The sequence below is a fragment of the Lutra lutra genome, chromosome 6, assembly GCF_902655055.1.
Source record: "Lutra lutra chromosome 6, mLutLut1.2, whole genome shotgun sequence".
NCBI lineage: Eukaryota > Metazoa > Chordata > Mammalia > Carnivora > Mustelidae > Lutra > Lutra lutra.
Window position 1 is genome coordinate 144,585,056 of NC_062283.1, and position 112,762 is coordinate 144,697,817.

The 112,762-nt window shown below is 50.5% G+C and overlaps 1 protein-coding gene across 1 annotated transcript; it reads left to right on the forward strand.

The window, feature by feature from the left end:
- The first annotated feature begins 1,614 nt into the window (after nucleotides 1-1,614).
- SYNJ2 (synaptojanin 2) lies at nucleotides 1,615-98,158 on the forward strand. The gene is given in 28 exon segments (XM_047732911.1): nucleotides 1,615-1,839; nucleotides 28,445-28,531; nucleotides 36,386-36,656; nucleotides 41,051-41,276; nucleotides 48,378-48,461; nucleotides 54,853-54,914; nucleotides 59,105-59,201; nucleotides 61,647-61,819; nucleotides 63,261-63,342; nucleotides 64,110-64,259; nucleotides 64,335-64,500; nucleotides 71,341-71,532; nucleotides 72,864-72,945; nucleotides 73,712-73,852; nucleotides 75,619-75,811; nucleotides 77,961-78,119; nucleotides 79,685-79,841; nucleotides 80,876-80,993; nucleotides 84,842-85,060; nucleotides 85,176-85,254; nucleotides 85,808-85,976; nucleotides 86,407-86,580; nucleotides 88,953-89,087; nucleotides 91,112-91,228; nucleotides 92,324-92,412; nucleotides 92,414-92,432; nucleotides 94,254-94,405; nucleotides 95,860-98,158. Coding segments are annotated over 28 exon segments (4,437 nt in total). The 5' UTR covers nucleotides 1,615-1,712; the 3' UTR covers nucleotides 96,577-98,158.
- Nucleotides 98,159-112,762: the final 14,604 nt, after the last annotated feature.

Genomic DNA, 112,762 nt, shown 5'->3' on the forward strand with positions numbered 1-112,762 from the left:
AAACATGTCTCAAGCAATCCATGAGCACATGAGAGCTGAAATGTACATCTGTGAATCTGAGTACCTACATATAAACGCCAATTCCTGGGACCTCATCGTTCCAGGAGGGCTTCCTGGAGGAAGCGAGCTTCAAATTTAAAAGGAAAAGAAAGTGGGCCGGAGGGTACTTTGTATCACTTCATGGGTACACTGTTCTCAGGAGGGTAATATCTCCATTTCACTGAGGAAGAAACTATGTGGACAGCTTCTGAGCATCCTGCCTGGGACAGCCACACTTCATAACTGAATTTGTGAGCAATAGGACAGAAGCCCAAGGAATGATTTGAGTCTCTGCCAGTTGTTTACATTTACTTTATTCCCCAGTTCATCACCTGGGTGGGAGTCCACAGCAGATTGAGTATCTGGTCATTCTCAGTCTTCCATGAATGTCTGTAAAGGGCACCACAGTGTCCCGCTGGGCACTGGGGACTGCTCCTTCCCAAACATGCTCCAGAGACAGAGCCTGACCCAGAGCCTTCTCAAGGTCAGCAGGTTGGGGTGAGAAGAGCCCCGTTGGTTTCGGGGCCTGATGGAGGTCTCAGGGGCTGTGCATACACACCTGTGACAGGAGAAGAAAACAAAACCTTCAAACCCACCCAATGCGCCATTCTGGGTAAGCCGTCCCCCCAACTCCCCTCTCCAGTGGAGGAAGCAGGGATATGTGCTGGGGGGCATACGTTGTGAGTACAAACAGGCTAAGGGCAGTATCTGCCCTGATGTCAAGGACTATACCCCAGAGTGGGGGGAGGGGCTGCAAGCTGGAGGGGAGAAGGCAGCTGCCTCCACCAGCCCCTGACAGCCGCCCTGACCCCTGACTCAGCACCCATCAGGTAAGCGAGTGGGACAGGTACTACCTCCATCTGATAGGTGAGGCAAGCTGGCTCCGAGAGTCAACGTCACATAAGGGGCCCGCCTAGAAGTCATAGTCTCCGTTCTCTCCGGGGCATCACGCCTTGGATCCCCCCAGATTCCCCCTGGTGTGGAAGTGGACCACAATATCCTCACGTATAGAAAGCTAATAAAAGGCAACATTTCTTGATCACTTTCCACTCGCCAGGCGCTCACTGAGCCCCTTTGGGGAGTTAACTCGATGCTCAGTGCCTCCTTCAACCCGCTACACCCGCAGGGCAACTGAGGCACAGAGCGTTGAAGTGACCGGCCCAGGGTCGTGCACCGCCCGGGCGGGGACTGGGGGGAGGCAGGCGGCGGACTCCCGCCTCGCGGCCCCGCGGGCCCGGCCCGGGCTGCCCATATAAGGCCGCGGCGCCCTGCAGCGTTTCCAGGCTCCATGGGGCACCCCGCGCCCGCGGCCTCCTGCGCGTCCAGGAATGTGTGGAATCTTCCTCCCCGGCTGCCGCCCGCCGCAGGGAGGGCTTCCCCTCCGGCGCGGGGCCCGCGATCAGCCCCCGAGCCAAGCCCCGGGCCCGCCCCGCCGCCCGCAGCAGGCGCCTGGCCGCTGGGGGGAGCGCGGCGCCTTCCGCAGCGGGACGCGGGGGCGGGCGGCGGGGCGCCCTCACCTGCCCCGGGCGGGGCGGGGAAGGCCTGGGAGGAGGCGGGGGAGGAGCTTGCGCGGGGCCCGCAGTCCCGGCCCAAAGTGAAACTCCGGGCACTTGCGGGAGCGCGGGGAGCGGGGACGGGCTGCGCGCCCTCGGGCCGGACGCGCCCCGGCGCCAATGGCGCTGAGCAAAGGGCTGCGGCTGCTCGGGCGGCTGGACGCCTCGGGGGAGTGCAGCGTCCTGCTGGAGGCGCGCGGCCGCGGGGACTGCCTGCTCTTCGAGGCCGGCACGGTGGCCACGCTCGGTGAGTACGACCCCGCCGCGGACCCGCGGGCTGGGGCTGCGCTCCCCTGGTCTCCCGTCCCGGGGGAGCGACGCCCGAGGCGAGGGCGCCTGCCGCGCCCAGAGAGGGGCACCTCCCGTCCCCGCGGTGACCAGCCCCGGCGGGGTGGGGGGCGCGCCGAGACAGCTGGGGCGTGGGGGGCGCGCGCGGGCTGTGGGAAGCCTGTTTGAATGAGGTGACCCCGGGGACGCCGGAGTGGCCCTCGGGCTGGGCCCAGGGCGCGGCGGCCCCCAGCTCCTCCTGGGGGGCTGCCCTCGCCGCGCCCGCGGGTGGTTGCGTTCTTGGAGAGCGGGTGTGGCCCTTAACGCCCCGCGCTCCGCCGGGACACGTTGGAGATTCACCGCGATCCCAAGGGGATTGACTTAAGAACCGCCCCGTCCTGTGCCTGGTGCTCGGTTTCCTTTGCACCTGTTGATGAAACCAGTGATCGCCTGATTGCCCGTTGGTTTGTGCTGGCTAGCTTCTGTTCCGGAGGGACTAGGGGACACAAGCACGGGAACATAGTCCCCGGATGAACCTCTGATTGTACCATTTGTACCATTTGCCTCACGTAGGTATTTGGGCGAGAAGTGTCAGTTCTGCAAAGTGCGGAACTTGTAAGCAAATGTGCTAGCCGGTGACCCTGCCTTTATGCTTGATGTATTTGAAGTTAGACGACACCAAGCCAGTACATTTCATGTCGGTGCTTCAGGAAGTGTGGAGACTGGCCTTGTGCCAAGGACTTTAGTGATGATCTCATTTAACTTTCACAATTGCGCCAAAAAGCTACTATTATCCCCATGTTATAGATGAGTAGACTGGGGCCTGAAGAGACTGTGAGACTTGCTTGCCCCAAGGTGACACACCTCTACCTGAGTCCTGTGCTGCGTTTTCAAAGATTTATTTATGGGGGAGGGAGGGCAGAAGGGGAGAGAGAGAATCTCAGGTCGACTCCCAGCCCCTGGTGGGACTTGTTCTCACACCCCCGGATCATGACCTGAGCTGAAACCAAGAACCAGGGGCTTAACCCGCTGAGTATGTTGTGTTTCATACAATGCATGGCTTCCTTGGTGTCACCAACCAGTCCTATCCCCTGTTTTGTGGCTAACTTCACGGGGAAGGCCAAAGTTAGCAAAATCAGGTGAGATTGTTAGAACTTTGAACTTGAACACTGGAGAGTAGGCTTCCCCGGGGGTGTCCTGCTGTATCATCTTACCTTGTTGCTCCTAAACGAACTTAAGCGAGGAAGGTCACTGTCCTTTAGGTTCTGGATGACCAGTGCCCTCGCTCCCACAACACTTTACAAATGTTTCCAAGTCTTTTAGCGCCCAGCATGGGTATGCATGGATTCTTCAATTAGGATATACATCCTGTAAGAGTCCTCTCTTCTACTGCAGTTTCCCTATAATCATTTCATTAGCATACAGTTATCGGGCTTGTTTTCAGTGGCCTGGTTACCGAAACAATGTCTCCAGTATTGTCAATACCGTAGTATGCCTCTAATCCTTGATTAAATTATTATCAGATTTCTCTGGCCTGTGCTCTGTCCTGAAAAAATCCAAGTTTGGTCATTTGCTAAGGTCTTGAAAGAAAACCACAGAAATTTCCATTCCATTTTAGATGTCTACTTCATACCACATTTATCAGAGCTGAGAGATTCATTTCATGGTACAAAAATACTCCTTCATCAAAGAGATTAAAATGTCCATCACGTGGATTATGGCGACGCGAAACAAGGTTCGTGCACACTTAAGAGTTCTTTTGAAGCCACTTGGAGAAAAAGACTTTATTTTTTCAGAAGAGGAGACTTTAAAATGATGGATGAAAAGAATAAAATGCACATTTTCCATTTGGAAATTCAGTTCGGGCTGCGATGCGTGTATTTCTGTGGGGTTTCCAGAGCCCTGGATTCTAGTACAGAGGGTAGCATGGAAAGCGTTGGCTGGTCTTCAACTCATGTGCAGCCCACATTTGTCACTTAACCTAGCATTCATTTTTCAGTCGAACTTAGGCTCGGATACTTAATTCTTCAAGTCTGCTTTTCTTCAGTGAAGTGAAACTATTTTTAAAAAGCAGCTGTCCCGCCCTTGGTGGCGTTGCTATCCGGGTGGGGGCCGGGCAGGGATTATCCAAGCCTCCTGTTACTAGAAAGTTGTTGTTTGAGGCTTTTCAAGTATCCTAAACGCGCCGCATTTGGATAGAATGATGCTGAATTTGAAATCCCGTCTGTGCTTCAGAGGGCTGGCTTCTTGGCTTGCCTTTCCTTGACAAGGAAAAGTGGACTTTCATTTTTTTCCCCCAGAAGATTCCAGTGTCTGCTCTTGCCAGGGGCCAGATATCTGTGGAAGCCAGCGTAGCTGGCGTGGGGATCCTGACCGCTCACTCTTTCCATGAGGTTCGAGCTGGGGGGTGGGGGTGAGGGTGTGGGGGCAGCTTCCTCTCCCTTGAGCTGCGGTCTCCTCTGATGGGTCTCCCCTGGAGGAACGAGAGGCCAGGGTCACTTACGTGGACGGTTTATGACCATGTGGGTGGTGTGGTTCCCCCCAGCCCGGGAATGTTCCTCCCGCTCCGTCCTGCTCTGAGGCTGATTTATGCTGCTGCTTTTAGGGGCAGCCGCGGGAGAGCCAGCATGAGCAGCTGCAGGACAGCTTTTCAAGGGACACGTTAGCCCATAAGGATCCACACTTGAAAGGGCCTCTCTCGGCGGGTCCGGGGCTCGCAAACAATGGCTTTGCATTTGCAGGCGGTGCTCAGAGGCAGTCCGGGGCTTGAGCTGGGCTGTGAGTTCAGGAGAAGCTGGTGATGCTTGGCTGGGCTGTGGCTGGGCGCCGTCCCTCTCTGTTCGTTCCGCGGTGACTCTGGGGACCGTCTCCACGCCAGGCCATGGAGCCTGCCAGCGGGAAGGTTGCTGAGGGAATACTTCTAAATTCCTGCTTCTGAAGGAATTAGGTTGAGAGTCTATCTTCAGAGTAGTTCAGAGAACAGCGATTCGGAAGCAGAAAAGCCAAACACGGTGGCACCAATTACAAAAGGTTTTGTTATGTTTTCTCGTTTTCTCGGTGACCTGATTCCAAGGCAGGAGGCTTTCCAAGCACAGGTGTAAAGCCATGGCATAGCATAGCTGGGGAACGGCTCCCCGTGGCCGGCAACCCACAGTTAGCACAGATGTTCTTTTATTTGCACATCTGGAGGAAAAGTACTTGCTGGCTTTCCTTTCGTCTCTCTTAGACTCGGTGTGGACCAGGGGAAGGGAACTGTGCCTATTGTCCACGGATTTCATTTTCAGAACGAGCAGGGACCCTCCAAGTCCAGCCTTCTCCAGACAGCCCCCAGGGTGTTTGTGAGCGAGGGCAGCCCGGCCTCTTTCCCCCAACCACGCGTGCTGTTGCACAGGATGCCGGGGCCATGGGGGGGTAGGGTGGGAAGGAGGCCTGGGAGACTTAATTAACTTAATTAGTGAGTGTCCCTAAATTACGCTGAGCTTCTGGGGGGAAAGTTTCTGTGTAAACACCGGGCCTGGGCTTTCCCAGCCGATGTTTATATAAAGGCCACAATATCCTGCTTTGTTTGATTTGCTGAAATGGCCACGGAACCCAGCAAGGCTTCTCGCTGTGGCCTTGCTCACTTTCCCCCGCTTTGCGGCCCAGAATCAGTCGGTCGGGGCCATCAGGTGTGCCTGCTTCAGGGCACCTGAGAGAATCCGTGAGTGGCCAGGTTATCCGCTCTCTGGGCGGAGACTGCAGGGACATGTGGCGCCAGGCAGGGGCTCCGGGCTGCTGACTTGGGACACCTGGGCAGCCCCCACATGTCGGCCTCCACGGCTCATGCACGGGTCCTTCTTCCTACTTGGGGGTAAGCTCCGCAAGGGAGTCACGAAAACGCAAACGGGGTGACTGTGTACTTCTGCCTGTCGTTTGCGTACCCCGCTGGTAGAAGTGTGATGTCCTGTCTTGCCAGGCTGCTGTGACTCAGACACCTTTCCCGTAACCCTTAAGTGTGAACATTTCCCAGTGTAGGAAAGTAGAAGGAAAAATGAATCCCCATACCTGTCACTCGACATTGGTATCTGTCAATATATTTCAGTTCTGTGGCACTTGTCCCTGTATTTTTTGAAAGATTTTTTAAAACATTTTTATTTGAGAGAGAGAGAGAGAGAGAGAACATGGGTGGACAGGGGAGGGGCAGAGGGAGAGGGAGAAGCAGGCGCCCAGCTGAGCAGGGAACCCTATATGGGGCTTGATCCCAGGACCCTGGGATCATGACCTGAGCCAAAGGCAGATACTTAACCAGCTGAGCACCCGGGCACCCCTGTTCCTGTATTTTTTACGAGAAATGAATCTCCTAAAATTTAGTTGGTTCAATGCCAAGCAAGATTTTAATGTATTTGACTTGGCTTCCCCCCCACCGACCCCGATTGCATTTGTGTCTATGTGTTTAAGTTCAAAGTTTACTTGACAGACTGAGATGTAGCCAGCAACAGAGATGGTGGTGTGAATTGATTCTGAGATTCTGGCCAAGATACCTTTTTTTTTTTTTTTTTAAGATTTATTATTTATTTGTTTATTTATTTATTTTGGAGAGGGGCGGGGCGGCAGAGGGAAAGGGGAAGAAGCAGACCCCACTGAGCAGACAGCCTGATCCCACAATCCTGAGATCCAGAGATCGCGACTTGAGGTCATGACCTGAGCCAAATCAGGAATTCCCAGTGTAACCAAGTGTGCGCACAGATGCCCCCTCTGGCCAGGCACATTTTTAAAAACAAAGTGACCACATGGGAAGAGTAAACCTTTGGCTGAAGAGCAGGACATCCCCACCATGGGATGGCCCTGATGGGCTCACAGGGAGACAGTCTGAGCTCTTTGGTGGCGCTGCCCTAGAACATGGCTAGAGGGGGCCTTGCCCATGCCTCTCATTGAAATGAGGAATTGGGCTAAGGGGCCATGTCCCCCTGTCATCTGCAGTCCCCTCTCTGGACCTCACTGCAGGTACCCAGGACCCTGGAATTTCCTACCCAAGCAATGCCCAGACTGCTTCCTGTTTGGGTCTCTTCCCAGGGTCTGTGACAGACTGCAGTGCCCATGTTCCCTATGGGTCCCGGGGAAGGGGGTGTGGCCGGGCTGCACTGTATGGAACTGGACACAGGACACACTGGCTGGGGTGTCCCCAGGTGTGTGCATGAGGCCTGGCGGAGGTGTGAAGCCTGGAGGTGGGAGGAGGGAGGAGAGTGGTGTCCATGGAAAGAGAAGGGCCCAGGCTAAGGGCAGCCGCCACCACTGGCCCCATTCTGGACTGATCTTCTAGTTAGCAACAGGGGTGAACTTCTCAAGCTAAGAGGGTAGAACATATTTTGTTGAACAGAACTGTGGCAAGGGTCCAGGGCACTGGGTCTCACCTCTGGGGTGTTCCTCGGGTACCAGGTCCCACTTTAGGATTTTTTGGTGCTCAGCATCTGTTGCTAGACTGGGTCAGCCTTTCCATCTGAGATGAGGAGTATTTTCTGTTGCTGGGTCTTCTGCCCACACCTGAAGTGTCCTTAAAGCCCTGGGAAACTGCCCCCGGCTCAAACTTGGGAATTAGATGGGGGTCCCCAGGCATTTCTGGGCAGCGCAGGTGGTGTCACCAGCTGCCTCAATCTGAAAATCAGATCCATTTTGCAGGGGTGTCTGCTCCTGACCAAGCCAAGGGCTTGCAAGCAAAGCCCCCAGAGCTGCACTAGCATTTCCAGGCCGCATTTGCAATGGGCATCGCTTTTGTTTCCCACGCACTGGCGGGTATTGTGCAGATACTGGTAGATTTGTCTGGGCACTGGTAGATGGGGGGCAAGGGTTCACCCTCGAGGCCAAGGCAAAACAGCCCAGTTATGGGCACTTCCTAACTGTGTTCAAGGAACGCTGGAAGGAGGCTTTGGGTACTGTTTTGTACATTAAGTCATTCTTGGGGACGATTTAATGCAAACCTTGAGAAATACACATGTCCTTGGGGCGCCTGGGTGGCTCAGTCAGTTAAGTGTCAGACTCTTGGTTTTAGCTCAGGTCATGATCTCAAGGGCCCTGAGATCAAGCCCTGCTGGGCCGTGAGCTCAGCGGGGAGTCTGCTTTCCTTCTGCCCCTCCTCCCACACTTGCTCAGGGGCACATGCACGAATGCGCAAGCTTTCTCAAATAAATAAATAAATAAATCTTACATTGATCCTGTATTAAATGGATAGAAATTTATTTCAGGACATATTCATATATCATATTCATATAACATTTTGCTTTGAGGATGTTCATTGCAAGCTGCTTTGAATTTTTAGCTGATCACACAAACCTGGTCCAACTCCATAATAATAGCGAACATTTATGGGGAAAAAACAGCTGACGTTTATGGAGCACTTACCAGGTACCCAGCGTTGTTCTAAGTGGTTTACATGTATTGATTTATTTAATCCTCACTCCGAGGTAGGTATTAATTAATCCATTTTACATCCCGAGAAAGCGAGGCACAGACCAGTATAAGGGCTCACATCCCTAAAAAAAAAGAAATATCAAGGGCGCCTGGGTGGCTCAGTCAGTTAAGCATCTGTCTTCGGCTCAGGTTGGGATCCCAAGGTCCTGGGATCAAGCCCCACATCGGGCTCCCTGCTCAGTGGGAGGCCCGCTTTTCCCTCTGCTTCTCCCTCTGCCCAAGCTCATGCTCTCTCTCTCTCTCAAATAACTAAATCTTAAAAAAAAAAAGTTCAATGTGTGTATGAAAAAGACTAGTTGTGTCCTGTTGTCTCTTTGAGTATTTTGGGCTTCAAAACACGTGTGTCACGGCGCCCGGGTGGCTCAGTGGGTTAAGCCTCTGCCTTCGGCTCAGGTCATGATCTCAGGGTCCTGGGATCGAGCCCCACATCAGGCTCTCTGCTCAGAGAGGAGCCTGCTCCCCCCCCCCCGCCTACTTGTGATCTCTCTCTCTCTCTCAAATAAATAAATAAATAAAATCTTTAAAAAAATAAACAAAACAAGTGTGTCATCAGTCAGTGAAGATCAGGGGTGCTGGGGAATTGAAGTAGGCAGAGCCTCCCCTTGGGGACTAGATTTTTACTCGATCCTTATGTCAACAGGCGGGGTCAGGCTTGGGGAAGCATTTGCCCACTTTCTGCGCAGCGTGTGGTTATCAGGAAGGGGACATCTTGCAGAGAAACGTGGGCTTCGGTCCTGCGTTCCAGAGAGCTGAGGCATTGCGCTGGGTAGTGACCTTCCAAGAGGATGGCCCAGCACCTCCAACAGAGCCTGATTAGGACTCCAAGCCCTGAAGAAACTACTAGGGCCATAGGCGCAGCCACAAGCCACAAGGCTCCCTGAGGACATGCTTCTGGATGTGAGGCGTGTCAAACCGATGACATGTTGGACTGTTGTCTTCCCGAAGATGTCCTCAGAAGATGTCCTCAGTTGAGCGGAGAGAGATGCCTGAGGGCGTGACTGTCTTCCTGTCCTAAGTTCTCTCGTTCTGGAGGACTGGGGGTGGGGGACAGGAGGGTCTGGCAGCTGGGCGGACAGAGCTGCGTTTTGCACCCAAGGTGGGCACCGGGCATCTGTCATGGGCCTGGTGCTCAGCAAAGGGCCTGTCCGGGAAAGCTGGATGTGCCTGGCCAGGTCCTGGGGGAGCGGCTGTCCGTATGTACACTGTGGGAAGCGCGACGGTTGCCACCTGCTTGTAAGGCTTCCTGGTTCAGAAAATGACTCTAGCGGGAGGAGTCACTTTGAGTGCATTAGCTAAGGAGGACAGGCAGGGCAGCTCCTGGTGACCCAGTTCTTGGGAGCAGTTCCAAAGTACGAATACAAAAGCCTGAACTTAATTTCATGGCAGTGTTTTGAGGCTCAGGGACTGTCCTGGAGAGCCTTCTGTGATACCACGAGAGCTGGTGCTTCCTTCTGTTCCTTCTGTTCCTGCATCTCTGTGCCTTTCTAGCCCACCTCCCCCCTTCTGTGAGGCCCGGCCTGATGGGGGCCCCCCTCCCTGACTTCCCTGTCCAGCCTGACCACAAGCCGCCGTGCCGGACACGTCCGCTAGTGGAGAACAGGCCTCATCTTATGCAGCTTCTGCTCCTTGACAAGGTCTGAGGCGGTGCTCAGGGCAAAGCTGGTGATAAGAAATGGGAGGGGGGCGGGGGGACCTGGGTGGCTCAGTGGGTTCAGCATCTGCCTTCTGCTCGGGTTGTGATCCCAGAGCCCTGCATCAGGCTCCTGGCTCCACGGGGAGTCTGCTTCTCCCTCTGCCTCTGTGATCGCTTTCCCTCTGTCCCAAATAAATAAATAAAATCTTAAAAAACAAAAAGAAAGAAAAGAAATGAAGAGTGACCTTCCTCTGTCCTTTAGAGCAGCGTAAGGTCTCAGAAAATGAACTTGGGCCACCAGAGCGCTCCTAGTTTTGAAATTGATGTGGGATTTGGGGGGTGAGGTGGGGAGAGGGCAGGGTGGTCACAGTGAGGCTCAGACCCAGCATGGAACTGGGGTGGTCTGGACACCCACCAAGAGCTAGGAAAATGGCCAGATTTAAGCAGGGCGTGAGGTACATTTCTTATCTCTGCTGGCCAGCTGCCTTTTTGTATTCAATTTGTGTTGACTATGTTACTGATTGATGGTGGTAATCTCTACTCAGAAAAAGCAAAAAGCAAATTACTTCCCTTTCCTCACCCTAGAATGTTCCAGTGAGACCTCTACTACACACTTCACCTGTTTCCTCTGCAGCCTACCCGTGGGAGAGACAAGACCTGAATTCTAGCCCTGGCTCCTTCTGCGAGTCCTTATCTGTTCTTATCGGAGGGAACTAACCTCACAGGCCTCAGGGTCCACATCTGAAAACCAACAAATGCCAAGCAGCATTGCCTTTCCTTCTCTGGAATTCCATGTGTCTTTTTTTTTTTTTTTTTTTTTTTTTTTTGATAGTGAGACAGATCACAAGTAGGCAGAGAGGCAGGCAGAGGTGGGGCCGGAAGTGGGGGAGGGAAGCAGGCTCCCTGCTGAGCAGAGAGCCTCTGTGCTGTTGGATCCCAGGACCCTGAGACCATGACCTGAGTTTAAAGCAGAGGCTTAACCCACTGAGCCACCCAGGCACCCCTCCATGTGTCTTAAAAAAAAAAAAAATTAAGCACTAAGCATGAGCAAATAAGCAACACCCTTACCTTACACACCTAGTAAAAATAATAAACCACCCAGAAATTTGAGTCTTAGGAGAAATGATCCAGCAAGGTAAAATTGAAGATGGTTCAGATCTAAGTCTGAGCTAAGAATCTAATGCTATATATTTTTTTAATTAGAGACTTATGAATTAACTAAAAGGCATAAGATTCTTTCTCCTTGGTTCTGCCCTTTTCCCAATAGGCAGAGAAGATTTTCAAAAGGCAACAATAATTTAGCTTTAGTTAGGGACACAAAGTAAGGTATTTCTTAAAATATCATAAAATGTGCCAAAGTAGCAGCTCCTTTAGTTGGTTCTTCCTAGCATCCCTTAACATTTCAAAGCTCCTGGGGTGCCTGGGTGGCTCAGTGGGTTAAGCCGCTGCCTTCGGCTCAGGTCATGATCTCAGGGTCCTGGGATTGAGTCCCACATCCGGCTCTCTGCTCAGCGGGGAGCCCGCTTCCTCCTGTCTCTCTCTGCCTGCCTCTCTGCCTACTTGTGATCTCTGTCTGTCAAATAAATAAATAAAACCTTAAAAAAAAAAACATTTCGAAGCTCCTGCCTTTGGTCATAAACATAACTTTGCTTTTTTAACCGTCTGCTCTGCAAGGAGGAGTTTGTGTGTCTGGGAGTGTGTGGTCTTCTTGCAGCGGCTTTACTGACTGTTGCGTGAGCTTTGCTTCGCCTCAAACCTTATCCTGGCTGACAATCCAGTATGTGGGGAAAAAACTCTGCAAGTGGAGGAGACCATTTTCTGCAGCTCCTGCTGCCCGTTTAGGCGACGCTGAGTCGGGTGGACCCAAGCGGGATCCTGCTGGCAGAAGGAATGACAGAACGTGGTCCCATGTGGCAGTCCCCGGGCTCTGGCCCGGCAGAGCTGTGGCACTCCCATCCTGGCCTGCTTCAGTAATGGGCTCGTTTTTATGTAAATGATGTAGATAAAGAAAGGAATATTGGAAAGCTTGGGCTAGAAATAATTGCCAGCAGCCCAGGCCTGAGCCAAGCCCTTGTGATAAGGTCGATCATAGGGGTATCTGCTTCTCTTTTACCCGGACCACCAGCAGGGGTGAAGGTGGGAGCCGGGGTCCAGAGGGGCGGGGCCTGCGGCTCAGGAGGGGCGGGGCCTGCGGCTCAGGAAGTGGGAGTGGCAGACCAGTCTGAGATACATTGTGCTCTGTACCTCCACCACCTTCCTTGCTTTCCAAGCTGACCTGTCTAGAGGGGACACTTTTCCCCAATTAACAGAAAGGCACCCTGTGGGATCTAGGCTGCCTTGGAGAAAGCAGACCGGAAAGGCCTTTTTCTAACTTGCATGGCGGTGATGAAATTTTAATCCAACCGTGGAGCTGGTATTTGCAGCTCACCCCTGCGACACAGGGCACATTGCCTAGGAGCACACACCGGAACGGAGGAATTGTACCGAAATGCCATTGCCTGCGGACGGTGGCTGCAGACCTGGCGGGTTTCGGCCATGTGTCAGGCTTCAGCACTCTCCACTGTAGGTTTCTGGTTCGGTCTTGGTCTTAGGAAATTGAGGTTGCTGAGAGCTTATTAGAATTTTGTCTCAAAAAGAGAAAATAGACCCAGATCCCAGACCAGGGAGTGATCCTGGAAGAGAAGGTGTGAGCTTGAGAGGCCGAGTTTCGTGACTTTAGTCCACCACCAACTTTCTCCGGGCCTTGTAGGAGGGGCCTCAGTTTTGTGGCCTCTGTGTGCTCCCCTCCTGCAAACCCTTAAGTCTTTTGGATGCAGAGGATACGATTGTGCACTTAGAAGATTCAGGAGACAGATCCTGAAGGATCTATCAGTGGGATGGCAATACTGAGGAAGGGGGATGGACGGACTCGTGCACGGGAGTGAGGGAAGAGGTGGAATGAGACTGGGAAAATGTTGGTGGCGCCTGGGGTTGGGTGATAGGTATGTGGAGGTTCGTGAGACTTAGTGAGTTAATAAGCTGGCTACTTTTCAAGCTCGGTAGATAAAAATTGATGGCTTTGCAATACACTATCGTGAGTCAAATAGAAATTAGAGTATCACATGGGGAAAAAAAAAAGATTCCACTCCCAGGGACAACAATTTCCAAGAATAAACATCATAAAATATGCAACGCCTCAAAGAAGAAAGCTATAAAACTTCACTAAAGCACCAAATAATTGGAAAGATATACTGTGTTCTTTGATAGGGACATCAACATTGTAAAGATGTTCTTCCCCAAGTAATCTATAAATGCAAGTATCTGTGAGTAAAACCAATTAAATTCCAATAGGAGTTTGATGTAAAACATAGGGGACTGACTAAGAATATCTGGGACTCCCCCCACACTTAAATGGCAGCCCCATATGGGTGGGGTAGGAGCTCGGGGACAATAACTCCTGACTCACCCTGGTCCCACTGTCTTCCTCCGCTCTGCCCAATCTCCCAGCAAGGCCAGGTTTCTCTACCTCCACACTCCACAAGGATCTGGATGCCGTACAGTGCTCCTCCAACCAGGCCCTCTTTCACTTGGACTTGAGGCTCCCACCTAACTGGTGTCCCAGCCACCACTCCCAGGGCTTCCCCAGCCTCCACGCAGGGAGGGACCTGCTTAAGCCTGCACTTCCTAAGGCCTCTGCCCTGGCCTCACCATTTCCTGAGCTCACTCCATGTGAGCAACCCTGGCTGGCTCCTGCCTTGGAAGCTTTTACGTGCTGTGCCTTCTGCCCGTAGTTCTCTCCCCCTCTCCCAACTCCGGACCTCTGCCTGGCTGTGTCCTCCCCATGTGGGGCTATCTGGATGATTTGGGCAAGATTTTCCTGGCCACTCTAGCTGATCTGGCCCATGGCATCCACACTCCCCACACCCCCATTGTCACCGGTCTATCACCTGCTTTCTTTGTCTTACCAAAAGCACCTTCATTGTTTGCTTGCCTGTGTCCTGTGTAATGTTCACCTCAAGTGTGCATGCTTTCTGGGAGCAAGAGGTTGCAGGTTACATTGTGTCCCCCAAAAAGATCTGTCCAAATCCTACAGTACCATGATAATAGAATGTGACCTTATATGGAAATCAGTCTTTACAGCCATAATTAAGTTGTAAACTAAGGTGAAGTCATATGGGAGTAGGGTGGGCCCTTAATCCAGGAGGACTTAGTGTCAGTAGAAAAAGAGAAGACACAGGAACAAACACACACAGAGGGAAGACGGCCACGCGAAGATAGAGGCAGATATGAGAGTGATGTGGCCACTGGCCAAGGATCCCGGGGGCCCCCAGAAGCTGGAAGAGCCAAGGAAAGATCCTACTCTGGAGCCTTCAGAGGGATCATGGCCCTGCCAACACCTGAGTCTGGACTTCCAGCCTCCAGAACTGTGCGTAAAGTGTGGTTATTTCCAGCACCCCGGTCTGTGGTACTTGGTCTTACGGCAGCCCCCGGAAACCACAACAAGGGGCATTTTCTGTCTTGCTCAGTACTGTCTTCTCAGCCCTGTCCGGTGTGAGGAGCAGCTCCAGAAACACTGCGGAATGCTGAAGGAATGACAAAAATAGCCAAGATTTTGAAAAAGATCAGTGAAGACGAACTTGATCTAGCAGATAGTAAAGCATACTATAAAGCCGTAGGAATGTTATAATAGAGGGGCGCCTGGGAGGCTCAGTCCGCTAAGCGCCTGCCTTCTGCTCAGGTCAAGATCCCTGGCTTGTGGGATCAGCCCCACATCTGGCTGCCTGCTCAGCGGGGAGCCTGCCTCTCCTCCTCCCTCTGCCTGCCGCTCCCCCTGCTTGTGCGCTCTCTCTGTCAAATAAATACATAAAGAAATCTTCAAGAAGAAAAGAATGGTATAATAGACAAAAATCAATAGATTAGAAGAGAAGGCTCAGAACAGACTTAGGTAAGTGGATTTAGTTTATTATAATGGTGACGATTTAATGAGCCAGGGGAAGGGTGGCTATTCCACAAATTGTCTTGATACAATTGACCTGTGCTGTGGGGGGGGGGCAGGTGGGGGGCAGGGGAGTGTCTTCTCCTTTACTCAGCTGGATATTCAGACCGGGTTCCCCTTGGACTGTCTAGTCTGAAAGGAGGAGGGCAGAAAGCTCAGCTTGCCCCCGGGACCATGCTGGCTGTCCCTGTCCAGGAGACCGAGTGTTCTTTGTAGGAGTTCTGGCAGGTGACTGCATAGCCACCCAGCTGGTAACTAGCTTCTCCTTTGTGTCCTGTTGGAAACAGCATCTCTTTAAAAAAAAATTTTTTTTTTTAATTTTATTTATTTGAGAGGGAGAGAGAAAGAGAGAGAGCAAGCACATGAGCGGGGGCGGGGGGCAGACCCCCCGCTGAGCAGAGAGCCCAATGCAGGGCTTGATCCCAGGACCCAGGGTCATGACCTGAGCCAAAGGCAGACGCTTAACCGACTGAGCCCCCAGACGACCCTGAGCCAGTGTCTCTTATCAAACCCCCAGAAGTATAGATTCCAGGCTTCACCCAAGCCCAAGCCTGGTGTCCTCATCAGCAGGTGTAATTCATTTATGGCTCTTCCGTGTCCAGGAGCAGTGGGCCGCTCGCGGTCATTTTTACCATAAGCAGTGTTCTCTAGTCACATAGTTATGGGGTTCCTAGGTTTTGTTAAGCCCATGGGGATGCTAATTAAATTAGAGCCCTACATTATACCATGTATTAAAGCAAATTACAGAGGCCTTTACGGTGAACTCTAAATAGCCCCAACTTTTAAAGTATTAGAAGAACATAGAAGAGAAACTTTCACAGTTTTATGGTGTAGAAAGCCTTTCTAAACAAAGCATAAAACTCAGAAGTCAAAAAGATAAAGAAACCTGATAGACTTAAAGAAATATCTCTTTATTGAAGTACGACACACATAGAACAATGAGCAAACCCCACCACACAGCTCCTGAGTTTTCACAAAGCAAACACACCCCTGTGACCAGGGAAGGATCTGGAAACAGAGCCTCGGTGGCACCCTGGGAACCCCTGCACAGCCTTTGCCCTGTGTCAGACCGATAGATTGGACTATATAAATATGTAAATCTCCAGGATATCAAAAGACACCATAAAAGTGCTTTAGAAATGAGCAATAGCCTGGAAAGAAATCGTGTACACCCGTGTGCAACATATAAAAGGGTCAAAGACTGACAATCATGGGATGTAAGAGAGCGCCTATAGATCATAAAGAAGGACAAATAGTTCACCAGGAAAGATGGCAAAGGATACCTAAGTCGTTCCCAAGAGGAAAACTGCAAATGGCCCATGGAGCCAGCACAGCGCACTCTGCTCTAGGCCAGAAGACATCTCCTCCGTTCTTCTCGCCCTCTCCCTCCTGTGACTCAGGCGTGGAAGGCCCAGGACAGACACTGCATTCCACCCAGGGTGACTCCTCCCTGCTGCTCCCCCAACCCCCTCCACGCCCCTGCTGTGCCCTCCCACCTGTCTCTCCCTTAAGCCTTGACCTTTTTCCCAGGAGACATTTGGTTCTCTCCTGCACTGGCTCCCGGGCCTCCAGACAAGCCCAGATCTGACTTGTCCTCTAGGGACACACCTGCTCAGGTTCCCGCCAACCTCAGTGCGGGGAACATCAGGGCGGGGCTCAGGTGCTTGACCAGGAACAAAAACTGTGGCAAAAGGTAGGAGGGGGCTGTCATTGCTGGAGGTTGGGGCAGGCGGTAGGTTTGGCATCCCATTTTTAAAGGCTAGAGTCGGGGGGACCAAATCGGCCCCCAGAAAGGAGTGTGGGACAGGTACCAGCAGCAGCCAAGTGTTCGTTCTGTAAAGGTGAACTTCCCCAGGGAGAGGCTGCTGAACGAAGGGACTTCACAGGAAAATGACTGGGGGAGTCTGGACCTGGCACCCCCCCGCCCCCCAAGGAAATGTGCAACTCAGGCCATGTGGTCCGTTCAGCCCAGGGATCCTGGGTATGTTTGACCTCTGTTCACAGAGCACACATCAGCCTCTTAGGGGACACTGGGGTCTGTTGGGGACTCACTGCTATGAAGTGATTAAAATTCTAAGGCCAGGTTCTGACCCTTCCACAGACTTTCCTGTTTCCAAGGCTGGAGCTAATTTCAGGTACAGAAAGCCTTTGGCCGGTTGGTAAGTCAGAGGAGGCAGTCCCCAGATTGAGGAAATGGGGTAGTAGGGCCCTTTTGTTGTGTGGGCCTCTGTGAGAAGCAGCCGTGTTTAAAGATTTTATTTATTTATTTGACAGAGAGAAATCACAAGTAAGCAGAGAGGCAGGAAGAGAGAGAGGAGGAAGCAGGCTCCCTGCTGAGCAGAAAGCCCGATGTGGGGCTCGAACCCAGGACCTGGGATCATGACCTGAGCCGAAGGCAGCAGCTTAACCCACTGAGCCACCCAGGCGCCCCACAGCCGTGTTTAATTAATAGACGCGTGTGGAGGGAGAGCCCAAACTTGTCGCAAAAGATGCCCCCAAGTATTCCCTACGTGTGGGGATGCGAATAACAAGGCACCATCCACGTGTCTGCTCAGAGTTGAACTTCCTTCATCTTCCCGGGCCTGTGCGTCCTGTTTGCCCTGCTATAGCGCTGTGTCTCTGTGGCCCGTCCAACACCAGTGACCACACTGGTGTTCTAATCACATCTCTAATGCCAGCTTTCCTGCTGAACAGCAACAATAATTTTTTGTAACAATCAAAGAAGGCTGAGAAATGAATTATAGCCAGTTTTCTGGATTCTGGATTAAAATACAGAGAAGCGGGGCGCCTGGGTGGCTCAGTGGGTTAAGCCGCTGCCTTCGGCTCAGGTCATGATCCCAGGTCCTGGGTTCAAGCCCCACATCGGGCTTTCTGCTCAGCAGGGAGCCTGCTTCCTCCTCTCTCTCTGCCTGCCTCTCTGCCTACTTGTGATTTCTCTCTGTCAAATAAATAAATAAAATCTTTAAAAAAAATAAAATAAAATAAAATACAGAGAAGAAATTGGCTTTTGGTGGATGGAAGAAGTCTTACCTCAGCTTTCTGGAACCGTGTCCAGTCCTCAACAAGTCCCTCCTGCACCAACCTCTGTGAACCCCGCCTTCCCCTGCATCCCCTCCCCCAACCTGAGGCTTGCTGGGAGTGGGGCAGGCGACCCCTGTTCACAGCCCCTCCCTCCCCCGGGCCAGGGTTCCTCCTTCTCCCCCAGAAGGACGGTTCCTGGGGCCCCACTCCCGTCCTCACTGATCTCCCTTCCTCCTGGCCACGTTCTCCATTCACAGAGGAGCTGCGCTCCTGGCTCCCGGGGTCCTTTCGCCACAACTCCTGTCCCCGTCCTCGGTGAGCTCCTGGCCATCAGCACGACCCACCTGCTCTGTGGGCCTCCCTCTGCCCTCACCGGCTCACTGCCAAGCCTTGCCTTCCCTTCCCTTCACTCCACTAGACCTTCTACTCACCAGGTACTAGGCCACCCTGCAAGTTCAGCTCCGGGCACCCACTACTACCCCGACCCAGACAGCTCTGCAGCCACCAGGCCTTCGGTGTCCGGGCTCTGAAACCTTCCCGCCACCCTCACTGCCCGCACACCCTCCTCCCTCGCCCTCCTCTGGCCGACAACGCACCCCATGCACTGACCACCCCTGCACGCACTGCCACCCACCCCTGCAATCCCGGCAGCCCCCCAGCCCGGGACAAGGCCACGCACCCCCTTGCCCCACGCATGCGCCCTGGTTGTCGGGTGTGGCAGGACACGGACTTCTCAGTGCAACTCCTCAAGGGTTTTTTGTGCTGGTCTGTAGTTTCATCACATTTTCCTTTTTTTAAGATTTTATTCATTTATTAGGGGGAGAGCACATGAGCAGGGGGAGGGGCAGAGGGAGAGGGAGAAGCAAACTACCCACTTGAGCAGGCAGCCCCAAGCGGGGCTCGATCCCAGGACCCCGGGATCATGACCCGAGCTGAAGGCAGACGGTAGCTCCACTGACTGATCCACCCAGGCACCCCGCCCCGCATTTTCCTACTCTGGTTGCTCTTCTGCTCTCCAGGATGGCTGTTTCACACCTTCTCAGCCTTCAGCACCTTGGGCCTCTCAGCTAACATTTTGCTTCCTATTGCCTCGACAAAATAAAAGGAATTTAAAGGAGAACTTTCACGAGCCCCACTATCTGACCTGTTTGCCCTGTGCAGGCGCTCTCGCCACCTTCCCTCTGTTACAACGATGACACCGGTGTCCCTGGGGGTTCGCCTTCCCGCCCCCCACACCCCTACGTTGAAAGACTTTGCTCCCACTCTTTCTCCCTTTCCTTCCTAGCCGGGTGATTTCCACCATTAAACCCACAGACAGTCAGATCTCACTTTAAGGAACCTACTCCCGGCCCCAGCCCCTCACCTCCTTCCTCCATTTGCATGCATGAGGGGGTCGTGCACACACCTGCCATCTCCGCTCTCCCTCCCCCCATCCTCCCAGGGTCAGGCTTTGGAACTTGCCACTCCCCTGAAGCCCTTCATCAAAGTCCCCATGAATTCCGGTCCCGGGATCCCGCAAAGGTCTGTCCTCCCTCCAGCAGCACCACCCACCCAGCCCATCCCACCTTCCTGAAGCGATGCGCCTTCCCAGGTTGTGTTCCTCGCTGCCATTCTCCCGGTCTCCCCAGTGCTCCAAGCACCCCCGCCCGCCCCCCGTGGCAGAGGTGCGCATCTGGAATCCTTGCTGAGTGATGGAGTTGAAGCAGGACAGGGTGTGACTTTCCCCTTTTCTTCCCATGCCGGTTGGGCCTCTCGCGTAGCACAAGATATATGTGGGTGACACTACATGGCTTCTAAAGGGGTGCGTGTGTGCCTGCGTGTGTGTACACGCACGCACGTGCCCACACCCCTGCATGCAAATAGGGCTTCTCTGCGAGGGGGGAGGCTCTGAGGAGGGGCGGTTCAGCTGGACGGATAACTGAGGAAGGAAGAAGAAAGAGGGATGTCCTGGGGAGCTGGTTTGGCTTGTCAGTTAGGGAGGAAACTGGGAAGGTAGCTCTCAGTAGAGCCTCCAGTGCCAGGCCAGGCCCGTGGACCTAATTTGTTAGTCACAGGAAGCAAAATGAAGGGCTTGCTGTAGGAGGAAGTGACACATCAGGACCCGCTCCAGGAGGAGAGCCTGGGGGAGGGGGGGGCAGGGCCTCAGGAGAGTCTGGAGGCCCAGGAATGAGATCTTCGGTGGGGCCAGGAACACTGCCCCGAGGGAGCGGGTCTACAGGATCAGCCTCGAGTATACAGTGAATAGGCACAAATTTGGAGAGAAGTAGGTATTGTCAGGCTTTGCTCTGCCTCCCCTCCCTGTGCAGCGCCCCGCTGGCCCCCATCAGAAGCCTGCTCAGTGTGGGCGGAACACTCCCCCTAAAGTCTCAGTGTCCAGCCCTGTGCTCCCGCCCCCTTGTCTGAGGAGCTGGCCTCCTCCTCCAGCTTGGTCACAGCCATGGCTGACCTCTGTGCAGGGAGCAGAGTGGGGAGGACCCACCCCAGCCCGCAGATGTTTTTCCAGCTGTGGCTGCAGGAGATGATACATTTCCCTTTTATTTTCTCTGGTCGGTTTGCACAAGCTAGCACAGCCTTGGTGGGAGGCCGTGCACTTGCTTAGGTCATGTGTTTCTGTGTGCCCGCCCCCGCTCGCCTCCCCTGTCCCCACTGGCTCTTTGGTGTGGCCTGGACTTTTGTGGTGAGAGAGAGAAGCAGTGGGGAGTACAGGAAAGTTTCTTCTTGGGGCTGACCTGGGTCTGCCCATTTGGCTTTCATCACGGCTCACAAGCTTCTGTTACAGACCGATGTTTTTGATTTGCACTTGGCTCAGCAACCCTCCTGCGCCTTCCTCCAACCTCCCGGGGAAAAATCATTGTCTTTCGGAAGAGCGGCTCTGGCTCTAAGCTGATGACTTTGGAAGGAACAGCCATAAGCCAGTCTGAACAGAACTCGCGAAGGACACGCTGACCTTGATCTGGCTGAGGCTGTTCTCTCCAGATCCTGAAACACGAGGAGAGGGTTTAAAATCCTGCGCGAGAATATGCAGCTGCAAGTGGCACCTCGGTCTTGGGCTGTCTGCGGCGTTAAATTGACCTACTTGTGTTTGTGACATGTGGGCTGGGCTTCCCCAGAATTTCCCGATGGCGAGTTATTGTGGATTAGATTATGAAAGAAAGAAACGTGTGGTTGGTTTGATAACTGACCCAGACTGGCTGTGTGCGGCCCAGGAACACGGCCTGCGTGGCCTGGGTTTTAAGAAGCAGAGCGCACTCGGGCTCCACGCGTGACTCACTCCTGGTGACACCAGCCCCACCCGCGGGACATCAGGCCAAGTTTGCCCTGCTTTAGGGCAAGCCACCCTCTCCCTGGCAGCCTAAGTGGCGGCTGTTTCTCTTCCACTCCCTTGGCCCACTAGTCCTGGGGGTGGGATGTGTGTCCCCTAGGCCCCTCTTTGCCACCTCCGGACCCTCCTTCCTTTCTTCATAAAAGCACTCAACTCTGAATCGCCTAATGGGATCTTCCAAGGTCATCCAAACTTCTAGACTGTCAGGAGCCCACTGGGGATTTAGGACGGAAGCCATAGCTCGCTGGCAGGGCGGTGTGGGGCATTCCCTGGAGCATTGACCCAGCCGTCAGGAGACCCCAGGCCCATTTCTCTCACCGGGTGTGCACGCCAGGGCTTTGCAAGCAAGGCTCACCCAGAGGGTCCAGTGTTAGGTGGTGAGCTTCCAGGGTCCCCTCAAAGGACAGGCTCGTTTGTTCCAAGAGTGTCCACATGGCCCTGTCATAGTTATTATAGGTCACCCATGGTTCCTCGCAGCCCAGATGCCTTCTACCAGTCAGGACGATTTTGAATCGTAAGCCATGCTGCCTGGTGACATGGGTAACTGACATCAGGTCACCAGGGACACAGGACTGGATGCTAACCCAGGGTCAGTTCTCTTGCAGGCTCTGTTAACCCTTTGCCCACACACCCCGGGGACCCTGTCACCCGTTGCCCTGTGTTGGGATTACCTGGTGATTTTACCTTGTTTTCTGCCAATGTCACTGATGCGGAGGTTTGCCCTCATTTTTGGTACCTTCTGTCGTCATGGTGAGCCTCCTGAAGCCCTTGGCCTTGGGCTCTCTGACCTCTCCCCGTGGGCTCCTGTTCCTCTTTGCTTGGTCCTGCTCGCTTGGTAATACCACCAGTGAGATCCTCTCCTCTTTGCCTGAGTCCTTCTCTGTGTAGCTGGAAGTTTCCAGAAACCCACTGCCATGCTGATAGGGATCATTGCCACTTCATGACCCCTAAGTGCAGGGGTGGTCCTGCGGTGACTGTCCCAGTGGGTTCTTCCCACCTTCCCGCCTTCCGGCTCTGCCGCTCCCCCACCTCCTCCTCTTCCTCACTCTTAGCTGATGGACTTGCCTCTCGCTGCACCGAAGCCCTGAAGCATTTGGGGGGACGTCTGCATACTGCCTGCGCCCCAGCGGCCTGCCCACCCCCTTCCCGCCGCTGTCTGTTCCCGCTGTCTGCTCCTGCGTCTCCTGGTAACTGTTGGACTGATGAACTGTTTTTGAGGGTGGTCCCCACTTAGACATCAGATTCCACTGACCTCCGGGGCCTCCCTCCAGCAGCTCCCCCTCTCCTAGTACATCGGTTTTTACTGTCCCAGAGTGTTTCCACCAGCACGTGTGTGGGTGCACACACACATGCGCACACACATGCACATGCAAATATGCACATGCACGTGTGTGCAAACATGTATGCACACAGAGAGACATGCATACATGCATATATACACACAGAGACACATACACATGTACAATATACACATACATGTGCCTGCGTGTGTGCACACATATATGCACACATGCACATGCATATATACACATGTGTATGTGTGCACACAGCTGCATATACATATACAGACATATACCTGCTTACACAGACATACACATATACACATACATGTACATACATACACACGTGCACATAAATATATACATGCATGCATGCACATACACATACACACATGGACATATACACACATGCATGAACACACATGCACACACACATACCCACACACATGCACACACACACACAGAGTTCCTTGAAGAACTGTCTCTGTTTCTCCCTCTGCAGTCAGCTGCCTGCCCCTCCACTCCACCGACACTGCTCCTTGCTGGGCTCCAGTGCCTAACTGGAAGGACGGACACTCTGTCCTCATGTTACGGAACAGAGAGCAGCCCCTGAACTTGCTGACCCCTCCTGCCGCCTTCAAACACTTTCTTCTCCGACCTCCAGGACGCCACGCGTTTCACATTTCTGGTTTTCCTTACGTCCTCTGGGGCATTTCTCTTTGTTTTCCTTCATTTTTGAAAAAGCTGTTTCCAGTACTCACTTCTCAGGTGATCCCCTTCCAATCTCCAGATTTTAAATACCTTCTGTTTGCCAGGACCCTGTTCGCACCTCCGGCTGGACTTCTCTGCCCGACTCCAGGCTGGTACAGCGCCGCCCTCGATGTCTGTGCTGGGCCGCCCGTGGGCACCACAGGCTCATCCTGAGTTCCTGATGCTCCATCCAGGCCTGGCCCGTCATTTTCCGCCCTCCCGGTGCCGGCTGCTCCAGCCCTCCCGCTGTCCAGGAGGAAGACTTGGCCTCATCCTTGAACCCTGTCTTTCTCTCATATCCCACATCGAGTCTGTCCACAAATCCTTTTGGTCTGACCTTCCAAATATATGCAGATAACTTGTGATGTTAAGGAATTATGGTCAAGTTTTTTTAGATGGGATCATCATATTGTGGCTATATTTTTATTTTATTTTATTTTAAATATTTTTATTTATTCATTTATTTGACAGAGAAAGAGAGCACAAGCAGGGGGAGTGGCAGGCAGAAGGAGAGGGAGAAGCAGGCTCCCCGCTGAGCAGGGAGCCTGCTGTAGGACTCGGTCCCAGGACCCTGGGATCATGACCTGAGCCAAAGGCCACCAACTTTGAGCCACCCAGGTGCCCTGTGGTTATTTTTTTAAAAGGAGCCTTTATCTTTGAGAGAGTCTTACAGTTTACATTTCTTTACATGCTAAGAAGGTTGGAATTTCCTCACGGTAATCTAGGGCAATGATTTTCACCTGGAGGACTCATTAAAACAGATTTCTGTGTCTGGAGGCCAGAGGTTCTGACTTGGTAGGCTGCAGTGGACCCGATCATTTGTATTTCTAATGCAGGTTGATGCCTGTTATCTAAGGCCCACATTGAGATCCACTGAGGGAAGGTAGAGGAGAGTGGTGGGGAGTCTGAGTGGGCAGGGTACGCAAGAGCTGATAGCAGGGGCGTTGGTGGGACGTGGAAGTGTGGGTCCATAGTGTTGTTCTAGTACTCTGCTTTTCTCTGGAAGTGTCTGTAGTAAAAAAAGTGTGTGTGTGTGTGTGTGTGTGTGTCCAGAATGACTATTTCTCACCACCTCCTGTTACCACCTTGGCCCAAGCTAGAGTCATCTCTTGCCTGGATTGTTGTAGGGGTCGCCTTGATTTCCCCCTTGACCCTGTGGGATCTGTTTTCAACAGAGTGGCCAGAACTATCCCCAAAACCCTGCAATAAATCCCTGTCACTCAGAGTGAAACCCCGGGACTTTCTATGACCTACAAAGCTCTCTACAACGTGTTCTCCACTCTCTTTTCTCTGTCAGACACGGAGTTCCTTGCTGGTCCTTAGATATGTCAGGAATGCTTCTGCCTCAGGACCTTTACACAAGATCTCCTGAGCCTATAGTGCCCTCCTCCCACCACCAAACTTCAGCTATCCCTGTCATTTCCTTCAAGCCTGTGTTTGAAGGTCACACTTGCAGTGAGGTCTTCTTAGACTACAGAATGTAAAATTTCACAGACACACACACACACACCCCGCACACACTTCACACCCCTTTCCCTGATCACTTTTTCTCCTTGACTCCTCTCACTGTCTGTATCGTGCTTATTGGTCTTGTCTATCCCCCTTGGCAGGAAGCTTGCTCGGTCGGTACCTGGCACTGAGTAGGGTCCGCCGCTCCGCCTCTGTGGCTGTGCCTTGGCCGTGCCATGCTGTTCCCGGCTCCCACTCCCTCCCGACTTGGCCTCCGCTGTCATCTCACATCCATTCACGACACACGTTCCTTCTTTGCCACTGCTGAACGCCTGCCTTGGCCAGCTCTGCTGAAGACGGGTTTTTGTCGGTTCGGTTCACCTCTGTATTTGTGCCTGGGACAGTGCCAGCCATGGCGGGCTCTCAGCACGTGCTCGCTGGGCACGTGGCTGCATCCCAGGGGCGAGAGGTGGACGAGGAAGAGGGTGGGAGAGCAAATGAGGGGACTTTCCCTAAAGGTTGGAAATCTGTGGCCAGTGGGAGGGGAAGCAAAGGCATTCTAACATGGAAAAACCTACAGGAAATGCAACAAAAGTGTGAAAGACAGGAATAGTCTATTTTCGGAACATTAAGGAAGGGACGACAGAAGTTGCAAATGGGCAGGCCGAATGCAGTCTGCAGAGGTGTGTGCTCAGCCCACACGATGCTTAAAATAAATTTGGATTGGTTGCCAACGCTGAAAAATCAGGAGTGTCCTATTTCTCTCGAAAAACTGGAGAATCTCACTGGCACCGGACTGGCCTGGGACTGACCCTCGGTCCCCCGTCAGAGCGGGTGTGTGTCCTCGGGTCAGCTGTGCCCCCTCCAGCAGCTTCATTCATTCGTCATCTACCTGGTGCTTGGGGACATTCCATCTGCGAGCTCCCTTCTGAAGAGCAAAATGGATTTCTTCTTCCTTCAAACGTAACTGAGGAGGTATCGTTGTTTGGGGCAAGCAGGGGTGTCGGGTGACTGGGAATAGGCTGCTCGAGAGGCCAGGAGGAGGCAGGGAAGGACTGTCCCCTGGAGCCTGCAGCGGGGCTGGGCCCTGCAGATACCCGCTGCAGACTTCTGGCCTTCCGCCGTATGACATGGTCGCATGCTGTTTGAGGCCAGTAAGGTGGCGACTTGCTGGGGGCCCCCATGTGTCTGGCAGAAGGGGTTTCCATTTGGAAAGCGGTCAGTCACAGGATTTGAGGGGGACCTGGTGGTCCTGGGGTGTTGTGTTGGTTTGTCTGCTATATAAGAGGACAAAGAGCCTTTTGTTGCTTGTATTGGTCTCATGTTCCTGGTGACAGGCTGGGACACGTGCACTTGTCACCTGTCACCCATCAGGGCAAGTGGCCAGTTGCGTTTCCAGAACTTCTCCTCGTGGGCACGTTCCCACCTCTGAGGCGTGGGTCAACCACATCACTTCAGCAAGTCATGCAGAGGTAAAGGGACACACCAAATCCTCCTTGTTGACATGAGAACAGGCTGATGCTGAGGCTTATGAATTCTGTGTGAGGACTTTTGTAAAGCTCCGAGGGTTGGAATATATATTTCTGGGGTCAGAATCATTCTCGTGCTTTACCAGCTCGTGTCCTGAGAGGAGGGCCGGGATCCTGCTTCTGCTGCACGGGTGCCGGGTGCCGCCGCGCTGGCCGTGCCTGCGGTCCACGGGGGTGGAATTTCACAGGGTTTAGCTGTCCTCCATCAGGGCGCAGGCCCATTTCCCAGAGGGCTCTGTAGGCAGAGGACACTGCGCCTGGCCCTCAGCAGTGGGCTTGCCACCGCCTCTGGAGGGGCCAGGAGGATGTTGTTCCTCTCGGCCAGGAGCAGATGCAGGGAACGGAGAGGCTACCTCGCCCCCCTCACCCATCATCCACATGGGAGCAGGAAGCCTGTGGCCTCTGAGAAATGTGGGCCCTTAAGAGGTTGGCAGCCTAGTCCTCAGCCCCTCTGACACCTTGCATGGCAAAAGGGACTTTGCAGATTTGATTAAGCTAAGGGCCTTGACATGGGGCGATTGTCCTGGGTTACCTGGGTGGGCCCAGCACACTCACAAGGGCCCTTCAAAGGAGGAAGAGGGGGGCGCCTGGGTGGCTCAGTCAGTTAAGCGTCTGCCTTCAGCTCAGGTCATGATCTCAGGGTCCTGGGATCGAGCCCCGTTCGGGCTCTCTGCTCAGTGGGGAGTCTGCTTCTTCCTCTCCTGCCCCATGCCCCACTCATTCTCTCTCTCTCTGTCAAATAAATAAATAAAATTAAAAAAAAAAAAAAAAGAGGGAGAAGGGGAACAGGAAAAGGAAAGGGAAAGAGAAGTAAAAGTTGGAGGAGAGAACCAAGTGTGGCTGTTGCCGGCTTTGAAAAGGGGGTGGGCAGGGGCCAGGAGGCCGGGAGCACCGCCGGGCTCGAGATGCTGGGAAATGCCAGGAAACAGGTTCTTTCCCAGAGTTTCCAGAGGAATGCAATCCTGCCGACACTGATTTTAACCCAGTAAAACCCAGTCTGGAGACTTTTGACCTGCACAGTCGGCAGCTCACAGACACGTGCTGTTCCGAGCTGGGGGGGGTCTGGTCATTTGTTACCACAGCGGCAGCAGGAAGACCCGGGAGGGACGCGCCTTGCGGCCGCTCCTTCTCTGGACCCGGTGGAGGGAGTGGTTGGGACAGTCTCCCGAGTCCTTCTCATTGTTAGCATTAGGTTACTAGGCCCCTCTGCCCCCCCTCCTCCTTTGCCATTCTGACAAAAACTGTGGCTCCAAGCCCCATAAAAAAATAGTCCGAAAACTTGTGCACGGTGGTGGGGTGATACAGACCCCCCAGATGCTCCCCTGTGAAGCTGCAGCGTCTGCTGGGCCTTCCTCTGTCCCGGGATGAAGAGCCCATGCGGACGCAGAGGGACTGCTTTCCCAGGGAACCTCGCTAACGGGGTCTGCCAGGCCCTCATCCGGGGACTCATCCAGGTTCCCGTTTCATTCACTGTGTATGGAAAAATTCTTCAGAGGAAGGGTCCAAGGGCTTGCTGCCATCAGTGCCAGATGGGTCTCTGGTGTCCTTGAAGGTCAAAGGGTCCTTCCCTCTGTCAGGTCAGCTTTCTTCTTTTGCTTCCTCCCGAGGCTCTGTCTTGTCCTGGGCACTGGACAAGGACAAGGACAAGGGCTCTGCTCTGGCAGCGTGCCGGGGGGATGCCCCGGGCCCAGGCCCAGAGTACCTGGGGCACGTGGGCCTTCTGCACAGCCTCCCTGTCTGTTACTCAGCAGGTCCCCGCGGGCAGGTGGATGCTCGCGGGATGAGCCTGCAGGGGACCTTATTTAGGAAGGACGGTCCTTCCCACTGGGTCACGATGACTCAATCCTGTTCCTGAGCCTGAGGATGGGGCTGGGCCCCAGGCACCTGTTCCTGACTCGAACTCCAGCACCTCCTCACAGCCAGCCGGGGACTCTCCTCACCCTCCCCACTCCCCCCAGGGAGCTGTGGGCGCTCCCAGAGAGCAAGCTGTTTGTGGGAAGGTCTAAATGTGCAGCTCAGTGATTTGCTAGTCCTAAAACCTCCACACGTATCGCTTGAGGCCGAGCTATTGTCTCTGCGTTTTCTTTTTCCAGTGGGTGGGGACCCAGATGGGAAGGCAGCCGTGAATGAACTCGGGCCGGAGACCCAGGCTGATGCTGTCTGTGATGTGTTTCTCTCCCAGCTCCGGAAGAGAAGGAGGTCATTAAAGGCCAGTATGGGAAGCTCACGGACGCTTACGGCTGCTTGGGGGAGCTCAGGTTAAGATCCGGTAAGTACCCGTTCAGACAGAACAGCAGCTGTCAGAGCGTCTCCTGCATTCATTTGGAAGGACTGCCGGGTTTAGACATTTTATTTTATCATCTTTTAAACTGTGTCTGTATTTGCCTGGTGCCCGCTGCTCCGTGCCGGGGAGGAGGTGAACGCAGCCTGATTCTCACCTGTCTGTGCCAGTGGCGGAGGAGGGTGTGTGCAAAGGATGCTCCCCCTTCATGGTCTGCCCTCCAGGACCTGAGTTTTTCCCAAGTCGGGTGTGGGGGGGTCCCCCCAGGGGGCTGTTTGTTGTTGACAAGGGCTCTGTATCTAGAAGGCGTGGATGCAGCGAGTCCGAAAACCCCGGACTCGCGGGGTGGCTTGAAGAAGAGCAGGGACTGGGCGTGCATGTTAGCGAGGAGAGAAGAGCCTCCAGCACTTGGGGGCCATCGGACGCCGGCGGTGCGGAGCTGGGGAGAGGAAAGGAAAGTGCATCTGGAAAATGGGCTGCGTAGTCTGACTTTGGAAAAGGCTGAGAACTCCCAGGAACCAGCGGGCATCCTTGTCCGTATGAGACCCTCAGGGCTGAGCTGTCAGCCGGGCTGTTACTGGAGGTCGTAGCCTTCCCCTGCATTGTCACCTCTGTGCCCCCGACCTCACTTTGGGGTCTGTAGCCACCATGTCCCTCCTCCTCTCTCAGCCACATCATTTATGCTGGCCCCACCCACTGGTCTCCAGGGATGTTTGGGGCCCGGGCCAGAGCACAGGTGACATCTCTCCTTCTCAGTCCTGCACCCCAGAATGAGAATGGCTGGGAGTGGATCAGATTGGGGCACACGGCTTCCCCCAAGCTGAGCATGTTCCCCTGTGTCCCACAGCAGCTGCGTTCACAGACGGGGAATTTTTTTTAAGGCGACAGAATGGCATGTTGTCTGTCACTACTTTTCTGGGTCTTTTCTTTCGGGGATGGGTTCTCCTGAACTCTGATTCCACCAGTCATTTTCAAATCGTGTGTAGGGAAAGCGCTCAGTAGTCCCACGACCACATGCATGCCTCCGATGTCTGTTTTGTTCCTCGGTGCTAGATGTGCGTTAACTTACTTAGTCCTAAAAATAAGCCAATATGATATTGCCTCTTTTCCACTATTCCCAGCAATGGAAACAGGCTCAGAGGGTTAAAGTGATTGCCTCGGGTAAGAAGCATAGCTGGGATTCAAACCCAGACGGAGTTGCCTCCAAACACTTGGCTTTTTCCCTGAAAACGTGCTGCCCAACCCAGGTTTTCTGTGGGACTTTTCCCCTTAGTGATTTTAATGAGGTCACAAAAAAGTCCAGTGGCCCTTGCCTCCGCGACGGTGATGTGAGGACGCCAGCTAACCTTCCGTAGCGCGCACGTGCCGGGCACTGTTTTAATGTATTCACTCTGTTCTCCCAACACGCGAGGCGGGTGCCTGTTCCTGTCCTGCTTTACCTAGACAGAGAAGCTCAGAAAACTTAAGTGCGGTTTTTTTTTGTCTCTCTGTGACTTTTTTTTTTTTTTTTTTTTTTACATATTAGAGCGTCTTGGCTCTTAGGATGTGTTAACCGTTGTTGACATCTTACAGTTATAACCAGCAGTGGTTTTCTGCTACATGAATCAGTGATCCGGTTTGCACCTGACCCAGACCTGGATTTTGCGCAGGGCTATAACTTGGCCAAGGTCAGGCAGTTCTCCAGGGGTGACCTGGGTTTTAAACATGTGCCTTCTGGAGCCCGGGGCTGTTGTCAACCACCTGGGGCTGTTGTCAACCAACGGGGCTGTTCTGTCCTGAAAGGGGGCAGAGAAGGTTGAACTTCCAAGGTCAGAAGGAGCAGTACCTTTCCTTCATCCCAGAGGAGGGCGTCTTTTCCCTGGACCATGATCTGAGATGGGCCACAGGGAGTCGCTCTCAACAGCCCCCACTCTGAATCCTGGCTACACTTCTTGCTGAGGCGAAGACTTTAACCTTGAGAAATATTGTCAGAGTGGGCCAGGGTGTCTGTGGGGCTCCTGGCCCAGGATCTGGGCAGGTTTCTGTGGAATCACCCCAGGGCAAGGAGGTGGAGAGAGAAGACCACCTGCTGGGGAGATGGTCCCTCCCAACCCAGCCATCTTGCCCTTGCCCTGAGGTTCCCTTCGCGCAGCCTGTGCTCCCCACCTGGCCCTCCCCCAGGAGTGAGTGCGCAGAGCCCCTGGGGGCCTGGCATGAAGATCGCTCAGGTCCCCAGCCCCCCCCCCCCCCGCCCCGGTTCTCCTGTCCTCTGTCCTCTGAGTACCCCCAGCCCTTCCTGCCAGAGTTGCCCTCCCAGGTGGGCTGCCAAAGCGAGAGCAAGGGGGTAAGACTGACTTCCGAGTTTTGGAATGTCAGCGTTCTTTGGCCTGTTCTCAACACATCCCTGAAAGGGCCCTCGGATATCTTTAGGATAGATGGAAGGATTGGGCCTTATTGTCCAGTTTTTTAAATCCCCTTGGGTTTCCTGAAGGAAACCATGGCTTTAATTTGATTTTCTTTTCCTCCTGCAAGTCCCCAGTCCAGAGCTCTCCTGTTTTCTTCTCATCTCTTGAGGGTGTTGGTCAGTGCAGAGTGAAATCCCAGTTTGGGTTGCCACCGAGACAACCAGCCCAAGCTGGGGATGGGCCTCCCTTTTGACTGACTTTTTTAGGCCCAGGGTCTCTGTACAAAATAAGAGACTTCCTCTCAGGCTTATAACAGGGGGCAAGTTGTTGAATTTCAATCTGCCTCAGTGAAGATAGCTTTTTTCTGTTAGAAACTAAGAAATGTGCACAAAAATTGCTAAAAGCTTTATTCCAGGTTTCTAGGTTTTCATGGAGATCGTAAGTCCCTCCTTCCTCCCAGAAATGCCAGCAGGAAGGGGGTGGAGCCCCCACAATTAGCCAGGGAGTCGGGCTTCCTGATGTAGACATGATACAAAGCAAAGAAAGTGAGAGTATAGCAGCTGAAAGAATTTATCCCAATGATTATAGGATTTAACTCCCTTTTAACCTAAGCTCTCACAGCCTCTCTGTTTCATAGCCTCGAGGTTTGAATACAGTGAGGTCTTTAACGAGCTCTGGAGTTGTGCAGTGCACAGCCTGTGAAGCCCTACCAGACAGCCCTCCCAGATTCTAGTTCCAGCCTCACAACACACTCACCTTCTGTACTTATTCATCTCTCTGAGACTGTAGTCTGCAAAACCAGGAAAACTGCCTCACCTCTGTATTACATAATTCCTAAGAGATTTATAGGGAAGAGTAAACCTGGTTTGGAAATGGGTACCGAGGGGGAGGGAGCTGGTGTGCAGAAGGGTCCCTCTGGGAGAAGGGGGTGCAGGATAGAGGTCGGGGCACTGAGAGTCCTGGTGGGTGGTTAGCCTGCATAGGCTAGCGGAGGGCTCACTGCTGGACGGTCACTACAAAAGGCAAAGTCTCTGGGGAGGGAAATGGGATCGTCTTTAGTCTGGAGATTCGGGGTACACAGTGTTCTCTGGAAAGTCTTGAAACGATACGGACTTTATCAGTCTTAGGATCATTTATGACCTACATCCAGTGGAGTGCTGGTGAATATTGGACGTCCAGCTCTCTGGGGGAAAAAAGCCCTGCTAGGAAGCATCTGCCAGTTTCCATGGTGCGACTAACTCACCCCCTGGTGGATTTCGGGCTACAGAGCGGGGCTGGGGAAGGAGGGGCGGGCGAAAGCTCCCAGCTCACACACATGTGCCACCTGCACATTCCAGAAAGGGAAGGTGAAAGAGATCCTTGCACCCCGTGGCATGCGGATGCAGGGTATTTAGAACTCACGCTGGTTGGTACTGGGGGAGCCTTGGGGACCCCCACTCCACGAGTGAGCAAGCCTAGAGCTCCTGAGTCCTGTGTCTACAGCTTTAAAGTGTGAGAGGGCCCTGTATAAGCAGGAGAGAGAAGGGGGTCTGTCGGCAACCTCAGGGTGGAGATTGGCACAAACCTGGCCAGGGCGTGAACTCCAAGGCTGAGCCAATGGAGAAATGCAGACGCAGGGAAAGCAGGAGGCCCAGAGGCCAGAACACACCCAGCATTGTCCCCGCACAAACGGCATTGTGTCTGCCCATGACTCACCGTGCTCCCAGCGCCAGCCCTTCCCAGCCAGATGACAGTGGCCTCAGCGAGACAAGACAGGGACCCCATCACTGCCGGGCTCAGGGGCCTGGGGACAGCCGGGCCTTGGAGTTGGGTTTTAAAGGCAGCCCCCTCGAGGGTGAGCATTTCTGAATCAGCATGGAGGTCTCCGAGGTTTTTGTGCAGGTGGCAAAATAGATGATAAAAATGTATCATTGTGACCAAGTTAAAGTGGACAGTTCAGGGGCACTGAGGACATTTCCATTGTTGTACCCCCGTCTGTCTCTAGAAGTTTTTTCATCTTCTCAAACTGAAACCCTTGCCCTTCTAGACAGTACGTGGTGGGGTGGTTGCCTCCCGCTTCCGCACCCTGCTTGCTCAGCCCGCAAGACTCGCCTGGAGCGTGGGCCTCCTGCCATCTGGAGGGGTGTATTTGTCCCTGTGTGCGTGTGTGATCCCTTCTGGCTCTGTTGTACCTTTGGGCCCGTGACCTGTTGGTTGTCCTCCCGGTCACCTCTCCCTGACTGTGGCCAGCGACCTCTGACCCAGGCGTGCTCTCCGCTAATAAATACTATTTACCCGTGGATGTGCAGATCCAGAGGTCCCATCCACCTTCCCAACAAGTCTCGGTTTTTTTACGTTAAATTACCCTTTAGCAAAGCACTTTGTTTATATTGTTTGACTCAAAATCATTGAAATGATGGCGCAAGTCCGAGTCTTCTAAACACATCAAGTGTCGGGATCAGATTGCTGCCCGGTATGGTCAAGAGACACAGAAGCACAAAATACGACATTAGGATGCAACTCCGGGGGGCGTGGAATGGAAAGACAAGGGAAATCCCATCTGTTAAAGAACTGATTCATGCCTCCCCTGATCAAAGCAGGATCTAGATCCCGCTGGATTCCGGTAAAGAGACCCACAACGGTTTTATTGTCACGCATCAATGTTTAGCATATGCTGTAAAATGTATTATTCACAGCCATTTAATCTAATGATGAAAACTCGTGGTGTCCAGTGAGCGAATGGCACATTAGTCAGCCACACCCCTTGTGGGACAGTGAGCCAGCAGGACTGGAGGCCCCCAGACCTGGGAGCCTGAGGGAGCCCGGGAGGGGAGACCCATGTGTGCATTGTGGGTCCATTGGCAGACTAGCCGTGCCTCGGGCGGACGATGTGGCTTCCCCCTGGGGACAGTCCCTCACATGTGAAATGGCAGCCTTGTCAGGCACATGGGCTGTCCTTCAGCAAGGATCTAGGTAAAGAGTGCCAGATCTGGAAGCAGACTTAGCCTGAGTCACTTGCCCAGGTGGTAGAGCCCAAAAGTGGATTCGAATCCCAGCTGCCCTACTCTGTTACCTTGGGCAGGCTTCTTAACCTCTCTGTGCCTCCATCTGCCTCTCTGTGAAATGGGACTAAAAGTGGTACCTCCTCCCTGGCCCCCCATGGGCTTGTCCAGAGGAAGTTCAAGAAACAACACCTAGTGCCCAGGGAGTGCCAGAACCGAGAATCCTCATTATCATAGTGCTTGTTCCAGTGTGCTCCTGTGGTGGCTTTTCTTAAATTCACCTGTGCTCTCTCCTGAGCCCCTCATCCCAGGACTCAGGAGCTCCAATTCTCATTTAAGAGCCTTTTCCTGCCTGCTGTAGCCACCCCTCCGTGCCTCCCCCTGGCCACTGCCCTGCACAGGAAATGCCTACTGTCTTCAAAGCCACCTGGGACTCTTGCCAGGGACTCGGTCCCCCCCACGCAGAGGCTGTTGAGGAAGTACTGCTCGAAATCCACTTCACAGCTTGGCTGGAGAGACATAGTTTTCTGTGCTTCTCCTTGACCCCACTCTCTACAGAATCCCTTCTCAGGCTCGCAGCCTAGACCGCAGGGGCTGTCCCCTGGCCACACCTCTGAATGGTCTTGAACTCTGCTTTCCCTGCGCTGAGCACATGGAAAGAGGCAGAAGAGATGCCTGGGCACGGGTTCTAGCACAGGTTATGGGAACATTTGTGTTTGTGAGGCTGTAATTCGAGGACATCCAGCCCACATTAACCCCACCTGTCGCCCAGAAGTGATACTTATCCTGCTTAGGAAACCCAAGCCCCCCACCCCCTATCACTGTCTACAGCATAGCTGCCTTATTCTTATGTTGCTTTTAAGTAGTTTCCTGGTAATTGGCCTGGGGAGGTGGGATGGGAGCTGATAAGGTCGCTCTGTGGTCCCCCCAGCAGGCATGCTAGGAGTGGTGACACAGGATGAAGGCATCTTTAAGAAAAATCCAGGCATGTCCTGGCCCCGAGCAGCACCCTTCCTCCTACCAGGTGTGAGGAGGGAGTAGGGGGACAGAATGAGCACTGGGACTTAAGGGTCTTTTATCAGAGTGTCTGAAACATTGGTCACCTTGGGCCCAGACAATGATCTCTGACCACTGGGAGTAGACCTTGCTGGCTACAGGTCCTTTAAATCTTAGCAGGGTGGGAAGACTGTCCTTTAGACCAGAACCACACCAGCCCCCCAGAGGCCAGCTGGTCATCCCGGTGATTGGGCCCTCTCCTGAAACGGGGCAGGGGCACTGTCCCCGCTGTCCCCAGAGCAGAGCCTTGCCACGCACCCCTGGCTCCCACAGCATGTGCTTGTCTGCCCTGTGCAGTGAGGGGTGCAGAAGACAAGGCAGGTTTGATGGGGTCCCTGGAGAGGTTCCCTCGTGCTCCTGGCAGTCCGGTGGGCAGTGGTATGGGGGATCATTTCACGGGGAGTGGGGAGGCCTGAGCCTCCCTCTCCCTGGGTGATGTAGGAAGTATTCGTCTGTCGGCCGTGTGCCGTGCTGGGATATTACAATGAAACGGGGTCCTGCCCCAAAGAAACCCCAACCTACTGGGAATACATTTGGGAACAATGTTGTTAGCTTTGCATATATGAGGGCTAACAGGGATGCTGTTGGCCTGTGGCAGGGGGGGCGGGGGGAACACAGCCATGTCTTGGGAGAGCAGGGCAGGCTCCCTGAAGGGCAGAGAGGAGTTCTCCCGGAAAGGAGGGACTGAGCTAGGGTGGCCCTAATGAACCCCGGAAAGGTTTGTGGCTCTTCTGGGAAGTGGAGACAGGGAAGGCGAGTGGAGAAGGCCTTGATGGGCAGAATGTGGTAGGGTTTCCCGGGCAGAGATGGCATCTTGGGCAAAGGCCCAGGGGTGTGAGGGCATAAGGTGTATTTGAGGAGCCGCGGGACCATGGGTGTCCATAAGTGGGGAGGGATGGGTGGTCGGCCTGGGAGGAGTTCCCCTTTCAGTCCTAGGGGAGGTGGGAGCTGTAGAAGGATTTAAGCAGAGAGGGAGGTCTTCCATCAGGCATCTTCGAGAGGCTACTCCAGGGACTGAGCTTGGAGGACTGACCCCACTGGGGGGCCCTGAGCCAGGTGATGCCTGAGGCTTCGTGGAGATGGCGGATTTGCAAGGCTTTGGGGGGCAGATAGGGGGAGAGGCTGTGGGTCCATGAAGGCTCCAGGCCAGAGACCCTCAGGCTAATGGGCGGCAGAATGGCCTGACTGCTTGTTCCAGCACAGGTGGCTGGCCCCTGGCCCCGCCCCACTGGATGGGGCCAAAAATTCGCATTTCCAGTAGGCTGCCAGGTGGTGGCGGTGCTGGCCAGAGGCGACCCTCGGAGAACCAGGCTGCAGGCTCTAGTGGGTTGCAGTGGCCACGCCTGCTTGCCCCTGGCACCCCTGGCGCCCTGGCGCCCACCCAGTGTGGTCCTAAGCCCCCTTGTCTATTTCCCTTCCAGGTGGTGCTTCCCAGAGCTTCCTGGTTTTGGTGACAGGCTGCACATCTGTGGGCAGAATTCCAGAGGCTGAAATCTACAAAATCACGGCCACCGACTTTTACCCTCTACAGGAGGAGGTCAAGGAGGAGGACCGCCTGGTAGCCTTGAGGAAAATCCTCAACTCGGGGGTCTTCTACTTCTCATGGCCCAATGATGGGTCCAGCTTTGACCTCACTGTCCGGGCGCAGAAGCAGGGCCATGACAGCGATGAGTGGGGGAGCTCCTTCTTTTGGTGAGGGCCCTGGGTCATCGCCTACCACCCCCCCCCCGCCCCCATCCCCCTTGGATCACATCCAGGGTGGGCTCTGATTGGCACTTGCATCCTTGCTTTCTGCTTTACATCATCCCCAGGATCCTGGGGCACCTCTGAGAGCCCAGTCGCTCTCAACACAGTGAGAAGAAAGCTAAGCCCCCATCCGCACCCCTGGGCTCAGGGAAGGTGTCCAAAGCAGTCTAATGTAGATTTAGAAAAGAAACTATCCATGAGTAAAGAACATAAGAGCGCACACCCACTGGGTGCTTCCTAAGTGCCGGGCCATGCTCAGTGCCCCTGTGGTCCTCTCAGCGATCTGGGTTACCCTCTGGTGCACACACATTTATCACAAATGCTTATGTACGGTGTTCCTATTCTAGTAACTTCCTTGCTGGTAATAACTCAGAATCCTGGGATGCCTCATGGGTGGCTCAGTGAGTTAAGCATCTGCCTTCAGCTCGGGTCATGATCCCAAGGTCCTGGGATCAAGTCCCACATCAAGCTCCCTGGGAGCCTGCTTCTTCCTCTCCCTCTGCCACTCCCCCACTTGTGCTTGCTCTTTCTTTCTCTGACAAATAAATAAAATCTTAAAAAAAAAAAAAAAACAACTCAAAATCCCCACAGTAACGTATGAGGAAGGGTCTGTTTGTTATGCCCATTTTACAGATAAGGAGACTGAGGCTTGAACAAGTGAGGAAATTCGAACCCAGGCATTCTGGCTCCAGATCCTATACTGTTAGTCACCAGGCCAAACCAGCTCTTCCAGCAATGGGGAAACTGCCAAGTCAGCCTGCGGAGGTACCGAGCAGTCATGTGGTAACACATACCTAAGGCCCAGACCAAGGCGCCTGGATTTCTGTATGTTTAGGGTTACTCGGGTGTTCCTCCACAGGCATAGCTAGGTGTGGCTGACTGTATAAATATGTAAATTATCTATGGCTCTTTCTGGACCCTGGGGATCATGACCCTGGTAAGTCCTAGAAGGTAGAGCTGGTGCAATGATCTCCGTGGACCAGTGCCAGGCCTAGGTAGTCAACTGCTGTACCCTTCGGATTCGCCAGGAGACAGGTGAGAAGTGAGTCAGAAGCCAGTGGGATGAGCATCGAGCTGTAGAAATTGCTCCAATATGCCTCATATCCTGAATGTTCTTAGAATTCCAGGGCTGGCCCTTTGGAGCCACCCCAGTTTCCCAGCCATAATTTATGCCTGCCTCCCTCCCTTTGCCCAAACCCAGGAACTTGGAGGTCTCCTTCAATGCATAAATGTTTTTTCCCCCCTTGGTGCTTCAGGCCCCCCACCGCTGCCCGACCTCTGCCCGGAGAAAGAGGCTTCACCATATCCTGCCACAGGCCTTGGCACTCCTCACCACCAGGTCCTCTTGGACCATCTGGTTTTGTTGAGTTCTTGGGGCCATCCTGTGCTCAAACTTGAAAATACCTGTGAGTCTCCCGCTACGCTTGTTCCAATGCAGATTATGACTCAGCTAGTCTGGGCCCCAGGACCCAGACTCAGTATTTCCAGCCAGGTGATGATGGTGGCCCCTGTCCTGGGGTTGGAGGATCCTTCTCTGAGAAACAGGTCCAGGCGATGGTGTTTCTGGGAATCACTAAGTCCATTTTGCAGGGACGAGCTGGTACCCCTGAAGTCCAGGAAGTGAGGGAGGCGAAGGCTGGGGATTTGGAGGGCTGTCTGTGCTAAGGACATGGGGCCACCTCCAACAGGGACTGCCGGGCAAGGAGAGGTCTCAGAGGCTGTGACGTTTCTTGGCAACATCATAGGACGGTAGGGGATGCTTAGGGAACCAGGTGGCCCTGGTGTCAGGCCTTCTGCCAGCTCTGGGGCTGGAGACGTGGGGTCCACAGAGAGCAGCGGGAAGGGCGCAGATCACAAGGTGGAGGCTGGGACCAGGCGGGGTGGGGGGTGGCTGGGGAAGGGGCCAGACTGTATCTTGAGCTGAGAGGAAGTGGCTGTCTGGAGGGTGCCAGGTTGCTGGGCGTGGTCTTTGGGCGGTACCCGTGGAGCTGACCGCAGCTGAGTCAACCCTGACCCAGCAGTCACAGGCTTGATTGCCCGAAGCCCATTCAGGGTGCTGCGTTCCAGGTCTGGATGCACATCTGGAGTCAGATGGGGTCCACACGGAACGTGGCTGGCGAATGAGGGGTGCAGGGCGCTGGGAAGTTCTATTTCCAGTCTGGTGACGGACTGCTCCGAGAACTGCTTCCCAGTGGAGTGCAAGCCTGGGAGGAGACTCACAGCGGTTTTCCTTTGTAGATCTGGGTCTCTTCCTCTGAGGACAAGAGCCAGGCCAGTGTGGCTATAAACAGGGACTCAGAGCTGACAATATTTAGCAAAAGGCTCCCTTGCCTGTCCCCTGGTGACTGATGGCGGCCATAGCTGTGTGGCTGGAAGATTGGAATATTCTGGAGGCCTTGCTTTGATGCCATATGCAGATTTAGTTTGTTACTAAAGCTGGTTCGTCATCTGAATTTTAGAGAGTGACTCAGAAGAAGAAAACGTGTTTTTGTGAAGGAGTACTCCATCATCATCATTTTTCCGGCGGACAAACACAGGGGCTAGGAGAGCTCAGAAGGGGCCCCACATGTCTGCTCCCTGAGGGGTGGGGTTTCTCGGTGTCCTGCTCACGGTGGGGGAGGCTGGCCTGAGACCTCGGCGCCTCGCTGCTTGGAGAAGCCATCTGAGACATCGCAGAGCTCACAGGGCCCTTCTGGAGAAATGAGAGAAGGCTGCTATCTGGGAAGAAGGCTCTCGGGCAGGGCAGGAACGGCGCTGCCTTTTTTAAACAAATAGGGCATTGTGATCTAGATTTGCTTAGCACCCCATGGGAAAGAGCGTTCTGGGAAGGTTCCTGTCTCCCTGGGAGAGGCTGAGAGGCCTCGGAGGGTGCTGCTTGGGTCTCCTGAGCGGCCCGAACAGACCTTGGCCTGGAGTATTGGGGGTCCTGGCACCCCTCCAAGGCCTCCCTTCTCAGAGTGGCCGCTGGGGCTGAGTAAAGTCAAGTGGGAGTTGGGGAAGCTGAGTGAGGGCAAGAGGGGGCAGTGGCTTTCCCAGGTGCGGCAGGTACTTGTGGGGCCTTCAGTGAGGGAGGAGGTAGGCCTGGGGCTGGCGGGGCCGGTGAAGAGCACAGGCTCCCAGCTCCTCGCTGCCTTTTAGTGGCTCCCAGACCTTGGGCAAGTCCTTCACTTCTCTGTGCCTCAGTTTCTTTATCTGTAGGATGGGCTGAATGATAATACCTTTCACGTAGGGCCTTTGGAGGATGAAGTGACTTAATTCATCCCAAAGCACTCAGAATGGTTCTCAGTGCACTTGGTAAATGTTGGCTTTTATTCCATCCTTATCATCATGGACACCAGGGGTCCCCAGACCCCTAGAACAATCCACCCGATATGGGGACAAAATACTAGAACTTTTGTTGCTCTTATTTGCATCTTAATTTTTTTTAAGACTTTATTTATTTATTTGACAGAGACACAGCAAAAGAAGGAACAGGAGCAGGGGGAGTGGGAGAGGGAGAAGCAGGCTCTCCACAGAGCAGGAGCCCTGTGTAGGGCTCGATCCCATGACCCTGGGATCATGACCTGAGCCAAAGGCAGACGCTTAATGACTGAGCCACCCAGGCGCCCCCATCTTATCCTTTTCTTAAAAGATATTTCACTTACATGAGAGAGAGAGTCCAAGCAAGGGGGAAGGTCGGAGGGAGACGCAGACTCCACACTGAGCAAGAAGCCCAAGGCAGGCTCTATGGCCATACTCCGGGATGACGACTTGAGCCAAAGGCAGACGCTTAGCTGACTGAGCCACGCAGGCGCCCCTCCTCTCATCCTTTCTTACTTATTTTGATTCGCTTCCTAGTGCTCTCTCTGGGATAGGCTGCACCTCATGGGATATGTATGTCATTTAAATAAGCATCCATATATTTAGTGATTATTTTTATCATTTATTATTTACTTACAAGCCTATGATTAAATTTTTTTACTGATGGGCTTTCTGATTTAAAAGTGGGGAGGGCGGGGGTCTAGAGGAAGGCTCCTCCCACGTTCCCCGGAAGGTGGCGGGTGGATCGCGCTCCGCTCAGGGACTTTCCAGCCGCGGACACTGACACCTGCGGTGGCTTAGGGAAGGAGTCCCGGGTTGATACTGCTTGGCCTCCGCTGCCCTGCAGCTTGTGGGGCGGTGGTCCCACAAGCTCGGGAACTTCCCGGCCCCGCATCCCGAGCACCCAGGTCGCCGGGAGCGCCTTCACCCCATCCCTGGCCTGAGAGCCGCCCGTGCGCCTGCCCCTCCCCCACTCGCTTGGGCGCGGTGTTAACCCGGAGGATGCATGACCCCAGTCGCTGTGGGGCTCCGTTTCTCAGGAACCAGCTGCTGCACGTGCCCCTGAGGCAGCACCAGGTGAGCTGCTGCGACTGGCTGCTGAAGGTCATCTGCGGCGTGGTGTCCGTCCGCACGGTGTATGCCTCGCACAAGCAAGCCAAGGTCTGCCTCGTGTCCCGCATCAGCTGCGAGCGCGCCGGCGCTCGCTTCCACACCCGCGGCGTGAACGACGATGGCCACGTGTCCAACTTCGTGGAGACTGAGCAGGTCAGTGCCCGGGCCGGTCGGTGGAGCCCGGTGGCTCGGAGGGGACCCAGCGGTGCACATGCGTTTCCGTTTGGGGCAGAAGAGGTCGGGGCATGTTGGAGGTCGTCTCTGGTCACTGTGGCTTCTTCCTCTGATTGGAGAACAGAGCGTCACTGGGGCTCTGCCTGTACGTGTGGCCTCCGGTTTGCCTGGGCTGGCTTTCTCGATCCACTTTTGCTGGGCTAAAACTGATCCCCAAGGTATATCCAGCTATGAGGAAGCAGGAATTCCTGCTGTGGTCATAAAGGGTGGTGGTTATTGGAGAGGACAGGTGAGGGATGAACCCGCAGGCTTGGAAAGTTTTCTTGAGACAAAAAGTAAATCAATAAAACAAGGATGAGAGGAGGAACCGTTTTTTATCCTAAATCAGCCCGAGCCTGTCAGCACCTGGGAGTTGGGAAATTAGCGTGTTGGACGGCACTTGGTTTCAGCTTCCATGAATATAACCATCTGCTTAATTTTTTTTTTAAAGATTTTATTTATTTATTTGACAGATCACAAGCAGGCAGAGAGGCAGGCAGAGAGAGAGGAGGAAGCAGGCTCCCCGCTGAGCAGAGAGCCCGATGCTCTTTGACCCAGGACTCTGAGATCATGACCTGAGCCGAAGGCAGCGGCCCAACCCACTGAGCCACCCAGGCGCCCCAGCCATCTGCTTAATTTCACACTGATTTTTACCCCCTAGATTCTGTTCTCATTCCCAGAGATGCTGTCTTACATTGGTTTTTGTTTTTGTTTTGTTTTTGTTTTCTCTCTAGGTTGAAAATCTGTAGGGTAAGGCCGCCTTGTAGACTAACAGGTGGAATAAATTGTAGGAAAGGCAAGCCCCGTGAAAGGCACAGGTGTCCCGTGGCTGTGGGTGTCACATGGCAAACAGCCTGTGTTTATTGCATCTGCTCCTTCCTGCAGCTGTGAGAGGTAGCGTCTACCAGGCCTTGAGCCAGTTTAATTCAGCACAGATCTGAGCACCTGCTTTCTGTGCGAGAGCCACCGCCAGCTTGGGCTTAAGGTGAGGAGGTCCTCTTGGAGTCGGATGCTGAGTAGGAGGACTTTGGAATGAGAGCTTCAGGTGATGGGCAGGGGCACTTGCTTGCCTGTGACTTCTGTTCATTCTCTGCTCTCCTGGGTATAAATAATATCTGGTTTAAAATGTCAGGAAAAAATGTGGCCCCGAGATGGAGGGCATTTTCTTCTTTTCTTGCTCATGTCCACGCCATGAAGAGTACTTCCTATTCTTTGCACGGCCTCACCTGCATCAGCACCGTCCTGTCCCCATGTTTATCCTTGCGTGATGAGGCTCTGAGTCAGGGCATTCAACAGAACTTTATTATTTCTCATCTGTCAGGGGCTGAGCACTGTGTCGGGAACCAGGGGCCAGTGGTGCAAAGCCTATCTGTACAGATCAAAATATCCGTGCCCCCGAACCTAGTAACTGAGCCAGAGGGAAGAGGGTTTCACTGGCAGCACTGGAGCTTGGCCCCAGCCTTGCTCTCCGTCTGGCTTTTCAGTAGATAGTCCCTTGTATACTTTTTTTTTTTTTTTTTTTTTTGGTGCTCTCCAGAGTTGTGAGTTTTAACCACATTTTTTAAAAATTGGGGTCTCATCTATTGTATCTTACCAAGTAAGTCATTGGAAAAGCACCTGCCCTCCTTTTGGGCGTTTTAACCCTGTAGATGTCGGCTGCTAAAACAAAGTACCACGGACAGGGCTTAAAACAATCAGAATTTATTGTCTCATGATTCTGGAGGCCAAGGTCCAAAATCCAGGTGTTGGTGGGACCATGCTCCCTCTGAAGCCCCTAGAGGAGGATCCTTCCTGTCTCTTCCAGCCCTGGGGGGGCCCTCGTTACAGCCCTCCTGTCTCTGCCTCACCTCCATGTGGTGGCCCTCTCCCCTTCAACGAGGAGGCCCGCCCTGTCCAGTACGTCCCATCTTAACTGCTTCTGCATAACGGTCTCCAAGTAAGGTCACATTCCAAGATGCTAGGGGTTAGGACTTCAGCATCTCTTCTGGGGGCACATAGTTGAGCCATAAAGACATCAGTGTTAAGGGACCATACCTTTAATGCAGTACATTCAGCTTTATGGAAAATGTCGATACTGTACTGCTTTTCTCATTTTTCGACGGACCAGGGCTGGGAACGTTGCTCTGGTTATTTCATCTACGAGGACCTGGTGACTGGCATTTGTCCCATGGGCCTGATTGCTTGGGCTCAGAGACGGGGACCTTGTTGCCTCGAGGCCGGCCCGGCAAGGCCTTAGAGACACCCCCCGCCTGCCCTCGGGCTCCTGGAGCTCACAGCCCCATGATTTAAATGGCCACCACCTGCCTCCCTTCTCAGGATGGAGGAGGGATTTCCTGGTTCACGCAGCCTTTCTGGTCTTCCTGCTCTGTTTTTTTTCCTCCCATTTCCTCTTCCGGACTCTGGATCAGGCAGAGGTTGCCTTGATGAAACCCTCAACCCTGCCTTGCTCCAGAGGCCGTGGGCAAGCCGACAGGCAGCCGGGCACCCCCACCCTCTGCTCCCCCAGAGATGGGCGGTGAGTGTGGACCTTCTCTGGGACCGGCATGGCTCCTTGGGCCCGTGGTGATTCTGTTTTTATGGGATGTGTAATGGGGCAAGGGGGTCATGGTGGATTTGCACCCAAAGTTCTTTGTGGGGCTACTCCCAGCAGACCTGGTGCTCTCCCAGGATGATTCATGCCTTCAGAGAGCCCCGGACAGTGTGACCACCATGGTGTGGGGTGGGGTGTGGCCAAGAGTCCATCCCCAGAGCTGACTCCAGGTGTGTCCTTGTCAACAGGGGAGCAAACTCTGAGCCCCTCAGCTGAGTGCGGTTGTGAGCCCATTCAGGCAGGGAGGCAGCAGGAGCAGGACAGGCCCCCTCATCGTCCTGGGAGGGCTCCCCACAGTCCTGCCTGCAGAGGGATGGGGAAAGCCGACAGAGCAAGGGAGGGCAGGGGCCGGTGGTCAGGAGGAAGGCACAGAGGAGACTGCGGGCGGTGGTGAGGGTGTGCGCTTCCTGAGGAAAGCATCCGGCTCAGGGACACCCCGACCGTGCCCTGGGGAGCCAGCCCAGCCCGAATGGGGGGAGGGTCAGCCACTTCCTGAAGTGGGGAGCATCTGCCCCTGGGGCTTGTTTCCTCTCCTGAAGTGTTTTCAGAATGAGCAGGCATGGCTGGAGGGAGGCAGCTGCTCCCCGAGAGACCAGAACCTCCCGTTGCTCCCACTCGAACAAGACAGCCACTTTCTCAGTCTCTGCGGTCCTGCAGTGGTTTTGTTTACGGCCCTTTGTAGCCATAGGTTGATCTAAGTTTGTTTTTAGCACAGAAATCTTTTCCTAAGTGGAATGTGCACGTCACCAGTGTTCCCGCCAAGCACAGCTCTGCCTCCCTCCCTCTGCTCCCTGCTGCCCAAGGGGCTTCTGAGCACCAGTGCCCCGGGACACGAGCAGCCTGCAGGCACCTGCGGCCCTTGGGGCGGCTTGGGACGGGGAGCAGCGCAGGAACCAGCGGGGGGCGTGCTGAAGCCCATGTTGAACTCGGCCCATCAGGACTGTGGTGATGTGCTGGGCACCCCGGGGGAGTCGCTCCCGGGGGCCTGCCTGGCCTGCTGCCAGGTGCTGGCGGAAACGAGACGGGCTGGCCGGGGTCAGGACGGTGCTGTGGGGTCGTGTGCACCTCCCTGCAGTCTCGGTGGCTTTGCTCAGGGGGATGGCAGAGTGCAGCTTGCATCCTGAGGACTTTGAATCAAAGGGATGCTGGAGGCGGAGTGGGCTTGATTCGTTCAGGCTCATGGGGCTGCCTGCCTTGTGACCCCCAAAGGGGCAGGCTTTGGGACACAGGCTCCTCACTAGAGAGTGGCAGGCAACTTCTTGGAGGAGATGTGCTGAGCTGTGGCGGGGAGGGGTCTCAGCCGGGTCCTCTTGGTTCCTCTTGGCTGTTGCCTACAGATCCCAGGCCCCTGCTGGGAAGTGAAGCTCTCCAGACCCCAGCCCGTGGCCATATGCGAGTGGGGGTCCTCCGCTAAATGCTTGAGGGGGGCTGATGAATTGCGGCGCTGTGCTCCTTCGCAAATGGTGGGACTAGACGGAGAGCGGGTGAGTCCCTGAGGCAGGGTCTCTCCTAAGCTAAACGCTCAGGGAGCCAGAAGAGGGAGAGGTTTTTGGCTCCACCCGCTCTGCCCTGCTTCAACATTTTCCCTAAGAGGAAGGAACAATTTTCTTCTCTGAGGCGGACCGTGTGTGTGCGCACGTGCATGTGTAGTGTGTAAGTGTGCATGTTTGGGGGGGTTCGTGTGTGTGCATGCACAGGTGTGTGCATTGGTGTGAGTGCGTGTTTGGGAGGGTTCCATGTGTGTGCATTGGCATGAGTGCATGTGTGGGGGGTTGTTTTGTGTGTGTGTGTGTGGTGCATGCATTTGTGGACCTCATCTCAGTCTTCCTGGGAAGAAGCCTGGAGTCCTTTCAGCTCTGTTGTGAGTCATACCTGGTAGGATTGCTCTGACTCACCAGGCAGAAAAACAAACCCCAAAAAGTCCCTTTGGTCTACTAAAAGACAAAAAAAAAAAAAAAGTAAGAATATTTGGCTATTAAAGATAAGGGCACGGATCAGTCTGGACAGGTGAGGTCAGCTGCATGTTCTCCCAGGAATGCAGCCCACTTGGAAAGCATTGGTTTGCAAACCCCTCGCCTGGAAATGGGAATTGAGCAAAAGCATTTCAGATGAAAGAGTACCTGTTGGGTTGCAAGAGTCCCTGCCTTATCCCTTTGTTTTTAGGGTCCTTGGGTTTCTGCTCCCACCACTCTGTAGAAAGGGGCCGCTCCAGAGTTGCCAAGACCAGGCAACGGGCCCTCCGGTCTGTCAGTCCTCTGTAGGGGCCTCATCCGCACTCCTGGCCGGCGCTCTCCTGCCCTCAAGAGCCACGAACCACCACTGCGCGCTGGGATCACCTTCCCTCATTACTCATTTACTCCTCCCTGTGACTGGGTGACGGTAACTCCACCGAGAGAGGGAAACTGAGGCCCGAAGTGGTTAAAGAATGTGCCCAGGGTCACCCTGCAGGGCACGTGGGAGCTGGCAGGTGGAAGGTGCTGTCCCAGAGCCCACGTGCTGACCCACTTTCCTCCTTCACCCTCCTCTCCCCTCCCCCTGTACCCCAACACCCTCTGGGAAAACCACTTCTGGGAGGCGAGGCATCAAGGCTGCGGGGAGTATGAAAACCTGTGTTCTTCAGCTCAGGAAGGAAAGTGCCACAAACCCACTGCTGGTTTTGTCTTATCACCTTGGCAACAAAGAACGTGGTCCCGATGATGAATGGGACGCAGCACTGGAATATCTTCACGTGGGAGGGAGGAGTGGAGAGAGTGAGAGGTGGCTTTTCTTCCCGTCCCGGGGTGGGGTCTGGAGTGTGGGGCCTCCTGGTGGGTGTTTTCTGAAATCCATTCTGCCTGTGCAAGTTCCGGCTCAAGAGGAGTGTGGTCTGATGCTAGAAGCAGCTCATTTAGCGCATGTTTAAGTGAAGGGTAAGCGTTCCATAGCTTAAATCAGGTCCTGGCGCTGTTAAGGGCTATCCTGATAGAGAAATGTTGGCGAAATTGGTTTCTTTCTCAGTCATCTGGACCTGTGTGCTCTTGATCTCACTGAAGTCAATGAGGCCTGCATGAGTTTAAGCAATCTGTTTCTTTCTTCAGTTTTTGGTGGTTTGCTTTCTTTTGTTATAAGATTTTATTTATGAGAGAAAGGGAGCATGAGCTGGGGGGAGGGTCAGAAACGGAGGGAGAAGCAGACTCCCCGCTGAGCAGGGAGCCCAATGTGGGCGTGGATCCCAGGGCTCAGGGATCATGACCTGAGCTGACATCTTATCAGACTGAGCCATCCAGATGCCCCTGGTTTTGGTTTTTGGTTTTGGGTTTGTTTGTTTTTGTTCTTATTTTGAGCAGAATAATAGGGGGAAGCCAATTTGCTGCTAGTCCATATCCAGAAACAGACCAGTTCTTAACCTGATGCTTTTCCCTTGGGAAAGAGGAGTTCAGCTCAACTCCATAGGTACAAGGCTCCCGTAATTCCTGTTGTCCCAGGGAGCTGCGGGTCTGATGCTCAGGTCCGCCGCTGAATTACTAATGCATGTGTGATCTGAGCGAGATCTAGCCGCTCGGAAAGCTACCCTGTAAGGGAGCAGGCTGGTAAGAGATGGAAAGGATCGGCAGCGCTGCCCAGGCTGGCCCTGCCAGGCCAGGGTAGAATTACTCAGATAAAGGGCCGGGCGTCTGATCAGCCCAGCAGCTTCCCCGCGTGATGCTCTCAGCACTGTACTTCTTGTCCCTGTAACGCTCCCTTGCATACAGTGTTGGGGGGACCTGCAGGCAGAGGAGCTGGTATCCCCCAAAATAACGGTGTGTGTTGTGGGGGGAGATCCGTTCTTTAGCCGGTGAGTATCCCCTGCTTCCAGGCAGGAGCCCCCCCCCCCCCCCCCGCCCCCTGGAACCCTGTGAAAGCTGTGCCGTGTATGTTGACATCGTGGAGGGTTTAAGAACACCGTGGCATACGGCCAGCAGCGACTGCTAGTTCAAGTCAAGTCTTGGCCTGCACTGTCAAGGGCAGACTCTGGGACTCGTGTGGTCACCCCGGTCTTTTGGCCATCGCTTGTTGGTTTCATCCAACCCTTTCCAGTTGCTCTCTGCTACTCAGCGAGTTGACGAGGTGAAAACAGAGGGCTCTGAGGAAGGTCTTAGTTAAATTTGCCTCCGTCCCTGCGGCGGCAGTGGGGAGGCGTTGCTGGGCTTCCTTAGTCCCGGGCAGCTGTGGCTCCCCCGGAGGCCCCGTGCCCGCCGCAGACTCCTCGCAGGCTGGTCAGCGGCCAGCACGCCCGTGAGCACACGGGGCTGGCCTGTGGGTCAGGGAGCGGCGAGGCCAGGCTGGCCAGGGGAGCAGAGGGCGCAGAAGTCTGCTGTCTGCCTTTCATTCGGGCTGGTGTCGGGTCTCAGGCGGCCGGATCCCGTTACCCGGCCCCAGGACATTCGGTTTCATTGAGGAATACTTTCCCTTTATGTTTCCTTGCGGTGCAGACGATTTACATGGATGACGGAGTGTCGTCTTTTGTCCAGATCAGAGGCTCCGTTCCGCTGTTTTGGGAGCAGCCAGGGCTTCAGGTAGGTAATGAGAAAAGTAAGTCACCTGCCTCTCTCTTCTGAACAACTGTGGTTTGTTGCTTTTAACCGTATTTCCTTCAGTTTCTCAGCTCCTTCCTCCAGCCCCGCTGGGTTGAGCTGAGCTGCCGAAGTGTGCACCCGTGTGTGTGTGTGTGTGTGTGCGTGTACGTGTGTTTAGATACTGAAATGTATATGTTGTATCTGATTTTCTGACCCTGAACTTGCTGTCGATGCCCGTGACTTGGGAAGGGAGGCCTTTGCTGAGAAGCGAGCTGCATCACATAATTAAGTAGAATGACTTTGTTAGCCCCCAAGTTCAGTGTATTGGGAACACGGCCAAAGATGTGTTTTGAGAGCTGTGACTGTCCCACGGAGCTTTGAGAGGTTTTTGGGCCCTAGTGGCCATACAGCAGGTCCGATGGCCAGAGTCCCTGCTGTGGGGACACGTGAGAATGGCACGGAACTTTCCCCTGATTTCTAAAAATACACCTTGCGGTCTAAAACAGGGCTCTAGTCTGTGCCAGAGGTATTTGGCATTCTTTCTCCCGGGGAGCATTCAGGGCGTGGTACCACGTTCCAAGGACATGTTTGTTGTCCGTGGACCCGGGCGCTGTCTCGTTCGCGAGCTCCTTCCGCGCAGGTCACGGGCTGAGTGGGTCTGAGGTTCCTCAGCGTCGACCCCAGATCTTCCCCTCTGGCCGAAGCGGTTGTCTGCGCACCCAGAAGGCCTCCCCGCCCAGCCCTCTGTGGCTCGGGCTCCTCTTATACTGTGTGATGGCGGTTGGAGCCTCAGGAAGCTTAGGGCTGTCTGCCAGGGGCTTGGGGGGTGTTTGACACCACCAGGTCTTTCCCCGGCCCTTGACTTGACCCCGTGGCCATCGTTGTGCCATGGGCAGCCTTGATAAGGAAACATACTAGCTCTTGGAGTGAAGTGGAGGCGTGAGGGTCTCCTGGGGGTCTCACTTCTGGGGGAGGGAGAAGCTTCTCTGGCCTTCAGTCTTCCATCAGAAAGGAATGACTAAGATGCGTGAGGACGGCTGGTGGCGTTACATGATGGCATAGACACCCCTGAGCCTGATTAGGAGGGGGAAGATGATTCTGGAGCTCATCCCAAGACAGTTTTTCTAAATGGCTTTATTGTGATCTAATTTACATACCATAAACTGCACCCATTTAAAGGTACAATTCAGCGGTTTTTGGTGCATTTACAGAGTCATGGAACCATTACTGTGACTAATTTTACAGGGTTTATCACCACTAGGAACCCTGTCCTTACTGGCCATCACCCCTTCCCAGGCCCTCCCAGCTCCCCCCGAGGCCAAAGCAACTGTCATTCTACTTTCTGTCTCTATAGTACGATTTACCCGTTGGAGACATTCCAAAAAGGTTTTCTGAAACTTGATTTTCTTTAGGTTTGGAGTTTTCCTTCTGAAAGTTCTGGAGCTGTGTATTTAGAAGAATAAAAAGCAAACATCAAGTGAGGAGGGGATGAAAAGGAAGCAGGACACAAAGTTAGGTTTCACATGAAGATTTTAAGAAATCCAGAAATGGAGGTGGTCGTGATAGTCTTGGAATTGGGAAGGAGCCTTTGAATTCATCCCCTTTGCCCCTGCGTCCAGTTCTGGGTCCTTCTGACCTCTTACACTGACCTTGAGACCAGGATTTGGGATGACCACGATTACCCGGGGTCTCCTCCTTGCCTCACAGGCTGGCTTTCTGCAGGGTGTGGCGGGGGATGCGTCAGAGTGACCCTGATTCCCCAGACCTTCAAGAAGTTTCTTCTCTCCCTTGTGTCTTGTCCGAGGCCTTCCAGCACTTTGTCATCTTCCACCCCATTCCTAGGACTCCCCGTGTTCTGGTCTCCCTCTTCCCAAAACAAAGCAAAAGTGGTCCATCGTTCCCCTCCTTAATTTCAGTCCCAGCTTGACCCACTTGATGCCGCCTGACCCTGCCTTGGAACAGCTGCCCCTCAACCCGACACGGGCAGCCTCAGTGGGGGTCCGGGGGGCTCGCTTTTTGGCAGCTGTGGAACCTTCTAGATTCATCACATTCGCTTCCCTAGAACCACCATGGTTTCTTCAAAATAAGCTTCCAAAGGCTTTAGTGTTCATTAATCTTACAAAGGATTTGCTAACCTTTGGGTCTCATACCCTTGCTTACTCTCTGAAACTGTATCCACCATCAAAGAGAGATTGGGTCCTCTTCACAGGGCGACAAGGAGGGCAGCTCTCAGGGATGGTGTGCAGTCCCCCTCCTCCCGGAACTATCCGTGGCAAGCCCGAGGACGGTGGCTTTCTGGTGGCTTTCCTCCGCTCCTCCTTTACTTACGTTAAATGAAAAATGCCCAGATTTTTAGGCCGATAGGTAGCATCTTAAGTTGCAGTGTTGCACCCTCTGGGGGCTCCCCCGGGAACCGAGGCGCCCTGCCGGGGATAGGGCATAGGGGCGGGGACAGGCAGAGAGGACTTGGGACGATGACTTGTCTGCATGTTTCCATGGCAGCGATGCCTTCCCTACAGGCTCCTGGATCCTGACGCCATTTCGAGCCACCGTGGACCTTCCACGATTTCCTCTTTACCGTGTAAACAGCTTTGCAGTTTATAAATAGCCACACTGAAATCTTACACTTAAAGCTAATTGCTTTCCTGGTATGATTAGCGAGAGTATATTTTCTGTATACTCGTGGTCCGTGGAATCCTCCTCGCCTGTCACACGCGTGTGCAGACGGGTCTTGCCAAGGGGACTGTGGTCTCTGTTTGATGCGTCCTATGACGTCAGCAGCCGGAGGAGGTTGCAAGGTAGACTAGACCTTCTGCTGCTCCCAGCTTGTCTACACTCGCCCCCTCCCTGTCGCACTGTTACTAGGCTCTTGGGTACGAGGCCCTTGATGTGCTCCTTTGTATGGGCATGATTGTTTTGTTTTGTTTTTTTTTGTCCCCAAAAGGATGTGAATGGCTTGTAGCGCAACAGTTTCAAAAATAAGACATTGGGGTGAGGGAAAGATCCTTCTCAGGCAAGTGACCCGAATCCGGGATAGAGCCGCGCACGCACCGTGGGTCCGGGTCTGTGTTCGTACCCGCTCCCGTGTTTACAGGCTGCCGCTGCCAGAAGGATCCCGATCGCCAGGAAGCTTCTCCTGTGACTCGGAGCACAAGCTTCGAGGTGACAAGACCTGGTTCTGGTTCAAGTTCTGGCTCCCCCACTTAGGAACCGTATTCTTTTGACAAGTTTTTATCTCAGAAAAATGTTCTTATCAAAATGAAAAACAAAACAAAACCCCACAAATCTGAGAAGTTCCTATCTTTGCTAAGCCTTAGTTGACTCCTCTGTACGTGGGGTTAACAGTTGACCTCCCGGGGTTATCGGGAAGATGAGCTGTCATGACGCATAGTTGAATTCAGCGCAGTTTCCAGAACCCGGAGGGCACACAAGTGGTAGCTGTTAATGTTATCAACGTACATTCTACCATCTAGGAGACGAGAACACAGGTTGAGCGACTGAGTGAGCGTCGCCCGTCTCCACGAGGTCCGTGAGGTGGGACAGTGTCCACGTTCTCTCTGTCAAGATGAGGCCCGAGGACCAGGCTCCCAGGTGTCCCATCACCCCACCCTCAGAGCAAGCCTTTTGTCGTCCCACAGACACTCACTGAGCATCTGTGGGTACATGGGGGCACTTTACATCACAGCCCATGCCTTCGGGAGGAGGGGACAGGTCATGGCAGGGTGGTGTGAGGAGAGCCCTGGAGGGAGGAGGCCCAGATCCCTGGGGCAGCTGTGGGGAGGCCCAGCTCGCTCAGACTCCAGTTGGGTGTCTGAACCAACCTGGGAGGGATGGGGCTGTGTCAGGCAGGGAAGGGATCCCGCAGAGGGGACCACACACGCAGGCGTGGTGGCCCAGCGCTCACAGTGTGACCCAGGAGTGGCGAAGCTAAGCTGCTTGCAGCCCGAGGCATGGCGGTCGTGGCCAGACGTCAGACCGGAAGGCCAGGCACGGGCCAGATGGAGACGGGCTTTGTGTGTGAGACTGAGGAGTTTGCATTTTACTGCGGGAGCTGCTGGGGGGAGGCACCCCAACTTGGCTGCGCTGGGTAGCTTATAAAACACCTGATACAGGCATTGCCTGCTCTCCCAATTAAATCGCAGTGTCCAGTCATCTGTGACTGGGATCTCTTCCTGCTTGTAGAAGAAGCAGCTCTGGGTTATGATCCCAGGGGAGGCTGTCGTGTCCAGTCACAAAACTTGCCACGACTAAATGCCAGGCTCTGAGCCTTGACCCGCTGTCTGTCCACTCTCCCCTTATGCCTTCTCCTGGGAAGGTTCCAGGGCAGACGGTCACTGACGGATGGGCTGACCACAGCAAGCAGCCCCCCTGTCTTGGGCTTCAGCCCTCGGGGATGTCATGCACAGTGGCTCAGAGGAACGAGGGCCGCTTCCCGCCAGCGCCCGCCTCGTGAGCTCAGAAGACAGGAGATAACGAGACGCAGAGCGCGGGGGACAGCCGTCTTCTTGGGGTGCGGCCCGGGTCTGGGCAGTGAAGTCTCGCATGTCCTCAGCTGGGGGTCTGTGCCTTCAGGAGCAGAAGCCCAGAGTAAGCACGGCAGCGGGCTGAAGACGACTGCTGGAGCTTCTCCTAGGGCTTCCCAAGGCTTCTTAGGACCTAAAGGGACGTGGGACTTTGTGGAATTATTTAGATGGACATGCCTAACCCCAGGATTTCTAAGTCTGTTGCTGAGAAGCCTGTTGTCTAGACTGGCTTTTTCCCAGGCATGAAGACGGACGGATGTGTGACGTGTGGCGGGAAGACTTGTAAATAACACTTGGCCCACACCCAGCAGGGACGCTTGATCATGTGGACGAGCCCCATGACCGGCAGAGCCGAACAATACACTTCAAGAACGTTCTTTCTTAAAATCATTCCAGACCTGCAGAGAAGTTGTAGGAACATAGGGGAACTCCCATGCGTCCTGTCCCAAGATTCATGGGACACAAACCCCTTGCTGCCCACACACATGCCATCTGCTCCTTCCTGAACCCCTGGAGGTCGGGCTGTGTGTATCACGCATCCTTACTTAGTATGTCAGGATGTTTTTCCTGAAAGCAGGTGTGTTCTCTTGCATCAGCACGGGACGGGTGCACGGTCAGCGGGTGTGGCACAGTGCTCCAAACTCACCTGTGGTCCACAGTCCAGATTTATCCATTGTCCCCGTGCTGCCCGTCACCTTCCCCCCTTCGGTCAGGGATCCAGGACGCAATCCTGCCCTGCCTGTCGTTATCACGTCTCTAGTCTGCTTTGATCCGGATCCTTTCCTCTGCCTTCTGGCTCTGGGCATTGATTTTTTTGGAGGATGCTGGTCTTCTCTTTCTTTAAATCGAAGGTGCCTCATGTGAGGGTTTCCAGGTGTTTTATTACAGTCAGGTTCAGGGTGTGGATCTTTGACATGACCCCATCCATCCTTGTCGGGATGTTCCATCTCTGTCCCACGTGTTCCCTCGTTAGTGATGTTAATTTCCATCACTCAGGACGGTGCTGCTCTGTTTCTTTATAGTTAATATGTCTTCCTTTTCAGCTGATAAGCGTCTATGGAAGACCCAGACCATCAAACTGTCTCTGAATGCTTATGATCAACAGGTGATTTTTGCTGAACCGTTCTTTACTATGATGGTTGTAACATGGTGATTTTTCCACCACTGTCTCCACATTTATCGATCAGTGTTCCGTAAGGAAGAACCTCTCCCTTTGCCCCTGTCCACCAGCCCACCTCTCTGTCCACTCACCTGTCCATTCATGCACCAGCTGGCTCTCCTCTGTAGAGGTTCATGAGTTCCTATCTCATTTATCTCATCATAATCCATTATTGTCACTTACAGTTCAGCGTTCACACTGTCCCCGATTCATCCAGGGAGAGCCTTTTCGAGCTAGCCCAAATATCACTATGTAGTTTGTCTTTTAAACTTTTGATGTTCAAATAGGTAGTTTGAAACATAAGGCAGATTAGTTTGCAGGTAGCCATAACTCAGATTTTAGGGGTGGTCGAGGTCCCCAGACTTGCAGAGGAGGCTGAGAAGTGGTTCTTCTCTCCCTGGTTGGCTGGCGTTCGCCTCTGCACTGTGGAAAAGTCTCCCGATCTGACGTGGGCCTCGTGGGCTGACCCTGAAGTTTCTCTTCTGCCTTTGGAAGAATTCCAGCCAGCACGGGACCCACACAGCTGTTACGACAGGCTGCCGCAGAGCCAGACTCAGGCTTTGGGACCTGAGTTCAAGGCCGGCCTTCCAGATCTGTGAATGTGCCACAGAAGGGGAGCCTGGCTGGCAGCGAAGGGGATGGGGAGGACCGTCACTTCCTGGGTTCACGGAGCAGGAAGAATCACTAGTGTTATTTCTCTTTGCTTTAGGTTGGCTCTCATCATCTGAGACTCAACAGAGGCCTCGAAGCCAATGCCCCTGCTTTCGACAGGTAGGGTTGTCTGATACCACCCTAAGCCCCCATCCTTTTAGGAGTCTTCCGCCAACCAGATGGGACAGCGGGAGGGGGAGGACCCCAAATCCTGGCCCTGACTCTGCCTTTTACTTTGGTTCTTTGGGCAAGAGGGGAGTTTACAAAATGGGATTTTTTAGTGGCTCTCGGGTTTTCCTGAGGTCACTGAGGTGACCCTTGGCAATTATCTTACCAGCCCGTTCTTTAATGAAGCTTTATCCCTTTGTCCTAGTTAACAAGGGATAACATAAATCATAGGATATTTGTGACTGCTTGTTTTTCTTTTAAAAGCAATATAGTCCCAGACTTAAAAAGTCATAGTCTAGAAAGGTATAAAATGAGAAGTAAAAGTAGTGTTAACTTCCAATTCCCGCTACTAAAGATTTCACTGCTAGATTTTCATGTATCATTCTAGAAGACCATTTTGATATACAGTTCATTTTCTGAACCACAAACTAGACCATTACGCGTTTCCTGTTATAGAACTTTCTTAAGAAAAGCCATCGGTCAACTAAACAGTAACTCGTATTTGACATAGTTAATCGCTTCTTAAAATATTTGCATGTTTAACCTGAATACTAATTTTAAAAATTAGTGAATGTCGTAAAAATTCCAAGAGTGATTTTTTTTAAAAGGGTATTAGTTATTCTGCCTGAAGCTTGATTTGGACGTTAAATCCGCACAAGTCCTTCCTGTGTACCGCAGACTAGCAATGGCAGCCCGTGACCGTGAATTAGCACATCATCATTAGTGGGCTGTAACTCTAAAGAGGGTTTTGTGTGCACTTGAATATGCTCTTGCCTGTGTTCAGGACTGTTCATGTGTTCTGTGCATTGTGTATATGGAGTTGTTGTAGGAGACTTTGATCTGCCTTAAATGTCCTTAGGAAATTGAAAACAAGATTCCTCCCCAGCTGACCGCAGTGGAAGGAAAAGGGGATGCATGTTTGGCTTGTTTCAAAAGCTTTGTGATGAGCTTTTAAAAAATACACACATTTTAAGAATGTTTACACCGATGTAAACATTTTTGAATCCTGTTAGTGTGCAGTGCGTGCCCAGAGAGGATAGGCCCTCTCTTCTCACAGGAGCCCCTTCAAGACCGGGAGCCCTTCGACAGGCAGCTGCTGCTGGAAATGGGGCCCACGGCACACTCCTTTCCTAAAGTGGCCGAGCTGGGGATCCCTGCGCTCTCACGGGCCTGGGGCCACAGCTGCCCAGCCTCACGTTGGGTGCTGCCCCAGTGCGCCCATTTCACTGACGGGTGGGAATGCGGGCACATGCTTCTCCAGCAGACCCACGGAGGGGGTGCAGACCGCTGGAGGGGTGCCCCCATCTCTGGGACATCAGGGGACTCTCAGGAATTTCTCCCTTTGATGTGTTTGGTCTAAAGTAAATCCCTTAACGCCCTAAACCCATCCCCACAAAAACCCCTTTCCCTGGGTAGTTCATGTACACACAGAACACCTGTGGCCAGGGCTGTTCAGTTCCCTAGGTTGTTCCCTGTTTCCTCTCCTCTGCCTCCTGTGCGGGGTTGTGGGGCGGGGAGGAGGTGCCCTGAGCAGGCCTTGGCTGTGCTGGCCTGGGGAGGACCTTGTCTCGCTGGTAGAGTTCGGATGGCGGTGTTAACCTTTCGTGGGGGCCGGCGTCTGGGTCTCACTTGTGCAGGATCCTGCCTTCCTCCCTCTCTTCATGCGGAGCTGCTTGCCTCTGTGGTCCCAGGGTGGACGCTAGGGGGCCTTTCCCTGCTGGCTGCTCTGTTATGCCCTGCCTACCCGACTCCACATGCTCCAGAAAGCCCCTCGGTTCTCCAAGGAGCTCTGCACCACAGTAACCCAGATGCCCAGAGCAGGGAGGCTGGCCTGGGTCTTGCTGGCTTCAGGGTGGGCTCCGACATTCCCCCCAGGAGCCCTGAGGTGAGTCTTAGTGTATCACTAGTAAGTGTATTATCTCATTTTAAAATTAAAAAGAAGGAAAGTGGGGCACCTGGGTGGCTCAGTCGGGTAAGTGCCTGCCTTCAGCTCAGGTCATGATCCCGGGGTCCTGGGATTGAGCCCCAGTCAGGCTCCCTGCCCAGCGGGAGCCTGCTTGTCCCTCTGCCTCCGTGCACGCTCTCTCTCTCTCTCTCTCAAGGAAATAAAAATTTTTTTAAAAGGAAGGAAAGGAAAACCAGCTCTCCTGTGCCAAGCCCTGACTTGTCCCTTTTGTCTTTTTAGCCCTCAAAACTGTCTTTTACAGGAGGAGCATTAGGTTTATGGTACAGACAAAGGAGTAGCTCAGAAGGGATGGAAAATCTGGTCAAGGGTCCTTGGGGCTGGTGTGATGGGCCACATTGTTTCTCGTCCAGCTCTGGGTTTGGAACCTGTTGAGACGCAGGGTCACGCATCAGCCTTATTTCTAATAAGCTTCATTGTGGCAGGTGGCTTGCATTTCACCCCCAAATCACGGGGCTCACTCAGTGACCGACAGAGCTGGGCAGCTCAGACTTGCCCCAGGGCAGAGCCTGCCCTCTGGCTCCCTCTATCTGACCTCTGGGCAGGATACACCTTCCCCGGCAGGCAGACCCAGAAGAGCCCTGCGCACACTCCATTTGTTCTCGGACCTTCCCCCAGAGCACAGGCTTGTGCAGAAGCCCTATGGCATGAGTCAGACGGAGTCCTACCTCCTCCCTGGTTGGGGACACCATGGGGAGGGCGGGGCTGCCAGGAGCTCACCCTAAAGGAGTCAGCAGAGGACCTCAATTCAAACTACCCCCTTCAGAATCCATATTCTACTATACAGTGCTACCCGCAAATTTGGTGAGAGAGCGTCTTTTTCCTTTATTGGGCTAAAACTGGTTCCTTAGCGCTAATTAACTTAAAAAAATGTCAGCCTAGAAATTTGGAAAACGCAAAATGTATAAAGAAGAAAACGATTTTGAGTCACATACAATTCTACCATTTTTAATACTGTGGCATGCTATCTTCTCTTTTTTCTATCTCGAGGCATGAAGATTGCATGATGAAAATGCGGTTTACATCTCTTTTTTGTATTGTCTTCCCCTGTATTTTTTAAAAAATTACATTTAAGTAGTCCTAGTGTTAGTGAAGTTATCAAGTGAGCTTTTCAAAAGCTAGTGATAAAAGATAAATATTAGTCTTTCCCTAATATTTCAACATACGTGTTTTTTTAAGATTTCATTTATTTATTTATTTGAGGGAGAGAGTGGGCAGGGGGAGGAGCCAAGGGAGGAGGAGAGGGAGGGAGAGAGAATATCAAGCAGACTCCCTGATCGGACTCGGGGCTCGATCTTATGCCCCGCGATCGTGACCTGAGCCAAAACCAAGAGTCAGACGCTCAACCAACTGAGCCACCCAGGCACCTCACAACATACGTATTTTTTAAAAGTCTCTGATCTATGAATGTTTTCCTAAAGCCTGAAATTTTACCGTGCCTTCTTGCCTGGATCACACATAATTACACGTAATGAAATACGGCACTTAGATAACAGACACTGAGGTTAACAACCCTCCTATGAGCTTTTCTAGCTTCGAGAAAGAAGGTCCCAAGTGAAATTAGAGATGAATTTCAGAAACACGCGTGTTGCGCTTCTTGGACCCCGTTATAAAGGGCCAGGTTAGGGGCGCCTGGGTGGCTCAGTGGGTTAAGCTGCTGCCATCGGCTCAGGTCATGATCCCAGGTCCTGGGTTCGAGCCCCGCATCGGGCTCTCTGCTCAGCAGGGAGCCTGCTTCCTCCTCTCTCTCTGCCTGCCTCTCTGCTTCCTTGTGATTTCTCTCTGTCAAATAAATAAATAAAATCTTAAAAAAATTAAAATAAAATAAAGGGCCAGGTTAGCTGTTCTGGATTCAACGGTGGTATTTTACAGAAAGTCTGGCATGTCCGTCGTTTGATGTTACACTCATGTAGAAGTCTGATGTGCTGTGAATTATTCTTGACCTGAGCCTTGTGTGCAAATAGGCTGTTGCCGGGCTTGTCCCTGACCGTGGGGTTGGTGGCTGGGAGAGAGTGGTGGTCTCTCCCCCCACCCCCAACCAATTTTGGGTCTCGGGGAACAGCTCCACTTGGACCTCTGGTGCCAAACAGGTCCTTCCTGTGCCCCATACCCTCAAGGGTGGGGGTGGCAGTCTGTGCGCTGGCGACATGGGGTCACATGCTGGCCTGTGCCCTTGCAGGCATATGGTGCTGCTGAAGGAGCAGTATGGGAAGCAAGTGGTCGTGAACCTGCTGGGGAGCAGAGGCGGAGAGGAGGTGCTCAACAGAGCCTTCAAGGTAAACGCCGCCGTGCTGCTTCTCGGGCCCCGTGGGGCGGGTGGCGGTGGGTGAGGGGCAGGACGGCCCCGCACAGAGGCACGCTTCCCTGCCGGACTGGGAAGGGCACTGCGGTCACCACGCCTCGGGGGCTCTTTCCCACCAGCTCTGTTGCATGAGGTGATTTGGGCTCCTGAGATACAAAATTTAATTTTTGTGAGCTGACAGAGAATGTGCTCCAACACAGCATCCCCCACCTCCAGGGCTCCCTCTGGGGCTTGCAGGGCTCAGGAGAGCCAGGCCTCCTCCCTGGTTGTCTTGGGGACACACACACACACACACACACACACACACACACACACACGCGGGCTTCGCCCCGCGGTCCCTGACGGTTCAGGGAGCCTGAGCTCCCTTCCTTCCTTGGTCTGGCTCTGCCTCCTGGCGCGCTCACCGAAACACCTGCAGTGCCCTTGGCCTGGCGCCGTCCCTCAGAGCTCCTGCTTGGTTTAAAGCAGGAACCTTAATGAGATTTCCTCCCGCTGATGTCAGCCTGCAAATCTTCATCCCTGTCTGGGCTGCCCTAGGGAGCAGCTCCCTGTGCCCAGCTCCCCCTGGGCTCCCTGTGGCCTCTCTGAGCACTTTGAGGGGTTGGGGGTGTGCAGAGGCGGGGGGCCAGACAGGGAAGGAGCCGGCTGAGGGGACAGCTCCGCCCACCTCACCCGGGCCTCTCCCTGTTCCCAGAGCTCCTGAGGGTCTCAGCTAGATGCAAGGCTCCAGAAGGAGCTATGGGCGATGTCCAAGTTCCTTTCCCAGGGGCCTGTGTCCCCCGCTTAACGGAGAGGAGCCCTCTGGTTGTTCCACGGTCCAGGAAGCCCCTTCCGGCGAGAGTGCAGTCGGACCTCGGCTCTCGGGAAGCTTGCTGCCTCCCTGACTGCTGACCTCCGGCCGGCGGGAGCTGAGCCCACCGGGTGCCCCTTCCGCTCTCCGCAGAGAGGCCATGTGCGCAGAGCAGACTCCCTGGTGGCCAAGTTCGTCTGGCCAGATCTGCTTTTCCTGTTGGGTTTGTTGTTGGCAGTCAGCCTGCTGTGTCTCTCCCCTCCCAACCATCTGGGCAGCGATGCTGACGGCTTATATTAAGGGAAAAGAAGGAAAGAACAGAACCTCTTTTCCCTTTATGTCTTGAGTGCTGGAGAGGGCATGTCCTCAGCCCCGTCAGCCAGCAGCGGTGCACCCTGTGGACGGGCTTTTTGTCACGAGGGGGCCAGGAAGCGGCAGGGGTCCTGTGGCCCAGGGGGAGGAGGGCAGGCTGCTGGGCAGGGAGGCGGCGAATGCCGCCTAGAGGAGACCCGCTGGTGTCACATCGAGCGGCGGCTCCCTCGGCCCTGAGCTCCGTGCCCCGGCAGCCCACGCACGGACCTCAGTCACAGCCCGACAAGGTGCTCCCTCAAAACTGTGTCATCATGAAGGACGAAGGGATACCACTCAGCTCGGCCGGCTGCTTTTATCTGGCAAGGCTCTCTGACGGCCACCGCCAGGCACTGGCAGGTGTTCTCGCTCCCAGTGGTGGGCACTTTGAGTTGCAGGGACCAGAGGGCCCAACGCTCTTCCAGTTTTTCAAGTTCATTGACTCACAAGTTGAACCTGAAGCTATGCGGGGAGGATCAGGGTGGGATGGGCCTGAGGCTGCGTGCCCTGGAGAGGCCGCTAGCCCAGTTTCTACCCCAGGGCTCCTGAGAGCGCTCTGGAGTGCCCCAAAGGTCCCTTGTGTTGGGGGAGGCCTCCGTCAGGAGCCCCAAGCTGCCTGGAGCCCCTGCTACGCACCCCATCTCTGGCCTCGCATCCACCCCAGGTCCTGCGCCAGCCTGGGCCTGCTGACCCTGACCCCTCGTGACCCCTTCCTGCCATCTCACTGGGCCGTGTGTCCAGCACCTCCCCTCACGGGGACCCAGAGGACCCTGGTGGGAGGATGGGGCACTAAGGAGCACACCCACCTGAGGCTGACGCTTTGCTGGGTGGCACTGGTTACCTGGCAACAAGGAGCTGGATTATGAGCTCCTACCCTGTGGGTTGCCCCGTCCCTGAGAGGCCCATGGCGCTTAGGGGTCTGCAGTGTAGTCCTTCCCTCCTTGGCGCCCTCCCAGGAGCCCCGCGGGGGCGGGGGGTGATGTCAGTTCAGAGCTGCGAGCCCGGGAGGCACGGCTGCCAAGGCTGTCTTCGGCCCGGGCTGGCCCCCTGCCCTGCTGCAAGCAGGATGCTCTTTGTAGTGCTGCGCTCCGCTCCGAGGCTCTGTCCTTCCATTTCAGGGTCGGGGCGCGTGAATAGCTCGGTCCCCCACGTGCCTTCGAGCCGGAGCGTGGGCCCTAGCCGGCGCGGTTAGCGCCCCCCTCCGACTCCGGCTGCCAGAGGTTTGCAGTCCCTGCGTCCCAGCCCTCGCTCCCTGGCCACCCTCTCCCTCTCCACTTTCAGAAGTTGCTCTGGGCCTCTTGCCACGCCAGCGACACGCCTATGATCAACTTCGACTTCCACCAGTTTGCCAAAGGTGGGAAGCTAGAGAAACTGGAGAACTTGTTGAGGCCGCAGTTGAAGCTGCACTGGGATGACTTTGGCGTATTCGCCAAGGGCGAGAATGTAAGTCCACGGTGAGTCTCCCTCCGCCTGCCTCCTCCCCTGCCCACCGGCTGCGCAGCAGCACTTGCGGTCTCCGGGGCCACAGGGTCAGGCATGGGGGGGATCCCGGCTTCCAGGGCCTTCTTACCCTTCCTGCCTTCAGACCATGCTGGTGAATTTGGTGACTGGATGGCCAAGTGTGGTTTTCTGGCAAAATAAATGATAAATAAAGGGACCAGGTGAAACCGTGGAGCTCTGGGGACCACAGAGCTTACTGTCCGAACTGGTGAAAGCCCACGAGAGCGAAGAGGGACAGCTAGTGCCAGCCCCGTGGCCCGGGGAGTCTGGGGTTGGGATTTTCCTGCTCAGCGCTGAGCAGAGAAAGGAACCTGCTTCGCTCAAATCACAATGCAGTCGATCCTTGTTCTTCAGATTCTATGTTTGCAAACTGGCCCATCGCTAACACTGATTTGTCACCCCAAATCAACACTCACAGCCCTTTCAGGGTCATGGACAGACGTGCTCTGAACTGTGAGAAATTTGAGTCCCTGAGTGCACCCTGTTCCCAGCCAAGGGGGAGCAAAGCAACACTCTGCCTTTTGGTTTCGACTCTCCTACGATCGAGTGTCCTTTTTGTGGTCTGTGTGGTGCCCCGGGGTCACATCTTTGTGCATTTTATTGGTCATTTCACTGTTTAAAATGCCCCCTCCCCCCCAGTGTAGTGCCAAGAGCTGGCCGGTGCTCCCAAGCACGAGGCGGCCGTGCTGTGTCCGACGGGGACGGAGAAGCTTGGTGCAGCTCTCAGAGTGCAGCTGGCTCGGAGTCAGCGTTAAGCAGCGATGTGTGTTAAAGTGCCTTTAAACAGAAACGCCCATAAAACAGGGTTATGTGTTGTGCAGTTGGGGAAAATGTGAGAGAGCAGAGGCTTGCAGGAACCCGACCCTCGGTTTCCCCTGGGAACAGTAGTTCAGCGTGTGCTAATCTGCTAATGGTTCAGTTCGCTAATTGTTTTTTCCTTTTTTAAGATTTATTTATTTATTTGCGTCATAGAGCAGGGAGGGAGGGGCAGAAGGAGAGGATCTCACATGGGATCCCTGTTGAGCAGGGAGCCCAGCGCCGGGTTCAGTCTCACGACCCTGAAGTCATGGCCTCATGACCTCAGCCGAAAACCAAGATGCTTTACCGACTGAGCCACCCAGGTGCCCCTCAACTCGCTGATTGGTCGTGGCCCCTGTGTAGACATAACTATGGTGAACAATAGAATCAGCATGTTTTATAATGACCCGGGTGTGCGTGCCGCTCCAGCCATGCTGGGGTCTCTCAGGGTGTGCACTGGGGATCCTGGCCGGCTACCAGAGTAGGCAAGGGTCGGCCCCAGTTTTCCCGGAGGCCTGCAGTCAAACGTAGGCCATCGTGCTGTGGGCTTTGTTCCTTCAACAGCTTGTAACCATTTGCATTTCTCTTCCCCCTAAGTTTTCAGAAAGGCACTTTGCGGATGAACTGTCTTGACTGCCTGGACCGAACCAACACAGTGCAGAGCTTCATAGCACTCGAGGTCTGTCCTTGCCATGCGAGGGCCCTTGGGCCACCTGGGTCATGTCCCATGCCTCCATCGGCAAGATGAGGGGACATCACTGGGCTAGCTTCCTAACCGGGGGAGCATGGGGCAGAGACGTGCCAGGTGTCTAAGAGCAAGGTCTGCCTGGGCGGCTGGCTTGCCCATACCACTCAATGCCTTTGCCTTATTTGTACACACACTTTGTGGAATGCACTCTGGACATGGTCACCCAGAGGAGTCTGGTGCCACCTTGAGAAACAGCGGTTCTGTGTAGTGATTGCTGTGAATATCCAGCTGGACGAGGGCAGTGTGAGGCGGGCTCAGATGCGGTGGGATTTGAGGCCCAGGAGGGAGACCTGAGTCTGCCTGCCGGCCCGCTGGCCCAGTGCCTGGCTGACCTCTCCTGGCTCACGGCTAGGGGGAGGGGGTGGGCTTTCCGCCAGCTGCCAGGCTGTTCCTGATTGCTCTCATCCCTCTGGTGCTTAGGGCTGGGCATGGGGGAGGAGGTCAGGAGTAAGGGGCCCAGAGGAGGGCTGCTGGCACGGTGAAGACCAGGTTGCCTCAGGTTGGGTGAGTGGTGGTTGGAAGCCCTACTCTTTGCTGCCAGGATCCCCCGTTCTCTGGAGGAGCACAGGGTGATCCACGGTCTGCCAAACAAGGGATTCACAGGGATGATGCCTGGTGACACAGACCCGAAGCAGCTGTGGGTGGTGGGAGCTTCCAGGTGGGAAGATGGTGACATCTGTCCCTTCCTTGTCATCCAGGTCCTTCATCTGCAGCTCGAGAGCCTGGGTCTGAACTCAAAGCCCATCGCAGACCGCTTCGTGGAGTCCTTCAAAGCCATGTGGTCTCTGAACGGGCACAGCCTTAGCAAGATGTTCACGGGCAGCCGGGCCCTGGAAGGGAAGGCCAAGGTAGGGGGAGACCGCAGGGAGAGAGGGAGGGCCTGCGTGGATCCCTCTCATGGCCTCTGGTCTGGCCTGTGGCAGGTGGGGAAGCTGAAGGATGGGGCTCGGTCCGTGTCTCGCACTATCCAGTCCAACTTCTTTGATGGGCTGAAGCAGGAGGCCATCGAGCTGCTGCTGGTCGGGGATGTCTGCACCGAGGAGTCCGCAGACAAGGGAAGGACGCTCCTGGACAACACGGCCCTGCTGGGTAAGGGGGCTCCCGCTCCACGTGCATGGACATTTCTAGCTGCCTGGCCACCCAGAGGGAGTGTTGGGGGTGGGGGTGTGCCAGCCAGCCCTTCCCTCTCCTCCTCACATAACCCCAAACAGCAGGTAGCAGACACTCCCCTGAGCAGGGCATCCGTGCTCTGCCCTCTGGCCCGTGACTTCAGCTGGACCACGTGCCCTGAGCGGCCGACAGGTGTGGTTTGTGTTCTTTTATGAGACGACCGGTCGTGTGCAGCCACAAGAAGAGGCTCAGGAAAAAACAGTTTATTCTTCAGATGGAAGGACATACAGGAGCGACTGGGTGGCTCAGTCAGTTAAGTGTCTGTATCTTGACCTCGGGTCAGGTCATGATCTCTGGGTCATAAGATCGAGCCCCGCATCTGGCATCAGGCTCCATGCTCAGCCTATGGAGCCTGCTTAAGATTCTCTCTCTCCCTCCATCCCTCCCACTCTCACTCGTGCTGTCTCTCTCAAGAAAAAAAAAATGTACAGACCAAAGGTGAAAGGATGGAAAAAGAAGTTTTAGGCAAATGAAAATAAAAAGAAAGCTGGTGTAGCTATACTCCTAGCAGACAAAAAGAGACTTTAAAACAAAGACTAAAAAGAGACAAAGAAGGGCATTACAGAATGATAAAGGGGTCCATTAAGCAAGATGACATAACGTATATAAATATATATGCACCCAACGTACAAGCACTAAGATATTTAAATATTAACAGGGCTAACGGGAGAAAGTTACAGCAATACAATAGTCAGGGACTTTAATATCCCACTTACATCAATGGATATCGTCCAGACAGAAAACGAATAAGGAGACACATTGGCCTTAAGCAACACATTAGACCAGATGGGCTTAACAGACATAAGCAGAACATTCCACCCAAAAGCCAGCAGAATACACATTCTTCTTAAGTAAGTGCACATGGAACATTGTTCCGGATAGGTCATATGTTAGACCACGAAACAAGTCCCAATAAATTTAAGAAGACGGAAATCCTATTGTGCATTTTCTCTGACTGCAGTGGGATGAAACTAGAAATTATAAGAAAACTGGAAAAAACAAAAACGTAGAGGTTAAACAATTGCTACCAAACAACGAACAATGAGTCATCAGAGAAACAAGGGAGCAATTTTTTAAAAGTACCTAGAGACGAACAAAAACAAAACAGGCCATAATCTTTAGGACGCAGCAAAAGTACTTCAGTGGGGAAAGAGCCTAGCAACACAGGCCCGTCTCAAGAAACCAGAGAGAGCTCAATCTAACTGTACAACTGAAGGAACTAGAAAAAGAAGAATAAATGAAGCCCAAAGTCAGGAGAAGGAAAGAAGTAATAAAGATCAGAGTGGAAAATAGATAAAGATTAAAAACAGCAGAAAAGATCTATGAGTTGGTTCTTTGAAAAAAATAAAACAATAAAACTTTAGCTAGACTAACCAAGAAAAGGGAGACGTTGCTAATCAGAAATGAAAAAGGAGAAATTACAGCAGACGCCACAGAAATACAAAGGCTCATAGGAGACTACTACACGTGATTCAGACAGCCTACAAGCGTTATGTAAATACCATTCTTCCAAGACTGGATCATGAAGAAATACAAAATCTGGATAGACCAATTATTAGGAGATTGAATCAGAAACCAAAAACCTCCCAAGCCCAGCACCTGGCTTTCTCAGTTAGTAGAACACAGAACTCTTTGATCTCTCAGGGTCGTGAATTTGAGCCCCCTGTTGGGCAAAGAGATTTAAAAAAAATAAAATAGAGTGGTTACAAATTAAAACCAAAACCAATACACATAAGTCCCATGTCCTGAAAGCATCACTGGTGAATTCTGCCAAACATTCAAAGATTAAATACTTGTCCTCCTCCACTCTTCCAAAAAATTCAAAAGGAGGGACTACTTCCAAACTCATTTTCTGAGACCATCACTACCCTGATATCAAAACCAGACAAGGATGCCACGCATCCACACTAAAAATTGCAAGCCGGTGTCGCTGATGAACACTGACACAAATATCTACAGTAAAATATTAGCAAACCAAATTCAACAACACATCAAAAGGATCAGTTACAGCAATCAGGAGGGATTTATTCCAGTGATGCAAGGATGGTTCGACATCCACAAATCAATCAACTCATACACCACATTAACAAAATGAAAAATAAAAATCCTGCTGATCAGGGGGTCTGGGTGGCTCAGTCAATTAAGTGTCTGCCTTTGGCTTGGGTCATGATCTCAGGGTCCTGGGATCGACCCTCCAAGTCAGGCTGCCTGCTCAGTGGGGAGTCTGCTGCTCACTTTTTCTCTGCCCCTCCCCCCCACACGAATGCTCTCACACTCTATTGTTCAAATCTTTTTAAAAATCCTGTTGAAAATAAATAAAAAAAATCCTGTTGGTCATCTTAATAGATGTAGAAAAAGCACTTGACAAAATTCAACTGATAAAAATTCTCAACCGAGTGGGTAGAGGGAATTTGCCTAAACATAATGATGGTGGTTGTCTATGACAGGCCTACAGCCAACATTACACTCAGTGGTGAAAAGCTGGAAGCTTTTCTTCTGAGATCAGGAGCAAGACAAGGATGCCTTGTCTGGCCACTTTTATTCAGTGTATATTAGAAGTCCAGCCCATAGCAATTAGGCAAGAAAAAGAAAAATTTTCTTTTTCTAATTCCAATTAGAAAGAATTAGAAATTAGAAAGAATTAGAATAAAACTGTCATTATTTGCAAATGACATACTGTATATAGACAACCCAAAAGACCACCCCAAAACTGTTAGAACTAATAAATGAGTTGAGTGAAGTAGCAGGATACAAAATCAAAATACAGAAATCTGTGGTGTTTCTATACCTTAATAACAAATTATCAGACTGAAAAGAAAGCAATTCCATTTACAATTGCATAAAAAAGAATACCATACCTTGGAATAAATTTAACCAAGGAGGTAGAAGATCTGTACTCTGGAAACTGTAAGACACTGATGAACAAAACTGAGAAAGAGACAAATAAATGGAAAACCTTCCTGTGTTCCTGGATTGGAAGAATTAATATTGTTGAAATGTGCATACCACCAAAATAATGTACAGATTCAGTGTAATCCCTATCAAAATTCCAGTGGTATTTTTCACAGAACTAAAACAAATAATGTTAAAATCTGTACAGAATCACAAAGGCCCTGAATAGCCAAGGCAATCTTGAGTAAAAGGAAAAAAGCTGGAGGTATCCAGCTCCCTGATTTCAAACTAAACTATAAAGTTATATTAAAACCATATAATATTCAGGTAAAAACACAGGACAATGGAACAAAATTGAGAGCCCATATTTAAACCCATGCTCGTATGGACAGGAAATTTATGACAAAGCAGCCAAGAACATACAATGGAGGAAAGACTGTCCCTTCAGTAAATGATGTTGGGAAAACTAGACAGTGGTACACAAAACCCAAATCAAAATGGATTAAAGACTTGAATGTAAGACTTGAAACCATAAAATTTCTGGAAGAAAACACAAGTGGTGAGCTCCCCAGCCTTGCTCTAAGCAATGTTTTTTTGGATCTGTCTCTAAAGGGAAGGAAACAAAAGCACACATAAACAGATGGGGTTACATCAAATAGTAAAGCTTCTGTGTGGCAGAAGAGATCATCAGAACAAAAAAGCCAGGGGCGCTTGAGTGGCTCATTTGGATAAGCATCTGACTCTTGGTTTCAGCTCAGGTCGAGATCTCAGGGTTGTGAGATCAAGGCCTGCATCAGGCTCCATGCTGCGTGTGGAGCCTGCTTAGGATTCTCTCTCCTCCTCTCTCCACTTCCCTCAAAAAAAAAAAAAAAAAAAAAAAGGAAAGGCAGCCTACTGAATGGGAGAAGATTTTTGCAAAGCCTAATTGAATAAGGGGTGAATATCAAAATATGTGAAGAACTCCTACAACTCAACAGCAACAACAAAAAATCAGGTATCCTGATTTAAAAAAAAAAAAGGGTCGAGGATCTGAATAGACCTATTTACAAAGAAAACATATGGGCGGGAAAGTGGCCCATGAGATGTTTAGCATCATTAGTAATAGGGGATGCAAATCAGAAGGAAATAAGATCCAACCTCACCCCAGTCGGAAAGATGACAAGCACCGGAGAAGGCTGTGAAGGGAGTCGTTGTGCACTGTTTGTGGGAAAATAAATTGGCACAGTCACTCTGGAAAGCAGTACAGAGATTCTTCAGAAAGTTAAGAATAGAACTACCATATGATCCAGCTCTCCCACTTGTGCAGAGTTATCCGAAGAATGGGAAAACATTGATTCAAAAAGATACGCATGCCCTTCTGTTTGTAGCGGTGTGCCGTGGTGCAGCTGAATTCCCATCAGTAGATGGATAAAGAAGGTGTGTGTGTGCGCGTGCATGCACACACACACACACACACACACACACTACACACACACATGCACACTACCTGGCCACGAAAAGGAATGAAATCCCACCATTTGCAACAACCTGGATGGACCTTGAAGGTAGTAGCTAAGTGAAGTCAGGTGGGCAAAGACAGTTACCATGTAATTTCACTCCTGTGAAATCCAAAACAAAACAAAAGCAAACTTACAGATACAAACAGATCCGTTGTTACCGGGGAGGTGGGCAGCTGGGTGAAAGGGGTCAAATGCCTGGTGATAGATGGTAACTAGACTTCTGGGGGTGATCCTTCCGTAGTGCAGACAGATGGAGAGTTGTAATGCTTTCTACCCGAGACATACAGTGTTATATACCAGTTTTACCTGTTTAAAAAATCTATTAGACTTGCAGGTCCTAGGCATGGGGAGCGTGCCACAGGGGGGCTTATTGGGGTTTTCTTTATTGTGGTTTTTGCAGGAAAGAGAGGACAGAGTAAACAGTTCAGGCTTGGCCAGTTTGAATAATTCTGGTAGGCTTTGGGTGAGAGGCATGGACATCCCCCTGGTCCTGGCATGACTGAGGCAGAGGAATATACAAAATACGTACACAGTAGCAGCTATCGCTGTAGCTCCTGGGGGCCCGGGCTTTAGGCCCTGAGTGTGAGCCCGCTCTTACACGTTCTTGTGTATTTCCAAACCGAAAGAAGGGGGAAGTCGAGAAGATGCTGCAGGAGACCCTGTACTGTTCTCCGTGTCAGTTTCTCGGCGTGCTGGCTCGGACTGAAACCCTTTCTCAGCTCCGGTGGGTTCTGGGTCCCATCACCAGTCATCATTCATCCCAGGGAGTCACCTGTGAGAGTTGCCTCCTTTTGTTAAGCCCCCAGGACCCTGTAGAGCTGAAAGAGGGAGAAGAAATGCTTGTCTCCAGGGATCAGGACGCCTCCTGCTCTCAGGGGCCAAGACTGTCGTGCTTCTGTCAACAGCTAAAGGTTTCTTCTTGTTCCTTGAAATACAGTTGACATATGACATTGTATGACTCTCATGGGCACAACATAATGATTTAATATGTGTGTATGTTGTGAAATGATCACAGCAAGTCTAGTTAATATCTATGCACACATAGTTACGAAAAAGTTTTTTTTTTTTTTTTGTAAAACCATTTCAGAGCGACTCTCTTAGCAACTTTGAAATACGCAACACAGGATCATAAAAGTCTGGTGTCACTGCTGTACGTTCATCCCAGGACTTACTGAGGGTATAACTGTACCTTTTGACTCCCTTCACCTTTCCCTCCCCCAACCCCGTCACCCCCCAGTCTGTACTCTGTATCTGTAAGTTCATGGTTTTGGGGGGGTTTTGGTTTTTGTCTTCCACCTGTGAATGAGCTGGGCAGGTGTCTTTGAGGGAATTTTAATGGCACTTTATCCCCTAGACCCTATAAATGCTATAGAGCTCTCAGTGGAGAAGAAGAGGGGAACCCAGCATTTTTCCTTATAAGAATATGTAAGCTTTAAGGGATTTTTGAAAAATGAATCTGCCCATGCTCACCGTGGTTTCACAGCCGCTTTGCTGCTCTCATTCTTCCACGGGGTCTGACTCTCACTTGGCTTCCAGTAGCCACGGTGGTTATTTGTGTCGACCCGCAGACAAGGCCAGCTTGGTCAGAGCTGCGGGAGGGTCTGTGTAGCACAGCGCGTTGTTGAGTAGACAGGTAAGTGTGACTTCTATTCGAGGTAAGTCACCAGTGTAAAAAGTGGACTGTATTTTGGATATCCACAGCATGGACCTGGTTCAGAGCAATGATTTTTTAAAGGCTTGAGTCCAATATAAAGCCAATGAAACATCTCCTGAGGGATGGAGGGTGGAGAAAGGCAAAAATAGGGTAGGCTGTTTAAAGTTTTAGATAAAGATGTTTAAACTGTGGTAGGTCGCAGTGTCCCTTTGCTGATGTCCCCCGGATCGTGGAGGAAATGCCATGGCAGAGACTCCCTGTGGGGTCTGGTCAGCTAACGCGTGTGGAGGAGGAACGTCTGTCTGGTCCTGTGTTTTCAGGACTTTGTCGCAAAAATGCCCCAGGGAAGTGTACTGGTTATGGTGGCTTTAGCCTCTTTTTTTTTTTTTTTTAAGATTTTACTTATTCATTTGAGAAAGAGAGAGAGCACAAGCAGGGGGAGGCACAGAGGGAGAAGCAGGCTCCCCGCTGAGCAAAGAGCTTGATACGGGGCTTGATCCCAGGACCCTGGGATAATGACCCAAGCCGAAGGCAGAGGCTTAACCGACTGAGCACCCCAGGGGCTTCTGGCTTTAGCCCCTTCCCAGCTTCTCGCGGAACACCCCTGACCCCGTCTGTAGCATCCCAGCCCCCTCTCTGACAGGGAGCCCCCTCCGTGGTTTTGCACGTGGCAGTGCAGCGCGGACACGCGGGCCATCTCCTGCCTCCTCGCAGTGACACCCAGGATCCTGAGAGCCATGGCAGAGCGCCAGTCAGAATTCACGACTTTCAAGCGGATCCGCATTGCCACGGGGACCTGGAACGTGAACGGAGGCAAGCAGTTCCGGAGCAACCTCCTGGGCACGGCCGAGCTGGCCGACTGGCTGCTCGACTCCCCCAGGCTCGCCGGCCTCACAGGCTCCCAGGGTGAGCACAGCGGCCTTGACCGTCCCATGCAGAGTCCGGGGGGCCCTTGGCTTGACCTTTCCCTGCAGCCCGTGACTCCCGCGATTTGCAGTGGGTGTTCTTACCCAGAACATTCAGGAAGGTCTCGGGGCTTCCAGAACACATCTGGAAAATCGTGGGACACTTTGTCTCTTCCGAACGTGTGGCAGGGTGGTCGGGGTGAGGAGTCTCCCGGAAGGTAACACGGAATGGCCTCAGAACAAGGGTTTGAAGCAGGAATGCTCTTCTGCGGGCAGCATGGCTGTGGGGCCGCTGTTTCCAGCTCCCTTGGATCCTGCAAGAGAGCTCTAATCCGCCTCTTGGCTGTACCCGTTCTCAGCAGCGGCCCCGAGCCTTGCCCGAGCCCATCCCTCACTGTCCCGGGCAGTCTGTACCCCCACTTCTGCTGCCTTGTGGCACATGGTGGCTTGAGTCCACGGCCCAGCGTTCCTGGGGTTCCTGTGGTGGCAGCGACCATTCATGGTGTCCCCAGGGCAAGCCCTATATGTGCAGAGAACGTGAGAGCAGCCCCAGTTAAAGGAGCTTCCCTCCCCTTTTGCAGGTCTCCCTTTTTGCCGTGCTGGGAGCCACGGCCTGGCTTGAGGGCTCAGGGCCTGAGTGGCAGAAGGTGGGGAGGCACTGGAGAGATGTGGCCAGTGGCTGGGGGGGGGGGGGCGGATTCTATTAACCCCTCCGCTTCCCTGTTAAAGGGGACATGGAGAGGAGGGGTGCGCAACGCCTCGGCTTGCTGTGCTCCCCATAAAACACATTTCCACAGCAGACCTCCGCGGTCCCCAGCTGGACAGGGTTTCCCCTCCTCCAACCACCAGGAATGGCAGTCCCCATGGGCCAGGACCCCCTCAGTCCACCATGAACCGCGCAAGGCCCGGCCCCACACCGTGCAGAGTATGGAGGGACACAGGCAAGCGTGGCACCTGCCTTTGGGTCCGATGCCTATGTTGGTGGCTGGGAAGGAAGAGAGACCCGCAGGGTGGGGTGGGGACTTCACACATGTCCTCTGATGGATAATTCATGATGTCCTTGGGAGATGGCAGCTCCTGTCCCTTCTGAAGACAAAGGAACAGGTTTAGAGAGGTCACTGATGTGCCCCAGGATGGAGACCGGGAAAGGCTGTGGGCACCAGGGAGGTGAGGGAAGGTAGGGATCAGCACGGAGCCTCACGGAGCCTTTTGGACAAGTGCACCCAGGCAGCGGCACACCCGGGCTCAAATGGGGCACATGGGACACCCCACGAGTCCATAAACGCAGGCCTTGTGCTGTCTGATTTCCCTCAACTCCCGCCTTTCCCCCAGATGAGGACAGCCCGGCTGACATATTTGCCGTGGGGTTTGAAGAGATGGTGGAACTGAGCGCAGGGAATATCGTCAATGCCAGGTGAGCGGGCACGGGGGTGCAGGGTCACACCCGCAAACTCACCCGAGGTTCCCCGAGCCAGGTGCCAGGCCGGGAGTGGGACACTGGGTCCGTCCTGCTTCTGCCTCTACTGCCCTGTGGCCCTCGGTGTGTGGATTCTCCTGATCACACTCCCGCCCCGCCCACACACACTCAGATGTGACGCTCCCGTTCCTCTTTCTTCACAAATTAAGGAAATCGAAGGAAGGGCAGGTTACAGCTGTAGGTGCTTGGCCGTGTTCAGAGGCTGAGTCACGCTGTGAGCTGGCGGGTGCACACCTGGAGGGCGTGGCTGACGCGGGGCTGGGGGGCGGGTGTTGACTCACCTTTCCTGGGGAAGGTGAGAAGCGGAAGTGCAGGGAGAAGGTGCATCTCTTCTCAACACCAGACACAAAGGAAAGGAAACCGCTGCATTGACGTTTGGTATAGGGTCAACTGTACTTTTTCTTTCTTGTTTAATCTCAAGGAACTTTCTGAACAAATAACACCTGATCTCAGCAGCTCTTAGGAGCAAGGTGCTGTGATGGGTTTTAGTGGCAGGGTGGGGTGTGGTATGAGCAATGATGTGTACGACACAGCCAGAAATAGGCGGACAGCCCGTTGCGGAGATGACAGCATGGCACTAACACGGGAGAGGGGACAGCGTGACAGCAGTCCTATGAAAAGAATAGGAGTTGAAGGAGTGTGTCAGTGGGAGAGCCCATCTCCAGCAGAACGTGAAGCTTCATTTCTTTCTCGTCTTTTCCAGTACCACCAACAGGAAGATGTGGGGTGAGCAGCTCCAGAAAGCCATCTCACGCTCTCATAGGTACATTCTCTTGACTTCGGCACAGCTGGTGGGCGTCTGTCTGTACATCTTTGTACGTCCATACCATGTCCCATTTATCAGGTAAGAACATTCGATTTATGAACATCTGGGGGACGTGGGGTTGTTCGTCTTGGTGTGTGTTTTTTTTTTTTTTTTAAAGATTTATCTATTTATTTACTTGACAGGCAGAGATCACAAGTAGGCAGAGAGGCAGGCAGAGAGAGAGAGGAAGGGAAGCAGGCTTCCTGCTGAGCAGAGAGCCCGATATGGGGCTCGATCCCAGGACCCTGAGATCATGACCTGAGCTGAAGGCAGCGGCCTAACCCACTGAGCCACCCAGGCACCCTCGTCTTGGTGTTTTGTTCAGACTTCCTCTCCCTCCTCCCCTCCTGCAACAGGAATCAGGACTCGCCATTATTCTAGATAAATGTAGCAGCCCCCCGAGGAAAAAGCAGGCTGAATAGAATATTGTCTGGAGATTAAAATGCCACAGTGGGAACCTTGCGGGCCAGGAAGCTGAACTCTTTCAGAAGGAGTGATTGTTATCCTCCCAGGCTCAGTTTTGTGCAAGGAAAGGGATTCCTTGTTGAAGTTTTAGGCAGGAAACCTCTGACCAAGAGCTGAGTAACTCGGCGGGAAATGCCAATGCTTTTGTCTCTTTTTAAAAGCGTTCTAAATAAGACTTGTGGGCAGAACGCCTCGACCGCTGTCACCCCACTGTAACACCGCTCAAGTGTGTGTGTGTGTCAGAAAGGGAGCCCTCAGCAAATGGGTGCTCTCTTAGGAAAGAGTGTGCGCGCGTGTGTGCGTGTGTGTGCGTGTGTGTGTGTACAGGTGTCTGTGTGCATGCGTGTTTTAAGGTTTGGGAAGAATTCACCTTTTCCCTCAATGACTCATAACCTCCCACTGCTACCTTCTCACTCATGTCCATAGAGTTTCCTCCCATGCCCAGCTAAACTCACTGCCCATGCCAGGCTAGACCTTGCCCCTCCTGGTTAAACACCTCTGAATATTTAGAGGACCAGAGGCATGCCAGGGGCCGTGCTGGGAGAACGGGACTATGCTCCCCGTTCACAGTCCTCATCTATGACTTTGGGAAATTCCTTAAGTCTGTGTCCCCCCAACTGTTTGTTCCGGCATTTGGGCGGTGTCCAAAGTGCATGAGTGGAAGTCGGCAAAGGTCAGGGTCAGGGTAAAGGTTAGAGTTGAACCGTGAGCAAGGGATCGATGCTCGGGAGCTCCAGATTTCCCTGCAGCCACCTGGGGCCCAGCCTCTCTTCCAGTCTTAGCTGGCTTAGCTCGTAGGCTTCTGGGCCGGTTACCCCCTCGCCTCATCTGCCCACTGATAGTCCCAGGGAGCAGGTGTCGGCCTCCGAGTGCCTCGGGCTCCGTCCTGTAGACCCGTGCACTCACACATGTGTGTTGTCACCTGGTATCACATGTGAGCAGGTGTCTGTGAGGAGGCCGCCTAGGCACTAGGCAGCCCAGCACCAGTCACTAGATGTTTCCTGTTTCTTGATGCAGGAAAGCCGTGACGGGTGGGCAGGGGACGGGGCCGTCCACACGGCCTCAGGGGGACGGGGACTTGGGAGGATTTGGGTGCGCAAAGCAGGGCTAGGGTTGGAAGCTTCCCAGGTGCCTTTGTGAGCGCGGGGCCCTTGAGAGCTGGGGTAGTGGAAAGGGTCCTCTGGGCTGCCACGGGGAGAGGAGAGAGGTCCGGAGTCGCCGGGTGGCCTGGCCGCCCAGAAGGCCATCCAACAGCCCAGCCCCCCGCTGCCACAAGCTGGTTCGCACTCTTCCTTTTTAGCTGCTGAGGAGCCGCTGCGCGTGCACCTTGTGTGTTGCAGGGACGTGGCCATCGACACGGTGAAGACGGGCATGGGGGGAAAGGCCGGGAACAAAGGGGCCGTGGGCATCCGCTTCCAGTTCCACAGCACCAGCTTCTGCTTCGTGTGCAGCCACCTGACGGCCGGGCAGTCCCAGGTGAAGGAGAGGAACGAAGACTACAGGGAGATCACCCAGAAGCTGAGTTTCCCAATGGTGAGAGCACACGGTGGCCTGGGATGTGACCCGGGCGCGCGTGCTCGCTGCCGGCTAGCGGCGGCCACACACGTGGTTTCCGGAGCCGCTGATAGAGGCCGCCATGGGGTGGGGGCCGGGAAGCGACTCTAGGAGGGTCCCTGCCCCCCCACCAGAGGGCTCAGCTCCAGGGGTGGGGATGTGACCTGGGATGGGACAGTAGAGCTAAGCCCCGGGGATGTCCCTGGAGTATTCTCTATTATATGTTTCCCGAATGTCCTTATGCACCCCACATTTCTCTTGGCATTTTTGTGAGTTTTCTGGTTTTCTTGTTCACTGTCCATGCTTTGTCCAAGTTAGTGAAGAACATCTGAATCCAAACAGTAGGAGACTTGTTTTTCTTAAGAGTCATGGTCTTCAGACCTACCTACTGTTGCCGCTCAGATAAGAACGCCCGTTTTTTTGAAATCTGAGTGTTCATGACCCAGGGGTCTGGATCCTCCCACCTGGGCGCCAGGTTGCAGACAGCCTGCGCCATGCTGCCCTCTAGCGGTGGCAGGCGTTTCTATCCCAAAGCCAGGCCATCTCTCCATACTGGGAATGTTCCCCAGCCTGCAAGGAGCCGATTGCCTGCACACCTTCAGCCTGGTGCAAACCCCCGTCTCCCTGCACTGCGCGGACGCCAGCTCTTTCCATCACATGTTCTGCCGGTGTCTGTGACTCAGCTGGCTGGGTCCTGGAGCTCCTCCCCGTGAGGCCAGGTAGACCGGTAAACCTGACGTCCAGTGCACTGGGCTACACGAGTACTCGAGGCAGAACGCCTCATTTTCACTAATAAGTGCTGTAATCTCTGCCGTGGTTTTTATTTCTTGGATTAAAGAAGAAACACGTCGAGTTGGGAAATTTACGACGTGAAGTCTTCCAGACCACAGAGGACGCGATGCATGTTTTCTTTGTTTTTCCTTTAGTTTAAAAAAAAAAAAGTCCAACCTTTCTCACTTAAAGTGCTATTTTGAACTTTGGACACATGCAAAATATTCAAAGGGTTTAAAATAGAGCCTTTTTTTTTTTTTTTTCAATAGAAATACTGAGGATACCTGTATAAGTTAATACTTTACACCTGAGCTGCCCAGCAGACTAGCCGCAAGCAGGGATTTAAATAAAATGAAAAGTTCCTTGGTTACACGGGCCACGTTTCCTGATGACCACTTGGTGGCTGCTTGTGGCCGCTTGAGGCTGGTGGCTCCTGTTTTGGACAGCGTGGATGGAGAACATTTCCATCACTGCGGAATGTTCTGTCGGGCAAGCAGTGCTCTACACGCTTATTGATTTGGTTGTGATCATGTTAATCTTTTGTCCAGATTAGACTGGAAATGCCACATGAGGATAGTAGAAACAGATTTTGGAGTTAGGCAGATCTGAGTCCAAAGTTGCCTTTATTACACATTGGTGTAACTGCAGCAGGTTCTTTTGAACTTTTTATTTTTATCTAAAGGAGAACCAACAGTGCGTGCCTCACAGGGTTGCTGTGAGGGCAGTGTACCCCCAGAACAGAGCCCGGCACAGGTAGCTGGGCAATAGGGGTGGTGTGTTGTGGCTGCTGTCGTTGGCGCTGTGATTCATGGCAGGGAAGGAAGGGCGAGGGTCCCATGCTCTCCAGAGCTGTGCTGGGGACCACAGGCTCAGGGTGAGCCAGACAGGGCAGGGGGAGGGAAGAATGGGATAGAGAGTCACAGGAGGAAAATGGATAAAATCCGTGACATTTTACGAAGTTGCACATCCTGGACATTTTGATGTTTGTAAGCCTGAGCCTCATAACACTGTATGTTTGGACAACTTGTCTTTGGATGTAGACGTAAGGAAAGCAGGAACACGGCCTGATCTCAAAGCTGGGGCCGGCGCAGTGAAGATGGGCAGTCGTGGTTCCCCATTAGAGATGAACTTTCCCCAAACCACTCAAAAACACTGTAATTTAAAATGAAGATAGCCACGAAAAGCTCCCCAGCAGGTGTACAGGATTAAGGAGAGATGAGGTACTCTCTGTGAAGTCTTTCGTTAAGTAGCTTTTTAGGGAAAAAGACATCTTTATCATCTGCCTGGTGAGCTTTCCTCCCGCTCTCCCACCTCCTTTGCAAGATGGGCCAGAATGACTGTGATTTTCTTGAAACAGGGAAGAAACATTTTTTCTCATGATTATGTGTTTTGGTGTGGCGATTTCAACTACCGCATTGACCTCACTTATGAGGAAGTCTTCTATTTTGTCAAACGCCAAGACTGGAAGAAACTTCTGGAATTTGATCAGCTGCAGCTACAGAAATCAAGTGGGAAAGTAAGTTGGACTCTTAAGTCTATAGCTGTACTCCGTTGGAGTCAGAGCTCCTGGGGGGTGAGGGGCTCACGTCTGCAATGAGCACAGTGTTGTGAGGCTGCTGAACACCGGTGTGGGCAAGCCCACCCCACCCCATGTCCAGGCCAGCCTCATAGGGCTGGCTGGCTGTCCTTACATATACTTAGCCATCAAGTGACACTCCAATACTCTGTTTTCATAAGATCTCTGTTTCTCATTGGCAAGCACACTAACATGTTAGAACAATACCTGATATACTTTATACACCAATTTGGGCGGATAATCCTCAGGGCCATGCTACAAATTCGGTATTGTACCCATTTTATAGACAAGAAGACTGAGGCCCAGGTCCAATGAGCCCAAGGTCACACAGTACACAGAGCCATGATGCCGCCCACAGCTGTCAAGCTACAGAGCTCACGTTTATCCCCTACATGACCCATGTGCAGTTTCTTTTTTAAAGATTTATTGATTTATTGTAGAGAGATGGAACATGAGTGGGGGGAGGGGCAGAAGGAGAGAATCTCAAGCAGACTTCCCACCGAGTGTGGAGCCTGACACGGGGCTTGATCTCATGACCCTGAGATTATGACCTGAGCAGAAATCAGGAGTCAGATGCTCAACCGAGTGAGCCACCATGTGCTATTTTTTAGTGACGTGATAGGAAAGATTCAAGTATGGAATCCTCCAGGTTCCTCCAGGTCACCCTGGCCAGCCTCCGGGTGACCCAGAACATCTTCTCCAGCTAATGCTATTGCTCGTTTGGGTGCCTGTTAGCTTTGCAGCTGGTGGGGCTGAGATGACGGGAGCACAGCTGCACTCTGTTTACCTTTTGAAAACAAAGCAGCTGGTCCCGTATCCAGAGGCGTTGAGGTCTCCCCTACAGCAAGAGTCAGACATTCTTTGCGGTTCCCTGTTCACTCCCCGCTCAGCCTGCCGCGGAGGTGGATTGCCGAGGGCTGGCCAGACGGAGAGGAACCACACTTTCCCTGTCTAGAGCAGGTTTTTCTTTCTTCCACCGGTGCTGTCCACACCCTCCCGCAGGTGCCCAGAGAGAAGTAGTGAGGTCTTTCCAGGGTCTTCTCACAGTGCTGGGGCTAGATCTAGAGCCAAACAGAAACAGAATTCAGTTTCAGGTCTGGGCTCCATTTGCGCAACTCATTGAGTTAGCGGATGTCAACGAAGGCCTTGTCCGGTCGGGCCCGGCATTGCGCTCGCTCTGACGCTGAGCAGATGAACAGCTGGGGTTCTTGCCTCGCGCCTTCCCTTGTCTCCTGGGCACTGACGTGGACGGTGGTACCTCGGGTACCCAGGCTGGGTGGGAGATCCCGGGGTGGTGTGTAAGTCAGCGGGATGAGCAGCCATCCCTCTCTTGCTAACGAAATAGCACACCCGTGTTCAGTTGTAAACATACTTAAAACTACAAGGCAGATTCTGTCTTTTTTAGGACTAGAGCACTCCGGAACGTGCTTTTTTATTTTGGGTTTTTGCGTGCGATGTACAGAATCTAGAAGAGCTAAGGTGGTCTTGGTCTTTTCTCCCAATAGATTTTTAAAGACTTTCATGAAGGCGCCATTAATTTTGGACCCACCTACAAGTATGATGTTGGCTCGGCTGCCTACGACACGAGTGACAAGTGCCGCACCCCTGCCTGGACAGACAGGGTTCTGTGGTGGAGGAAGAGGCACTCTTTTGACAGGACAGGTGCGTGAGATGTGCGTGCGTTTGGAGGTGGTTGAGGCTGCGCGCTCGATAGTGCAGAGGGGAAGTCGGTCACATTCATTCAGCGCGGCGCGCTTTGCTGTATAAATGACAACTGTCTTGACCCAGAACTATAGGAAACTCATTCCAGTAGGGAGCCCCTAAGCTTTGGGAGTTGTGTTTTGGGGAACCCCCTGGCTCTCCCCATCCCTGCGTCATGGCTGTCCCCTTCCCTCTGCCTGACACACACACCCTGTGCCATCTGCGTTCTGTTCTGGGTGGACAGCAAGGAGAGAAGCCTCGGCTCTTCGCCTCCAGTGACTGTCCCTCTTACACACGTGCAAGTCATCCCTCACATTTCATTCAACCAAACGCTGACCTGCTTCAAGCTCCAGCTCTGCATTGAACATGAGCCAGACGCAGGAAAGGAGCGTTTTCTCTCAATCGGTTGTCAAGGATGTCTTGAATTGCTAGCGACGGCCCACCAGGAAGGGTGGTGGATTAGGGCACCGGGAGGTCAAACAGCTCTGCTTTTCGGGCAAGATGGGCACAGAGATTTCAAAGCCAGGGAATCCCGTCATTCAGATCAGTCTCTGGACGTCTGTGGACGTCGTCCAGGCCTTGAGAGGCAGGCATACCGTGATGTCCTTGGCCTTGGCTTTGCCTACATACAGGGCTGCAGACTTCCTGTGTTTCTATAGCCCCTGGGACGGGAACCCCACAGCTACGTCTGCATACCCACTCGGGTTGTCCCCTGGGAAGGACGTAGCAGCACTGGATCATCTACAGACATTCTGTACCCTAGACCCCCTCTCCCCGACCCTGACCTCCTTCCCTCCCCACCCCCGCCCAAGCCAGCTCGGGTTAGAGCAAACGGGTTTGAGACAGGCGTGTCCATGCAGTAGACCCCTGGCACAAGCTTCCTCTGTCAGCGCTCTCGCTCTCCTATGTTTCTCGTATGTTTCTCGTATGTTTCTCGTATGTTGACACTGTATTGTGTTGTGTATGGGTCTCTTGATTGGAACCTCTGCGAGCAGCTGGAGAACTCAACCTTCTAGAAAACGACATAGATGCTGACAGCACCGTCACACATTCCTGGTCTCCTGGTGCCCTCAAGTATTACGGCCGAGCCGAGCTCCAAGCGTCTGATCACAGGTACGGTGATCAGACAGGCTAGTTTTGGTAGCAGCCATGGGAAGAGCAAATCCCATTGTCCTGGGCTGCGGAAAGTGGCGTCTGCTGTTCCCCGAAATGAACGGACACGCTGTCCCCCGCAGAATGCGTGTGTGCACACGTGTGAAAGATATCAAAGAACGAAGAAGAGGGTGACCAATAGCTGTGTCCGCACCACCAAGATTTAATCCGTGTTAGTATGGCAATTGCTCACATTATTATAAATGACCTCAGGGATAAAAATTGCAAAGGTGCAGCCTATTTTGTCATTGAAATTCCCATAAATGATGTCACTGCACAACTTGCTTTTTTTTTTTTTTTTTTTGGTCACTTAATGTCTTTGAGACACAGTCACATTGATGTTACAGACCTGGCTCATTCCCTTGTAATTGCTGTCCAGTATTCGACTGAATATATCCATGGAATGTACCCATTCACCTGCTAGTAATTTTTTTTTCTGATTTTTTTCTAATTTTTAAAAATTTTTTTCTCTAATATTTTATCATTGCAAATGCCAGAGGGTTTGTAAGTGTTGGATCTGAGTTCTTTAATGCTCTGAGCTGTCGGTTTGGCCTGCCTGTCTTGCATTATGGACAGAACACAGCAGCAGGATCGGTCAGCTCGAAGTGTGCTGGGACCAGCCATGGAGGGTGATTAGTCTCGTGGAGTATCTTGAAAGAGACAGAGGATGGCATCTGAGGGTGTAAATAGGAAGGATTTGCTCCTCCCATGGCTGCTACCAAAACTAGCCTGTCGTTTTCAACTTCTACAAGGAAAGAAATTATGAGAGATTTGGTGGTGAAGAGCTGGTCAGCCAGTAGGTTGAAATCTTTAGATACTCTAAATTCTTAAGAAACCTGTTGTTGCAAATACACACCTAGAAACAAACCTTGGGGAATCTCCGGTTATGGGACTTTCTACAGAGAACTTTAGGTTTGGTAGTTCAGTGAGTGTCTTTAGAAGCAACTCCTTTAACCACTATTCCCTGAAAGACCTTGTATACTAGGCCCTGTTCCTGGCACTGAGGATTGACAGAGAATAAAACAGACAAGACCCCATTCCCGGGAAGTTGTCTAGTGAGGACAGACAGTAAACAAACGTGAAAGGAAAAATGGTAATGATAAGACTCAGAAAAAGGGTTGGCCTTCAAGGAAGGCCTTTCAGATAGGATAACCATGGAGGCCAGACCTGAAGGAAGAGAGAGAGTGAGCCATAGCGGTATCAGGGAGAGAGCATTCCAGGGTGAGGAGCGAGGCAGTGAACCTTCAGGGATCCAGAGAATCGAGGGGGAACGGGAAGAGTAGAGGAAGTCCTAGAAGCTGAGGAGCAGCACAGGCCGTGTGGAAGCCTGTGGGCCCAAGAACGTGGGGTTTGGGTTTTCCTCGGGCTGAGGAGTGGCCTCATCTGACGATGTGTTGACAGAGTCAGCCAAAGAGAGTGCAGTGGGTCCAAGGAAGAAGCTGGCACAGTAGGCAAGGGAAGAAACAGTGACAGCCTTGGACCAGGTGGTCATGGGTCCCATGGCGAGACATGGTTGGGTTCTGGATAGACTTTGAAAGTGGAGCCCACAGAATTGCCTAAGGGTTGGATAGTGTGTCCCATGCGTGTGTGTGTGTGAGAGAGAGAGAAAGAGAGGGAGGATTTGAGGAGGCTCCCAGAGCTGGGCCTGAGCAGCCAGAAGGACAGAGTCGCCTTCGCTCAGCTGGTACGCCAGGAGCTGGTTTGAAGAGCGTCTTCAACATTTGCGGATCTTTCTGATGACAAAAGCAGAGCCCTCAGTTACTGGCCGTTAGGGGAACCACACGGGCGCAAACAAACCCTCCATAGTTCCTCTGAGACAATGTCTATAATGGTCTGTTAGGTGTCTTCTGCATTTTCCACACGTGTTAGAAGCTTTTACACCAAAATGTTAGCCTGTGTGTGGTGTGTGCCCAGTGCCGACACCTTTTTACACACACACACACACGCATAGAGACCATTAGGATTATATCTTGCAGACTTACCATGTTGCCTTACTGCATTTATTTTATTTTTTTTAAGATTTTTTTTTTATTTATTTGACAGAGATCACAAGTAGGCAGAGAGGCAGGCAGAGAGAGAGGAGGAAGGGAAGCAGGCTCCCTGATGCAGGGCTCGATCCCAGGACCCTGGGATCATAACCTAAGCTGAAGGCAGAGGCTTTAACCCACTGAGCCACCCAGGCGCCCCTGCATTTATATTTTTAAGTTAAACGTTTTATGTTGAGGTAATTCTACACTGGCGGGCTATTGTAAGGAATAATACGGGGAGTGCGCATACGCTTTCCCCAGGCCCCACGGTGAGGAGGTCCTGTCACTCTGTAGCAACAAAGTCACTGTCAAGATACAGAACATCTCCTTCACCACAGGGTGCCTCCCGGCGTCTTTCCACAGCCCTCTGCTCCCTAACCCCTGTCCACCACTGCTCTTTCTCTCCTTTTCCATAATTTCATCATTCTAAGCATAAATGAGATCAAAATGAGGGGGACTGGCTTTTCCCTGCCAGCCACATCTTCTGCAGATTCGTGCAGTTGTCCTGCTTCTCTGTAGCCCATTTGCATTCCTGCTGGGGGCGCAGCCCGCGGGCACCTGCACCTGCTTCCTCAGCCACCACGCTTCCCATCTGGACGTGTGGCTCGTGGGAAGAGGTTTTCTGCTTCTCACTTAGTGTGTATCCCAGCATCAGATTTTCCCCATCTTCTTTTTTCTTCTAGATACCCCCCAAAAAACCCCAAAACCAAAAATCTAACAACTGCAACATAAATGTGTGAGAAGCACACATTATCATTCACATCTCCTCATTTTTGCCATGTCCCTGGTTTTCAGGGTTACCACCATACGATCTACTATTGTCTCTTCTGTTTTGTTTCCTCTTAACACTGTACTGTAAATGTCTTCAAGAAGATTACATAATCGGGGCACCCGGGTGGCTCAGATGGTTGGGCCTCTGCCTTTGCCTGTGATGATCCCAGGGGCTCTGGGATCAAGTCCCGGGTCGGGTTCCTTGCTCAGCGAGGATCCTGTTTCTCCCTCTGACTGCTTCTCGCTCTGCTTGTGCTCTCTCTCTCTCTCTCAATCTGACAAATAAAAATCTTTTAAAAAAATTATGTAATCTTCATAATAGAGGATTTCCTAAATTTTTGCAAAGGGAGTAAACCCACCCCTGTATCACAATGGCAATAAACAATGACTGCATTATTTCTTGCTGATCTATTTTCCTGAGTATGTCAACTTGGCTTCTCTGACATTATTCTTATTGGTTGTATAAAATATTATCATATGGCTGCATCATAACCGTTTCCCTATTATGGGACAGTTAACTGTTTCCCCTCTCTCCTTCCATCAACAGTGCTGTAATGATCATCCTTGCGTACAAATCTTTGTATGCCTCTCTGATCACTTTCTTAGAACAAAGGCCTAGAATTAAAATTAGTAGGTTGAAAGAGATGAACATTATTGAGATTCTTAATAGCAATTGCCAAATAGCCCTCCAAAAACTTGAACCCCTAGCAAAGGGGGAATTCCCACCTCTCTCCATCCTTGGCAGTACTGAGTAATACCACGTAGAAAAATCTCAGCTAAGAGCCAGTGCTGTTTTCTCCAAATCATCCTTAGGCAAGAATGCTAAGGTAATGCTAAGGTTGGCCAAAGATAGAGTCGGAAAGCCTAGGACAGGACAGCCAGGCTCCGTGCCGGGCTGGGGCCACACCCACGGGCAGTGGATGTTCACTCTTGACAGCGGATCTCTGGGGATTGGGCCCTCCTCGGCCCCGTCACCCATCACCTGTCTTCCCCCCCCCCCGTCTAACGCAGACCTGTGCTGGCAATCGTTGAGGTGGAAGTTCAAGAAGTTGATGTGGGTGCTCGGGAGATGGTGTTCCGGGAAGTGTCCTCTTTCCAGGGCCCCCTGGATGCCACGGTTGTAGTCAACCTTCAGTCACCGACCTTAGAGGAGAAAAACGAGTTTCCTGAAGATGTGCGCACAGAGCTCATGCAGACCCTGGGCAATTATGGGACCATCGTTCTTGTCAGGTACTCACGCCTGGCTGGGATGGGTCCTGTGTGCCTCTTAGATGTATCACCAGCCAGAGCCATGAGAACTGCCGGTTGTTCTTGGCATTGACTTGGAGCATCTCATTTATTCCAGGATCAACCAAGGGCAGATGCTGGTGACTTTTGCAGACAGTCACTCAGCTCTCAGCGTCCTGGATGTGGATGGTATGAAGGTGAGTCATGCTCGGTCCCCCATGGCACGGGGGCTGCTTAACTCCCCAGAGTTTTCTTGGGCACCACATGAGGGCAGGAGCTAATTAGCACCCTTCCTTCTGGTGTCTGTTCCTGGTCTCCTCGTTGAGGTCTCTAATGTCCAACCCTAGCCATTTGCAGAATCTGGAAGGAAGAGCAAATGTTAGAGGGTAGATCCCGCTGAAATCACTGGGTCTGTCCTGGCTCACACTTGCACGTGGGAGGGCATTTGCTATTCTTCTCATTAGACGGTGTATTTTGGAATCTGCAGTGTACAGGTAGTTTCCATTTTGATAATATCCTGGTTTTACGTTCACATGGGATGAAAAGCTGGAGATGATGATTCAACTTTCAGTTAGACCAAATGTGAGCTCTGCTGATCTTGCCTGAGGTCTAGGTCCTCAACTTTTTTTGGCAAAGCAGGAAGATTGGCCTACTCCTGATGCATGAGTTTGAGCCGGATGCCCTTTGAGAGCAAAGGAGGTGGTTCTAAGGTCTGTACTCCCTTCTCAGATGGCCACTCTGTCCTCGCAGGTGAAAGGCAGAGCCGTGAAGATCAGACCAAAGACCAAGGACTGGCTGAAAGGTTTGCAAGAGGAGATCATCCGAAAACGGGATAGCATGGCCTCCATGTCTCCCACTGCCAATTCCTGTTTGCTGGAGGAAAACTTCGACTTCACAACCCTGGACTATGAGTCAGAGGGTGAGTAGCTCTGCAAGGACCTCTGGGTCATTGTGGCGAGGCCAGCAGGCAAGAAGTTCCCACGACCAGCGTGAGATTTTCAAGACCCCTTCTCACACCTAAAGGTGACAGAGGGTCCTTGGGGCACACGCACTGTATTCCACGAGCGAAGCTGGGCGCTGTGCACATCTGGGGGAGATGCCTGAAGCAGTCAGTAAGCCCTGGAGCCATCTGAAATGACAGGACAGTGGCTTTGAGGCTGTCTGGGCTGTGGGCTCACTCCGTGTCTCAGGCCTGAATGGAACTGGGGTTCTGTACCAGTTGACGCGTGGCTGCCCCCGGGCTGCCGGAAGCTGGGCCGCAGGCCTCCTGACGCCGAGCAGCAAGCCCAGATGGTGACAGACCCCGTGCCATTTGCCCTCATTGTGCGCTGTGACATTTCCTCCCCAAGGCGATATCCTCGAAGATGACGAAGACTATTTGGCGGATGAGCTAAGTCAGCCTGTGGCCTCAGACGGGGAGATGAGCGGGGACAGCCTCTCCGAGGCCCCCAGCCCCACAGCCGCGATGCCCGCCGGCAAGTCACCTGCGCTCAACAAAAAGAAGCTGCACCCGACCTGCCAAGGTAGCTCGGCCCCTCCCTTTGCTAAAGAGCCGCGGGCTTCGAGTCCGCTCTCTCTCTCAGGCCCAGGGCTTTGCACGAGGCCACAATTATGTGCTCACAGCCCACACCAGGGCTGAAACCACAAGTCCTAGCAAGTGGGTGGAAACCGGGCTCTGGGCCCGTGTCCAGCTACCACCACATTGACTTTCTCCAGTGCTTTTTATTTACCTTTTTTTTTTTTTTTTTTAAACTGCTGGTACCGCTATAGCACACCAGACCCATGGTAATTCCTGTTTCCTCCGGATGTTTAAATGGCCACAGCCCTGAACTAGCTTTACATTTGTAATTCCGTTTTTCCTCCCCACGATGTTCGTTTCAATCCCATAAGAGACATAATTTTTTTTATTGAAATATAATTGACATGCCACGTTATATTGGTTTCAGGTGTACAACTTAGTGAACCAGTAATTCTGTACATTACACTGTGTGCGGTTACCATCTGTCCCCATATAATATTGAAACAGTGTTACTGACTGTATTCCCTACGCTATACTTTTCACCCAATAACTGACTTATTTTAAATTGGAAGTTTGTGTCTCTTAATCCCCTTCACCTACCCGCATCTCACCCCCCAGTGCACCACCAGTCTCCTGTAGGTATGAGTCTCTTTCTGGGTTTGGGGTTTGTTTTTGTTTTTGTTCTTGGCTGCTGTTTCATTTTTTTAGATTCCACATGTAAGTGAAATCATGCTTGTCTTTCTACATCTGATGTATTTCACTTTACCACACCCTCTGGTGTCCAGCATCTATGTCCTGAGTGCCGGGGTCTTGTTACATTCCTGTAACATGTTATTACACAGTAATATGATACATTAGCATCATTCTATCATTTGAGACTTAAGCAAAGAGGGACGGAAAGTCCCGCAGATTGAACTGCAAAGCCCTAGGTAACATAGTGTAACGGCCCTTTGGAATAAGTTGTAAAGCCCGCTGGCCTTTCCCGGGCTGGAAAGGAGGGCTGTCTGTGCTCCAGCCCCAGACTCTGCCACGGCCACGAGAGCCTTCCCGCTGCTGCTCACGGTGCCTCCCCCATTGGAGGAAAGCTCTGTCTAGTAGGTTCGGAAAGTTGCCATGAGCTGCAGCTGAGACTACAGAATAGGCTGAAAGTGAACTGAGAGTCTTCCCAGGGAAGGTAATTTGCCAGGAGAGGCGCAGGCACCCCAAGTCCCTTTGTGCCATGGTCCCAAAGGTGGTTAGGAGCCTGGCTGCACTGAGCCATAGGAACCTCTTAAAGGTACACTTGCAGAGCCCCGTCATGGAGATGTGGGTTTGGTGGGGGGTGGGGCTGGGGCCCTGGAAATCTGGTATCTCATGAAGCTCCCCAGGTGACTGAGATGCATGGCTGGGTTTGGGGATGGCCGCCCAACCCAGGTGATTCTGTGCCCTGCACATCCAGAGGGCTCCTGCCCGGATAGAAGGGGCCGAAGGGAATGCCCTTCAGACAGCCGGAGGTCCTTTTCTGCAGGAGTGGCCATCATTCAGGAAGCTCCTTGAGGGGAAGGCACATATGGGCACCAAGGCCTCTTGGAATGAAAAATTAGGAGAGCACGGGACTATGTGGGTGACCTTGCCACCTGGCAGATGTGAAGGCATGTCCTCGACGCTTCCCATTAAAAGGAGAAGCCCTGCCTCTTCCCAGCTCCAACCTCAGAAATACATGGGTTTGAGCTGATGGAAATGTGAGGGGTGGAGTGTCTGAGTGAAAATAAAATGCATCGGGCTACATTGTAGTGTGGGAGAGGAGACCTGCCGTGTTCCTGAACTTACGTGTCATAAATGTATAATAAAAATTAGAGTAGTCACCTCCTCACGCGCCTCCTAGCCTTAGAAGTTATTTGCAGGACAGGCAGGAGGTCGATCACCTGTGCAGTAGCTGGCAATGGGTGACGGTACTTGGGGCTTGATGGGTGAGCAGGGACCCCCCCCATTCCAGGAGCTTGCCACGGGATGGCAGGGGCAGAGGCAGAGACTGTTCTCAGCCTCCAAAGCAGCTGTCCTGTGTTAGAGTGAGGAATTCAAACCGAGGGGCTCTGGTCTTCAACTCTCTCCTCTTCTCTGTGTGGTCTCCTTCGTTATTTCAGAAGGAAATAACCCTAATCCTACGCTTGGACACATCTCCCTGTCTCTCATGTGTGGACAGAAAGCCTTGTCTACAGTTCATCTCCTGTTCCAAGCAGGCACTGGGTGTCGCCCCGCCCTCCCATGTCAGCAGAGGCAGAGAGGAGGGACCCTGCTCTGCGGGAGGGAGGGGGACCCTCCTGCACAGTCGGTTCCGCGCAGACCCAGGTCTGAGCCCTGCCTCACGCCTCACTCGCGTTCCGCCGTGTCCTCCAGATGACGCTGAGCTGGTGGCAGTACAGCAGGAGCTGGAAGCAGGTGGAGATTTCCGGCACCGTTCTCCAAGCAGGTCTCTGTCGGTGCCCACTCGGCCTCGGCCGCCTCACCCACCGCAGAGGCCCCCCCCTCCAAGTAAGACTCTGTTGCTTTCGGCTTGCCACCGTGCCTGCTGGGAATAACCACCCCTTTCCCGCTACTCAGCACCTGCCTCTGAGTCGCTGCTGCCTCGCCCGGGTCCCCAGCATCTTCTCCTCCTCAGGCTCCTTTCTGGGTCGATCCCAGAAATAGTTGTGTTTCTCACGGCGAACTATGTGGTTCTTTTTACCCAGCTGTTGGCCTTCCCGTAGCCGTGGTTTGCTCTGGGCTTTCTGTTGGAGATGGTAGAGAATGGAAAATTGAGGGGGGGCCCAGCAAGCAAAGACCTTCTAGCACCTTCCTCTGCAGCCCCACAGAAGTAGCTTTTTTTCTGCACCTGCTGTCCCCTCCCCATTTCCCAGGGCTCCAGTGAACCCTTATATCCGACACCCCAGGCGTCCTGGCTTCTGTGGGCCTACGCTTGCTGTCCCTGGCATTCGGCGGCCTGAGGATGGGCCCTTCTCAGCCCAACTCCGAGGACAGCGCTCCTCTTCCTGTCTCCTCCACAGCTGTCCTTGGCCCCTCAAGCTTCCCGTAATGACCTGAAAAGATACTGGTGACGTGCTTTGGAGCACTTTCTGTTTTACCTCTACTGTTTACTCCCCCCCCCCCCCGCACCCCAAAAGTGTGGCAGTCAGACACATGGATTTTCCCTCAGGCTTTACCTTCTCATTGGGTTCATCTTGGCTTATGTCACAATAGTCCTCGATCCAAGCTGAAAGCACGTGACTTCTTAAGCATATTCTTTCCTTTTCTCAGTTAACACTCAGACAATAGAACAATAAATAAAAAGTAAAATTTATATTGTGGAAATTTATAAAAGTAGGTAAATACAAAAAATAAAATTTTTTAAGTTCACTTGATTGTCTACAAATAGCAATTGTTAACCACAAGATTTCTAGCCTTTTTCTAATTAAATACATCAGTATCTACACGTGGTTATTTATTTTTTTACAAAACTGGTATCCATTGTTTGGTCCTTTGTCTTTCATCTAATGTCTGTGTCTTCACATTTTTTTTTTTTTTTTTTTAAGATTCCTTTATTTACTTACTTATTTTTTAAAGATTTTATCCATTCATTTGACAGAGAGAGAGATCGCAAGTACACAGAGAGGCAGGCAGAGAGAGAGGGGGAAGCAGGCTCCCTGCTGAGCAGAGAGCCCGATGCGGGGCTCGATCCCAGGATCCTGAGATTGTGACCTGAGCCGAAGGCAGAGGCTTAACCCACTGAGCCACCCAGGCGCCCAAGATTCCTTTATTTATTTTTAGAGAGAGAGCATGCTCATACCAGTGTCAGGGGAAGAGAGAGAGGAAGAGAGGGCCCCAAGCAGACTCTGCACTGAGCGCAGAGCCCAATGCAGGACTCAATCTCACGACCCTAAGATCAAAACCTGAGCCAAAACCAACGAACCCCTAAATGTTAGAAATCATAAAATATGATTTCTCAATGACTGTGTCATTTCATATCATTTATTCTCCTGCTTTGGGATTTTTTAGATTTTGCTCATAAATCATTTTTAAAATGGGGTCAGAATAATAGGAGTATATTTTAAAATTGACTTTTATATCAGATTTTTGAATTCCTCCCCCTCCAGGATGTTAGATTAAAACTTGCACTCAGGGGCGCCTGGGTGGCTCAGTGGGTTAAGCCGCTGCCTTCGGCTCAGGTCGTGATCTCGGAGTTCTGGGATCGAGTCCCGCATCGGGCTCTCTGCTCAGCAGGGAGCCTGATTCCTCCTGTCTCTTTGCCTGCCTCTCTGCCTGCTTGTGATCTCTCTCTGTCAAATAAATAAATAAAATCTTAAAAAAAAAAAAAAACTTGCACTCAAATAATAACGAGAGAACAGGCACAAACTGAGAATCAAAAGCGAAAACATCAACCCTGTCGGTCCCCACCTGGCCTCACGGGCTCAGACCCTAAGCGCGTCCGCGGTTGGCCTGGCTCTCGGCTGGCTGGGAATGGGCCTCACAGCAGCCGTAACTCACTGAGATTGAGACTCCGCCCTCCTTGGTTTTCACAGCTGGTTTAATGGTGAAAAAGTCGGCGTCGGACGTGTCCATCTCGTTGGGCACCCACGGGCAGTACTCGATCTTGCAGACGGCCAGACTTCTGCCGGGAGCACCCCAGCAGGCAGTGAGTTTCCCTGTGTTCAGCTCAGAGCGAAACAGACCATCGTTTCAGACCTGAGGGACCTGTCCCGTGGTTCATCTTCAGCCCCTGAGACCTGGTGGGATTGCCTCTTCTCAGTGAACACAGAGACCTACATCTCTTTACCCTCTGCCTGACCACCAGCTCGTTCCCAGACCCAGAACTCAGGAGCAGATGTGTTATCAGGTTTCTGCGTGGTTGTACAGGGTGTTAGAGAGAAAATCTTATTTGATGAAAAATCCCACGTGTCCCTGTGTGGTGGAACTGTTAGTCTCCAGACTCATCTTCTCTCCTTTCCAAGGCTTGCCTTTGACCTTGGTGTATGGAGCAGGGCTCGGTAGAGGGCAAAATAGGACAAATTCAGATCAGTTGTTTTGAGGGAAGAAGCTAAGAAGAGGAGGGGTGTATGGCACAGTAGGGGAGCACTAGTAATGAGTGAGGAGGGATTTTAGAGATGGAAATTTCTAGAGGATGGCCGTGAGCTGCTCAGGAGGACAGGAGGTGGCAGTCAGTGGAATGGAGGTGAGGGAGGTGAAGCCAGGGTGCTGGGTGGGGGTGAACTGTCCCGGGAGGCTGGACCAGATGTCACGTGTGACAGCAGGAGGCGGGAATGACTGGGGAATGGCTGGTTGATGGTAGTGAAGGCAGTTCATCAGTGGCTACCCGGAGGTTTAGGTTGAGGGAGAAAGGTGAAGAGGTAGAAAAAGCACTTTCAAGAAGAAAGTGGAAAGGGTTTTAATAACTATGCTGAGCTGTGGGAAAAGTGGCTTCCGATGATGCTTTCTCGGTATGACCTGGAAATAGATAGTGGTTTATCCACATTGCAAAGACCTGTAACCACCCGGTTTGGGAGAGGAGGCTTGTCAGCTCGGAATTACTGCATTCCGCTTCTTGGTACGAGAGTACTTCCTGGAGGAGGAGCCTGGAGGGATGCGGTCTCGATTGGAGTTGGTGTTTAACTCCGGTCTGATGGAGCCCCGTGCCCCCCACCCCTGCAAACTGATCAGTAGGCGGGTGACCAACCAGGCGAGCCTGGTTTTCTTGCTTCCGTTCATACGCTTTTCTTCTTGATTCTGTCCTGAAGCCCAAGCCAGGACGGGGATAAGTAAACCCTATAACGTCAAGCAGATCAAAACTACCAACGCTCAGGAGGCAGAAGCAGCCATCCGATGTCCTCCTGGAAGCCAGGGGCGGTGAGTGTTCTGCTGGCTTCTCCTTCTGGTCTTTTCTATGCATCTTCCTACTCAAGAGGGCCCTAGAAGAGAAAAATAACATTTTTCCCCCGCTGGAGGCAATATTAAATTAGAAGCACCTTAGCAACATTTTATAAAATTCCAACTACAAATGTTATTGTCCATTTAAAATTATACATTTAAAATTCAGCAAGAATATGGAATAACCCCCAAGATTATTAAGAAGCACATTAAGGTAGAGATTGAAATAAATGAAAATGAAGTTTAGAAAAGGATAATGCTCCAGGCAACTAACTCATTCTGCCAGCTCCAAAAAAAGAGACAATTTGGGAACCATCCCTATTTCAGGCACAAAACTTTTTGAAATCACCAGCAAGTACAGATTCTTTACTGTCAGACAGGAACCTCTTCTCCACTATGCTGCCTGTTAAATTTTTGGTGCTGTTACTTCTCAACCCATGTTAATTTACTCATAATCAACTCAAAATTGCTGGTATGAATATTTTGAGGTTTGGGGGAGGTTTTTTTTGTTTTTGTTTTTTTTTTTTTTTTTTTTTTTTGATTTTTGTACAAGTATCTTTTTTGGAGAGGAGAGATCATGCGCTCTGAAGAGCCTTCACAGCTGTCTACTTGCTTTTAGACAGGATATTGATTAACTTATTTGGAATCCCAAGTAACATTGAAGGAATGAATTAAGAGGTTGAGAAACACCATTGGTAGGATAACAGTATCATGAATGGCTTCTTTTTTATTAAAAATAATAATAATACAATGGTATGGATGTAAACAGCCATGAGACCACCACTGATTAATGAATAAAAGGTGATGTAACTGTAGAACAGAATATTATTCACCATGAGAAAGAATGTATTGATATATCTGTTTTATCATGGGTGAATCTTGACCATACTATGGCCAGACTAAAAGAAGGTAAACACCAAAGGTTATTTATTATCTGGATTTCGTTGTTTGTTTGTTTGTTTGAGCACATCAGCAGGGTGAGGAGAGGAGAGAGAGAATCTTAAGCAGGCTCCATGCCCAGTGAGGAGCTACTGCGGGCTCAGTCTCACAACCCTGAAATTATGACCTGAGCATAGATCCATAGTCAGATGCTTAAAACGACAGAGCCACTCAGGACCCCTGTCTGATTCCATTTATAGGAAGTGTCCAGAATAGGCAAATCTATACAGAGAGAAGTTACTAGTAGTTTCCAGGGCTTGGGGGAGAAGGGAATGGAGGGGTGACTGCTAATGGGAATAGGGTTCCTTTTTGTGGTGATGAGAGTGTTCTAGAATCAGATAGCGGTGACGGTTTGTAAAACTCTGGGAATATACCAAAAAAAAACAACAACACTGAATCGTAACCTTAAAAAGAGTGACTTTCATGGCATGTGAATTATATCTCAGTAAAGCTACTTGTTAAAAGTGTTCTGTGAATATAGAGGTTAGGAGAGGTTTGAGGTCTGAGATCTACCCAGGATCCCAGCCCAGCATTTGCTTGGTCAGAAGCCCTGCTGAGATTTTGAGACAATTCGGATTATCTCCCCGGAGAAATGCACACGGTCATAAAACGTTGCACATAATGTCTGGGCCTCACTGATCCCCTATGAAGACCATCCTCGTTGAGAAAGTGAACATGAAAGCTGGGGGCTGAACCCAGCTGGCTGGTCCTGACAGCACTCAGATTTTTTTGTCTTTAGAAAAAAAGGAAATATGTTGACTTAGCAAGTTACTTATAGGATGTGGACTGCCTGAAGATTAAATCAGGCATTGACTCTCCCTGTCTGCCCACTTCAGCTGTCCGTACATCTGTGTGTTTCAGGTGCCCCAGGAGACGCCCCCAAATGCCACAGCCCGAGGGACCCCGGCCCTTCCAAACCAGAGCCCTCAGCAGGGGTGGCCCCGCTCCTGCCCCGGCGGCCTGCACCCAGAGTCCCTGCCATCAAGAAGCCAACCTTGAGGAGGACAGGGAAGGTAAGAAGCTGTAGCAAAGCCTCTTGCTGCTGAGGTGCTCCGTATCTGGGGAGAGGAGGCCCAGACACGGCCCTGTCCGTGGGGACACCGCGTGGCCATCGCTTCCTCTTTCGCATCCCTGCCATGTCCTTGGTTCTCGCTGAGCAGAAAAACCAGGAGTCTCTCCCGGCGATGGAACAGCCAGGAGGTATCAGGCCTCCCGAATGTTCTATTGGAGCCTCCAAACAGAGTCCCTGTGGGATGGCGTGTGTCCGTGTCATGTGCACGTGGTTGCACGGGTACAGATTTTTGTTCACCGCTCGGTGGATCCGCAGGGTGGACGCACTCTGCGCGGCCTCTGGTCCCGGGGCCCGGACACTTCTCTTGCCACTTTTCTTGCAGATTGTGTTTTGCTCTCGCTCTCAAGCTTCTCAGCCTTGCTTGCTGCTTCAGAGACATGAGTTTGTCAGGACAGTGGCAGCCCAAAGACTGGCACCTCTAGAGACATCTGGATCTTCCGTTTGATCTCGGTGTTCTAGTAACGGGACCCTCGGTAATCCGCCGGCTGGCCCTGCCCCAGCGGCTGCTGCTTTTCCACCTGTACAACGTGTGTGATGAGGCTCTGGTGCTTGCTCCGTGTTCTCGCACTGGTCTGCCCCGCGTTTGCACCTCGTGTCTGTCCGTCTGCCCTGCCTCCTTCCAAAGCAGACCTCCCTCCTCCTCCTCTTCCCTGGGCCTGCTCTGTCTTGTCTTTTAAAAGCCGGGACAGAAATGGGTCCTTTCCCCAGGCCGTGGAGCAGGAGTTCACAGTCAGAGGCTGGTGGGGAAGGATTGTGTCTGCGGTTCGTTTGCTCAAGGATCAGAGGGAATGTGGAGATGCCGATTCTTTAGGATAGAACAGCTCCTTTGGTGCAAAAGCTCCCTTTTGCCCCGTGCCATTTTTTTAAGATCCTTTTGAGTCAGAACCGAGGAAGCGACGTTCCTGTGAGAAATTTGCCCTCTACTGTAGTGAAATATCAAAGATTTAAGGAGCCAGCGGATCTGTTAGCCCTTCGATGAGCCTAACACCCTCACATAAGTTCCTCCGGCCTCGCGCGGTACACGTTGAGTTGTCAAAGCTGGCGCCCGGGAGAAGATAGTTTTCGCAGGTTTGATTTTTATAAAGGAAGAGCATAACCCCATTTCCTCAGGTAACAAAGGACAAACTAGTTTCAGAATATTGACCATGCGGCCCTGGGGTTCAGGTTTGCTCTCCTCTGTCGTTGGACCTGCTGCACTTGACAGAAGTGTGTCCCTCCTGCGTTCTCTCCTACCTGCTCACACTTCTGCATCCCAGACATTCTCAAATCTCGAATTTGCTAGAATGTTCGCTGAGCCCGGTCTCTGCCCCCCTGCGGACCCTGTCTGGGTGCTGCCTCCGCACCCCCAGTGCTGGCTGCTGACCAACTGACCCTCTCTGTCCTGCCTTTCCTCAGCCCGAGTCACCGGAAGACCAGTGTGGGCCGCAGACGGTCCATTTTACCATCGGGCCCCCAGAGACAAGCCCCGAAACCCCTCCTCTAGCAGCCGCCCCTCCCGTGCCCAAACCGAGATCGCTGCAGCCTGGGAAGGGCGCCGAGAGGAAGCCGAGCGGGGGGCCGCCCGCCCCGGGCCATGGCCCCGCCGAGGCCGTCCCGCCGCACCCGCCGGAGGAGCCGCCCCCCGCGCCCCGGGCGCCCCCGAGGAGGAAGAAGTCCGCCCCCGCCGCCTTCCACCTGCAGGTGCTGCAGAGCAGCAACGGCCTCCAGGCGCTCGCCCTTGGCAGCCCCGGCGGCCACCAGCCCCCAGCTCGCCCACCCGACGACGACGGCCCCCTGTCCCCTCCACCCGCTGGCCTCGGCCCTTCCCCCGTGGCGAGCCCCGACACCCACGGCGCCAGGGAGCCCCTGGCCGAGACGGCCTCCCTTGGGGACTGTCGGGATCCCTTCTGGAGCCTTCTCCACCACCCGAGCCTGCCGAAGAACGCCTGGCTTTCCCAGAGCAACGACCCGGTGGACTCGGGGACCGGGGGCCCACCAGGAGCACCCCCCGCCCCCGCTGCCCAGGAGCTGCCTCCGGGGCGCGGGCCGGGGGACGTAGGCGCCTGCGGGACCAGCGGCGACAAGGACCAGAGGACGGTACTGCAGGTGTTTGACCCGCTCGCGAACACATGAGGAGGGAGCGGGGACAGCGGCGGCCGCACGAAGTGTGCCCTCTTCCCAGGGCGGCTCTCCACAGGGAAGCCCGGCCTCGGCCCCCACCCCCACCCCTACCTCCACCCCCATCCAACACCCCTCCGACACCCCCGCCCCCACCCGACCCCCACCCCTATCCGACACCCCCAGCCACACCCCACCCCCGCAAAAGAGACCTCTATTTAAAGGCGCACTGAGAAAACACTTGTCCTTCTGTCACTCTGGTGTCGTTTACAGAAATTGTGTCTCACAGTCAATGCAATGGGGGTTATCCAGCCCCAAGACGGGTTTTAGTCTAGACTCATGCGTCTTAGTTTTCTCTCCCGGGTCTGAGAAACCTCGGGTCAGGTTCACTGTGTGGCTCTGAGGACAGGGAATCCAGTTGATAATGGCCAAGAAGTTCTGTCCGAGCTTTTGCATGTACGTCTGTGGTGTTTTTAAGATGTTATTTGTACTTCGCAGATTGGGGATGACTTTTTTGGCGGGCCACCTGCAGACGCGGTAGCACCTGAAAGGGGGCCGGGCTCGCTGTACATGGCCTGCTGACCCCGGGGTTTAAAAAAAAAAAAAAAAAAAGTCAGAGTTGAAAGCAGCCGCAGATCAACCAAATGACCAGGTGACACATTCCCGTGAGCCCTTGTTTGTATGTACAGGTGCAGGAAGCTTGATTGCGTGGGTGATGACGTCATGCACTGTTTGGGGTTGGAAGCCTCTAGTTTAGCTAGCCGGGCTGCAGCTGGCCGAGGACCCCTCCCCACGTGTGTCAGTGGCTCCGTGCCCCGCAGCGTGCTGCGGTCTTGAGCCCAGGTGTGCGAGTTAAACCCGTTTTTATGCACTGGCTCTTCCCTCTTAAAGGAAGCCTCTTGGCTTCTTTCTCCCCTTGCATTCCAAACGGAAAAAGCACCAAGCTGCAGACTCCAGCTGGCCTATAGTACTGGTCCTCATCCTTAGGGTAGGAAGACTATTTCGTTTAGTCTGGGCTGCCTGGCTGTGGCTTCAGGAGGGAAAGTACCACCTGTCCCTGTAGGTAAGAGATCCCAGAGCAGCATTTTGGGGTTTGCTTATCCATATGTTCACTGGGTTTTGTGTTTTTTGTTTCTTGGGGTGTTTTGTCTGTACATGTGCCACACCACCTCTTGCCTACTCAGTCTCTTAGAAAGACATCACCAGATGACTTGACATTTTACGAATAATGTTGTAAGGCCTAGAATCCGTTTGGAGCAGATACGATGTTTTTGCTAACAAGTTCACAGGTGAAATCTGAGGGTGCCACATACCGCATTTAAGGGATTTAATATCCTAGAATCATACAGCGGTGACTCTGTCTTATCCCTCATGTGACCGGACAAATGGTTAGGATGACACTAACTGCTGATTGTTGGGATGGCAGTAATCGTCCTGCCTGGGGTGGGGGAGGTTACCATTCCCTTTCCTCCTCTGGGATTTTCGGATGATCTCTCATTGCCACTCTCAAGGTACATGGCAGATGATTTAAATCTGGCATGCAACACACACAAAAAAAACTACAACATGTATCGCATTTCATTTGAAAACTGATTTTTAAAAAAAGATATGAGTGACCCACAGGGATAAACAGATAATATATGTAGTTGACCAGTCTTAAAAAGAGGGTATTTCTGGCCTTGGCTGATTAGCATTCTTTCTGTAGTTTGTAAGTAATTTATATCCCGTTTACCTCTAACGAACACAAACAACATAATTCTTGAACAGTTCAGGGGAGAAAGAACACAAGATGGGTAAATGGCTTGGAGAAGTTAAATAATTTGCCAGGATTCACATTGCTACTAAAAGTACTTCGAAGATTTGCTCATTCAAACATTCCCTTTGAACTTTGAAAGAAGATATATGCAACACAGCGGTTGCTTGCAAAGCTGGAAATAGGACTAATTTTCAGGTTTCTTCTTTGATCTAGATGCAAGTAACCAATAAATGGGACAGAGAACAGAATTTTCATGAAGAAGGGTGCTCATCACACAGGAGGCTCTTAAGGATCTGACATTCAGTATTAACACAGAATTGTGTTGACCTCGGGAAGCAGGTGGCAAGAAAAAGTCTGTCGTTTAGCATAAAGAATCGAACAAGTATTTGATCAGGGCTGTTCAAATTTTGTGAACAACAAACTGGACTTTGAAGTGATCATATGTAAGGTTCACGAACCAATGCTCTCTTAAAGACAATTGGAATTGCCTTACTTAGTTTTTAGATCAGTATTTTAAGAGGCGGTAGTTTCCTAGGTTAGCAGAGTTGGTTAAATATCCTGAACAACCAGCAGCTGCCACCCTGGGGATTTCTCTGTGTGGGTTTTTTATTTTTGGTTTTTCTGTGCCCCCACACAGACCTTGCAGTGTCTTTCATTACCGCTCTGTAAGACAGTGCAGTTCACCGTGGAGAATTTGAGGCACAGAACTTTACAATTCAGCATTGTCTCTGTGACCCCAATTATATTCCCTTTTCCAACCTAATCTTCTCCGACTTCTTGCCTATTTTTAAAATACGTTCCGGTAAATGACTGAAATTAGGACATCTGCTCAAGTAATTCCTGTAAAAGTTGACAGTTGTTGAATTTCAAGATATAATAGAATTTTCCAGATACATAGAAGTACAAGGAAAGTAATGCATTAAAACGTTCGCTTTGTAATGAAATAATTTTATCAGAAAGCTGCAAAAATTATTTATTGGGTGACTAGTAATTAAAACCCTGTCATGTTTATTTGATGTGATAATTTGTACTGCAGTTGTAAAAAATGCTTATTAAATATTTTTTCTCTTTTTTAAAATATGGTTTGTTTCTTTTTGGATATGAAAGAATGTTGGGATATCTTCTTTATCTTGCCTTCTATTCTGAATGAAATGTGATTACTAGTTATTCCTCTGAGTTCCTCTTTTTTTTTAATGGTGTGAAGTGGGGCCAACATCACCTTGCCGAAGGATAGTTACAGTATACCATTCATTAAATAATAAACCGTTGCTCTTCCTTCCTTTTAATTAGGTATCTCAAGGGGTTATTCGATTTCATTGGCACTTTCAAATAACACTGGGATTTATATAGCCTTTCTAATTTTTTTTCTGTTGATTTTTAAAACATTTTCATTAACTTCAACTTTAATTCACATCTTTTTTTCTTTTTAATTTTGTTCTAAATTTCTTCTTCTTAATTCCTTAATTAAAAGTAGCACTAGATTCCATTATCTTTAGACTTTCTCACTTAACAGTAAAAATATTTAAAGTTCTATATTTTCCCCAGATTATAGCTTTAATTCCACCCCATGCATTTTGGCATGAAATATGCTCCTTTTCATTACCTTCTAGATTAATTTGCTTTTATTTTCTCTCTCATCCAAGGGAGAGTAATTTTCCAACAGTTAAGGATTTGACATTTAAAAATTGTTTACTCCTAATATTTTGGATTATGACCTGAGAATGTGGCCTAGATGAACCTACTTTTTAAAATGTGTTAAAGTTTGCTCTGTGGCCAAGGGCAGGATTGATTTTTGAAGTGTGTTCATCGATATAGAATAATTTTTTTTTTCACTGTAGGATACAAAATTGTGTGTGTGTGTGTGTGAGAGAGAGAGAGTGCACAAGAGACATATTTGATGTTTAATTCCTCTATACCCCAAATGGAAGGGGTCTTTCCATAAGGCAGATCTCAAGCAGGGGGAGGGGGGCACACAGTTCTCCAATGTAACAGCCTCCTACCTCCTCCCATTATTCTTACCAAGATTTCTTGGGTTTTGTTGAATTAACTCTAATCAGTTTGTTGAAGCCTTTGGTCAATGTCTAGACATGTTGAATGATTACCTTTGCTAATTTTGACCTGTTTAACAGATGCCTCTCTGAGGGAGAGATACCCTACATTCCTCATCCTGCCATTCTAGACCTTGTCCCCTGGGCAGTCTGTTCCGTGCCACTGGATTTCTTGTCAATCCCTGTGCCAATCCTACATTGTCCTTTTTTATGCTAATTTTTATTAAGTTTTAATTTTCTTTAACTTTGGTATCCGGTAAAACAAGCCCTCCTACCTCATTCTTTTCCTTAAGAGGAACTTGGCTACTCCTGACTCTTTGAAATTGCACATAAATTTTAGAAGCAATTCATCAATTCCATTAAAAAAAAATAAAACCTATTGGGAATTGTTTACTGGGAATGCATGGAATAGAATAGACATCTTTATAAGATTGACTCTTCAATCTAGGACTGTAATATATTTCTTCCTTTAAGGATGTAATCATTTCTCCAAGTTTTAAACAGAATTTCTAAATACATATGAAATCAGAGGGAATAGTTTGAACCCTCATATGTCCCTCACCAAAATTTAACAATAATTAACATTTTGCTACATTTGCTTTATATTTTTCCTTTAAAATATTTTAAATGAAGGAATTCTGCTATCATGACATTTGAATTCTATACTAAGCACTTCTACTATGTACTCTAAATAACATTTTTATAATCTTAATACCGTAAGTATATCTACCAATTCTTACTTTAAAATTTATTTGCTGTTTTTTGCTGGTGTACTTAAATATGAGTTTGTTGTGTATGGACTGTATCAATCTCTTTAAACATAAAATTCTAACAATTTACTCTATTTCAGTATGCCTACACCACCATCCATATACCACATTATACCATAGCATTAGAAGATATGCCATATATATTCTATTATTCTTGAGAAGGTGCTATGGCCTGAAAGTTTGTGTGCCCCCCCCAAATTCGTATGATGAAATCTTAACCCCCAGAGATGATTGGTGTTAGGAGGTGAGGACTTCGGGAGGTGTTTAGGTCATGAGGGAAGAGCCTTCACAAATGTGACTAGAGTTCTTGTAAAGGAGACCTCACAGAGACCTCTCGCGCTCTCCACATGTGAGGACACAGCAAGAAGGTGCCAGTTTATGAGCTAGGGAAACATGCCCGTGTCAGCGCCATGATCGTGGACATCCAGCCTCCGGAATTGTGATTATTAGATGTTCGTGTTTATAAGCCACCCAGTCTGTGGTATTTTGGTGCAGCCTGAAGAAACTAAGAGAGGCTTCTAACTTAATTATGACTCTTTATCTATTGTGAAATGCAGCCCAATTACAAAGCTGTTAAAATAATTTTTAATGTGTCTTAAAATTGATAAAATATGGTCTCTGTAGATTCTTCTGGATTTTCTATGTAGATAGGCATATCCTCTGCAAACAAGTTTTATGTCTTGATTTCCCATCCCTGTACCTTTGTATACCTTTTTTTTTTCCTTCTAGAAGTAGGTAGGACAATTAGTACAATGTTAAATAGAAGTGTTGGTAACAGACATTCTCCTGAAATGGAAAGTGTTAATATTTTTGCCACTAAGTATGGTGTCTATTGTTTTTTCTTCTCTAGACATCCTCTTAATTAGGTCAAGGAAATTCTTTTCATGGATTACTAAATTCATCTTTTTCATGAATAGTTTGAGTTTTATCAGACATGTTTTACATGAATTGAAATGATTATGATTTTCCCCCTTTTGTTCATTAATAGGGTGAATTATGTTGATCAGTTTTCCAATGCTGAACAACCTTACATTCTTGATATAAATCCAACTTGAACAGATCATATTGTCTTTTTTAAAAAGATTTTATTTTAGAGAGAGAGGCAGATAGCAACAGAGATAGAGCACAGGTGAGGAGGAGTGGGAGAAAAGCAAGCTCCCCACTGAGTAGGGAGCCCAACGGAGGGCTCAATCCCAGGACCCTGGCATCATGACCTGAGCCAAAGGCAGATGCTTAACTGACTGAGCCACCCAGGCACCCCCAGATCATACTGTCTTTTAAACTGTTACTGGAGTTAGATTGTCAATATTTTTGCTTAGGGCTTTTGCAACTATATTCATAATTGAGATTCTCTTTTTTGTACTGTTCTTGGTATCAAAGTTACACTAACCTCCTAAGTTGGGGAGTATGCTCTTTTCTATTAACTGGAAGAATTCAATATTGAAATTACTTTCTCCTTAAATTTTTGGTAGAATACACCAGTGAAGTCAACTGGGTCTATAGCTGCTTTGTGAGAAGATTTTCTAAAATCACTGATTCTGTTTCTGTGATAGTCATAGGAATGGTTTCTACTTCACAGGCAAGTTCTCTACATCATGGACAAGTTGGGTAAGTTTATTTTTCTTGGAATTTTTTATTCTAAAATTTAATAATACTGACCTAAAAGTATTCATAATATCCTCTTTTGATGTTTACATTATAGTGATAACTCCTTTTCATTTTAATATTGGTAAATTGTGCCTTTTTTCTTAACTGGTCCACTCGAGGTTTGTTGATTTTATTAGCCTTTTCAAAGAATCAAGTTTTTTTGAGATTCTATATTATGTTTGTTTTCTGTTTAACTAATTTGTGTTCTTTTTAAATTCCTTCTATTTTTTTATTTTGTTCATTTTTCTAATTTCTTGAGATCAGTGCTTACCTCTTTCAACTATTTGGTCAAATTTGAAAAGAATGCACATTCTCTATCCCTTCAGTACAGTGCTCTAAATATTATTTCAGTGGCTCAACTCTGGAAAGCATGTAATTCAAATCTTGTATTCTCCCCATAATTTTCTGGTCTGTTTGTTTTATCAGCCATAGGTTTAAATTTTCCATGGTGTCTATTCTTGTAGTTTTCTCCGTTTTTGAATTATATAATTTTGGGACATATACTCACATTATATGCAATTAAAATTTACTATTTTCTGGTGAATTTAATCTTTTTAACTATGAAATGACCCTCTTTTCTTGAATAATTCTTGTCTTAAAGTATGTTTTATCTGATATCACTATATCATCTTTCTTTTGGTATTTGCAATACATGTCTTTTTCTGTCTTTTAAATTTTGAACCTCTCTGTGCTCTCATGATTCAGATGGGTCTATTATAAATGACATATAATTGAGTGTTGTTTTCTTACCTAGCCTGACATATTTATCTTTTAACTGGGATGTTTAGTCCATTTACATTTAATGTAATAATTGCTATATTTGGGTTTAAATTTTACCATGTTGTCTATACTTTCTCTTTGTATTATCTGTTCTTTCTTTCTTTTCCCTTCCTTCCATGCCTGCTTTTGGATTTTTCTCATGCTTCTTTTTCTTCTAATTTATATGTCCTTGTATCCTATTTTTGTTGATTATGTTTTTTATTTTTTTTTATTTTTAAATATTTTTTTAAAATTTATTTATCTGACAGACAGAGATCACAACTAGGCAGAGAGGCAGGCAGAGAGAGAGAGAGGAGGAAGCAGGCTCCCTGCCAAGCAGAGAGCTCGATGCGGGACTTGATCCCAGAACCCTGAGATCATGACCTGAGCCAAAGCCAGAGGCCGCAACCAACTGAGCCACCCAGGCACCCCTGTTGACTATATTTTTATTGGTCATCTTAGAAATTACAACATGTGCCATTAAATTCTCCAAGTCTAATGTTAACCATTACTTTACCTTCCTCTTGAATAGGGCAGTGACCCTGGAACACTTTAACTCTGTATATGCCATCCTAAATATTGTTGCTATATATTTTAATTTTATATATTTTAACAACCACTCAAGTCATTATTACCGTTTTGTACAATCAATTTTCGTTTAATTTATCCAAATAGTTGCCTCTTTTCTTGCTCTGCATTTCTTCTTGAATCTCAGCACCTCTGGAAAAATCACATATCTTCTATCTGAGGTACATCCTTTAATATTTTCATTATTGAAAGTCATTTGGTGGTAAACTGTTAATTTATATAAAACGTCCATTTCATCTTAATATTTTAAATGTCATCATTTTTGCTGAATGTATAATTCTAGGATGGGATAGTTTTCTTTCAGCACACTGACAATACCATTGCAATGTCTTCAAGCTTCCATTGACTGATAACTTAGCAACAATCTTAAGTGTTGTTCCTTTAAAGTTTTTTCCTCTTGTCTTGGCTTTTCTGCAGTTTCACTGTGCTGTGTATAGATGTGGATTCATTTTTATTTGCTTACTCTGGAGCTGTTGAACTTCTAGAATCTGTGGGTGGGTTGGAGTTTTCATTAGTTCTGGGAAGCTTTCAATCATTTTCTCTTCTAATACTGCCTCTGGGACATTCTTTTTCTCCTTTCTGGAACTCTCATGAAACATATGATGGAATTTGTTACCTTTTTATTTGCCTATATATTTATCCTCTCTTCTTTATTTTCCATCTTCTGGTGTCTGTTGAATTCTGAATAATTTTTCTGACCTCTCTTCCAGTTCACTAATTTTCTTTGGTTGTATCTAATGTAATTTCAGCTTTCTTTTTTAGAATCTACTTTTGGTATTTTTTAAAAATCTAAGTCACAGGCGCCTGGGTGGCTCAGTCGGTTCAGCATCTGCCTTCAGCTCAGGTCATGATCCCAGGGTCCTGGGATTGAGCCCCAAATTGGGCTCCCTGCTCAGTAGGGAGTCTGTTTCTCCCTCTGCCTCTCCCACTCCCCCTGCTTGTGTTCCCTCTCTCACTCTCTCTCTCTCTCTCTCACTGTCAAATAAATAAAATCTTTAAAAAATTTTTTTAAAAATCTAAGTCACTATCTAGTTCCCTGTTACTAGAAAACTTTCAACCTTTTATTCTTAAAGTAGTAACCATAGTTATTTTATCATCTATATCTGATATTTCCAATATCTCTAAACTTTTTGGAGGAGGGGATTTTTCTATTTGTTCCCATTTGTGGCATCTTATTTCCTTGTATGCCAGTTATCTTTGTTTAGTGATTATGCCATTTGGAAAAGTATTTGTAGGAATAATTTAAGTGCTGGTATGAATGTGTCTTCCTCCTTTCTCAGATGTCTGGGGACACCACCAGTATGGGATCTCTGATTTAAACTGTTAGCTTGCAAATCCCTGGACCACTCAAGAGTCATGAACATGGGACGTTTACTTCCAGGTCACCCTTATTTCATATATATAGCCCTTGGCAGTACCAACTTAATGAATGTGTTGGGTTATCAGACTGCCTTGGCCAGCCCTAGTCTTTGACTTCTGTCCCCTTCACCTTGCAAATTTGCCAAAACCACAACTCAGTCTCTCAGTTGTTTATTTTGGCTTTAGAAATGACCACAGAGTGGGGCCTTGCACAAAGATGCCCAGCTAAGAACGTTAAGTGGGATCAGAAATATAACCCTGCCCTATGTCACAAGCCATGTGCTGGAGGATGAAGGACCTTTTAAAAATTATCTGGCCACGGGGAACATTTTTTTTGTAAATACCTAGGCAGAGGGGCTGCCAGATATGCCAGTGGCATCCTTTCCTCAAGCAAAAGTAGTTTCGACTGCTGGTTTCCTCTCTGGTTTCTTGCCTTTTCCTACATTTTTGTCAATAATTTTTTTTGCTAGCACTTTGATCGGTTAAAAACATTTCATTTAGATTTGTTGGTTGTCCTCAATGGGAGGTGGTTCCAAATTCTCTAGCCTGCTATTACTGAAGCAGAAGTTTAGAGTTTAAATTTGTAAATAGTTCTATTTGGGGTAATCTCATTACAGAGAAAAATCTATAAGAACAAAATTACTATTCAAGAGTCATTTTTTTGGTATTAGTTTCAGAGGTAGTATTTAGCCATTCATCAGTTGCATATAAACCCAGTGCTCATCACATCAAGTGCCCTTCTTAATGCCCATCACCCAGTTATCCCTTCCCCCCACCCAACTCCCCTCCAGCACCCCTCAGTTTGCTTCCTAGAGTTCAGTGTCTCTTATGGTTGACCTCCCTCTCAATTTTTATCTTATTTTATTTTGCCTTCCCTTCCCCAGTGTTCATGTTTTGTTTCTTAGTTCCACATGTAAATGAAATCATATGGTATCTGTCTTTCTCTGACTTATTTGCTTAGCATAATACCCTGTTGTTGCATCCACATCATTGCAAATAGCAAGATTTCATTCTTTTTAATAATATATTTTATTAATATATAATAATGTTATATTACTAATATAATAATATAATTATATTAATATGTAGTTATATATTAATACATATTTTAAATAATTAATATAATGGAATATATAATATATATATTTATACACCATATATACATACATACATACATACATACATGCATACCACATCTTCTTTTTCCATTCATCTGTCAGTAGACATCTGGGTCCTTTCCATACTTTGACTATTTGGATATTGCTGCTATAAACATTGGGGTACATGTGCTCCTTCCAATCACTATGTTTGTATCGTTTCGATAAATACTCAGTAGTGCAATTGCTAGGTCATAGGGTAGCTCTACTTTCAACTTTTTGAGGAACCTCCATACTGTTTTTCAGGGTGCCTGTACCAGTTTGCATTCTGTTGCATTGTACCAACAGTGCAAGAGGGTTCCCCTTTCTCCACATTCTCGCCAACATCTCTTGTTTCCTGAATTGTTAATTTCAGCCATTCTGACCAGTGTGATGTGATATCATTGGGATTTTGATTTGTACTTCCCTGATGCCAAGTGATGTTGAGCATCTTTTCATGTGTCTGTTGGCTGTTTGTATGTTTTCTTTGGAGAAATATCTTTTCATGTCTTCTGCCCATTTCTTGACTGGATTTTTTGTTTTGGGGGTGTTGAGTTTGATAGGTTCCTTATAAATTTTGGATAATAGCCCTTTATGTGATAAGACATTAGCAAATATCTTCTGCCATTGTTGTCTTTTGGTTTGTTGACTATTTCCTTTTCTGTCCAAAAGCTTTTTGTCTTGATGAAGTCCCAATATTTAAGATTCCCTTTTTACTGATATTTTAACTTATCTTTTTTTCTTCTAAGATATACTCTAGCTTATGTATGTTGCAATAACTTGACTAATAGAGGCTATGATTTGAATTTTGAATTTTCTGTAGAGCTACCTTTTTACAATAGTGTATCAAAACATACTCATAAAAATTCAGCATTACAGAAAAGTATTAAGAGGTAAAAATTCACCCAAAATCTACCTAGAAATAATTATTTTTAACATTATCATTCTGGAAATTTTCTCTGTGTAATGTACAGTAACATCAGATTATTAATATTTTAACATCACACTATATGTCATTGTATAATAGTAATAAATTTAATTTATTTGAAGTTAACCTAAGAGGATCAAACTATGAGAACCAATTAACAATATTTCCTGGGTTCCTTAGGCTTGAGCATGTTTTTTCATTACCTGGCACAATTTAGCTGAGTACATAATTCTTTCTTTCCAAACTTATTATTTTCTAACACAGGGGGGTTTTGTTTTTAGGTTATTTGTTTGCATTTTAAAGTGCGGTATTTTCATCCTTACCCCCCACCCCTTTGCAAGCCTGGATGTAACCAATAAGCAAATTTGTCAGAAGGGGCACATGGGTCCCTATTGCCTGAGTTTATACTGGTAATGTAAGTCTTTTGCCTTTATAGTTGAATGATGACTTTTTATCTATTCTAATTATTTTCCTTCTATTTCTTTTTTTTTAAAGATTTTATTTATTTATTTGACAGAGAGAGATCACAAGCAGGCAGAGAGGCAGGTAGAGAGAGAGGAGGAAGCAGGCTCCCTGCTGAGCAGAGAGCCCGATGCGGGGCTCGATCCCAGGACCTGAGATCATGACCTGAGCCAAAGGCAGCGGCTTAACCCACTGAGCCACCCAGGCGCCCCTCCTTCTATTTCTATTGTGGTTCTGCATCCATTAAGCCACCACTCTGTTGAGAGGATTTTCATCTATGTCTTTTATTCTTTAACATGGTCTCTACTTTATTCTGTAATTATACTAATTTGGTTTTCATTTTGTTTCGATATCGCCACCTTTTTCTCTGTATATTACTTTTTGTGTTGTTGTTCAGGGATTTTCTTTCCATTTAGAACTGAACCTTCAGGGGTGCCTGTGTGGCTCAGTGGGTTAAAGCCTCTGCCTTTGGCTCAGGTCATGATCTCAGGATCCTGAGATCGAGACCCGCATCAGGCTCTTTGCTCTGTGGGGAGCCTGCTTCCCCCTCTCTCTCTGCTGCCTCTCTGCCTACTTTTGATCTCGTTCTCTGTCAAATAAATAAAATCTTAAAAAAAAAAAAATAACTGAACCTTCAGCTGTCTTTATATACTTGTTTTGCTTCATTATTTTGCTTAAGTGTCATGTATTTTCATCTTCCTTGGGCATAATAAACTTCATCTAGACCCATTTGGCCAAATAAATAAAGGGTGAACTCTTCGGACCAACTCTCGCTCCTTATCCAAGGCTGCTTTTGGCCATCTCTGTTTGACATAACCACTTGTTCTCTCTTCCTTTATCTGCAGGTGGGAGGGGTCATGAGTCCCAACAGCACAGTTGGGGTTAGTCCTATACTATCTTTGTTAGGAGATCTGGCCTCTTGTCCCTCTTTTGAGGGTTTGTTACTAGAGTCCACCTCACTTAGAGTGATTGCATCTTATTTCCATGAGGGCTTTAGACAACAAAGCCTTACTGTTTTGGTTTTTGAGTGTTTTAATATTTTCAATGATAGACGAGGTTTCCAACCTCAAGGCTTTTTCTTTAACTTTGCTCAGCAACTTGTTCCTCTTTTTCCACAAAATACAGACCTATCATCAAAATTCTCAAGATTATATTGATTAACCTTCTTCCCTAATATCACTTACTTTTCTTAACCACTGGTTTTCAAAGTTAATAGCATGAGCTTTTAGTCAATCCTTTCTTTTTCTTCTCTTCTTCTTCATCTTTTTTTTTCTGTTGAATTATTTTTTCCTACTTTTCCTCTTTTTTCCCCCTAATTTTTCTCCCTTTAGTTAGGTATTGGGGGAAAGAAATTCTGAAAAATGGACTTTGTCATTTTTTAAAGTTAATGATGTGTGAAATGTTTTATGAAGATATTGCAACAAATATGCATAGATTTGAAAATCAAAATTGGCGGGGGGGCACCTGGGTGGCTTAGTGGGTTAAAACCTCTGCCTTCAGTTCAGGTCATGGTCTCAGGGTCCTGGGATCTCTGCTCAGCGGGGAGCCTGCTTCCTCCTCTCTCTCTCTGCCTGCCTCTCTGAATACTTGTGATCTGTCAAATAAATAAATAAAAGTCTTTAAGAAACAAAATCCTTAATTAATAATAATAATAATGGCAAAGCTATCTTTTTTTTTTTTTAAGATTTTATTTATTTGACAGAGAGAGATCACAAGTAGGCAGAGAGGCAAGCAGAGAGAGAGAGAGGAGGAAGCAGGCTCCCTGCAGAGCAGAGATCCCAGAACCCTGAGATCATGACCTGAGCTGAAGGCAGAGGCTCAACCCACTGAGCCACCCAGGCGGCCATGGCAAAGCTATCTTTAAAAAAAATCAAAATTGGTGGGACGCCTGGGTGGCTCAGTGGGTTAAGCCGCTGCCTTCGGCTCAGGTCATGATCCCAGCGTCCTGGGATCGAGTCCCACATCGGGCTCCTTGTTCTGTAGGGAGCCTGCTTCTCCCTCTGCCTCTGCCTGCCACTCTGTCTGCCTGTGCTCGCTCTCTCTCTCTCTGACAAATAAATAAATAAAATCTTTTAAAAAAAAATCAAAATTGGGTTTAACCTTTGCTCTCAATAGTTTTGAGACTTTGCACAAGTTTTATGATTTTTTTTAATGCTCAGTTTTCCTCTCTCTAAAATATGGCTAATAAAGGTATTTTATATTTATATATATAAAATACACCCAAAAGTGATACACCCAAAAGTCTAGTTACTATCCATCACCCTACAATTTACCCCCTTTCATCCACTCACCCCTCAACACTCTCCCCACCTCGGACATTACCAACTGTTCTCTGTATCTGAGTTTGTTTTCAATTTTTGCTTTTTCAGACTTCACATATGAGTGAAATCATAAGGTATTTGTCTTTTTTCTTCTGACTTATTTCACTTAGTATAATACCCACTAGGTCCATCCATGTTGTTGCAAATGGCAAAGTTTCATTCTTTTTTATGGCTGAGTAGTATTCGAGTGTATGTATGTGTGTGTATATGCACATCTGCTTAATCCATTCTTCTGTTAGTGGACACTGGTTGCTTCCATATGTTGGCTATTGTAAATAATGCTGCAAGGAACAGAAAGATACATATTTCTTTAGTGTTACCTTATTCTTCAGATAAATACCCAGTAGTGGATGAGCTGGATTCTATGTTAGTTCAATTCTTAATTTTTTGAGGAATCTCCATACTATTTTTCATAGTGGTTGCACCAATTTATAATCCTACCAACAGTGTACAAGTGTTCTTTTTCTTCTACATCCTCTCCAACACCCGTTATATCTCATCATTTTTTTAAGTTTATTTATTTAAGTAATCTCTACACCCAACATGGGTCTTGAACTCACAAACCCAAGGTTGAGAGATCCATACTCTTCTGAATGAGCCAGTCAGATGTCCCATCTTTTTGATAATAGCCATTCCTGCAGGATGAGGTGAAAATCTTGTGATTTTTATTTGCATTCCCCTAATAGTTATGTCGAACATTTTTTCATATGCCTGTTGTCCATCTGTAGATCTTCTTTGGAAAAGTGTCTATTCAGATCCTCTGCCCATTTTTTAATTAGTTTGTTTTGTTGTTGAGTTGTAGCAGTTCTTTACTTGTTTTGGATATTAGCCCCTATCAGATGTATGACTGCAATTACCATCTCCCACTCGGTAGGTTGTCTGTTCATTTTGATGATGATTTCCTTCACTGCGCAGAAGGTTTTTAGATTGATGTGATCCCATTTGTTTGTTTTTGCTTCTGTTTCCTTTGATTTTGGAATCGGACCCCAAAAAGCACTGCTAAGACCAGCGTCAAGGAGGTTACCACCTATGTTTTCTTCTAGGATGTCTGTGCCTTCAGGTCTTCTATTCATGTATTTGATGAATTTTAGTTAATTTTTGTGGATGGTCTAAAATAGTAATCAAGTTTCATTTTTTTTGTATGTGGCTGACCAGTTTTCCAAAACTTTATTGAAGAGACTGTCCTTTCTGCATTGTATACTTTTGGCTCCTTTGTTGTAAGTTATCCATTTTTGCATGGGTCTATTTCTAGGCTCTCAATTCTCTTCTATTGATATTTGCTTTTGTGCCCACACTGTACTGTTTTGAATACTATAGCTTTGTAATATAGTTTGAAAATAGGGAGTGTAATACCTCCAGCTTAGTTCTTTCTCAAGATTGCTTTGGCTGGTCCAGGCCCTTTTGTAGTTCCTACAAATTTTATAATTTTTTTTTTCTAGTTCTGGGAAATATGCCATTGGAATTTGATAGGGATTGGATTAAATCTACGTCATAGTCTTATGTAAAGCAACACTCGGTACACAGGAACTCATTCTTTACTGCATTACAGTTCTATTTTATTATTAAAATGAGAAGCCAACTAGGAGGTTATATTCCAGGCCAAATGTGAAAATCTGATCTGGAGACTGTGGCAGTAGAAATGGAAAGGGATTCTGGTCCTTTTAAGTAGACCAGATAGCATTTGGTACTTAACCATATTTGGGAAAGAGAAGTCAAAACAATTGAAAGGAGTACGACTGAAGGAACATAATAGATTATCTAAAATAGAAACAGAAGAAATGGACCTGAGCATAAACAGACTGTGTAGTTCTTAAAGCTTTCAATGAATTTAAAATTCTTTTAATGAAAAAAAAATTTAATTTCACCTTTATTGGGGTATAATTGACATATAAAACTAAGATATTTAAAGTATACTTGTGGTGATTTGATATAAAATGTGAAAGGGTTTCCCCCATCTATTTAATTAAACACATTCATCACCTCACATATTACTTGTATGTGTGTGTATGTGAGAACTCTGAAGTTTTACTCTCTTAGGAAATTTGAATTACACATCATAGTGTTGTCAATTATAGTCACTATGTTTTATAGTAGATGATCAGAACTTAATTTATGCTATAGCTAAAAGTTTTACCAACCTCTCCCTATTTCTTCCTACTGTTAGCCCCGAGTGGCAAACAACTTTTCTACTGTTTCTAGTAGTTTGAGGTTTTTTTTGTTTTTGTTTTTGTTTTTTAGGATTCCACAGATAAGTGATACCATAAATGTCTTTCTCTGTCTGGCTTACTTCACTTAGCATAATGCCCTCAAGTTCCATCAATGTTATCACAAATGGCAGGATGGAAATTTTTCTCATGGCTGAATAATATTCCATTGTAGGTATATACCAAATCTTCTTTATCCATTCATCTGTTAATAGACACTTGG